The following is a 127016-nucleotide window of genomic DNA, read 5'->3' on the forward strand; positions in this document are numbered from 1 at the left end:
GGACCCTTTATAGCTTTTTGTTCGGTGTGAGCCAAGTCTCTGTGTTGAGGCCGTACATTGACCTATAATGGTTTACTTTTATTAATTGTTATTTGGATGGAGAGTTGTCTCATTGGTACTCACACCACATCTTCCTATATCTACTAACAGAAAAAGAAAAATAGCCATAGAAGAGGAAAATAGTGTTCCGTTATACGTTAAAACAGTAGACGAGATCATGAAAAGATGCACAAAGAATATAAATATGCAACGGAAGAAGGAGGTAAAGAGGAGTTAACAGTTGGAAAAGATAGAAAGAAAAGCTCAAAAGATGTTGGAGAAGGTATTCTTCTTTTTGAACTGCACACTATAGGTATTCCTCTTCTAACTACGACTCAATATGGCCGCTTTGACAAGTCGAGTATTCATTAATAACACATGTCAATGATGTATAAATACATTGTAAAACTCTATCTTCGTGATTTTTCTTTCAACCTACATTTATCGCCTGTTTAAATACGAAGTAAATTAAAAAGGAGTATAGGGGCTATAATGGCACATTATAATAAAAATAAATAAACAGCATATCTTTTTTCATTAATTTTAAGAGTACGAGTCAATAATTTAAATCTCATATAAAATATTTAAAGACATCACAATGATAAGTTTAAATAATGTCATATTCGAAAAGCACATATTAGCAAAAACACAAGACAAGAATATAAAAATTACCATAGCACAATATCGGGATGTATAAGTACCATGCCACGTTAAATGCATATTACCAAAATAGACTGAACTGTAAATGTATTTATTTACAGAGACAAATAAAAAAAACACTATAATACGTATTTAATATGATGACCATCGTCAGTAACTAGAAACTATAAAATTATGTACTTCAAGACCAACGTGTATTATTTGTGAAGTTGATACGCAAAATTTATCAACAAGGTTGATACGGTTTCTACCAAGTTTGGCTATCCCGGCCATTTGGTGTTCGTACTTCTTTCGACGTTGCTTATTCGGATATTTTTGCAAAGTAAAGAGGCAATGTGGTATGTTGTACTTTCAATCATTTTGGGTTTTTTGCTGTTATCCTTTTCAGGGATTCGGAGATAAGTTTTATAAATATTTTTCTCAAACGATTATACATGTAAAAGTATTTCAAGTAGTACTAAATAAACATTTTATAGGATGCAGCCCAGAATTTTAAAATCATTGGGCTATTATCAAGCAAAAAGAGAAAGAGTCAAAAATGAGGGAGAATATAGCTAAAGAAGATGCGCGGAAAAGATTGTCAAGTTGTACTTCGAAAAGAGTAGACAACATCACGAAAAGGTACACATAGGATGTTAAAAAATTACGGAAGAAGGGGGTAAAGAGGAGAAAACAGATGGAAAAGATTGAGAGAAAAGCTCAACAGATGTTTGAAAACGGTATTCTTCGTTTTGAACTGTACACTATCGGAATTCTTTTCATTAAACGATTCTATATGGCCGCCTTTGGCAGAACGAGTATTATTATCTCGTGGCATTGGTGTTTAAAAACGCTCTTCAAATTACAGTAATTAATTTGAAAGTTAAAAGTAGGTGATATGGCATACAATGGTCCCAGACTTAATAAAGATTACTTAATTAGAGCAGATTTTTCTCCATCGTAAGAATACGAGTCAATGATTTAATCTCAAATAAAAATATTTTAATGAGGTCAGACACCCGTTTAGTCTACATAGGACTCATCAGTGACGCACAGATCAAATGGTTAGAAACCAAACAAGTATAATAAAATTGAAATTAACACGTCAGTTGACAGTGAAATGACGTCATAATCGTAAAATTAAACGCGTGAACAAAACAAACTGATGAAATAGATATATCATGACAGGGAAAATGTCAAATAAAGGGATACAGCCGAGGGCATTGTGTTTATAATCATAATCACTATAAAAACAAGCAAACAAAACAGCAACAATTACCATGATAGCACAATAACGTGATGAATATTACCAACAGTGATAAACAGTAAATGTGTTAATTTACAAAGACAAATAAAACAATACTATAAAACGTAATAAAGATGATTATAAACATCAGTACCTAGCAACTATACTTCAAGACTATGGTGTATAAAAGAGGGACGAAAGATACCAGAGGGACAGCCAAACTCATAAATCGAAAATAAACTGACAACGCCATGGCTAAAAACGAAAAAGACAAACAGACACAAAATTACACATAACACAACATAGAAAACTAAAGAATAAGCAACACGAACCCCACCAAAAACTAGGGGCGATCTCAGGTGCTCCGGAAGGGTAAGCAGATCCTGCTCCACATGTGGCACCCGTCGTGTTGCTTATGTACTAACAAATCCGGTAAATAGTCTCATTCGGTAGGTCACATTCATGAAAGGGAAGAAATTGTAGTTACGACGTAAGGAATATATCCGATATCATTTGTGAAACGGTTATTCCATAACGGTCAACCAACTCGTAATGGCGTCCGTAAAATTTACGAGGGGATGATTTCAACTTCACCATTTGGAACTCTTGGTTTAAAAGCTTCCTTGTGAGGAGCAACCCTCTATCAAGAAAATCATGATAGGAAATGCAAGCACGGGAATAACGTATCAATTGGGAGATATATACCCCGTATGCAGGTGCTGCTGGAATGTTGCTACTTAGAAATGGAAAGTTAAAAATTGGAAAGCTGAAATCATCTTCTTTTGTCGTAAAGTTTTATTTTCAACCGACCCTCATTGTCAATTTCTAGATGTAAGTCCAGATACGAGGCCGACTTAACTGTATCTATAGTATCCTTTATCTCTAATTCGGTATAATTTATGATGTTGATTCGGAATATTTATCAACAAGGTCTTGGAATCTTCCAATAAACATTTTTAGAAAACTTGAGTTAATGAATTTATTTGATTTTACCAATTGCTTTTACTGAAATTCAATTAATGGAGAAAGAAAATGTAAAAAATTGAAAAGCAGAAAAAAAACCAAACTATGGTTGTTAAGGACAGTCACAATGTTTAATGAAAGGCAAATCAAAGAAAAAGACGGGGAATGAGAAGAAAGGGGCACACACTTTAGATGTTGTTGTTCGTAAAATAGTATATTATGTTAAATTTTCTATATTTTTATCAATGTTTGTATCACCATTTTATGTATTACGGGCTAATCGAGAAGGAGTTGGACACATTGTCAGATTTGGTCACATCAATCGGGGCCCTGATATAACGTCGAATTCATAAGTTGAAAACTGTTGAATGATAGACAAAGAAGCTGTGAAATATTCTGTATCAACTTCTCAATAATACACGATGGTCTTGAATCATAGAGTTTAGGTACTGACTTTAATAATCATCTTAATAACGTGTTTAGTGATCTTTAACTTGTCTTTGAAAATTATTACTTATAAATTAATGTTCAGTCTATTTTAGGAATTTCCATTTGACGTGGATAGGTACTTATATATATCCCGTTATTGTACTATGGAATTTTTGGTATTCTTGTTTTTCGTTTTTGCTAATGTGCTTTGTTAATATGCCTTTTTTTGTTAATATATTTGTTTGTTTTTATAGTAATTAAGATTAAAACACAATGTTGACTTCTGTACACTTTTTTAAATAGTATGTATATAAAAAGAAGATGTGGTATGATTGCCAATGAGACAACTGTCCACAAGAGACCATGTTTGTATTGTTCACACATTGTGGTCAATACATACAAGTGAGAGTGTACAACTAAGTTTAATCCGCCATTTTCAACATAAGAAAATACCTATATCAAGTCAGGAATATGATAGCTATTATTTATTCGTTTGAGCTTTTGATTTTGCAATTTGTATATTGGACTTCCATTTTGAATCTTCTCCAAAGTTCGGTATTTCTGTTATTTAACTTTTTTTATATTGTATTTTCTGAAGCAGCAGTCAAAATAGCTTTGTGTATGGTGCAAGTCGTGTGATCTCTAAGTCTGGATTAAATACAAATAAAAAAGGGAAAAAAATAAAATACAGGCTAAAAGATAAATATTGCCATACAAGACTTATTTTCATGTATTTTTTTATAAATCCAAGAGGTATGATTTGCAGGAAAGTCGATCATCCGGAACTGGAACACGAACTCACGTTACCTCACCATCATAAAATTGAGAAAGGAAATGGGGAATGTGTCAAAGCGACAACAACCCGACCATAGAGCAGACAACAGTCGAAGGCCACCAATGGGTCTTCAATGTAGCGAGAATTCCCGCACCCGTAGGTGTCCTTCAGCTGGCCCCTAAAAATATGTATATTAGTACAGTGATAATGAACGTCATACTAAACTCCGAATTACACACAAGAAACTAAAATTAAAAATCATACAAGACTAACAAAGGCCAGAAGCTCCTGACTTGGGACAGGCGCAAAATTGCGGCGGGGTTAAACATGTTTATGAGATCTCAACCCTCCCCCTATATCTCTAGCCAATGTAGAAAAGTAAACGCATAACAATCCGCACATTAAAATTCAGTTCAAGAGAGATCCGAGTCCGATGTCAAAAGATGTAACAAAGGAAAATAAATAAAATGACAATAATACATAAATAACAACAGACTACTAGCAGTGAAGGGCATACGATACAGTTTAGATCCTGTATTTACAGTTTGATGAAAATTTCCATATAGGCTAGTTTTTGCCTGCTTAAATCAAATATGTAATAAAAAATATACCTTCATGTGCTACTTTTTGAGTAAAATGAGATCGAAATTTTGTATATTTGCTCAAAATTCAGATTTGTGCCCGTATTTTCTCTTTCGAAAGAAAGCCATAACTTTTTTGTTTTAAAAGATAAACACAAATTGTTTTTTTGTTAGATAATTTTTAATTTTTGTATTTTATAAGTATCCTAAAAAAATATGCATTTTTTATTCAGAAATAACTCATATTTATCAAACGGTCATGAATTAAGAAAAAATCGTATTTTTTTGCTGTATATTTATCAAAATTAAAAAAATTCCTCTATTTACAGTTTTATAAAATTTGATCCACATAATCTCCCTGCAAAATGAAACAAAAAGTCGTTTTAAAAAATATAGGTCCATGCACTCGTTTTCAAATTAAATCAGTTTGAATGATAAAAAATAGTGGAAAAATGCATCTTTTCCCGATATGTCATAGTTTGACGTCGCGAAAATAACATTTTACGTTAGCAACGTCATTACCTCCCCTGTAACTGTATCGTATGCCCTTAACTGACATGCCAGCTCCAGACCTCAATTAAACTGATTGAAAGATTATGTCTGCATCGTATGAATATCAGGCACAATCCCTCCCGTTAGGGGTTTATTATCATACTATCATACAAAATATGAGAAGAACATAACCGTGTCATGCCAATAACTGTTTTTTAAATAAATGTGTTTAGTTCCGATGCAAAGACCCTATAAGTGAATCAATATTAAAGCCAAAATATGCAATCTTTAATGACCTGACAACAGTATCGTAACTATATCCCTTCTTAATAAGTCTGTTTAAAGGTTTTGTAAGCTTTTGAGGTGAATAGTGACATTTTTGTGCTTTGTAAAGAATATACCATAAAAGATTACATGCATGCATACTAAAAGTTATAGATTTTGTAAGTTTGCTAATTTTAAACAAGACACCAAACGACGTCGATGTACAAAACTATAGTATAGGGCACTTTATAATCTTAAACAATGATAAAAACCCATACCGTATAGCAAGTTGTAGAAATCCTGGTGTATGATAAAATAATAGACCAAAGACCACAACTAAATTTCATGCTACTGACTTTGGACGACGGACACTTAAAGAACATAAAGTGTAAACTTTACAACTTGTGAGTTCTCAACAATCCCATTAACAGGCCTAAAACTGTGATGTAACAACACATAAAAAAATAAACAGTGAAATTAAGTTTGAATTGGGTTTATTAATTAAGAAGATCGGCCCGAAGCATAAAAATGTAAAAAAAAAAACAAATAAAACGACAGCATACAAATTAAAATTTAAGAGTAAACGGAGTTGCAAAAAGCTATTTCAAAATAAAATAATAGGGAGATGTGGTATAGTTGTCAATGAGTCCAAATGGTGTATATGTAAGCCAATATAGTACATTGCGGCCTCTAACATTGGACAAAAAACCCATCGTATAGGCAGCTTTAGAATATCCCGACTTTACAAATGTGAAATAATTCAAACAAACAAAAAACATGGTCACCAGCTGCCTGATTAATGCTAAGATAATCGACAAAATATAAATATAAAACCAATCGAATTACAGGCTCCTAGTTATCATGGACAGACACATATTGAACCAGTCAATCATGAAAACTCAAAAATCTTGAAACTTTACAAAATTTAATGATCAATATGTAAAAACAGACAAAAATACCAATCAGTTTACTTCCAATAGATTTAAATTAAGACGTATTACTTTACAGCTATAAACACTTTTGTCCTAAATCCTGTTTAAAATTACAGGCTCCTGACTTGGGACTGGCACACACGTACAGAATGTGGCCGAGTTAAACATGTTAGCGGGATCCAAACCTACCCCCAAACTTGGGACAGTGGTGAAACAGTACAACATTAAAACGAATTATAAAGATCAGTTGAAAAGAGTTCCGATCTATTGGGACTTACTGCGCCTCTTTAATAGCAGATTTAATCTGTATTGCTATGAATCTCAGTTTATGACCAAACTCAGTAAAGACACGTCATTGTAACATTTTGGTTGATACATTCAACAACACCTACCGTTATTTTGATAATTTTTCGTTAAATAATCCAAGAGTTCTTTTTATATACTGCCGAAATTTAACCAAATGAACTTACTTTAATTAAATCTTAACATAAACAGCAGTAATTGTCCTTTTCTAGATTTAGACCTTTCAATTTCTAAAGGGGAAACTACATACTAAGATATACGACAAAAGCGACGATCCCTTTTGTCCATGACTTAAAATACTAAATCCTTGGGATGTGTTTTTAATTAGTTGATTTTAGTCTGATGCATTATTTTTTTTATAATCAATTGGTTTGGCTTTAAACTAGCTGTCAGTAACTGCGAGTACTCTCAAATAATACTTTATTGGTAATTTGACCTGATTATGAAATTTGTAATGCTTTTTTGTTATGAAATGTTTACTTATTCAGGGTTTTATCTCGTCTATGTACAAGCTTTGATAAGTGTTTTGTATTACTATAAATTTTCACTTCTTCGTACTCTGAACATGCAATTATTTATTTTATAAAAAAAAACATTTCCATTCTCCATTTTAACTATACCTTTAAGTTACCACAATATTGTTTTCATTTACCTGTGTTATCATTTTTTATGGCGGCTTTATTTATTCACCCCTTATTTTATTGATTATGTATTTTATTACATTGCATCATAGATCAAATATATTCGTTCAGTGTATGTTCACTTGTGTTAATATGTCTTTTGACTGAGTTAAGCCATTTCAATTGATATTTTATAGTGTGTCTTTCAATGTTGCGATGTTACACTATTGTGTCAGATAAGAGTGAAGGTTGGTACGTTTAATCTCGCTGCATGTGTTTGCACCTGTTCTAAGTCAGGAATCTGATGTTCAGTAGGTGTCGTTTGCTGATGTGATTCGAAAGCGATTCTCGTTTGGATGATATCGTTGTTTTTCCCGTTTGAATGCGTTAACACTAGTCATTTTTGGGGCCCTTTAAAGCTTGCTGTTCGATGTGAGTCAGACTCCGTGTTGAAGACCGTACTTTGACCTTCAATGGTTGACTTTTACAAATTGTAACTAGAATGGAGAGTTGTCTCATTGGCACTCATACCACATCTTCTTATATCTATTAACTCATCAGATGGATACAAATAGATATACATCTTACAAAAACACACAGTGGGCGTGGCTGGGTACTTGTGTATCCCAACAACAAAAAACACGAAGTACATATCTCAGAGTACTGGCAGTTACTGGCAGCTAGTTCAAAGCTACTAACAACTAATAAAAAAATCAAGCTTTTAAGACTAAATTTTTAATCAATACAAATCCATTGGATTTAGTGTAAAGACGTCATATAATATATTCAGAAAAACAAGACCTTGTGCAATGCAAATATACATGTATCGACAGATTGTAGATCCATGAATGTGCACATTATCTAACATTAATATTTAGTTTGCTTTTAATTTACTGATGACAAAATCAATATTAATACCAGTAAAAACAATATTCAATGATCGAATTAGTGTTAAATTGGTAGCCTTTTAGTGTAAGTTTATTTATAGGATCGATACGTTTACTATGATCGTTTCTAAATTTCCAGGCACGAAAAACTATATCTCAATAAAAATGAAGATGTGCTATCCCGTTTGAAATAAGTTTACTACAGGTACAACTAAACTTCAAAACCAAATCTTCATATCTATTGAATGATTTAGTAACCTTTTCACGTTTTAAGTAATTTGCGGTAACAAAATCCCTAGCGTAATGATTTACGTCACAACAGACACGGGCACAGGACACGAGATGTGAAATATAAAAACAGTAAGATGGTGCAAACGGAACATCACCGTCCAAAAAGGGAAAATAAACAATAGAGAACGAAAAATCGTCCCATTTGTCGTAAATCTAAGTTACGAGTCTCCCGTGTAAAACCGAAATGTCCAAATCTAGGAATGGACAGTAATACCGTTTTAATTTGATTTATTAAACATAAGTTCCTTTGGGTAAATTTCTGCAGTATATTTAGAAAATTCTTGATTATTGAACGAAAAAATATCAAGATAACAGTAAGTGTGTTTGAATTCATCAATTAAATTACTTTACTGAGTTTGGTCATAAACTGAACAATACAATGTTGGATATATGCAGACATTTTGCTCAGTTAAAGAAGCCAGCAGACCAACACAAGGCATACACTTACCTTACTTATGACTTATCTGACTGGATGAAACCGTGTATTGATAAATCAGTGTCAATCAACATGATCTCTCCGCAAAGGTTTTGCCAGTCAAATCAGGGTGACTTCATTTCTATAATCATTGGTTCATTGTGTTTTGTTTTATGTAATGTTGCAAATATTTGAAGCATAATCACCTGAAGTGTAAGTTAATAACACATGCTCTATTGCTTTATGTACAAAACAATAACAAACGAAAAGAAAATATAATGCACTGTAACAAACGACAACTGACTCATCCAAAATTTTACAATTAGAGAAAGAATTCTATAAAGATATTTATAAAAGTACAAATCCAGATATAAAATTTATAAATGATTATATTAATGATACAAATATTGATCATAAATTAACAACACAAGAGAGTGATATTATGGAAGGAAAATTAACTATATATGAATGTACAGATTCACTATTTAAGATGAAATTGAACAAATCACCTGGAATTGATGGTTTAAGCGAAGAAATTTATAGAACATTTTGGGAAGAATTAAAAGAATTCATTGTATCCACATTTAATTTTTCATATAAAAAAGGGGAGTTAACAACTTCTCAGAAATTAGGAGTTATCTCTCCTATCCATAAAAAAAATCATCCACTGAGTTTAGATAACTATAGACCCATAACTTTATTAAATGTAGATACAAAATTAATAGCATATTCATTAGCTCAGCGCATTAAAAATGTCTTACCAAAAATTATCCATGAAGATCAAAATGGGTATGTAAAAAATAGATATATAGGTTATAACATCAGACAGATCCAGGATATAATTGATTATGCAGAAAAATTTAATATAGAAGGAGCATTATTATTTTTAGACTTTTCAAAAGCTTTTGACTCTTTAGAATGGGATTTCATGTTCTCAGCATTAAAAAAATTTGGCTTTCAAGATTCTATGCTCAAATGGATAAAAACTTTGTATACAGACATTAAAAGCTCAGTGATCAATAATGGGTGGATATCTGAACCCCTCAACATTTTTCGAGGGATTAGACAAGGATGTCCGTGCAGTGCTTTAATTTTTGTTATTGCTGTCGAGATATTAGCATGTAGAATAAGACAAGACAATAATATTAAAGGATTTGAAATCAAAATAGATGGGAAAACACATTCTTTAAAAATCAGTCAACTCGCAGATGACACAACACTTTTTTTAAAAACAAAACAAGACATTTCAAAAGTATTAAACATGATTAAAATATTTGGCACTTTATCAGGGCTTAAATTAAACAGATCAAAAACAGAAGGCATTTGGTTAGGAAAACAAACATTGCAAAGAAAAATATGAAAACATCAACTTTACAAACAAACCAGTGAAATGTTTAGGAATTTTTTTCGGTTGCAACAAAAATGAATGTCATAAACTTAATGCAGAAAAGCAAATAAAAAAGTCTGAAAAGATTATTAAAAATTGGGAGAAAAGACATTTAACAATGATTGGTAAAATAACAGTTATCAAATCATTGATTATACCAAATATTACCTTTTTAGCATCTGTTTCACATATTGAAAAAGAATATATTGTTAAATTTAAAAAAATTATCTATAATGTTTTATGGAAAAGCAAAAGAGAAAAGGTTAAACGCACAGTACTTAGCTTTGGTGAACTAGATGGGGGTTTAAAAATGATAAACATAAATAAATATATAGAATCTATCAAAATTGGGTGGATCAAAAGGTTAATTAATGGAGATCTAAAAAAATTGGAAAATTATTCCACTTTTTTATTTCAATAAGTTTGGAAAAGATTTCCTTATCTTTCATATGAATATTGATAATACTGACTATTCCAGAGTTAAAGGAGCTGCCAAAATTTTATTTCAACATTGTTAAAGCATGGATAACTAATAAAAAAGTACAACAGCCAAAAAACTTTAGATCTATACGTCAAGAAGTTATTTGGGGAAATCATTTCATAAAGATAAAAAATAAATGCCTTTTATTCCAAAACTGGATAAATAGTAATATTATCTTTGTTAATGACATCATTGATGAAAATGGTAATATAGAAGAGAATTTTATTTTACAAAAGCTTAAAATAAAAAGTAACTGGATGTCAGAATTTTACCAATTAAAGAAAGCTTTTCCAAGAGAATGGTTAAAGATTTTAAAACAGGAAAATTCAAAGAAAACTAAAGTAAAAACGCCCTATGCAATACATATAAATAATAATTGTAACAAAAAAGAATATTTAGAAAATGTAGATACCAGAAAAATTTATACTATATTAATTAAGAATGAAATTGAAATACCTGTTGGTTTTTACAAATGGAAGACAATGCTTAACCTTGAATACATTAAGAGTCTTTCGTGTAATATGTTAAAGTTTGTTCATCATTTTTTAAAAGATAACAAATACAAAGTGTTCCGTTGGAAATTGCTACACTTTATTTTACCTTGTAAAGTTTTATTGAAAAAGTGGAGGATCTGCGATATTTCAAATTGTCACTATTGCAACACCACAGAGGATTATGATCACATGTTTCTTAAATGTCACTTTCTTGATAATTTCTGGAGTAAAATTAAAAAACTCTTAGAAAAACTGAATATTAATAATAATATTCTAACATTAAAAAATTTAGTATGGGGTTATAAAATAAATGATGAGCAATACTATTATAACGAGATGGCGAAAATTGTAGCAAAATCAGCCAGCAGATCGTTAGGTTTACTAATTGCTAAATGCAAAGCAAATGGTGGGTTTGAATATTCTACTTTTACTAAGCTTTTTGACACTCTTGTTATGTCTGTAATTGAATATGGTGCTGCGATATGGGGAAGTAAAGAATACTCTTGTATAAATGCTGTAAAAAATAGGGCAATGCGTTTTTTCATGGGTGTTGGAAAGTACACACCTAATTTAGCCCTATATGGTGATATGGGCTGGATGCCATGTATTGTAAAACAATGGACATGTATTTTTAGAACTTATAGTAGATTTACAAAAATGTGTGATAATAGAATAAACAAAAAAGTTTTTATATGGGCAAATAATATATGCAATAATAGACTGAAAATTGGAATTTCAGAGTACACACAAAGTTTAAAGAACTTGATATGGAACATTTTTGTAATACTAATTTGATTATTGATAAACATGTTATAAAAAATATTGAGAATATCTGTTTCAATAGATTTAAAGAGCAATGGTATATTGATTTAATGTCAAACGAGCGTAGTAAACTACGTACTTACAGACTGTTCAAAAATGAATTTGGTGAAGAAAATTATTTATTAAATATTATACCTGGTAAATATAGGAGTGCCTATGCCAAATTTAGAAGTGGTACGGCTCCTTTGAAAATTGAGACCGGAAGGTATGAAGGTCTTTTAGTTGAAAATAGAATTTGTTATAACAGTATTTGTAATGAAAATCTTTTAATTGAAGATGAAAAACATGTTTTAATGAATTGTCCTCTGTATGAAGATTTGCGTTGTTATTTATTTTATCAAGCATCTCTATTTAATGTTAATTTTATGCAATTGTCTGATGACGATAAATTTATATTTTTATTCACAAATGAAAATATGTACTTTTATACTGCCAAAATCTGCAATGACATTTTATTGAAAAGAAAATGTATTTTATATAGCTAATTTTAGTGTAAATATTGTATATACATTTTAGATAGTCTCTCATAACTCTTTTTAGAGTGGCTCTTGTATGTTTTATGATGTTGTTTTATCAACTGCTTGTATGTTTTATATAATGAAGAGGTGAGACTTAAATAAAATATTGTCTTGTCTTGTCTTGTCTTGTCTATGAAATTAATTATCTGATTACTATTATAATGTTTTGTATATATAAGGCAAATTATATGTCTGAACAGAAAACAAAATCTTTAGATGTATATTCTGTATTTAAAGCAGAATTCATGTACAGCTACAAAGTGCAGGCAACTAGTAAACATACTAAGAATAAATGTCTACTTGATAAAGTTGTCAAATTGTTGTAATAATTTTTTTATGTTTGCAAATGTATAATCTAGCAAAAAAGAAAAGAAAAAGGATAATATAATATTTTTTTTAGATCCGGAACTGATTTAGAGAAATAATTTTACCTATCACCGATAAGCGTGGAGATAACGGTATTTGTTATCCACTGTTTTTATCGTTTAAAAAAAAAAAGAAAAAAATTTACATACTATCTTTTTTTCCAGAATCGAAACATTAATACATACCTGTGAATTGCTAATTATATTAATCATAAATCACTATTTTAAACTGGTAATTTCCAAACCAGGAAGAGATATTAATACAATAATATAAAATCGATAACTGCAAGTGTGAACTATTTCCGGAAACTTTTTCTTTCCAAACAAGCTAGATACACTTATTGATAAATTAAAATTTCATATATACTTATTTATTTACGGTTGAAAATGAAATATTTATAACATAGATTAGATAAATTGTAATGTTTTATTGTTAAACAGAGAGAAATCCTGGATTTCTTGTTAAAATAAAGATACCCTTCACTAGAATGCTGGACTAGTGAAGTAAATTGTTAACAGCAAGCAATATATTGTTGAATAAAAAAAAAAAAAAAAAACGACAACTAATGAAACTTCAGCTGATGATTTTTGGCATAGTCACACAGCGAACTTGGCGGGCCGGTATAATGTTTTCCGAACAGGAAAAACTTAGGTGATATGTATAAGAACTTTTAACGCTCTTTCCATTGGTTAAAAAAGCAACACTTAAAAAGAAAATGTTTTATGCTTAAAATAATTTATTGGCCTTTCCTCTATTCCACTTTATTATCATCCCATTGCAGTTTATGGGCAGAGCAATATTCTGAATGGATAAAATTACAAAGCAAAAAGTACACAGTTTTCTGTGTATGCTAAAAATAATATATCAAGTTTGGCCTTTCCTATATTCCACTTCATTATCCCCCTCCCCCCCCCCCCTCCCCATTGCAACTTATAGGCAGAGCAGTATTCTGAATAGATGAAACTACAAAGCAAAAAGTATACAATTTTATGTGTAACTTAAAAAAAAACGGCAAGCTTTTTATAAAAGCTATTACTTGTACTGTATTGTTGTCAATGTACCAATTAACTAATTAGTATATAGCCGTGATCAGAAAAACTGGTACATAATCTGGGGGTAGATATGGATCCGAAATACAATATACATGTAATAATACACCCTATTAAATAAAATTACGTGTACATTGTGTCAAAATTATTTTAATCATCTAGTATAGTATGCGTTTTATGGGTAAAGTAAATTTTAAAATGTCCGGGTTTTAGATTTAAATCGACCCAACTATTTTTAAATCCCCATTGTTTGCAAAATAGTAATGTGTTCACTCATGCCAATAAAATAATTAGTACATGTAGTTATTCATGGCGAAACACGTTTGTTGACATTGTTTATTAATTTCGTAAATTTGTGGACAAAATATAGAGAATTTGTAAGGTAAGTTTATTTCTTGTAAACATGTGTTTCTTGATTTTATTAATTGAAACTGCAATTGTCACAGCATAAAATCAACGTCTTAAAGATTTTGTTGTGTCCAATTAGTAAAATATAAGCAAAGGAAACTACAAATGTAAGACTTCCATTGAAACCCCTCCCCCTTTTTTCAGTTCTGCAAAATATACATACAATGTATATATGATGGAGTCTTGTCCTTAAAAATTACAGACGATGTTTGGCAGAACGTTCTGCATTATATCATGCCCAATTAAATAGGATAAGGTGTCTCTTTTAAATGGAAAATTCAAACAGTTATAAATATTTAAACATATTGTTAGACGGTCTTCGTGTTAAACATTCATAAAATCCATTTGCAGTATAACATTGGACAGCACACATTATGTTTGTTCAGAGAACGTAAACAACGTTAAAATATTTAATTTTTAAATGGACACTAGTATGATGTTACCAACGAGGAGTTATTATGATGTTTATGAAGGTAAGGCATATAGTGAGCATTTTGGCCATTAAATGTTAAAATACTTTTAATCTTAACTGGTCTGATGTTCAGCAGTTGGTGTGATTTATATGTGTTTCTCGTTTCTCGTTTTTTTATATAGATTAATAAGACCGTTGGTTTTCCCGTTTGAGTGGTTTTACATTAGTCAGTTTGGGGGCCCTTTATATTTTGATGTTCGTCGGGTGTCTAGGCTTCGTGATGAAGGCCGTACTTTGACCTATAATGGTTTAATTTTATAAGTTATAACTTTGATATGGAGAGTTGTCTCAAAGGCAATCATACCACATCTGAAAACCTCTGCATCGCACATATATGAAAATTGGTTCAAATCCTTAATCTTATTTGAATTTCAGACTTCAATTTTTCCAAAACACTGGTTTAAAACACTTTTTCCAATCGTTCCGTTGATTGATATAACCAAGCGTTTGGTGTGTCAGGTTTAAAGACTACCCCCCTTTTTATAATTAAGCTGTTGAAGTTTTGTATTTTTGTTGATACTTTATTTTACCAATCTAAGGTGTATATACGAAAAATAAATGGGGGATACCTGACAATAAGACAGCAGTCGTGCAATCAACACAAATAACCAACAGAAACATGGGAGTCCGTCTTCAATAAGAGGCAGGTGTTTATAACAAACAGTGTGTCATATACAAAGTAAGTTAGACGCTCTCCATTGTTTACGTTATACCCCTCGATTTTTGATGATTTCGACATAAATAATGTTTCTATAGTGTTTTATAAAACAAAAATGGGATGAAATATTTATTATTGAAATCAGAAAACGGATTTATTTAAAAAAAAAAAAAAAAAAAAAAAAAAACGATGGACAAAAATCTGCCTAGAAATTGTTATAGAATGATTTTCATAAAAGATTGAACAGATTCAAAGTTGTTTGTTTAATACGTGTGAAACGCAACTTTCAGTGTTATTTACTATTTTGTGGCAGGTTTCATATTTTAAAAGCAACATACAACACTCTGAGTTAACAAACAGTTATGGATTATAAGTAAGATTATCATAAAATTAGACTAACATAATTTATTATGTCGCGGGTAGCTTGGGATACAGATTTGTAAACATACTATATTTTGAAGTCAAAATTGGTCTTACGGGTCTTATTCTTTACCGATTTATCTCTTTCCTGATCTTTTTGTTTTTTGTTTTTTATTTGATTAATGTCTTGTTTGTTTGATATCTGTTTTTATTGGTCAAACTTTAATTATTACGACAAGTTGTCTTGCTCTCTTCTTGATACATCAGGGAAAATGCGGCCATAATGTTATGCTTGATGTCATTACATAGACAGATCACATAGTTCTAATGAAAGAAAGGTTTTAGTTGTCTGCTTATCACATATTAATAACCAGAGAAACAAGTTCTACTACCAAAGCTCATGCAAGACAATATTTCTCAATTATCAATAGTAAAATGTTCAATATTTAAATCGTCCGGCGAGCTTCGCGTTATTTGTTTTAAAAGTTTACTGGCTCGAGTGGAGAAATATCGTATCAAATTCACAGCAGTGAAAAGAATCCATAGTTATACGATAAAACAAACACGGTAATAAACCGGACACCTGGGAATCAACATCAGGACCAGGTCTTACAAAAGTGAGCAGACTAACAGGTGTATTGACTTTGTAGAATGTGTCACAATTATCTGCCAAATGCTCAATAAATTATTTATACTATAGTCATTTTCATAATATACGACTACAAGTCATATGAAGTTTTATAGCTTTATTGTTGTATAGTACATGTAGTACAGAGAAGTCATAAAACAATTTAATTTAGAACGTGCTTAACTGTTCATTCGAAATACAATGTATGTCATTCAAATGAACAAAATCCTGCACAGCAAAATGGCGGACGGTAATCCTGAATCAGGTAAACATTTTCCTAATTTTTATAAACACGATAAATAGAAAATAATTATTATAATCTTATTATCTTATTGCATTACACTGTGTCGATACTCGTGCTATCATTTTCTACAATATTAATTCTATGTAAGTAACATTCATGTTCAAGTATTTTGAAAACAAAAGCGATTAAAAAAGAAAATGAGAACAAAAATAAAAAGGCTTAGCGCAGAAAATTTACAAATAATGCTTTTTCTCAAGTAGTTAAATCGAAGCCGTCGCATGAACACGGATTCAATAGGTTGAATTATTTACTTGCAATAGAATAATTCACCAGCGATGTTTATTTGCATATTTGACAGAATTGTACTAAACTGGCTACTAAAAGCGAATTATTATTTCATTTTTATTAAAGATTAAACAAAACACATAATTTTTCAATTTTTAGTTTCTCATAGCTAATGCCCCTCTAAATGAATTAATATATATAATTATTGATTATGTTTTTTGGTCTGATACATTGTATCACTCCTTGTGTGTCAGTTTTTGTTTATTGCAAGTCATTCATTCCACAGGGACTCGGTTAGCAGATTAAATTTTGTTAATCAAATATCAATGGTTTTTTTATATTTATTTTAGTATTTCCTGTGTATTTGTATTACTTTATAAACATATTTGACGATGACATCGATATTTCTTTGTTTTCTAGCAATTTGCAGTTTACTATCCATATCCGTATACTGAAAAAACCACACGAATCCCACTAAATATTAATTAAAGATTAGATGTACCTGAGACTACAATGGTCTCAAGATGTACTTACCACATTCATTTAATCTTTTCCGTTGTACGAGTTGTACATAAATAATTGGACAGGAGTATTTGTATTAATTTGTTCTTACTAAATAAACTAAACTTATAGACATACAGAGGAGTAAAAGTTATTGGTATGGACTCCGCACATTAGTACTCCAACGCTCTTAATGTACAATCTAAATATTTTTACATAGATATAGAATGACGAATTGCTGGAAAAAATAAGAAGTACAGCGGAAAAAAATAAACAATATAATATGGAACGTGCGTAAATGTTCGAAATGACATTCATCTGAAAACAAATCCGTCACGGCAACATGGCGGACGGTAATCTAGAACCAGATAAAAACATTACTAAATTTACTAGTAGAGAAAAGTGAATATTTTCTACTGTGGTAAAGTATGATTTGATTGTACTAAATTGATGGAATTATATGGAAAACTCTAGGATTTATTTCATTTTACCCACATAAACTCTTAATGCATGTTTATTTACTTCATTGCGCATCCAGACCCCATCCGAAGATTCGTCCTACATTTCTGTTAATAATATTATCCTAATTGCATCATTTTGTCGATTAAACCGCTATTATTTGCTACAATATTCATGGTAAAACATTTTTGAGAGAAATTGCGATAAAATAAATTAAATTAAAAAAAAGAAAGAAAAATAAAGCGCATAAAAAGAAAATCAGGTTGTTTTTCGCAAATTCTTTTCGATTTATGAGTTTGACCTAAATCACTCTTGGTCATTTTATTATTAATATTTAGTTTTGAGTGTCATTTAAACGGATTAAAACTTGTCACATATTTTGACATTTCTCTTACAAACAAACCACTTTCACATGCTAAGGGGGGATAGAAGGTCTGGCGTTCGCTAACATGTTTAACGCCGACACATTCTGTATATGCCCGTTACAAGTCAAGAGCCTGTAATTCAGTGGTTGTCGTTTGGTGCTTTATGTCATTTGTTTTTCGTTCATTATTTTGTTCATTAACCAGGCCGTTAGTTTTATCCTTTGAATTGTTCTACATTTGTCATTTCGGAGCCTTTAACAGCTGACTATGCATAAGGGTTTTTGCTTATTGTTGAAGGCCGTGCGGTGACCTACATACATAAATGTTAATTTATGTCATTTGTGTGCTCATTACCAATCACATAAATATCTTAATTTTTTTAAACAAAAGTTCACAGAAAACTACAAATTATGCAACACAAAGCCCACCAAATATTGATTAAAATTACTCATTACTAGTTTATTGTTACTAGTGTTACCAGAACATATAATGTATAAATGCAGTCCAAAACAGGGCCATGAGATTTTTCATGGGTGTTGGCAAATACACACCAAATGATGCCATAGCTGGTGATATGGGCTGGAAACCTCCATGCGTTAAACAATGGTCAAGTGTCTTGAGACATTGGGCTAGGTGTTCCATAATGGACCCACACAGGATAAATTTTAAAATTTTTAAGTGGTCTATACGAAAGTGTAATACTAGAATTAAAAACTGGAGTTTTAGAGTTATAGAAATGTTAAAATTGTATAATTATGAGCAATATTGTAATTTTGAATCAAATGTATTAAACAAAAATTGTATTAAACAAATTGAGGAGGATGTATTTGATAATTTTAAATCAAACTGGTGCACAAGAGTTGCTGCATATGCAGAGGGAAGTAAATTAAGAACTTACAAATTGTTTAAAAATAACTATTGTACTGAAAATTATTTGCAAAATATTATATCTTTAAAGAACAGAAGTTCATTTGCTAAATTTAGATGTGGGGTAGCTCCACTAAAACTAGAAACTGGAAGATATGAAAAGAAAGAAGTCCACGAGAGGACATGTTTTAACTGTAGCTCTATTGTTGAAGATGAAATGCATGTCATTTTAAAATGCCCATTATATGTGGATCTAAGACAAATCATGATACATGAAGCTTTACATTTTAATGAACATTTTAACCTTTTATCAGATAATGAAAAATTTATATTTTTATTTAGTAATGACAATGTTGCTGCTATAGTTGCCAAAACCTGCAACAACATTTTATTAAGAAGAAATAGTATTTTATTTCACTAGTTTTTAAAGAAACAAATGTTTTAATATCATTTAGTAAAAATGTATATTATGTCAGAATTTTTAATTCTAAATGTGTAAAAATAAGTTTATATGTATATAGTATATCTTAAAAGTCTCTCATAAATCTTTTTAAGATTGGTACATGCAATGCAAATGTTTTAATGTTTTAAATCTATGTATGTGAATCTCATTTTATGTTTGTATGTGGTGAGACTATAATAAAATATTGAATCTGAATCTGTATTATATGTCTCTGATGTTACAAAATGAAATAAACAAATGAATAACATTTGGAGTAAAAATGATCTGGTATGAAATCCAATTATTTTTTCAAAATATAAGAAATGGAGAGTTGAGAGAGACCATTGGTAAAAATATTTTTTTTTACTGTTGATATATAAATGGAGGATGTGGCATGATTACCTATCCGCCAAATATCCATCAAAGTTCAAATGAAGTTGATATACTTATTAATAACTTAAAATTAAACAAATATAACTTTATAAACAAGTTAGTACCTACATTGAGAAACAAACGATCATGTCTAGGATCGAAATGCGCTATGCGGTATGTTACCCATTGTTGAAGATCGTACGTTGACTTATAGTTGTTATTTTCTGTGTCATTTTGGTCTCTTGTGGAGTTGTCTCATTGGCAACCATACCGCATCTTCTTTTGGTATATGATAATATGATATAAGTGCTTCAAGACTTCACTTCTTTTTTCAGATATGATGAGGAAAGCTTCCGTGACTAGAATACTGAAAAGACTAAAGATTTTCATTGGAATACTCATCTGTATAGCTATAACTCTACTTTTGTTAATCATATCATCGATTTTAAGATTCAACTGGAAGGTAAAAATGTCAGAGGCACCAAAACAATTGAGTGTACATCCACTTTCAGAGACAACTGTAAATGGTATACCTCTAATCATACACCAAACGTGGAAATCTAAAAATGTTCCAGACAAATGGAAAGACGCTCAAGCCTCTTGGACCAATCAATCGGTGATATATCCATTAAAACGAAAATACAACGAATTCGTGTATATGTTATGGACCGATAAAATGTTAGACACTTTCATAAAGGAGAAGTATCCATGGTTTTACAATGCTTTTCATAGTTATCATTTTCCTATATCACGGACAGACGCGGGAAGATATTTTTTGTTGTACCATTATGGCGGCGTTTATTCCGATTTGGATATAGGTTGTAATAATCAATCGATAAGAAAGATATTGTCCAGTATAGAAGGTCATCAAGGGGTCGGGGTCATGGAAGTTAGACCATACGGATTTTCTTTAGAGGTGCTTATTTCTGCGAAAAGTCATCCATTTATGAAATCTGTGATATCTGGTTTGATACCAGCTCAGGCAAGACATCCAATTCCATACCTAACAGTGTTGCTATCTGCAGGTCCATTATATTTCACCGCAAAATATGGATTATATAAAAATAAGCATGAAATACATATTGTAAGTCCTGCGTTGTATGAAGGGAAATATTTTAAACATTATCACGGTGGAAGCTGGCATAGCTGGGATGGAGAATTAATTTGGTGGTTTTATAACCACGGACCATTATTTTTAAAATTGATAATATTAGCAGCAATAATTTTTGTACTGGTGACGTTAAAAAATAATAACACATTTGTTGGAAAACGAAGAAATAGTCATATATCATAATTACACAGATTTAAACAACTCATTATGTTCAAATTTTCAATAGTTGTCTTTTGTTTATGTAATTTATACGTGTTTCTCGTTTCTCGTTTTTTATATAGATTAGTCCGTTGGTTTTCCCGTTTGAATGGTTTTTACACTAGTAATTTTGGGGCCCTTTATAGCTTTTTGTTCGGTGTGAGCCAAGGCTCCGTGTTGAAGGCCGTACATTGACCTATAATGGTTTACTTTTATAAATTGTTATTTGGATGGAGAGTTGTCTCATTGGCACTCACACCATCTTCCTATATCTATATTATGTGTCTTTCAATTTTGAAATAATTTTCGTTTGATATCTCTGCTGTTCATTAATATAGAAAGAACATATGATATTGCCAACGAGACAACTATCCACCAATGTTCAAATAAAGTAGATGTAAGCATTTAGAGACAACCGGACGACCTTCAACAATGAGGAAAATCCAAACCGTATAGTCGGCTATAAATTGCCCCGCCGTGACGTAAAAAATGTTCAATTATTCAAAAGAGAGAATTAACAGCCTAATGTATAACGGAAAAACTTATCAAGAACAAATAAGACCGACATGAACCAACGACAGTTACTGAACTACCTGTTCCTGGCTTATGAACATGTTTGAAGGCAAATTATCCCATTAACCTGGTACAGGGGTTTAACGACACAACACAAGAACAATAAACGAAAACAAATATGAGAAACAGTAATACATGACAACAACTCAATAACAAGCTCCTGAATTGAGACTAGCACAAATAGAATGTGACGGGATTACCCCGTCAACATGTTTGCTGGGGCCGAACCTTCCCCCTTCCTAACACCCCCAACCCTTCAAAACTACGTGCAATTCCAAATTGGGTTCGGTCTGAAAACAATTCCGGTAAATAGATATTGTTCTGCTGATTATGTAGTAATTTGAATAATAGCCACAACTTTCAAAATTGGTTAGCAAGGACTGTTTCTAAGGATTGACTTACCGGTAATTGTAATTCTTAAATAGATTGTCCGATTTACTGAATATATTGAGATTGATAGATATTGACCTTTTGCAATGGTCAATACTTAAACTTGAAAGTGACCACTACATGTATGTACTTGATGACATGATAATGCGAAGTGTCGCCCGGATTGGTGACAATAATCTAATTTTTCGAAGATTAATGAATTTCACTTTCGGACCTCATTTAAAAATGAGGAAATCGCTATTTTGAAATATTTCGGAAATTTAATCATTGACAATTACAGATCTAGAGTAAATACATTCTATACTTAAGTGTAGTTTGCTAGATGTAATATTCAAACAAGTATAAGAATTATTTATGCACGATTTTGATGTTTGTATTTGAATAAATGTGTCTTTTTAAAAGTGTTCGGTATGGTTAGTTTATGGTTTAAAACTTAACATATGCTAAGATATTATGTTAAAATATCTATAAAAAATGTGTGCACTTGCAAATTTATAGGTTTCCACATAAAGATTCGAATTTGCAGTTGTCATATACATCATTTCATGAACACCATACTGTGTTGTCATGCACACATATAACATCTTTATATACTTCATTCTTTTAAAAAAAAACACCTTTTAAATAAAAATATTCCGATTTCATATTATAGCGTGATATTTCTATATGAGATCACATATTTATTGATTCTTAATTTGAAAAGATTGTGAATTTCCTTTTAAGTGACTATAACTTATTTACACTATTCTTGAAATCTTTAAGTAAAAAATCATTCCTTGGTTTTAAGTGTCACAATTTCGAGCTAGAGTGTTACACTGTAATTCCAAAATTCTATTTAAATGCCGTTTTATTTAAGAGTTATTTATTAATGCGATCTAAGTAAACAAAGACTTTTAAAATCCCAATTGATTATAATACAATATTTATATTATAATGGATTATATACGATCAATATCGCCGATCGTAGGAGTTTTTGACAAGAGACAAATTTTAAAAGCGAGGGTGGACAACCATGATATGACGCCATCCACAATCATAACAAATAACTAATTGACAGATAACACGTTTCGCTTTTGCAATACCGTAATATGGGGACAATGACAAAAGGTGCAGCGCCACGTTATAACCGTAATATAGATCATTGCCAATACAACTGTATACCAAATACTTTTGACTTATCATAGTGGTCCCCCTTTCAATGACCTAACCATGACTATTGAACGGAGAAACTATTATCCAAAATGATTGATATGAAATGAGTTGATGCATCAAAAATTACTAGTCTACCTCTAGTGTACCCTTAAACTGATCTTATTACATAAATGTTTAAACACCAGAACTAAGAATAAATTAATGAGTCTATAAACCATGAGTGGAAACAAGGGGGCGCAAATTATATTAACTTATTAGTCATGGCGTCTTATTCAACTGCAAATAGAATATGAAGATTCAAGTCTCCCATTTATGATAAATGATTCCACTTAAACTGCTAAATCACAGACCATAATACATTATTGTTAACCCCGCCGTTGTCAGAAAGACCACGACCAAGTTTTACAGTACGCAACTTCGTCATGGCGAGTAATCAATGAATTTGTTTTTTAATTCAATTGAGGGGATCATTTGTTTGCATAAGATTTTGTTAAGTTGAACTATACGTTGAAAAGGTGGAACAATGCTTTTGAGGATAAATCCGATCAACTATTTGTATAATGACATTTAAATCAGAATGTTATTATTATCTTTTTAGTAAACGGCTGCGCGATGAGGGCATGATAGCCTGTTTTCGGTAATATTTATAAAGTGTTTTGGAATATTTGAAATATAAAGCTTAAATCAACATTATCTAAGTAAAGTTATTAAGGGACACGTATTTCCTTGTGTGTTTATTAGTAATAAGGTTTTGGTTTTCTAAATATTCAAAGATTTTAAATGTAATTATTTTAGATCTTAACCTCTTTAACTTTATAGCAATCTTGGATGTTACACATATTCATAATATCAGCATAGCCATAATTAATAAAAATAAAACGGGGAAAAGGTAATAGGTTGATGAAAAATTTCGTAGGAACTTCATTGAAGGAATCAAATAATTTTAACTATAAAAAACAAGACGTGATATGTTGCCAATGAGATAACTCTCACCAAGAGACAAAATGACACAGAAATGAACAACTCAAAATCAACGTATAGCCTTCAACAAAGAGCAAAGCCCATACCGCATTGTCAGCTTTGCATTGCCCCGAAATGCAAAGCACATTATAAAAACAACCTTATCATCCTTTCCCGAAGAAAAATTGATAAATCCCTAAGTTATTATTCTACGTATGTTATATACGTACACGTCTAGTCTAAGACATTGTATATTGGAGTTTTTGATTTGAGTGAAGATGCTTAGTGAAATATCAGTGTGGAGTTCAAGTGTTAAAAGAAAGGTGAGATCTATCTTAAATGTCAGAGCTCTGCTATAACTAGTACATTCAAATAAAATATGTGTATGTTTTATATGCAAATGTGTGGTTTCACAAACCAGTATATTATACATAAACTTGCATCAAAAGGCTTGGTTTATAGTAAAAATTTAAGATAATAGCAAAATATAATCATTTAATTCATCAGCTGCCAAATATGTTTAGCGACATCTTTTGCAGACTTCTTCAGATCGCTTATTTCAAAGTCATTATCAGCCTGAAATCTATCCACACTTCCCTGGACACTGTAGGTCATAAATGCACGTGAAAAGGCAATTCGGTGGTCTGTTTTAATTGACAAAGGATCGTACTCAACCTGTAATTATATTTATATGCATAATAATTATCATTTAAAAATAAACTTGACGAGGCAATTTGTTTTTGCTCCATATATCCGGAATATTCATCATTGCATGGTACTGTATACCATGGTCGCCTTAGAGCCAGGATAACCAAGTAGTTTGTAATACCATATATATACATGGTATGTAATACCATATGTATGCATGCCATATTGGAGAAATTTTTGCAGAGCGACTTTTTCCTGTGTATGTTACTATCGTCAAGTTTTTTAAATATCTTTGCGAGTATATTGGATTCCATAAAAAGAAATTTACTAAGATTTACTCGTTGCTGTTGAAGCCAGTTGTCAATTTGTTATAAGTTATACCATTTAAAACCGAGACACATAAATTAGCAGGAGTATATTTGGTCCGTCTGAAATATCGTTATAAAAATAAAACCCTTAAAATATGATGAATAAATTGCCTGTGAAAGGAACGCTATATGTGTTGATGATCTTGAAGCTATAATAAATTTCACCTTGTCTTGATGCCAAGCTGTATTTTTTTTTATCCTTAGGCTAGTAGCATGATGCAGAAGTGAACTGGTTGATTTCCAAGGTTCTTTTATTTGAAATATTACTTACAAACTGAAGACGGTGTTTTAAATTTTGGTAACTTATTTAACCTAAATTTCTATCTGAAACAATGATTTTATGAAAATTGATATGTAAAAAACATAAGATAAACAGCATACTTACTTTTGTAATGAGTTGGTTTTGGATGGTATTGTTGTAAATTCCTTGTAAGTATTTGACTTGCTCAAGAGTATTTCGTTGATTGTATATTATTCCTTCGCCACAAACTGTAATAAAAAAATATAGACATTTTCTTCACAGATCCTGATAGTTTAAATGAGATCCCTTGTGCTTGAATATCTTGAGGATAGTAATTGCACAGGGGTCAACAATAGTATTACGAACAATACTGGTCACGGTAATATAACTGCAATTTCTCAGCAAATACATAGGAAGCATTCCATCATGATAGTTAAATAGAATGAAATTCAAAGCAGTGGTCGTTACATACAAACGTTCACCTAAATTGTCCCAGTCAATGGATGAATTTAATGTGTCAATCAATGGCCACAGCCACACTGTTTTGAATTTCATTCTAAAGGTTGAATTACTGTTTTCCTAAGTAATTTTTTTTTATATCCCATTCAAAATTATAGAACTCTTTATCAGCTCTAATTTTAGATATGGTCTATTTTATGTCAAGGGGGTTTTGAATTCTTTTGACAGTTTCCAGAATACTAATCTTTAACCTTTAGCTGGACCAAATCACTACTTAACTTTATTATTCATGACCCATTTTTTTAGGGTGTAAATTTACCCCCCCCCCCTACTTTCTATTTGAGAAATAAAAATGAAGCCATAGATTTTGAAAAGGACAATAACTGTGTTCCTGGACCAAATGCTACAGCGATGCATCCATAAAGTTTTTGAGTGCGATGACTTAAGCCTCGGTCACACCTTACCGGATAGCTCGAACGGACGCCTAACGGATAACTTTTTTCAATCCGTTCATGTCCGTTCTTATCCGTTAGACGTCCGTCAATATCCGTTGCATGTCCGTTTAGCGTACGGTTTATCCGTCGACGTCCGTTCTGTCCGGTGAAATTTTTTTAGCATTTTCAAAACTTTGAACGGACGTCCAACGGATAAAATGTCCGTTGAACGTCCGTTAGGCGTCCGTTTTGTACGGTTCTCGTCCGTTTCGGTTCCGTTTTGTATCCGTTACGTGTCCGTTATACATCCGTTGGAGGTCTGGAAGATAAATTCACCAACGGACTTCTACCGGACGTTTAACAGATAAAACGGATGTTGAACGGATGAGAAACGGACTTCTACCGGACGTATAACGGATAAAACGGAGGATGAACGGATCTGAAACGGATAAATGCCAATTGAAAATTTCGCGTCAGAAATGCCAATTATTGGTATGTCAGGTTTCTTAAGGTTCATGAATTCTTATTATTCATAATCGATCTTAGAGTATAGACACGTCTTCACAATCAAACAGTTCTCATTCAGGCCAGACAATGTCCTTTGGCGGAATTTTGAAGAACAAACCAAAACCAGTAACACAGAAACATTTTGAATATTTATGCGATTTACATGTATTATTATTGTCGCTTTTGATTTTTCCGTATATCTTGTTCATCCGTTTTATCCGGTACGCTTCCGTTAGGTGTCCGTTTTATGCGGTACTCGTCCGTTGGATGTACGTTCGACATCCGTTCTGTCCGGTACGTGTCCGTTTCTCGTACGTTGCATATCCGGTGTGTGTCCGTTATGCATCTGTTACACGTCCGTTTTATTCGGTCAGTACATCAACGGACTCCCAACGCAACGGATAACAATTTTGTCAACGGACAACTTTTATTTTCATCCGTTAGGCGTCCGTTCGTGCTATCCGGTAAGGTGTGACCGAGGCTTTAACTTAGTGTACTATGTTAGATTCACATAAAGTATTTACCTATTGCTAAAATAGTCATTGTGTCGTGTGACATTTGATCAATTTTACCACAAACTGCACACTGGTTGTCACAGTCTCGTTTCTCCACAGACACAGCACGCTTTCCAAATATACCTAAGATACATAAATAGGTAGTCATTTTGCATAATTCAGCTTATGTTTTCAACATAATATATTAAAGTTAATTTTTATTTCGCAAAAAACTTAAGACTAACAAATGCAACCTAGAGTAATTTTTTTTCGAAGTTTAAATGAACTTTATAAGCAAGAAAATATCATGATCAGTTTGATAGTTCAAGTGTGATATGGTCTTCTTTTCAAGTACACACAAAGTAAATTCTTAATCATACTCTCACGTCTTTCTCATCAAAGAAAAGAAATCTTTACATTTGCATTATCGCGAAAATGTCAACAGTTAAGTGCATTAAAAGTGTAAGTGCATGTGACGAAAGTTAATGCATACAATTCGGGCATGTTAAATTGTTAACACACTAGAATGTTAAACTACACCAAAACCAAAACCAAAATGATTAATTTTTGACCATCAAATCATCAATTGATGCCGTCGGAGCTTAACATACAATACAGTTATCTCCTAATTGTTACGACTGCCATTTTGTATTTGTCATATTTTTCATTGAAGCCTTTACACATGGAAGAAATCGTATACTATTTATTGTTGCATAACCTGGTGTTAATCATTATCACTAGTGTATCTCTGTATTGGTAAAAGCAAGAACTTAAAATGAACAAGACTTTATTTTGTACATAATTGTATCAATATCCTGTATCCTAGATAACCGCCCACGTTGTTTTGTCGTACTAGCCTGAGTATTCGCCTCTAGTGAGGTTTGTCTTTGGTTCGAACCAAGTCAGGTCAAATCAAAGACATTAAAGTTGGCACTTGCTACTACTCCGCTAAGCAAGCATCATCAAATAGTAAAAGCAAAGACTGGTCGGCTTGGATTCATACTCTGAATAAGTTCGGTATGATGACATTACTGTCATGTCGTCCTCCGTATTTTGTCTCAGCGTGTCGGTCTAGTACGAAGCAGGGTGTACAATGTATATTCATATCGATTAACGTGTTCTCGTTCTGAATATCCCTTTAAAAAGTAAAAACACAAAAATACTGAACTCCGAGGAAAATTCAAAAAGGAAAATCCAAAATCAAAAGGCAAAATCAAAAGTCCAAACACATCAAACGAATGGATAACAACTGTCATATTCCTGACCTGGTACAGGCATTTTCAAATGTAGAAAATGGTGGATTGGTGTAATTTACTGCTGGACGTAGTTAAATACCAATCCTTTATCAACATCATAATAGCTCTAAATCTTAATTAATAAAGTGTATACTCACTATGAAAGGCGTTTCCAATAGTGTTGCCGGTATCTATAACAGCATTCCCAGCGACTGTAATACCACCAACAACTTTGTTACCAAGATCTGTTAATGCATCGCCGATACTTGAAAAGCCTTTTTTGACTTGATCAAGTAAACTTTGAGCTCCAAGCTGGACCAGTGTTTCTAAAATGTTTCCCTGACTACTAAAGTCTGGTAATTTGTTGATATTAACACTTACCACATCTTTTGAGAGGGATGTTAATTTGCCTCCCAAAGACTGTAAATTAGAAGCGATTCCAGAGAATTCTTGCAAACCTGTCAAACCCGAACCAAGATGAGAAGATATTTGACCAAGGCCTTCAAGGAACAATCCGGATTCTTCTCCTAATAATCCCAGAGCAGCTGGTAGAGATTTTCCCATTTTGTCCACAAAATTACTCACTTCTAATACTGGTTTGAAGATAGTTGGCATAATCTGTTTTATCGAACTTTGATAATATAACATTTTCGTATTGCTAAAAAGTACAAAAGTTCGTTTTTTTTTATTGCAAGGTCAACGTATGCTTTTTCTAAATTAAGATATATCATAATAATTATACATATTACATGGTACAGTATATAATGTAAAAGTGAACCTTTTGTCGTTGGTTAGTGTCTATCATATTTGATTTCCGTTTATTGTTTTGTGCAAAGATCAGGCTGTTGGTTTTCTCCTTTGAGTTGTCTTGACATATCGAAACATCTTTTTGCTTTCTTTACGGTATGGGTTTTGTTCATTTTTGAAGGCCGAATAACCTGTAGATTTATAAATCTGCGACAATTGGTCTATAATGGATGATAGTTGTTGAATTAACAGCAATACCACATCTTCACATTTGTATATCTAAAATCTATACTACTTAAGGAACAGACCGAATTCATTGAGCCGAAACTCCTCTAAAACTAGAAAATATTTGGGATATAATGTATAAATGGAGTGGTTTGTATTTCATAAATTTGTCTTTGAAGCAATCTATTTTCCACAGAAAATGCGAAATTTTGAAAAAGTATCTCAATTCGGAGACCGTTATCGATTCGTGTCTTATAAGCTTTCGTGCATGCTCAGTTGAAACGTACTGCAAGCGATTTCAAAACTATTCGTTTCAACACTTGACTTTTTGTACCGCAATTTCGCAGTTATCTTCTAGTCTATCTTAAATCTATATAATTACCGAAACAAAAACGCCTGTGCATGTGTCTAGGAGTTCAAACTCGGAAAAGATAGAGCGAATTTGAATGCTTAAAATGTTCGATGAAAACATATTATTACACACATACACACACACACACACACACATTTATATGTTAATAAAATGTGTAATTATACAATTAACTTACTTTCGACAAACTCCAGCGAGACATTGTTGGCACTGTTCACCAGTGCTGTTTATCTTTATTTCACACTCTGTGGATGATGAGAGCTGGGCAAAGTTTGTCTCATTTATTTTGCTAAGTATATAAAACAGTATCTCTCTTCTCACATAGGTATCAAATTCTACATGTAAAAGAACAATTAGTTGATTAAAGCTTCAATTAAAAAAAAAACAAGCAAGATTTTGATCAATGTCGAAAGGTTTTGTTGAAGAGTAGAATTTTAGGATTGACGATGTTCTCTTGTTGATTTTTTTCACTTTTTGGCAAATATTCGGAATCCTCTGGTTTTATCCATGTAGTGCCATTAGTGCATTTGCCTGCTCACATTTGATTTTTTTTCACTTCATAGTTTTATTACGTACAGTTATATAGTTTTTTTGTTATACTTTTTTGACAGAAAAGGGTGTCAATGTTAAATGTAATAAAAATCTGGAGAGAACCATTTCCCGCCACATTTTCAATGACTTATGCCAAGGAACCCTTTTTTTGGTTTCCAGACCATTACTTATGTATTATCAATTCATAAAAATCTTTCAAATAGCTTTCAACATTGCATTAGACACAGTGAACCGAACAAAAGTCATCTATAATAATAAATTTGTTGAGTATGTTGAATTTGTTTTCGAATCAATAATACAAAAGTGCTACAATACCTTACTTTGTGTACTATTTGTGTCCAAAGTTGCAAGTGTTAGGACTTTTTGTCTTCCCTCACATAAAGCGGTTAATGATGTACAAAGAAAAATTAATAAAATAGTAAACGCCATTTTAAAAGTTGTATACAGTAATTGTACATAAGATAACAAGACAGTAATAATTCTTATCTCTTCGGACTCTCTTGAATATAATAACAATCTGTCAGGGAAATTACATGCGGTCAGTATGTGACAAATAGAATCGATAATATTTAAAAATTTGCTGAGGTGGCAGTTACACAAAAAGGTGATAACCAGTATAAACGCAATTTCAAACTGTACAAAACGTTTCTTAGGAAGAGTAATCTTGGGAGCCCCTTATAAAAATTCCGTTATAATTTAAAAATTAAGTGTCACTATGTCACCATGCAATGGATTGTGCTTGATGATGGATATAGTCATAGTCAATAAGTTGGTCTAAATAGATGTTTGACAAACTTTGTGGTCAATTAAGTTGGGTTGCTTGGATAGGGTTAAGCAATCGTACCTGGGGGAGGGGTGTCAAAATAGTGTTATGTCCTCTTGCTAACATGTTTAATTCTGCCACATTCTTTATTTGTCTGTTCAAAGCCAAGAGTCTGAAGTTCAGTGGTTGTCGTTGGTCCGTGTCTCTCATTTTTGTTTAAAGCAATTGTTTATATAATAGATTAGGTAGTTGGTTTTCTCAAATAAATTGTGAATGAACCTTGGTGGATAGGTGTCCTGCATGTTTGCAATCGTGCCATATATCCATACTTATGTGTTATGTTAATCGTGGTTCTTATAAACAATAATAATGATAAACAAACCGACAAAATTTTGTTAAACGTTTCTGAACTGTGTCATGTATCAATACCCTTTCTTAAAATAATTTATCCATATAAGTAATGTATAGAACTAGTGGTATGACAACAAAGTCTAGAAATTCTTATCTTTATCACTATAAACTTAGGTGAATACAACTTGGCGACGGGATGAGTTCGTTGTTGCTTTCACTCTTACACCTTATCCATATGTATTTCCTGTCTGCACTTATTGCTGAAAAATGGTAACATCATGCAAAAATCAAGCAATACCAGTTAGATCCTAGTTCCACTAGTAAAAGCACGTCATAACTTCGTTGAAGATTTTCTTAAGAAGAAGAAGAAAAAGAGAAAGATTTCAAAATGAAGGACGAAAATAAGAAAGAAGATGCCATGGCATTGTCCGTTTGTTTTCTAGCTTGACGATACTTTTGATATCTTTCGTCTCTCTTACATAACTATTACTCCTTGTATGTCTCTGCAGACAAAAGACCCATATAATATCTTTTGTGTCTGTAAATCAATGTATAAGGGAATAAAGTACTAATTATTCACTTTGAATCCAAGCATATAGTCCTCGTAAAAGCACCCATGAGTAATCCTAAACAATTATAGATTTTTTTTATGTTCCTTTGGAATTTCGACTAAATAACGACGGATATATTTCAATTTTGGAGGGGGACAAACGTTTTTCCTCTGATGTGACCTACGGTATTAGACTTATCTTTTAATTTGTACTTGAATGATATGAAGAAAACAAGACACCAGGTGCCACATTTGGAGCAGGATCTGCTTATCATTCTCGAGCACCTGTAATTCAGTGGTTGTTGTTTCTTGTTGTGTTTCATATTTGTTTCTCGTTCATTATTTTGTTCATAAATAGGGCCGTAAGTTTTCTCGTTTAAATTGATTTACATTTGTCATTTAGGGACTTTTTATAGATGGGTCTTTGCTCATTTTGAAGGCCGTGGTGACCTATAGTTATGAGTTTCTGTGACAGTTGGTCTCTTGTGGAGAGTTGTCTCATATGGCAATAATTCCATATCTTCTAATTTATATCCACTAAGACTTCCAATATAATTGTTTAATAAAGTAACTGTAAATAGTTTATGTAGATCTACTTTGACCACAGCCCCATAGATGATATCGAATATGTTCCTAATGTCGTAACTAAAATCCCGTTCCCTTTCTACGAAAATGACCTACCGTATTAGACTATTTACGGGGTTTGTGATAACATGAGCAACACGACGGGTGCCACTTGCGGAGCAGGATCTGCCTAAATCTTCCGGAGCACCAGAGATTACCCCAACTGAGTTTTTGGTGTGGTTCGTGCGATTTAGTCTTTAGTTTTGTATGTTGTGTCGTGTGTACTGATGTTTGTCTGTATATCTTTTTCTTGTTCAGCCATGGTGCTGTCAGTTAATTTTCGATTTATGAGTTTAAATATCCCTCTGGTATCTTTCGCCACTATTTTTTTACCATAGTCTCATGCAAGGTGGTGGGAAATTAAAGATAATAATATAAAAATTGTCGTGTCATGTTCAACAGGAATTGAAAAAAGTCTATTTCACGTTGCTTTGATTATGTTCTTCGCGTTGCTTTGATTATGTTTATATACCACGACCGCGCTGAAGTATGTTCATTAACCGTTTTTCATTAATCAAAATTCAATAATAAATATTCACTTTTCAACTTTAAGTGATGAACAATAATTAATGAAAAAGTTTATATTTCAGTATTCAAATTGAAAAGTAAATAATGAAATAGAACGTTTTTTTTACTGTGACACTATATCCCGTACATGTATCTATGAATTCGTCATTATGGTGTCATTTATCAAATAGTCAAATTAATATTATAAAATAAGAAAAATCAAACACTCTTTGAAATTTTTATCTTTATTTATTCATTTAGTTTCGGAGTATATTAAGCTAGTGGGTTTCCTGAATATTTGTTACAAAAATTCCACAAGTGGATCTGGCATATTATCATGTATATGTTACAGTAAATAGGTGAAATTAGGAATTACACGTAATTACTAAACATTTCAGTAAATACCTGTAATTACTAGCCAATTTAGTAATTACATGTATTTACTAGTTGTTTCAGTGATTACTGGTAATTACTGATTTATTTTGTCATTTTTACAGCTATTTACTAACTTGATGTTTTTGTTTTAAAATTAAAAACATAACTCAAGATACCAAATAAGAAATTAAAGGGGTAGGGATTTTAAGGGAGCTTACTTGAGGATGTAGGAATATAAGGCACATCAAAAGTGCATGCTCTTTAGTGTTTGTGAATTGAAACCGGAAAATGGTTGTTTTATAGGTCTTGAAACTCCGTAAGTATATGCATGCAAGACAATGATATCAATCCAAAATTGATTTTCATAATTTTGTTAAACTAAAATCTCAATCATGCACTGTGGTTTAAAACTTTAAAATAACTTTCTCCAAATATCTTGGATTTCTATCAAACTTGGACAGAAGCTAAAGGTTTATGATCATAAGATAATATCCGAAAGTAAAGATTGTAAAAAAAAATCCTTTTTTTCCTATATTACTTTTAAACATGATAAATGGACTAGTTTTTTCCCAGTTAACATTACATACACTCTGCAGTAAAAGTTTTTAAAACATTAGATTTTATAAACCATCCTGGATTTTTACCCAATTTTGACAGAAGCTTCTTATAGTACTAGTAAAAAGATAGTATCTAGAGGAAAATTTTAATATTTTTTCCTCATTTTTGTTGAGCCTGCGATTAACAGCAAAAGTAGGCGAGACTATTTGTTCTGCAAAAACCTTACAATTGTAATAGCTTAATACATCTTCCGTGAGTGGTTGAATTGAAGGTCACATGAATACATATTCAATGAGGTCCAAATATTCACTCGCAAGTGCACAACTCATCAACCTTGTTTCTCAGCTAATTTAACAAAATAGAACTAGATTGGCTACTAACAGTGAATTATAATTTCACTATATCATTTTTATTAATGATTTAACAAAAAACAAAAACAAAAATTTTTATATCTCAAAGCTAATGCACATAACAGTTCATTCCAGTTCTTAACCTTCACAACGTTATCTGATCTTAATAAGGTAATAAGTCTAAATATTCTTCAAACTCGAAGTTTTTTTGAAAAAAGTTAAAACATAATGCTTTGGGCGAATTTTCCATATCTGATTTCCATGTCTGCTGAAATTGGTCAAAAATTATCTGTACAATGCTCAACTTTAACCATTTTGGATTAAAACTAAAGTTACTCTGATTTAACCAAATATTTGAAAGTCCATATTTATTCAAGATATTTTGAATACAAATCAACCATTCAATATTTTAAGAGTACTAACTGATCTTCTAGTTAGTATTACCAAAACTTTTGATCATCTGACCATAATACAACATTGTTTTAGCAGTCAGTAAATAGGTGTAAAAACTCATTTTAAAATTAGTAATTACTGGTAATAACTGGGCCGTTTCAGGAATTACTTGTATTAACTAAGTGCACCAGGAATTACCTGTAATTCCTAAATTTTAGTAATTACATGTAATTCCTAATTTCACCTATTTACTGTAACATATATATATACAATCATGTAGTATGAAGTGTTTTCTTCCCAATGTCGGGTTGTTTTCGAATTGACATATCCCCAATTTCAATTCACAATTTTGATACATGACCATATTTGACGTAGATGATACTCAATGTGTTAACAGTTATCAAATAGTTATTTCAGGGGTTCATTAACTCGAAACTCGTCAAACATGGAAATCGGATTTGATTATTGCATTTTACCTGGCTGTAATCTTGTATTTGTTATACCAACATTAATACTAGTAGTACAGAAGATACAACATAGAAAACTAAAGACTAAGCAAAACGAACCCTACAAAAAACTGGGGGTGATCTCATGTGCTCCGGAAGGGTAAGCAGATCCTGCTCTACATGTGGCACCGGTCGTGTTGCTTATGTTATTACAAATCCGGTAAATAGCCAACATAACGCACATCACTCCAAACCAAGGAATAACTACCGAACGAGAGCTTCCAGTGACCCTACTGTCCTATACCCATGTGATCCCCGGCAATACAGTTGTTTGACAAGATACATTTTGTACCTGAATGTCATTATTGTTCCTTACAGGATAATTACATATTTTTTTTCTATGGAAATATAAATCTACATTGTGTAATTATCCTGAATTCAGTAACTGGTTATCAAAGATGCATAATTGATGTATACACTTAGATGATATTGGTTTGAGTTACTTGGAAAATTCTAATAGGAAAATTTAATTAATTGCCATACACAGTGAAGTGGATGGGGATACACATGACTGGATTGATATGTCTATTTAGTTTTGCCTATAACTATGTTTTTGGGCTGCAATGTAAATAAAATATAACAAATTTTATGAATTCTGAAGTTTTACTTTTTCAATATTTGATGAGCAACTGTCTTTGCGGTTGCTGTTATGTCTGTTATTTTCAAGTCTGTGCTAGAATGAAGACGGACGGTTTGTCCGTACAGTGTGTATGTTACAAAATTATTTGTAAAGGAGACACCACCAACTGTTTTAATTGAAGTTGGATCATACTCAACCTGCAAGAGAAATCAGAAAAAAGATATGTTCAATTATTTTAGACCGTAAATGAGGACTGCACATTATCCTCATCAAATTATATATTCATAGATATAAAGTAGAACAACATACTCGCGATTCGTTTTTGGAACTCTTACGAGTTGGTTGACAGTTATAAAGTATCTGCTAAGTATATAGTTTTCAACGCTGTGTTTTGTATATGTATTGTTGTCTTGCTTTTTTTGTTTTTCTTGCCATGACGTTGTAAGCTTATTTTCGACTCATGAGTTTGAATATCCCTCTGGTATCTTGGTCATCTTTTGGCTCAAAAAGCCATGCTAACAGTGTTTAATTTTGAACCGATAATCTTTGTTCTACCGAATTGAATAGAAATACGGGTAACTGTAATTCCATATTATATCCTTTTTTTTTTTAACTTTTAAACATGATTCCAACCTAGATGACGGGTACATTTATTACATACGTATCCTCACATTCCCTATGTATAAAACTACTATAGACCACTATTCTTTAAAAACCACATTTATTACATATGTATCCTCATATTCCCTATATATAAGACTACTAGACTACTATTCTTTAAAAACCACATTTATTACATACGTATCCTCACATTCCCTATGTATAAGACTACTAGACTACTATTCTTTAAAAACCACATTTATTACAGACGTATCCTCACATTCCCTATGTATAAGACTACTAGACTACTATTCTTTAAAAATCACATTTATTACATACGTATCCTCACATTCCCTATGTATAAGACTACTAGACTACTATTCTTTAAAAACCACATTTATTACATACGTATCCTCACATTCCCTATGTATAAGACTACTAGACTACTATTCTTTAAAAACCACATTTATTACATACGTATCCTCACATTCCCTATGTATAAGACTACTAGACTACTATTCTTTAAAAACCACATTTATTACAGACGTATCCTCACATTCCCTATGTATAAGACTACTAGACCACTATTCTTTAACAACCACATTTATTACATACGTATCCTCACATTCCCTATGTATAAGACTACTAGACTACTATTCTTTAAAAACCACATTTATTACATACGTATCCTCACATTCCCTATGTATAAGACTACTATAGACCACTATTCTTTAAACACCACATTTATTACATACGTATCCTCACATTCCCTATGTATAAGACTACTAGACTACTATTCTTTAAAAACCACATTTATTACATACGTATCCTCACATTCCCTATGTATAAGACTACTAGACTACTATTCTTTAAAAACCACATTTATTACATACGTATCCTCATATTCCCTATGTATAAGACTACTAGACTACTATTCTTTAAAAACCACATTTATTACAGACGTATCCTCACATTCCCTATGTATAAGACTACTAGACCACTATTCTTTAAAAACCACATTTATTACAGACGTATCCTCACATTCCCTATGTATAAGACTACTATAGACCACTATTCTTTAAAAACCACATTTATTACATACGTATCCTCACATTCCCTATGTATAAGACTACTATAGACCACTATTCTTTAAAAACCACATTTATTACATACGTATCCTCACATTCCCTATGTATAAGACTACTAGACCACTATTCTTTAAAAACCACATTTATTACATACGTATCCTCACATTCCCTATGTATAAGACTACTAGACCACTATTCTTTAAAAACCACATTTATTACATACGTATCCTCACATTCCCTATGTATAAGACTACTAGACCACTATTCTTTAAAAACCACATTTATTACAGACGTATCCTCACATTCCCTATGTATAAGACTACTATAGACCACTATTCTTTAAAAACCACATTTATTACATACGTATCCTCACATTCCCTATGTATAAGACTACTATAGACCACTATTCTTTAAAAACCACATTTATTACATACGTATCCTCACATTCCCTATGTATAAGACTACTATAGACCACTATTCTTTAAAAACCACATTTATTACATACGTATCCTCACATTCCCTATGTATGAGACTACTATAGACCACCATTCTTTAAAAACCACATTTATTACAGACGTATCCTCACATTCCCTATGTATAAGACTACTATAGACCACTATTCTTTAAAAACCACATTTATTACATACGTATCCTCACATTCCCTATGTATAAGACTACTAGACTACTATTCTTTAAAAACCACATTTATTACATACGTATCCTCACATTCCCTATGTATGAGACTACTAGACCACTATTCTTTAAAAACCACATTTATTACATACGTATCCTCACATTCCCTATGTATAAGACTACTAGACCACTATTCTTTAAAAACCACATTTATTACATACGTATCCTCACATTCCCTATGTATGAGACTACTAGACCACTATTCTTTAAAAACCACATTTATTACATACGTATCCTCAGATTCCCTATGTATAAGACTACTATAGACCACTATTCTTTAAAAACCACATTTATTACATACGTATCCTCACATTCCCTATGTATAAGACTACTATAGACCACTATTCTTTAAAAACCACATTTATTACATACGTATCCTCACATTCCCTATGTATAAGACTACTAGACCACTATTCTTTAAAAACCACATTTATTACATACGTATCCTCACATTCCCTATGTATAAGACTACTAGACCACTATTCTTTAAAAACCACATTTATTACATACGTATCCTCACATTCCCTATGTATAAGACTACTAGACCACTATTCTTTAAAAACCACATTTATTACAGACGTATCCTCACATTCCCTATGTATAAGACTACTATAGACCACTATTCTTTAAAAACCACATTTATTACATACGTATCCTCACATTCCCTATGTATAAGACTACTATAGACCACTATTCTTTAAAAACCACATTTATTACATACGTATCCTCACATTCCCTATGTATAAGACTACTATAGACCACTATTCTTTAAAAACCACATTTATTACATACGTATCCTCACATTCCCTATGTATGAGACTACTATAGACCACCATTCTTTAAAAACCACATTTATTACAGACGTATCCTCACATTCCCTATGTATAAGACTACTATAGACCACTATTCTTTAAAAACCACATTTATTACATACGTATCCTCACATTCCCTATGTATAAGACTACTAGACTACTATTCTTTAAAAACCACATTTATTACATACGTATCCTCACATTCCCTATGTATGAGACTACTAGACCACTATTCTTTAAAAACCACATTTATTACATACGTATCCTCACATTCCCTATGTATAAGACTACTAGACCACTATTCTTTAAAAACCACATTTATTACATACGTATCCTCACATTCCCTATGTATGAGACTACTAGACCACTATTCTTTAAAAACCACATTTATTACATACGTATCCTCAGATTCCCTATGTATAAGACTACTATAGACCACTATTCTTTAAAAACCACATTTATTACATACGTATCCTCACATTCCCTATGTATAAGACTACTATAGACCACTATTCTTTAAAAACCACATTTATTACATACGTATCCTCACATTCCCTATGTATGAGACTACTATAGACCACTATTCTTTAAAAACCACATTTATAACATACGTATCCTCACATTCCCTATGTATGAGACTACTAGACCACTATTCTTTAAAAACCACATTTATTACATACGTATCCTCACATTCCCTATGTATAAGACTACTATAGACCACTATTCTTTAAAAACCACATTTATTACATACGTATCCTCACATTCCCTATGTATAAGACTACTATAGACCACTATTCTTTAAAAACCACATTTATTACATACGTATCCTCACATTCCCTATGTATAAGACTACTATAGACCACTATTCTTTAAAAACCACATTTATTACATACGTATCCTCACATTCCCTATGTATGAGACTACTATAGACCACTATTCTTTAAAAACCACATTTATTACATACGTATCCTCACATTCCCTATGTATAAGACTACTAGACCACTATTCTTTAAAAACCACATTTATTACATACGTATCCTCACATTCCCTATGTATAAGACTACTAGACCACTATTCTTTAAAAACCACATTTATTACATACGTATCCTCACATTCCCTATGTATAAGACTACTAGACCACTATTCTTTAAAAACCACATTTATTACATACGTATCCTCACATTCCCTATGTATAAGACTACTATAGACCACTATTCTTTAAAAACCACATTTATAACATACGTATCCTCACATTCCCTATGTATGAGACTACTAGACCACTATTCTTTAAAAACCACATTTATTACATACGTATCTTCACATTCCCTATGTATAAGACTACTAGACTACTATTCTTTAAAAACCACATTTATTACATACGTATCCTCACATTCCCTATGTATAAGACTACTATAGACCACTATTCTTTAAAAACCACATTTATTACATACGTATCCTCACATTCCCTATGTATGAGACTACTAGACCACTATTCTTTAAAAACCACATTTATTACATACGTATCCTCACATTCCCTATGTATAAGACTACTAGACTACTATTCTTTAAAAACCACATTTATTACATACGTATCCTCACATTCCCTATGTATGAGACTACTATAGACCACTATTCTTTAAAAACCACATTTATTACATACGTATCCTCACATTCCCTATGTATAAGACTACTATAGACCACTATTCTTTAAAAACCACATTTATTACATACGTATCCTCACATTCCCTATGTATGAGACTACTAGACCACTATTCTTTAAAAACCACATTTATTACATACGTATCCTCACATTCCCTATGTATGAGACTACTATAGACCACTATTCTTTAAAAACCACATTTATTACATACGTATCCTCACATTCCCTATGTATAAGACTACTATAGACCACTATTCTTTAAAAACCACATTTATTACATACGTATCCTCACATTCCCTATGTATAAGACTACTATAGACCACTATTCTTTAAAAACCACATTTATTACATACGTATCCTCACATTCCCTATGTATAAGACTACTATAGACCACTATTCTTTAAAAACCACATTTATTACATACGTATCCTCACATTCCCTATGTATGAGACTACTAGACCACTATTCTTTAAAAACCACATTTATTACATACGTATCCTCACATTCCCTATGTATAAGACTACTATAGACCACTATTCTTTAAAAACCACATTTATTACATACGTATCCTCACATTCCCTATGTATAAGACTACTAGACTACTATTCTTTAAAAACCACATTTATTACATACGTATCCTCACATTCCCTATGTATGAGACTACTATAGACCACTATTCTTTAAAAACCACATTTATTACATACGTATCCTCACATTCCCTATATAAGACTACTATAGACCACTATTCTTTAAAAACCACATTTATTACATACGTATCCTCACATTCCCTATGTATAAGACTACTATAGACCAATATTCTTTAAAAACCACATTTATTACATACGTATCCTCACATTCCCTATGTATAAGACTACTATAGACCACTATTCTTTAAAAACCACATTTATTACATACGTATCCTCACATTCCCTATGTATAAGACTACTATAGACCACTATTCTTTAAAAAACACATTTATAACATACGTATCCTCACATTTCCTATGTATAAGACTACTAGACCACTATTCTTTAAAAACCACATTTATTACATACGTATCCTCACATTCCCTATGTATAAGACTACTATAGACCACTATTCTTTAAAAACCACATTTATTACATACGTATCCTCACATTCCCTATGTATAAGACTACTAGACCACTATTCTTTAAAAACCACATTTATAACATACGTATCCTCACATTCCCTATGTATGAGACTACTAGACCACTATTCTTTAAAAACCACATTTATTACATACGTACAGTATCCTCACATTCCCTATGTATAAGACTACTATAGACCACTATTCTTTAAAAACCACATTTATTACATACGTATCCTCACATTCCCTATGTATGAGACTACTATAGACCACTATTCTTTAAAAACCACATTTATTACATATATATACGTATCCTCACATTCCCTAGACCACTATTCTTTAAAAACCACATTTATTACATACGTATCCTCACATTCCCTATGTATAAGACTACTATAGACCACTTTTCTTTAAAAACCACATTTATTACATATGTATCCTCACATTCCCTATGTATAAGACTACTATAGACCACTATTCTTTAAAAACCACATTTATTACATACGTATCCTCACATTCCCTATGTATGAGACTACTATAGACCACTATTCTTTAAAAACCACATTTATTACATATATATACGTATCCTCACATTCCCTAGACCACTATTCTTTAAAAACCACATTTATTACATACGTATCCTCACATTCCCTATGTATAAGACTACTATAGACCACTTTTCTTTAAAAACCACATTTATTACATACGTATCCTCACATTCCCTATGTATAAGACTACTATAGACCACTATTCTTTAAAAACCACATTTATTACATACGTATCCTCACATTCCCTATGTATAAGACTACTAGACTACTATTCTTTAAAAATCACATTTATTACATACGTATCCTCACATTCCCTATGTATAAGACTACTAGACTACTATTCTTTAAAAACCACATTTAGTACATACGTATCCTCACATTCCCTATGTATGAGACTACTAGACCACTATTCTTTAAAAACCACATTTATTACATACGTATCCTCACATTCCCTATGTATAAGACTACTAGACCACTATTCTTTAAAAACCACATTTATTACATACGTATCCTCACATTCCCTATGTATAAGACTACTAGACCACTATTCTTTAAAAACCACATTTATTACATACGTATCCTCACATTCCCTATGTATAAGACTACTAGACCACTATTCTTTAAAAACCACATTTATTACATACGTATCCTCACATTCCCTATGTATAAGACTACTATAGACCACTATTCTTTAAAAACCACATTTATAACATACGTATCCTCACATTCCCTATGTATGAGACTACTAGACCACTATTCTTTAAAAACCACATTTATTACATACGTATCTTCACATTCCCTATGTATAAGACTACTAGACTACTATTCTTTAAAAACCACATTTATTACATACGTATCCTCACATTCCCTATGTATAAGACTACTATAGACCACTATTCTTTAAAAACCACATTTATTACATACGTATCCTCACATTCCCTATGTATGAGACTACTAGACCACTATTCTTTAAAAACCACATTTATTACATACGTATCCTCACATTCCCTATGTATAAGACTACTAGACTACTATTCTTTAAAAACCACATTTATTACATACGTATCCTCACATTCCCTATGTATGAGACTACTATAGACCACTATTCTTTAAAAACCACATTTATTACATACGTATCCTCACATTCCCTATGTATAAGACTACTATAGACCACTATTCTTTAAAAACCACATTTATTACATACGTATCCTCACATTCCCTATGTATGAGACTACTAGACCACTATTCTTTAAAAACCACATTTATTACATACGTATCCTCACATTCCCTATGTATGAGACTACTATAGACCACTATTCTTTAAAAACCACATTTATTACATACGTATCCTCACATTCCCTATGTATAAGACTACTATAGACCACTATTCTTTAAAAACCACATTTATTACATACGTATCCTCACATTCCCTATGTATAAGACTACTATAGACCACTATTCTTTAAAAACCACATTTATTACATACGTATCCTCACATTCCCTATGTATAAGACTACTATAGACCACTATTCTTTAAAAACCACATTTATTACATACGTATCCTCACATTCCCTATGTATGAGACTACTAGACCACTATTCTTTAAAAACCACATTTATTACATACGTATCCTCACATTCCCTATGTATAAGACTACTATAGACCACTATTCTTTAAAAACCACATTTATTACATACGTATCCTCACATTCCCTATGTATAAGACTACTAGACTACTATTCTTTAAAAACCACATTTATTACATACGTATCCTCACATTCCCTATGTATGAGACTACTATAGACCACTATTCTTTAAAAACCACATTTATTACATACGTATCCTCACATTCCCTATATAAGACTACTATAGACCACTATTCTTTAAAAACCACATTTATTACATACGTATCCTCACATTCCCTATGTATAAGACTACTATAGACCAATATTCTTTAAAAACCACATTTATTACATACGTATCCTCACATTCCCTATGTATAAGACTACTATAGACCACTATTCTTTAAAAACCACATTTATTACATACGTATCCTCACATTCCCTATGTATAAGACTACTATAGACCACTATTCTTTAAAAAACACATTTATAACATACGTATCCTCACATTTCCTATGTATAAGACTACTAGACCACTATTCTTTAAAAACCACATTTATTACATACGTATCCTCACATTCCCTATGTATAAGACTACTATAGACCACTATTCTTTAAAAACCACATTTATTACATACGTATCCTCACATTCCCTATGTATAAGACTACTAGACCACTATTCTTTAAAAACCACATTTATAACATACGTATCCTCACATTCCCTATGTATGAGACTACTAGACCACTATTCTTTAAAAACCACATTTATTACATACGTACAGTATCCTCACATTCCCTATGTATAAGACTACTATAGACCACTATTCTTTAAAAACCACATTTATTACATACGTATCCTCACATTCCCTATGTATGAGACTACTATAGACCACTATTCTTTAAAAACCACATTTATTACATATATATACGTATCCTCACATTCCCTAGACCACTATTCTTTAAAAACCACATTTATTACATACGTATCCTCACATTCCCTATGTATAAGACTACTATAGACCACTTTTCTTTAAAAACCACATTTATTACATATGTATCCTCACATTCCCTATGTATAAGACTACTATAGACCACTATTCTTTAAAAACCACATTTATTACATACGTATCCTCACATTCCCTATGTATGAGACTACTATAGACCACTATTCTTTAAAAACCACATTTATTACATATATATACGTATCCTCACATTCCCTAGACCACTATTCTTTAAAAACCACATTTATTACATACGTATCCTCACATTCCCTATGTATAAGACTACTATAGACCACTTTTCTTTAAAAACCACATTTATTACATACGTATCCTCACATTCCCTATGTATAAGACTACTATAGACCACTATTCTTTAAAAACCACATTTATTACATACGTATCCTCACATTCCCTATGTATAAGACTACTAGACTACTATTCTTTAAAAACCACATTTATTACATACGTATCCTCACATTCCCTATGTATAAGACTACTAGACTACTATTCTTTAAAAACCACATTTAGTACATACGTATCCTCACATTCCCTATGTATAAGACTACTAGACTACTATTCTTTAAAAACCACATTTATTACATACGTATCCTCTCATTCCCTATGTATAAGACTACTAGACTACTATTCTTTAAAAACCACATTTATTACATACGTATCCTCACATTCCCTATGTATAAGACTACTATAGACCACTATTCTTTAAAAACCACATTTATTACATACGTATCCTCACATTCCCTATGTATGAGACTACTAGACCACTATTCTTTAAAAACCACATTTATTACATACGTATCCTCACATTCCCTATGTATGAGACTACTAGACTACTATTCTTTAAAAACCACATTTATTACATACGTATCCTCACATTCCCTATGTATAAGACTACTATAGACCACTATTCTTTAAAAACCACATTTATTACATACGTATCCTCACATTCCCTATGTATGAGACTACTATAGACCACTATTCTTTAATTAAACCACAGAAACAAATGAACATATATATCATTTACTTAAGAATTTTTATTATTATTTACCTTAGATACGATATGGTTTGTGAGGGTAGTGTTGTATAGGGACCTGAGATATGCAATGGTTTCAATAGCATTCTTTTGACTAGAAATTGTATTTGCTCCACACACTGAAAATAGATAATGATAATATTACAACTGTTTGAGCAAAAGAAAACTCTTCTTGTTCTTAGAATCACTGAAATTAATCTATGAAACATATTTTGCTTCGTTTTTTTTTTGTTTGTTTTGTTTTGTAGAAATATATGTAACAAGGATAATTATGCAGTGTTTTTACGGAAATGTTATTTAACCGTGCCCGAAAATATAAACGATCCTTTAAATAAACTTATTCTTAAAGGTTACCAATTCAACACTGTCATAAGATCATTGATTATTGTTTTTATTGGTATGAATATTGATTTTGTTATCAGTAAATTAAAAGCTAACTAAATATTACTAGTATGTTATAAACATATACACATTCATGGATTTACAATCTGTCTATACCTGTATCTTGGCATTGCACAAAGTCATTGTTTTCTATTACTGTTTAAGACGTCTTTACACGAAATCCATTGGATGTTTGATGTGTAAGGATTGATAATTGTGTCTTACATGTAGATGCATGATTTTTATTAGTTGTTAGAGGCTTTGAACTAGCTGTCAGTTTCTGCGAGTACTCTCAGATCTGTACCTAGTGTCTTTTTGTTGTTGGGATGTACAAGTTCCCGCCCACGTCCACTTGTATTTTTATTCATCTGATGAGTTAAGCCTTTTTCAACTGATTTTTATAGTTCGTTCATATGTTATACTGTTATGCCACTCTCCCAGGTTAGAGGAGGGTTGGGTTCCCGCTAAGATGTTTAACCCCGCCACATTCTGTATGTATGTGTCTGTCCCAAGTCAGGAGCTTGTAATTCAGTGGTTGTTGTTTGTTTATGTGTTACATATTTGGCTTTCGTTCATTTTTGTCTCGCCTTGACGTAGTAAAAAAGCGAGACATAGGTATGCTGTTTCCGGCGTCGGAATGTATTAGTTTGTGATAAGGTCTAGTTTATGGTGAACCACAAGTGATAGGTCAAATATATTTGGTATGCAGTTGTATAATCATTGGCACATCTCATTACCATGGATATTATTTGGCCCTGCTCCCTCAGTCATGGTCTATTGACTTTGAAACTTTTGCTTATTTTACATTTATTAGTTTGTGATTAGGTCAGTTTATGGGAACCACAAGTGGTAGGTCAATGATATTTGGTATGCAGTTTTATAAGCATTAGTATATATCTCCTCAGTATATCTCATTTCCATGGAGATAATTTTGCTCCGCCCCCTAAGTCATGGTCTATTGACTTTGATTTCTTTTCTAAGTTATCATGTATTAGTTTGTGATTAGGTCAGTTCAAGGGGAACCATTAGTGGTAGGCCAATATTAATTGGTATTCAGTTGTATAAGCATTGGCACATTTCATTTCCATGGAGAATAGTTTGCCTCGCCCCTCAGTCACAGTCTAATGTCTTTGAAACTTCTCTTAGTTTACATGTATTAGTTTGTGATTAGATCAGTTTAAGGTGAACTGCTAAATAATAATGTTTACTCCATGATATTTGGTACGCAAATATATTGGCATTTGTAAGTATTGTTTCCATGGAGATTATATAGCCCAACCCCTTCTTCATGGTTCATTGACTTTGAAATTTTTACATAGTTAATGTTTGTATTTAGGTTTGGGAACGACTTATAATAAGCCAATGGTATTTGGTATGTAGTTGTATTAGCATTGGCACATCTCATTTACATGGAGATTGTTTAGCCATGTAACTCAGTCATGGTTAATTGACTTTGAATATTTGCATAACTTGTGTAAGATGTTAAAGAATTGCTATTTTGATTTCAACATTTGCATAATCAAAATTACAAAAAAGGCGAGACATATCTCTGTGATAACAGTTTATTTTATACATAAATTAGGCCGTTAGTTTTCTCGTTTGAATTGTTTTACATTGTCATTTCGGGGCCTTTTAAAGCTGACTATGCGGTATGGGCTTTGCTCATTGTTGAAGGCCGTACGGTGACCTATAGTTGTACATTTATTTGTCATTTTGGTCTCTTGTGGAGAGCTGTCTCATTTGAAATCATACCACATCTTCTTTTTTATATTTAATTAATAAAAAAGGCAATTATCAATCAAAGAAAAAAAGAAGTTAATATATAATATAATTTTCAATTTTAATTATAGATTTTTATTGAATTACTACAATTTAAAATATTAATATAAGGAGATGTGGTAGTATTTCCAAAGAGACAACTTTCCAGCAGAGTTGTACAGCAGTGGATATTAGAAGCATGTTTGACCAATTTTATCACATTACGTAAACCAAGACTTTAAGATAGGAAAGATAGAAAATCTATTATTTATTTATTTTAACTAAAATTAATTATCAGTCTATAAATTAAAACAAATACCTGATTGTAAAACTTCTTCCTTTGTGTGTTTCTTTATATCAAGTTTTTCACATACTGGGCATGTCTGTACACAACGTTTACCGAAAATATCTGTTAAAAAGTAAAATCACAAAAATACTGAACTTGGAGGAAAATTAATTTGGAAAGTCCATAATCACATGGCAAAATCAAATAACAAAACACATCATGGACAACAACCTATTTCAAATTTCCCTTTTCATTTAAATTCGACCCATTTTAATAATTTTGTTACTAACTTTTTATCATTAATGATCTAAAATACATTTTCAACAGGTTCAACATGTATCTAAAACAATTTAATACAATCAACTGAACAATTCTCTAAGTAACGAATGTCACATTGTCTGGCGTATTGTAAATGAACTGATGTATATGTATATGATGGTTATATGTCTTATTTAAATTAATTCATTAATGTTTTGTTAAAATTGGTGGTCTCTACTGAAATAAAGGCAGTAGTATAAGAATAAACTGTCAGCTCTCGAGAAAGTATTACATGGTATAGATATATAGTATGCTTAACGTAGTATAACTTACGACCGAATGTATTTCCTATCGAATTTCCTACATTCTTGACTCCATCTACGAGTTTGTTTCCAAGATCCGTAAGTGAGCCACCTAGTGAGTCTAATCCCCCTCCAAGCTGGCCAGATAGACCTGTAAATTCTGACCCAAGTCCATTCAACAAATCTGTTGTACCGCTTCCTAGTCCGTTTGCTAGATCAGTTGCTCCAGAAGCCAAGTTTTTACCGAGATCTGCGAATTTATTGCCAAGACTTTCAAATCCAGATCCTATCGTATCCAAAGCTTTATTTACGCCATCTTTTAAACCATTGCCAATGTTCTTAGAAACGCTTCCAAGGTCTTTTACAAATTCGCCTGCTTCGCCTCCTAGAAATTTAGTAGTGGATGACAATTGTGATCCAATAGATTTTACAAATTCTCCTGCTGCAAGGACTGGTTTAAGGGCCTCTGTCCCAACAGCTATCAAAATAGCTTCATAAACAGGAGGTGGCTGTCTAAGAGATTGACAAGATAATCATAGAATTTGAAAAATACAAAAAATAACAGAAATTTACTTCAAAAAACCAAATACTAGTACATGTATGTTTCATTTAAGTGAGTGGAATTTTAACAACATTAAATTGTATTTATAAAACAAACCCTTGGAAATATGAATCACTACTGTATATATTCTACACTCATAGACTAAATAGATGAATCACTACTGTATATATTCTACACTCATAGACTAAATAGATGAATCACTACTGTATATATTCTACACTCATAGACTAAATAGATGAATCCCTACTGTATATATTCTACACTCATAGACTAAATAGATGAATCACTAAAAACAAAGCAACCTACCACATAAGTGATTGTAATAAGTTGTTTTTTTTATTTTGAAGATATAAAGTAAACAAACAGTCTAATAAATACCGAAATATTGACCATAAACTCTATACGCATTCAGTTATTTTTTTCAAATTTATAAGTCATGATAAAGCGTGACGTTTTGTGTGTTTAAAGTTATAATTTGTTTTAATTCATTCTTCTTAAGGGTCATATGTCTTTCCAGTAATAAACTAACCACAACAACAACCTTTAGATATATACCTCATATAACCAGATTGTAATGAAATTGTGAAAAGACTACGGTATATACATGTAATAACTTTAAAAGGAAACATTTCCTTTATCTATTAATGTTTTCGTTGCATTTTATGTTGTTAAAAATTCTTTGCGCAATTTTGCGCCTGTCCCAAGTTAGAAGCCTCTGGCCTTTGTTAGTCTTCTAGGATTTTTAGTTTTAGTTTCTTGTTTATAATTAGGAGTTAAGTATGACGTCCACTATCACTGAATTAGTCTACATATTTGTTTAGGGGCCAGCTGAAGGACGCCTCCGGATGCGGGAGTTTCTCGCTACATTGAAGACTCATTGGTGGCCTTCGGCTGTTGTTTGCTCTATGGTCGGGGTTGTTGTCGCTTTGACACATTCCCCATTTCCATTCTAAATTTGATTCCATGTTTTACAGCGATGATAGGAGCTCGACGTGTTCTAATTCTGTAATATTTAAGAACTTTATGTCATTAAATGATAAAACCAACTCACGGGACACACAAGTCTTGATTGCAAGCTTTACAGCTGTCAATAGAGCCGTTGATTTTCACTTCACAAGTCTTGGACAACTGTTTTTGTTGTTCTGCTGTTTTGTTGATTTGTTCTACGATCATTATGAGAATTTCCCGTCTAACTTCAATATCAAGTTCTGAAAAATTAAAACATTTTGTGGTTAAATGGCATTTTACCAGAATGATACATGCTACATGTAATGCGTAAGTTGTATTAATGATTCATTGTGAGTAAGGTAAAAGTAATAACATACCAATGTTATCATACAGTAATCATAGTCACTTCTGTACCTGTTTGTGCTGTATTCCTGTCACGTAGTTGGCGTTTGTTTTTGTTGCGCTTCAGTGTTTCTGTGTTTTATGTGTTTCCCTCGGTTTAAGTTTGTAACTCGGATTCATTTTCTCTCAATCGATTCATGACTTTTGAACAGCAGCTTTGTTCTGTTGCCTTTATTTATATAGAAGCCTACGTTTTAATGTTGTATTTATATTATGTCATAGATCAAACTTATTCGTATTGTGTATTTTATTTGTTGTTGTTTAAATGTCTTTTTGATCGTGTTAAACTATTTTAATTTATATTTTATAGTGTGTCTTTTTATGTTTTTTACACTACTGTCTTGGGTTAGGGCGAATGTGTTTTAAAAAACGTTTAAACCCGCTGCATTTGTATACACCTGTCCTAAGTCATGCAGAGCCTGTTATTCTGTAGTAGTCGTTTGTTGGAATGGTTTGTAGGTGTTTCTTGTTTCTCGTTTTTTTTTCATATAGATCTGACCGTTGGTATTTCTGTTTGAATAGCTTTACAATACCTATTCGTGTTGGGCCCATTAGAGCCTAAACTTGCTGTTTCGTGTGAGCCAACTATAATATTGTTAACTTTTATAAGTTGTGACTTAAGTGGAAAGTTGTCTCGTTTTCATTCAATCCACTTCTTTTTCTTTAAAAAAATTTCAGATTGAACAATGCCACAACAAACCAGAAACTCCATAAAAAAACGGGTGTAATCTCAGGTTCCCCAGAAGAGTAAGCAATTCCTGCTTCAGACGTGGCAATCGTTGTGTTGATCATATGCGTATCATTTTGGTGATATGTCTATTAACTACGAGATGTCAAGAGAAAATTGAATATACTCGTCGTCATCAGTGAAACATATTTTTTTTTCTCGAAAGGATGACTTCAACTTCGTCACCTTGGTTTAATAGTTTCATTTTAGGTGCTAACCTTTTGTCAATAAAGTCATTAAATATATTGTTATTTTACCTACGGACTAGCGTATCGACTAGGAAACTAACTGACTACGTCAAATTTTAAACATCGATATCATAAGGTGTCAGACCACCAATTAAAAATCCCTATCTGTTCAACCAAATTTTGCAATTTTCACAGCTTTCTAAATATTTTACCTTAAGTTTAACTTCAAGGAAACCAAGTATATTCTGAATTGTACATGTATCACCTTCCTACATGCCAATTTTCAACCAATGTTTAAAGTCTTGTAACAAATTTCTGATTTTGAAAAGAAAGGTACTACCAAAATAACTCCCGGTTTTCTGGAAATCTTAAATTAGTGTACTATGTAGCGCATTAATCCTGAATTTTTAATGCAAACTCATAGACAAGTAAATTTTGGCTCAAAATGGTCTAAATATATTTCCCTTTCACCAAAAGTTTCATTTCTGCAAATTTGTTGGTTAGTTTAAGTAAACAATGACATCAAAAGCACTATTTTGTGTCAAAGTAGGACTACTTTTACGTTCTAAATTGGAGGGAGTAATTGGTGGTCTGACACCTAAAGAGCCAAAAAAGTTGCTCAGAAATCTTTGCTTTGCTTTATTCTTAATCCTTAGTCAATTTGAAGTCAGAAACATCCTATCTGAGCATAATGTGACTTATATTACAAATTGCACAGCTCAATTTAAACTGACTGTAATGTATGACTTTGATAGAAAATACTTGAAAATTTCATTTTGGACTACAGGAACATAAACTTTCAATATCAAGATCAGTTTTGTTGATTTTTTTCTTGTTTGTTCTACTTCTTAAAAGACTTTCCACAATTTTTACAATGGGTTAAGTAAAAAATTCAAGGTATTGAAGAGTAAAGGAATATTGACCCCCCTTTTTTACACCTGGTGTAAGTAATGGGACTATTAAATGATCAAAAGTGCAGTCATGGTCATTTAAATGTTTTTATTTTCTATCAGTTGATACAACTTAAGGCATAAAACTTTCATTTGAGATAATAAATGGGATTTTTGTGAGTTTTTGCAATGTTTACATCAGGCTATGTTATCTGCCAAATACATGCTATGATGCAATGATATAAGGGATAAAAATCAAATAATTTCATTAAATCTTGATGACAAGAAATTTTTTTGGTGGTAAAATAACCATGTTTTAATGTTAATACCTCAGAAACATCTTGCTGTGCATTTATAACAATTTGGGACATTTTTTTATGTGAAAGCATATTGTCAGGGTGGGAAAAGCTAAAAATAGCACAAATTCAGGTCTAAGGCTCTAAATTTGCAATATGTGACTTTTTGCCCCCAAAAAGATTGAAATGTGACTACTATCACTTCATATGATCAGTTAAGTAAAAAAATCAATTGTTTTCTGAATTTGGGGTTTCACCGCATTTCCCTTAAAGGTGTCAGACCACCAATTAAAAATCCCTATCTGTTCAACCAAATTTTGCAATTTTCACAGCTTTCTAAATATTTTACCTTAAGTTTAACTTCAAGGAAACCAGGTATATCCTGAATTGTACATGTATCACCTTCCTACATGCCAATTTTCAACCAATGTTTAAAGTCTTGTAACAAATTTCTGATTTTGAAAAGACAGGTACTACCAAAATAACTCCCGGTTTTCTGGAAATCTTAAATTAGTGTACTATGTAGCGCATTAATCCTGAATTTTTAATGCAAACTCATAGACAAGTAAATTTTGGCTCAAAATGGTCTAAATATATTTCCCTTTCACCAAAAGTTTCATTTCTGCAAATTTGTTGGTTAGTTTAAGTAAACAATGACATCAAAAGCACTATTTTGTGTCAAAGTAGGACTACTTTTACGTTCTAAATTGGAGGGAGTAATTGGTGGTCTGACACCTAAAGAGCCAAAAAAGTTGCTCAGAAATCTTTGCTTTGCTTTATTCTTAATCCTTAGTCAATTTGAAGTCAGAAACATCCTATCTGAGCATAATGTGACTTATATTACAAATTGCACAGCTCAATTTAAACTGACTGTAATGTATGACTTTGATAGAAAATACTTGAAAATTTCATTTTGGACTACAGGAACATAAACTTTCAATATCAAGATCAGTTTTGTTGATTTTTTTCTTGTTTGTTCTACTTCTTAAAAGACTTTCCACAATTTTTACAATGGGTTAAGTAAAAAATTCAAGGTATTGAAGAGTAAAGGAATATTGACCCCCCTTTTTTACACCTGGTGTAAGTAATGGGACTATTAAATGATCAAAAGTGCAGTCATGGTCATTTAAATGTTTTTATTTTCTATCAGTTAATACAACTTAAGGCATAAAACTTTCATTTGAGATAATAAATGGGGTTTTTGTGAGTTTTTGCAATGTTTACATCAGGCTATGTTATCTGCCAAATACATGCTATGACGCAATGATATAAGGGATACAAATCAAATAATTTCATTAAATCTTGATGACAAGAAATTGTTTTGGTGGTAAAATAACCATGTTTTAATGTTAATACCTCAGAAACATCTTGCTGTGCATTTATAACAATTTGGGACATTTTTTTATGTGAAAGCATATTGTCAGGGTGGGAAAAGCTAAAAATAGCACATATTCAGGTCTGAGGCTCTAAATTTGCAATATGTGACTTTTTGCCCCCAAAAAGATTGAAATGTGACTTCTATCACTTCATATGATCAATTAAGTAAAAAAATCAATTGTTTTCTGAATTTGGGGTTTCACCGCATTTCCCTTAAAGGTGTCAGACCACCAATTAAAAATCCCTATCTGTTCAACCAAATTTTGCAATTTTCACAGCTTTCTAAATATTTTACCTTAAGTTTAACTTCAAGGAAACCAGGTATATCCTGAATTGTACATGTATCACCTTCCTACATGCCAATTTTCAACCAATGTTTAAAGTCTTGTAACAAATTTCTGATTTTGAAAAGACAGGTACTACCAAAATAACTCCCGGTTTTCTGGAAATCTTAAATTAGTGTACTATGTAGCGCATTAATCCTGAATTTTTAATGCAAACTCATAGACAAGTAAATTTTGGCTCAAAATGGTCTAAATATATTTCCCTTTCACAAAAAGTTTCATTTCTGCAAATTTGTTGGTTAGTTTAAGTAAACAATGACATCAAAAGCACTATTTTGTGTCAAAGTAGGACTACTTTTACGTTCTAAATTGGAGGGAGTAATTGGTGGTCTGACACCTAAAGAGCCAAAAAAGTTGCTCAGAAATCTTTGCTTTGCTTTATTCTTAATCCTTAGTCAATTTGAAGTCAGAAACATCCTATCTGAGCATAATGTGACTTATATTACAAATTTCACAGCTCAATTTAAACTGACTGTAATGTATGACTTTGATAGAAAATACTTGAAAATTTCATTTTGGACTACAGGAACATAAACTTTCAATATCAAGATCAGTTTTGTTGATTTTTTTCTTGTTTGTTCTACTTCTTAAAAGACTTTCCACAATTTTTACAATGGGTTAAGTAAAAAATTCAAGGTATTGAAGAGTAAAGGAATATTGACCCCCCCTTTTTACACCTGGTGTAAGTAATGGGACTATTAAATGATCAAAAGTGCAGTCATGGTCATTTAAATGTTTTTATTTTCTATCAGTTAATACAACTTAAGGCATAAAACTTTCATTTGAGATAATAAATGGGGTTTTTGTGAGTTTTTGCAATGTTTACATCAGGCTATGTTATCTGCCAAATACATGCTATGATGCAATGATATAAGGGATAAAAATCAAATAATTTCATTAAATCTTGATGACAAGAAATTTTTTTGGTGGTAAAATAACCATGTTTTAATGTTAATACCTCAGAAACATCTTGCTGTGCATTTATAACAATTTGGGACATTTTTTATGTGAAAGCATATTGTCAGGGTGGGAAAAGCTAAAAATAGCACAAATTCAGGTCTAAGGCTCTAAATTTGCAATATGTGACTTTTTGCCCCCAAAAAGATTGAAATGTGACTACTATCACTTCATATGATCAGTTAAGTAAAAAAATCAATTGTTTTCTGAATTTGGGGTTTCACCGCATTTCCCTTAAAGGTGTCAGACCACCAATTAAAAATCCCTATCTGTTCAACCAAATTTTGCAATTTTCACAGCTTTCTAAATATTTTACCTTAAGTTTAACTTCAAGGAAACCAGGTATATCCTGAATTGTACATGTATCACCTTCCTACATGCCAATTTTCAACCAATGTTTAAAGTCTTGTAACAAATTTCTGATTTTGAAAAGACAGGTACTACCAAAATAACTCCCGGTTTTCTGGAAATCTTAAATTAGTGTACTATGTAGCGCATTAATCCTGAATTTTATTTTCTATCAGTTAATACAACTTAAGGCATAAAACTTTCATTTGAGATAATAAATGGGGTTTTTGTGAGTTTTTGCAATGTTTACATCAGGCTATGTTATCTGCCAAATACATGCTATGATGCAATGATATAAGGGATAAAAATCAAATAATTTCATTAAATCTTGATGACAAGAAATTTTTTTGGTGGTAAAATAACCATGTTTTAATGTTAATACCTCAGAAACATCTTGCTGTGCATTTATAACAATTTGGGACATTTTTTATGTGAAAGCATATTGTCAGGGTGGGAAAAGCTAAAAATAGCACAAATTCAGGTCTAAGGCTCTAAATTTGCAATATGTGACTTTTTGCCCCCAAAAAGATTGAAATGTGACTACTATCACTTCATATGATCAGTTAAGTAAAAAAATCAATTGTTTTCTGAATTTGGGGTTTCACCGCATTTCCCTTAAAGGTGTCAGACCACCAATTAAAAATCCCTATCTGTTCAACCAAATTTTGCAATTTTCACAGCTTTCTAAATATTTTACCTTAAGTTTAACTTCAAGGAAACCAGGTATATCCTGAATTGTACATGTATCACCTTCCTACATGCCAATTTTCAACCAATGTTTAAAGTCTTGTAACAAATTTCTGATTTTGAAAAGACAGGTACTACCAAAATAACTCCCGGTTTTCTGGAAATCTTAAATTAGTGTACTATGTAGCGCATTAATCCTGAATTTTTAATGCAAACTCATAGACAAGTAAATTTTGGCTCAAAATGGTCTAAATATATTTCCCTTTCACAAAAAGTTTCATTTCTGCAAATTTGTTGGTTAGTTTAAGTAAACAATGACATCAAAAGCACTATTTTGTGTCAAAGTAGGACTACTTTTACGTTCTAAATTGGAGGGAGTAATTGGTGGTCTGACACCTAAAGAGCCAAAAAAGTTGCTCAGAAATCTTTGCTTTGCTTTATTCTTAATCCTTAGTCAATTTGAAGTCAGAAACATCCTATCTGAGCATAATGTGACTTATATTACAAATTTCACAGCTCAATTTAAACTGACTGTAATGTATGACTTTGATAGAAAATACTTGAAAATTTCATTTTGGACTACAGGAACATAAACTTTCAATATCAAGATCAGTTTTGTTGATTTTTTTCTTGTTTGTTCTACTTCTTAAAAGACTTTCCACAATTTTTACAATGGGTTAAGTAAAAAATTCAAGGTATTGAAGAGTAAAGGAATATTGACCCCCCCTTTTTACACCTGGTGTAAGTAATGGGACTATTAAATGATCAAAAGTGCAGTCATGGTCATTTAAATGTTTTTATTTTCTATCAGTTAATACAACTTAAGGCATAAAACTTTCATTTGAGATAATAAATGGGGTTTTTGTGAGTTTTTGCAATGTTTACATCAGGCTATGTTATCTGCCAAATACATGCTATGATGCAATGATATAAGGGATAAAAATCAAATAATTTCATTAAATCTTGATGACAAGAAATTTTTTTGGTGGTAAAATAACCATGTTTTAATGTTAATACCTCAGAAACATCTTGCTGTGCATTTATAACAATTTGGGACATTTTTTATGTGAAAGCATATTGTCAGGGTGGGAAAAGCTAAAAATAGCACAAATTCAGGTCTAAGGCTCTAAATTTGCAATATGTGACTTTTTGCCCCCAAAAAGATTGAAATGTGACTACTATCACTTCATATGATCAGTTAAGTAAAAAAATCAATTGTTTTCTGAATTTGGGGTTTCACCGCATTTCCCTTAAAGGTGTCAGACCACCAATTAAAAATCCCTATCTGTTCAACCAAATTTTGCAATTTTCACAGCTTTCTAAATATTTTACCTTAAGTTTAACTTCAAGGAAACCAGGTATATCCTGAATTGTACATGTATCACCTTCCTACATGCCAATTTTCAACCAATGTTTAAAGTCTTGTAACAAATTTCTGATTTTGAAAAGACAGGTACTACCAAAATAACTCCCGGTTTTCTGGAAATCTTAAATTAGTGTACTATGTAGCGCATTAATCCTGAATTTTATTTTCTATCAGTTAATACAACTTAAGGCATAAAACTTTCATTTGAGATAATAAATGGGGTTTTTGTGAGTTTTTGCAATGTTTACATCAGGCTATGTTATCTGCCAAATACATGCTATGATGCAATGATATAAGGGATAAAAATCAAATAATTTCATTAAATCTTGATGACAAGAAATTTTTTTGGTGGTAAAATAACCATGTTTTAATGTTAATACCTCAGAAACATCTTGCTGTGCATTTATAACAATTTGGGACATTTTTTATGTGAAAGCATATTGTCAGGGTGGGAAAAGCTAAAAATAGCACAAATTCAGGTCTAAGGCTCTAAATTTGCAATATGTGACTTTTTGCCCCCAAAAAGATTGAAATGTGACTACTATCACTTCATATGATCAGTTAAGTAAAAAAATCAATTGTTTTCTGAATATGGGGTTTCACCGCATTTCCCTTAAAGGTGTCAGACCACCAATTAAAAATCCCTATCTGTTCAACCAAATTTTGCAATTTTCACAGCTTTCTAAATATTTTACCTTAAGTTTAACTTCAAGGAAACCAGGTATATCCTGAATTGTACATGTATCACCTTCCTACATGCCAATTTTCAACCAATGTTTAAAGTCTTGTAACAAATTTCTGATTTTGAAAAGACAGGTACTACCAAAATAACTCCCGGTTTTCTGGAAATCTTAAATTAGTGTACTATGTAGCGCATTAATCCTGAATTTTTAATGCAAACTCATAGACAAGTAAATTTTGGCTCAAAATGGTCTAAATATATTTCCCTTTCACAAAAAGTTTCATTTCTGCAAATTTGTTGGTTAGTTTAAGTAAACAATGACATCAAAAGCACTATTTTGTGTCAAAGTAGGACTACTTTTACGTTCTAAATTGGAGGGAGTAATTGGTGGTCTGACACCTAAAGAGCCAAAAAAGTTGCTCAGAAATCTTTGCTTTGCTTTATTCTTAATCCTTAGTCAATTTGAAGTCAGAAACATCCTATCTGAGCATAATGTGACTTATATTACAAATTGCACAGCTCAATTTAAACTGACTGTAATGTATGACTTTGATAGAAAATACTTGAAAATTTCATTTTGGACTACAGGAACATAAACTTTCAATATCAAGATCAGTTTTGTTGATTTTTTTCTGGTTTGTTCTACTTCTTAAAAGACTTTCCACAATTTTTACAATGGGTTAAGTAAAAAATTCAAGGTATTGAAGAGTAAAGGAATATTGACCCCCCTTTTTTACACCTGGTGTAAGTAATGGGACTATTAAATGATCAAAAGTGCAGTCATGGTCATTTAAATGTTTTTATTTTCTATCAGTTAATACAACTTAAGGCATAAAACTTTCATTTGAGATAATAAATGGGGTTTTTGTGAGTTTTTGCAATGTTTACATCAGGCTATGTTATCTGCCAAATACATGCTATGACGCAATGATATAAGAGATACAAATCAAATAATTTCATTAAATCTTGATGACAAGAAATTGTTTTGGTGGTAAAATAACCATGTTTTAATGTAAATACCTCAGAAACATCTTGCTGTGCATTTATAACAATTTGGGACATTTTTTTATGTGAAAGCATATTGTCAGGGTGGGAAAAGCTAAAAATAGCACATATTCAGGTCTGAGGCTCTAAATTTGCAATATGTGACTTTTTGCCCCCAAAAAGATTGAAATGTGACTACTATCACTTCATTTGATCAGTTAAGTAAAAAAATCAATTGTTTTCTGAATTTGGGGTTTCACCGCATTTCCCTTAAAGGTGTCAGACCACCAATTAAAAATCCCTATCTGTTCAACCAAATTTTGCAATTTTCACAGCTTTCTAAATATTTTACCTTAAGTTTAACTTCAAGGAAACCAGGTATATCCTGAATTGTACACGTATCACCTTCCTACATGCCAATTTTCAACCAATGTTTAAAGTCTTGTAACAAATTTCTGATTTTGAAAAGACAGGTACTACCAAAATAACTCCCGGTTTTCTGGAAATCTTAAATTAGTGTACTATGTAGCGCATTAATCCTGAATTTTTAATGCAAACTCATAGACAAGTAAATTTTGGCTCAAAATGGTCTAAATATATTTCCCTTTCACAAAAAGTTTCATTTCTGCAAATTTGTTGGTTAGTTTAAGTAAACAATGACATCAAAAGCACTATTTTGTGTCAAAGTAGGACTACTTTTACGTTCTAAATTGGAGGGAGTAATTGGTGGTCTGACACCTAAAGAGCCAAAAAAGTTGCTCAGAAATCTTTGCTTTGCTTTATTCTTAATCCTTAGTCAATTTGAAGTCAGAAACATCCTATCTGAGCATAATGTGACTTATATTACAAATTGCACAGCTCAATTTAAACTGACTGTAATGTATGACTTTGATAGGATATACTTGAAAATTTCATTTTGGACTACAGGAACATAAACTTTCAATATCAAGATCAGTTTTGTTGATTTTTTTCTTGTTTGTTCTACTTCTTAAAAGACTTTCCACAATTTTTACAATGGGTTAAGTAAAAAATTCAAGGTATTGAAGAGTAAAGGAATATTGACCCCCCCTTTTTACACCTGGTGTAAGTAATGGGACTATTAAATGATCAAAAGTGCAGTCATGGTCATTTAAATGTTTTTATTTTCTATCAGTTAATACAACTTAAGGCATAAAACTTTCATTTGAGATAATAAATGGGGTTTTTGTGAGTTTTTGCAATGTTTACATCAGGCTATGTTATCTGCCAAATACATGCTATGATGCAATGATATAAGGGATAAAAATCAAATAATTTCATTAAATCTTGATGACAAGAAATTTTTTTGGTGGTAAAATAACCATGTTTTAATGTTAATACCTCAGAAACATCTTGCTGTGCATTTATAACAATTTGGGACATTTTTTATGTGAAAGCATATTGTCAGGGTGGGAAAAGCTAAAAATAGCACAAATTCAGGTCTAAGGCTCTAAATTTGCAATATGTGACTTTTTGCCCCCAAAAAGATTGAAATGTGACTACTATCACTTCATATGATCAGTTAAGTAAAAAAATCAATTGTTTTCTGAATTTGGGGTTTCACCGCATTTCCCTTAAAGGTGTCAGACCACCAATTAAAAATCCCTATCTGTTCAACCAAATTTTGCAATTTTCACAGCTTTCTAAATATTTTACCTTAAGTTTAACTTCAAGGAAACCAGGTATATCCTGAATTGTACATGTATCACCTTCCTACATGCCAATTTTCAACCAATGTTTAAAGTCTTGTAACAAATTTCTGATTTTGAAAAGACAGGTACTACCAAAATAACTCCCGGTTTTCTGGAAATCTTAAATTAGTGTACTATGTAGCGCATTAATCCTGAATTTTTAATGCAAACTCATAGACAAGTAAATTTTGGCTCAAAATGGGCTTAATATATTTCCCTTTCACAAAAAGTTTCATTTCTGCAAATTTGTTGGTTAGTTTAAGTAAACAATGACATCAAAAGCACTATTTTGTGTCAAAGTAGGACTACTTTTACGTTCTAAATTGGAGGGAGTAATTGGTGGTCTGACACCTAAAGAGCCAAAAAAGTTGCTCAGAAATCTTTGCTTTGCTTTATTCTTAATCCTTAGTCAATTTGAAGTCAGAAACATCCTATCTGAGCATAATGTGACTTATATTACAAATTTCACAGCTCAATTTAAACTGACTGTAATGTATGACTTTGATAGGATATACTTGAAAATTTCATTTTGGACTACAGGAACATAAACTTTCAATATCAAGATCAGTTTTGTTGATTTTTTTCTTGTTTGTTCTACTTCTTAAAAGACTTTCCACAATTTTTACAATGGGTTAAGTAAAAAATTCAAGGTATTGAAGAGTAAAGGAATATTGACCCCCCCTTTTTACACCTGGTGTAAGTAATGGGACTATTAAATGATCAAAAGTGCAGTCATGGTCATTTAAATGTTTTTATTTTCTATCAGTTAATACAACTTAAGGCATAAAACTTTCATTTGAGATAATAAATGGGGTTTTTGTGAGTTTTTGCAATGTTTACATCAGGCTATGTTATCTGCCAAATACATGCTATGATGCAATGATATAAGGGATAAAAATCAAATAATTTCATTAAATCTTGATGACAAGAAATTTTTTTGGTGGTAAAATAACCATGTTTTAATGTTAATACCTCAGAAACATCTTGCTGTGCATTTATAACAATTTGGGACATTTTTTATGTGAAAGCATATTGTCAGGGTGGGAAAAGCTAAAAATAGCACAAATTCAGGTCTAAGGCTCTAAATTTGCAATATGTGACTTTTGGCCCCCAAAAAGATTGAAATGTGACTACTATCACTTCATATGATCAGTTAAGTAAAAAAATCAATTGTTTTCTGAATTTGGGGTTTCACCGCATTTCCCTTAAAGGTGTCAGACCACCAATTAAAAATCCCTATCTGTTCAACCAAATTTTGCAATTTTCACAGCTTTCTAAATATTTTACCTTAAGTTTAACTTCAAGGAAACCAGGTATATCCTGAATTGTACATGTATCACCTTCCTACATGCCAATTTTCAACCAATGTTTAAAGTCTTGTAACAAATTTCTGATTTTGAAAAGACAGGTACTACCAAAATAACTCCCGGTTTTCTGGAAATCTTAAATTAGTGTACTATGTAGCGCATTAATCCTGAATTTTTAATGCAAACTCATAGACAAGTAAATTTTGGCTCAAAATGGTCTAAATATATTTCCCTTTCACAAAAAGTTTCATTTCTGCAAATTTGTTGGTTAGTTTAAGTAAACAATGACATCAAAAGCACTATTTTGTGTCAAAGTAGGACTACTTTTACGTTCTAAATTGGAGGGAGTAATTGGTGGTCTGACACCTAAAGAGCCAAAAAAGTTGCTCAGAAATCTTTGCTTTGCTTTATTCTTAATCCTTAGTCAATTTGAAGTCAGAAACATCCTATCTGAGCATAATGTGACTTATATTACAAATTGCACAGCTCAATTTAAACTGACTGTAATGTATGACTTTGATAGAAAATACTTGAACATTTCATTTTGGACTACAGGAACATAAACTTTCAATATCAAGATCAGTTTTGTTGATTTTTTTCTTGTTTGTTCTACTTCTTAACAGACTTTCCACAATTTTTACAATGGGTTAAGTAAAAAATTCAAGGTATTGAAGAGTAAAGGAATATTGACCCCCCTTTTTTACACCTGGTGTAAGAAATGGGACTATTAAATGATCAAAAGTGCAGTCATGGTCATTTAAATGTTTTTATTTTCTATCAGTTAATACAACTTAAGGCATAAAACTTTCATTTGAGATAATAAATGGGGTTTTTGTGAGTTTTTGCAATGTTTACATCAGGCTATGTTATCTGCCAAATACATGCTATGACGCAATGATATAAGGGATACAAATCAAATAATTTCATTAAATCTTGATGACAAGAAATTGTTTTGGTGGTAAAATAACCATGTTTTAATGTTAATACCTCAGAAACATCTTGCTGTCCATTTATAACAATTTGGGACATTTTTTTATGTGAAAGCATATTGTCAGGGTGGGAAAAGCTAAAAATAGCACATATTCAGGTCTGAGGCTCTAAATTTGCAATATGTGACTTTTTGCCCCCAAAAAGATTGAAATGTGACTACTATCACTTCATATGATCAGTTAAGTAAAAAAATCAATTGTTTTCTGAATTTGGGGTTTCACCGCATTTCCCTTAAAGGTGTCAGACCACCAATTAAAAATCCCTATCTGTTCAACCAAATTTTGCAATTTTCACAGCTTTCTAAATATTTTACCTTAAGTTTAACTTCAAGGAAACCAGGTATATCCTGAATTGTACATGTATCACCTTCCTACATGCCAATTTTCAACCAATGTTTAAAGTCTTGTAACAAATTTCTGATTTTGAAAAGACAGGTACTACCAAAATAACTCCCGGTTTTCTGGAAATCTTAAATTAGTGTACTATGTAGCGCATTAATCCTGAATTTTTAATGCAAACTCATAGACAAGTAAATTTTGGCTCAAAATGGTCTAAATATATTTCCCTTTCACAAAAAGTTTCATTTCTGCAAATTTGTTGGTTAGTTTAAGTAAACAATGACATCAAAAGCACTATTTTGTGTCAAAGTAGGACTACTTTTACGTTCTAAATTGGAGGGAGTAATTGGTGGTCTGACACCTAAAGAGCCAAAAAAGTTGCTCAGAAATCTTTGCTTTGCTTTATTCTTAATCCTTAGTCAATTTGAAGTCAGAAACATCCTATCTGAGCATAATGTGACTTATATTACAAATTTCACAGCTCAATTTAAACTGACTGTAATGTATGACTTTGATAGGATATACTTGAAAATTTCATTTTGGACTACAGGAACATAAACTTTCAATATCAAGATCAGTTTTGTTGATTTTTTTCTTGTTTGTTCTACTTCTTAAAAGACTTTCCACAATTTTTACAATGGGTTAAGTAAAAAATTCAAGGTATTGAAGAGTAAAGGAATATTGACCCCCCCCTTTTTACACCTGGTGTAAGTAATGGGACTATTAAAAGATCAAAAGTGCAGTCATTGTCATTTAAATGTTTTTATTTTCTATCAGTTAATACAACTTAAGGCATAAAACTTTCATTTGAGATAATAAATGGGGTTTTTGTGAGTTTTTGCAATGTTTACATCAGGCTATGTTATCTGCCAAATACATGCTATGATGCAATGATATAAGGGATAAAAATCAAATAATTTCATTAAATCTTGATGACAAGAAATTTTTTTGGTGGTAAAATAACCATGTTTTAATGTTAATACCTCAGAAACATCTTGCTGTGCATTTATAACAATTTGGGACATTTTTTATGTGAAAGCATATTGTCAGGGTGGGAAAAGCTAAAAATAGCACAAATTCAGGTCTAAGGCTCTAAATTTGCAATATGTGACTTTTTGCCCCCAAAAAGATTGAAATGTGACTACTATCACTTCATATGATCAGTTAAGTAAAAAAATCAATTGTTTTCTGAATTTGGGGTTTCACCGCATTTCCCTTAAAGGTGTCAGACCACCAATTAAAAATCCCTATCTGTTCAACCAAATTTTGCAATTTTCACAGCTTTCTAAATATTTTACCTTAAGTTTAACTTCAAGGAAACCAGGTATATCCTGAATTGTACATGTATCACCTTCCTACATGCCAATTTTCAACCAATGTTTAAAGTCTTGTAACAAATTTCTGATTTTGAAAAGACAGGTACTACCAAAATAACTCCCGGTTTTCTGGAAATCTTAAATTAGTGTACTATGTAGCGCATTAATCCTGAATTTTTAATGCAAACTCATAGACAAGTAAATGTTGGCTCAAAATGGTCTAAATATATTTCCCTTTCACAAAAAGTTTCATTTCTGCAAATTTGTTGGTTAGTTTAAGTAAACAATGACATCAAAAGCACTATTTTGTGTCAAAGTAGGACTACTTTTACGTTCTAAATTGGAGGGAGTAATTGGTGGTCTGACACCTAAAGAGCCAAAAAAGTTGCTCAGAAATCTTTGCTTTGCTTTATTCTTAATCCTTAGTCAATTTGAAGTCAGAAACATCCTATCTGAGCATAATGTGACTTATATTACAAATTGCACAGCTCAATTTAAACTGACTGTAATGTATGACTTTGATAGAAAATACTTGAAAATTTCATTTTGGACTACAGGAACATAAACTTTCAATATCAAGATCAGTTTTGTTGATTTTTTTTTTGTTTGTTCTACTTCTTAAAAGACTTTCCACAATTTTTACAATGGGTTAAGTAAAAAATTCAAGGTATTGAAGAGTAAAGGAATATTGACCCCCCTTTTTTACACCTGGTGTAAGTAATGGGACTATTAAATGATCAAAAGTGCAGTCATGGTCATTTAAATGTTTTTATTTTCTATCAGTTAATACAACTTAAGGCATAAAACTTTCATTTGAGATAATAAATGGGGTTTTTGTGAGTTTTTGCAATGTTTACATCAGGCTATGTTATCTGCCAAATACATGCTATGACGCAATGATATAAGGGATACAAATCAAATAATTTCATTAAATCTTGAAGACAAGAAATTGTTTTGGTGGTAAAATAACCATGTTTTAATGTTAATACCTCAGAAACATCTTGCTGTGCATTTATAACAATTTGGGACATTTTTTTATGTGAAAGCATATTGTCAGGGTATGAAAAGCTAAAAATAGCACATATTCAGGTCTGAGGCTCTAAATTTGCAATATGTGACTTTTTGCCCCAAAAAAGATTGAAATGTGACTACTATCACTTCATATGATCAGTTAAGTAAAAAAATCAATTGTTTTCTGAATTTGGGGTTTCACCGCATTTCCCTTAAAGGTGTCAGACCACCAATTAAAAATCCCTATCTGTTCAACCAAATTTTGCAATTTTCACAGCTTTCTAAATATTTTACCTTAAGTTTAACTTCAAGGAAACCAGGTATATCCTGAATTGTACATGTATCACCTTCCTACATGCCAATTTTCAACCAATGTTTAAAGTCTTGTAACAAATTTCTGATTTTGAAAAGACAGGTACTACCAAAATAACTCCCGGTTTTCTGGAAATCTTAAATTAGTGTACTATGTAGCGCATTAATCCTGAATTTTTAATGCAAACTCATAGACAAGTAAATTTTGGCTCAAAATGGTCTAAATATATTTCCCTTTCACAAAAAGTTTCATTTCTGCAAATTTGTTGGTTAGTTTAAGTAAACAATGACATCAAAAGCACTATTTTGTGTCAAAGTAGGACTACTTTTACGTTCTAAATTGGAGGGAGTAATTGGTGGTCTGACACCTAAAGAGCCAAAAAAGTTGCTCAGAAATCTTTGCTTTGCTTTATTCTTAATCCTTAGTCAATTTGAAGTCAGAAACATCCTATCTGAGCATAATGTGACTTATATTACAAATTTCACAGCTCAATTTAAACTGACTGTAATGTATGACTTTGATAGAAAATACTTGAAAATTTCATTTTGGACTACAGGAACATAAACTTTCAATATCAAGATCAGTTTTGTTGATTTTTTTCTTGTTTGTTCTACTTCTTAAAAGACTTTCCACAATTTTTACAATGGGTTAAGTAAAAAATTCAAGGTATTGAAGAGTAAAGGAATATTGACCCCCATTTTTTACACCTGGTGTAAGTAATGGGACTATTAAATGATCAAAAGTGCAGTCATGGTCATTTAAATGTTTTTATTTTCTATCAGTTAATACAACTTAAGGCATAAAACTTTCATTTGAGATAATAAATGGGGTTTTTGTGAGTTTTTGCAATGTTTACATCAGGCTATGTTATCTGCCAAATACATGCTATGACGCAATGATATAAGGGATAAAAATCAAATAATTTCATTAAATCTTGATGACAAGAAATTTTTTTGGTGGTAAAATAACCATGTTTTAATGTTAATACCTCAGAAACATCTTGCTGTGCATTTATAACAATTTGGGACATTTTTTTATGTGAAAGCATATTGTCAGGGTGGGAAAAGCTAAAAATAGCACAAATTCAGGTCTAAGGCTCTAAATTTGCAATATGTGACTTTTTGCCCCCAAAAAGATTGAAATGTGACTACTATCACTTCATATGATCAGTTAAGTAAAAAAATCAATTGTTTTCTGAATTTGAGGTTTCACCGCATTTCCCTTAAAGGTGTCAGACCACCAATTAAAAATCCCTATCTGTTCAACCAAATTTTGCAATTTTCACAGCTTTCTAAATATTTTACCTTAAGTTTAACTTCAAGGAAACCAGGTATATCCTGAATTGTACATGTATCACCTTCCTACATGCCAATTTTCAACCAATGTTTAAAGTCTTGTAACAAATTTCTGATTTTGAAAAGACAGGTACTACCAAAATAACTCCCGGTTTTCTGGAAATCTTAAATTAGTGTACTATGTAGCGCATTAATCCTGAATTTTTTATGCAAACTCATAGACAAGTAAATTTTGGCTCAAAATGGTCTAAATATATTTCCCTTTCACAAAAAGTTTCATTTCTGCAAATTTGTTGGTTAGTTTAAGTAAACAATGACATCAAAAGCACTATTTTGTGTCAAAGTAGGACTACTTTTACGTTCTAAATTGGAGGGAGTAATTGGTGGTCTGACACCTAAAGAGCCAAAAAAGTTGCTCAGAAATCTTTGCTTTGCTTTATTCTTAATCCTTAGTCAATTTGAAGTCAGAAACATCCTATCTGAGCATAATGTGACTTATATTACAAATTGCACAGCTCAATTTAAACTGACTGTAATGTATGACTTTGATAGAAAATACTTGAAAATTTCATTTTGGACTACAGGAACATAAACTTTCAATATCAAGATCAGTTTTGTTGATTTTTTTCTTGTTTGTTCTACTTCTTAAAAGACTTTCCACAATTTTTACAATGGGTTAAGTAAAAAATTCAAGGTATTGAAGAGTAAAGGAATATTGACCCCCCTTTTTTACACCTGGTGTAAGTAATGGGACTATTAAATGATCAAAAGTGCAGTCATGGTCATTTAAATGTTTTTATTTTCTATCAGTTAATACAACTTAAGGCATAAAACTTTCATTTGAGATAATAAATGGGGTTTTTGTGAGTTTTTGCAATGTTTACATCAGGCTATGTTATCTGCCAAATACATGCTATGACGCAATGATATAAGGGATACAAATCAAATAATTTCATTAAATCTTGATGACAAGAAATTGTTTTGGTGGTAAAATAACCATGTTTTAATGTTAATACCTCAGAAACATCTTGCTGTGCATTTATAACAATTTGGGACATTTTTTTATGTGAAAGCATATTGTCAGGGTATGAAAAGCTAAAAATAGCACATATTCAGGTCTGAGGCTCTAAATTTGCAATATGTGACTTTTTGCCCCCAAAAAGATTGAAATGTGACTACTATCACTTCATATGATCAGTTAAGTAAAAAAATCAATTGTTTTCTGAATTTGGGGTTTCACCGCATTTCCCTTAAAGGTGTCAGACCACCAATTAAAAATCCCTATCTGTTCAACCAAATTTTGCAATTTTCACAGCTTTCTAAATATTTTACCTTAAGTTTAACTTCAAGGAAACCAGGTATATCCTGAATTGTACATGTATCACCTTCCTACATGCCAATTTTCAACCAATGTTTAAAGTCTTGTAACAAATTTCTGATTTTGAAAAGACAGGTACTACCAAAATAACTCCCGGTTTTCTGGAAATCTTAAATTAGTGTACTATGTAGCGCATTAATCCTGAATTTTTAATGCAAACTCATAGACAAGTAAATTTTGGCTCAAAATGGTCTAAATATATTTCCCTTTCACAAAAAGTTTCATTTCTGCAAATTTGTTGGTTAGTTTAAGTAAACAATGACATCAAAAGCACTATTTTGTGTCAAAGTAGGACTACTTTTACGTTCTAAATTGGAGGGAGTAATTGGTGGTCTGACACCTAAAGAGCCAAAAAAGTTGCTCAGAAATCTTTGCTTTGCTTTATTCTTAATCCTTAGTCAATTTGAAGTCAGAAACATCCTATCTGAGCATAATGTGACTTATATTACAAATTGCACAGCTCAATTTAAACTGACTGTAATGTATGACTTTGATAGAAAATACTTGAACATTTCATTTTGGACTACAGGAACATAAACTTTCAATATCAAGATCAGTTTTGTTGATTTTTTTCTTGTTTGTTCTACTTCTTAAAAGACTTTCCACAATTTTTACAATGGGTTAAGTAAAAAATTCAAGGTATTGAAGAGTAAAGGAATATTGACCCCCATTTTTTACACCTGGTGTAAGTAATGGGACTATTAAATGATCAAAAGTGCAGTCATGGTCATTTAAATGTTTTTATTTTCTATCAGTTAATACAACTTAAGGCATAAAACTTTCATTTGAGATAATAAATGGGGTTTTTGTGAGTTTTTGCAATGTTTACATCAGGCTATGTTATCTGCCAAATACATGCTATGACGCAATGATATAAGGGATAAAAATCAAATAATTTCATTAAATCTTGATGACAAGAAATTTTTTTGGTGGTAAAATAACCATGTTTTAATGTTAATACCTCAGAAACATCTTGCTGTGCATTTATAACAATTTGGGACATTTTTTTATGTGAAAGCATATTGTCAGGGTGGGAAAAGCTAAAAATAGCACAAATTCAGGTCTAAGGCTCTAAATTTGCAATATGTGACTTTTTGCCCCCAAAAAGATTGAAATGTGACTACTATCACTTCATATGATCAGTTAAGTAAAAAAATCAATTGTTTTCTGAATTTGAGGTTTCACCGCATTTCCCTTAAAGGTGTCAGACCACCAATTAAAAATCCCTATCTGTTCAACCAAATTTTGCAATTTTCACAGCTTTCTAAATATTTTACCTTAAGTTTAACTTCAAGGAAACCAGGTATATCCTGAATTGTACATGTATCACCTTCCTACATGCCAATTTTCAACCAATGTTTAAAGTCTTGTAACAAATTTCTGATTTTGAAAAGACAGGTACTACCAAAATAACTCCCGGTTTTCTGGAAATCTTAAATTAGTGTACTATGTAGCGCATTAATCCTGAATTTTTTATGCAAACTCATAGACAAGTAAATTTTGGCTCAAAATGGTCTAAATATATTTCCCTTTCACAAAAAGTTTCATTTCTGCAAATTTGTTGGTTAGTTTAAGTAAACAATGACATCAAAAGCACTATTTTGTGTCAAAGTAGGACTACTTTTACGTTCTAAATTGGAGGGAGTAATTGGTGGTCTGACACCTAAAGAGCCAAAAAAGTTGCTCAGAAATCTTTGCTTTGCTTTATTCTTAATCCTTAGTCAATTTGAAGTCAGAAACATCCTATCTGAGCATAATGTGACTTATATTACAAATTGCACAGCTCAATTTAAACTGACTGTAATGTATGACTTTGATAGAAAATACTTGAAAATTTCATTTTGGACTACAGGAACATAAACTTTCAATATCAAGATCAGTTTTGTTGATTTTTTTCTTGTTTGTTCTACTTCTTAAAAGACTTTCCACAATTTTTACAATGGGTTAAGTAAAAAATTCAAGGTATTGAAGAGTAAAGGAATATTGACCCCCCTTTTTTACACCTGGTGTAAGTAATGGGACTATTAAATGATCAAAAGTGCAGTCATGGTCATTTAAATGTTTTTATTTTCTATCAGTTAATACAACTTAAGGCATAAAACTTTCATTTGAGATAATAAATGGGATTTTTGTGAGTTTTTGCAATGTTTACATCAGGCTATGTTATCTGCCAAATACATGCTATGACGCAATGATATAAGGGATAAAAATCAAATAATTTCATTAAATCTTGATGACAAGAAATTTTTTTGGTGGTAAAATAACCATGTTTTAATGTTAATACCTCAGAAACATCTTGCTGTGCATTTATAACAATTTGGGACATTTTTTTATGTGAAAGCATATTGTCAGGGTGGGAAAAGCTAAAAATAGCACAAATTCAGGTCTAAGGCTCTAAATTTGCAATATGTGACTTTTTGCCCCCAAAAAGATTGAAATGTGACTACTATCACTTCATATGATCAGTTAAGTAAAAAAATCAATTGTTTTCTGAATTTGGGGTTTCACCGCATTTCCCTTAAAGGTGTCAGACCACCAATTAAAAATCCCTATCTGTTCAACCAAATTTTGCAATTTTCACAGCTTTCTAAATATTTTACCTTAAGTTTAACTTCAAGGAAACCAGGTATATCCTGAATTGTACATGTATCACCTTCCTACATGCCAATTTTCAACCAATGTTTAAAGTCTTGTAACAAATTTCTGATTTTGAAAAGACAGGTACTACCAAAATAACTCCCGGTTTTCTGGAAATCTTAAATTAGTGTACTATGTAGCGCATTAATCCTGAATTTTTAATGCAAACTCATAGACAAGTAAATTTTGGCTCAAAATGGTCTAAATATATTTCCCTTTCACAAAAAGTTTCATTTCTGCAAATTTGTTGGTAAGTTTAAGTAAACAATGACATCAAAAGCACTATTTTGTGTCAAAGTAGGACTACTTTTACGTTCTAAATTGGAGGGAGTAATTGGTGGTCTGACACATAAAGAGCCAAAAAAGTTGCTCAGAAATCTTTGCTTTGCTTTATTCTTAATCCTTAGTCAATTTGAAGTCAGAAACATCCTATCTGAGCATAATGTGACTTATATTACAAATTTCACAGCTCAATTTAAACTGACTGTAATGTATGACTTTGATAGAAAATACTTGAAAATTTCATTTTGGACTACAGGAACATAAACTTTCAATATCAAGATCAGTTTTGTTGATTTTTTTCTTGTTTGTTCTACTTCTTAAAAGACTTTCCACAATTTTTACAATGGGTTAAGTAAAAAATTCAAGGTATTGAAGAGTAAAGGAATATTGACCCCCCTTTTTTACACCTGGTGTAAGTAATGGGACTATTAAATGATCAAAAGTGCAGTCATGGTCATTTAAATGTTTTTATTTTCTATCAGTTAATACAACTTAAGGCATAAAACTTTCATTTGAGATAATAAATGGGATTTTTGTGAGTTTTTGCAATGTTTACATCAGGCTATGTTATCTGCCAAATACATGCTATGACGCAATGATATAAGGGATAAAAATCAAATAATTTCATTAAATCTTGATGACAAGAAATTTCTTTGGTGGTAAATGACCATGTTTTAATGTTAATACCTCAGAAACATCTTATGTGCATTTATAATAATTTGGGACATTTTTTTATGTGAAAGCATATTGTCAGGGTGGGAAAAGCTAAAAATAGCACAAATTCAGGTCTAAGGCTCTAAATTTGCAATATGTGACTTTTTGCCCCCAAAAAGATTGAAATGTGACTACTATCACTTCATATGATCAGTTAAGTAAAAAAATCAATTGTTTTCTGAATTTGGGGTTTCACCGCATTTCCCTTAAAGGTGTCAGACCACCAATTAAAAATCCCTATCTGTTCAACCAAATTTTGCAATTTTCACAGCTTTCTAAATATTTTACCTTAAGTTTAACTTCAAGGAAACCAGGTATATCCTGAATTGTACATGTATCACCTTCCTACATGCCAATTTTCAACCAATGTTTAAAGTCTTGTAACAAATTTCTGATTTTGAAAAGACAGGTACTACCAAAATAACTCCCGGTTTTCTGGAAATCTTAAATTAGTGTACTATGTAGCGCATTAATCCTGAATTTTTAATGCAAACTCATAGACAAGTAAATTTTGGCTCAAAATGGTCTAAATATATTTCCCTTTCACCAAAAGTTTCATTTCTGCAAATTTGTTGGTTAGTTTTAAGTAAACAATGACATCAAAAGCACTATTTTGTGTCAAAGTAGGACTACTTTTACGTTCTAAATTGGAGGGAGTAATTAGTGGTCTGACACCATAACTGAACCGGGATCAACTAGATAGTGATGACTAGCAATTTTTAATGTAATAAACCGGGAGTGTGTTATTCTCCTGAGGTTGTACGATGTTTTAAAATTCTCATTTTGAACGGTCCAGCTTTTTCATTTCAATCACTGTGAACCAACATTATATTGTCCTAATATAAGGTATCATGTTATTTATTGTTTACTCAATCCATAATTTTGAAAAACTTATACATACTTTGTAAGTTCCCATCATCCAAGTTTGCAAAGTATTGCCTTTTGGCAACACTAGAACAGTTACATTGGAATACAGCAGCAGTTATAACAGCCAAGAATATCAACGACCTCATATTTACAGTACTAGTATTGTCAGATCAAATGTTGGTAGAATATATCAGTAGTGTGGCTCGTGATATACAGTTCTGTGTTATGACTTATCTCCAAATCGAATAGATATGTCTCATGTACTATTACGTCATAGTGGGAACACATACTTTACGGAATATTTAGTATAAATGTTTCAAAGATTTAAATAAAATGTGTAAACGAGAACTATTAATAACGTTAAAAGTACATTTTGTTCAGCACCAGATGCATATTTCGACACTAAATGTCTCTTCGGTGATGCTAGAGGTCGAAATATTTGCAAATAAAAAGCTTTTTCAAAAGATAAAGATCTATTGTATATAATAATCCAAAATGGTACAAACAGTATAGTTAAAGCCGGACAAGGAATCAGAGCTTTGCATGAGAGAGATACAATACTTAATTTAAAATAATTTCTGATATTTTGGAAAAGCAAAATTTAATAACTAAAAAATCCGTATTTTCCTTGCAGTACCGGAGTACTGGTAACTGGGCTGTTGATACTCTCGGAGACTAACAGTCCACCAGCAGAGGCATCGGGCCAGTGATAGTTATAACATTGACGATACCATTTTTTTTTCACCAGATGCGCATTTCGACAATAAAAAGTAAAATCACAAAAATACTGAACTTAGAGGAAATCAATTCGGAAAGTCCATAATGACATGGCAAATGTAACTTCAGTTATTATTTGAAAATCAAAAATTTAAAAAGATGAATAGCCTTAATTCGAAAAGGTATAAAAGGTACAGCCAAAGGTGAGCAATGAACCAGAGCATTGCAAGAGGGAGATCCATTCCTTAATTTAAATAATTTCTATTGGAAATATAATGCCACATTGGAATTTAAAATTCGACACACACAAAATGTCTTTAGATCACACTGTATATGTGCATATCGAGAAAAATCAACTTTATCAGTATTAGTTACGGCTAAGATATGTCGAAGATAGTATTGATGAAAAAGTCTGTAGCTATCAATAGTTAACAATGACAGAAGGCAAATTGATGAAATAGATATAAACAAAAACAAAAACTTTATTCTAAAAAGCGATATGAGAGGATATAATAAGAATGTGTCCTTAAAACGTTACAGTCACCAGACTGTCGTGCTTGATTGCCTATTATCTATTTCTGCATCGAATATTTGTTGTGCTATTGACCATCCTGTTCTTACGGGTGCGTTAATGTTCAGGTCACTTGTTATCTGTTGCACCAGTTTCCCTCCGATCGAGGCAAATGTGTCCATGTAAATCATAAGACCACTCCATGCATTTGAAGACAAATCATACTCAATCTGAAATTTGAAATAAAATGAGTTACCGTCTGTTTAGAAATCTTTTATTCTTTGTCTACACAATACAGTCGACTCTCGTTATGTCGAAGTCAGCCGGACCAGAGAAATATTTCGAGATACACATAGTTCGACTCAAACGAACACCGGAAGTTCGACAATCTAAGGGACACAACTCTTGCTTAGCTTGGTAAAGCTAAAATAAATCCGGGTGAATATGGCAAGGGGATCGATATTCTAGTATCAGATCGATGTATTTGTATGTCACAGTCTTTTATAATGATATTATTTTTATTTATTCAATTGTTTCAATTTAAAACAAATCCTATAGTTTTTCTAAAACAGTAATTTCCAATCGATAGTTTCGTTATTTAGTTCGGTTATAGCTGACAAAATTGTTTATTCTCGGATACAAGAGATTTAAGAAAATTTTGATTTCTATTCATTTTGTTTTATCTCACTCTTTCTTTTCAAAAGAAAATATAAAAAGATTAAAGACGCCGTTTGAGTAGTTTTTAGGTGATCATCAACAGAAGCCATAATCCTCACTTTATCATGTTTATACACACCCAAGCTCATTAGTGTAAATGACAAATTAATTGTTTTGTAAACATTTTAAATAATTTTTCATGAACATTAACAATGTATCACTAATTATTTATCAAAATTCTATAAAAGATAATCTTAGGTAAACACTCATGGAAATAGCATGTCATAAATCAATATAGTGGTCAGTGACCGGAAATTTAATTACACGTGTATTGTCAGATTAACTTTTCAATCCATTTAAATCCCGGAGGTCATGTTTTGACATATGTGTGTTACTTCGAGATAAAAAATGAATATTGAATGCTTTTGTTAACCTTGTGACCGTAAATTCAGTTCGACTCAACCGAAATTTCGACTCATCAGGAGTCGAATTACATACTTTGTATGGAATAAAGTTCGGGACCACGTGAAAACTTCGACTCATCCGAAGTTTCGAGTCAACCTAGTTCGAGACAACGAGAGTTAACTGTATATAGATATAGGAAAATATAGTTATTACTATTTTGATCTGAGCGTCACTATTGAGTCTTATGTAGACGAAATGCGCGGCTGGCACATTAAATCATAGGCCTTGTACCTTTGATAATTATTGACAACACTGGGTCGATGCCACTGCTGGTGGACGTTTCGTCACCGAGGGTATCACAAGCCCAGTAGTCAGGACTTTGGTGTTGTAATGAATATCAATTATATGGTCATTTTTATAAATTTACTGTTTGCAAAAGTGGAAATATTCGAAATACTAAAGATTTTCTCTTCCCAGGCATATATTTAAATACCGTAGCCGTATTAAGCCAAACTTTTGTTGAAGTTTGGGTCCTCAATTCTCTTTTTTTTGTACTTGTTCGGCTTTCTAACTAATTTGATCTGATCGTCATTGAAGAGTCTTTTGTAGTCGAAATGCGCGTCTGGCGTATTAAATTATAAGCCCTAAAAAGTTGTGTCTTTGATAATAAATTTTGAAATTCCAATATCGTCATTCTTTGACGAAACAGTGCAGTTAATAGAGCAAGAGACAAATTGTATGATAACATATACTGTAAGTACATACCTTTGTTATCAGTTCTTTGTCTTTTATTTTAGTGTACATGTCTTTTAGGAATGTAATTTCAGCCATTGCTTTGTTCTTTTGTCTTGCAGTATCTGAACCACAAACTATGATAACAAGCACATTTATGATCGAAGGTTTTGACATTCAATATGATTGCAAAATTATTTACAAAGCCATATTTTCTGATAAGCATTACTTATGGTAGTTAAAGGATTCATTGCAAAGGCTAGATATAAATATAACGATTATTTTATTTAGATTTAGTGCAAGTTTATTGCTTGCTAATTGTATTATAGTTAACATTTCATGTAAGTCTCAGCTCAAAATTCCTTCACTTTTATTTAACAATATAAGTGTGTGTTTTTTTATACACTACTATAACTTTAGAATAATGTAGTCAGCTTTGATTTTTCAAAATTGCACATTATGAACGTGACTCAAATATCACGTCTCGTAAAGTAAATACTTAGAATGCGTTCAATATGTATTTTTTTACGCATGTAAACCTTGTTCTCATACTGATTCTCCCATTTTGTATTCAATGGACCACCTTCAGTTTAAGACATGTTAAACACATATTAAAAGCAATTACAATTAATTTTCAAAATGTAAACCACAAGAAATGTAAAAATCAATTTTAGAAAAAGAAAGTCATATAATATGTTTCTCCATAAATTTGGAGACTAATCTAATCAGAGACCTACCTGACTCAATGATCCAACTTATTGTGTATTTCTTAGCGTCCAATTTGTCACAAGACAAACAAGATGATACACAACGTTTTCTCCTGAAGAGTGTTCCAAGTGTCCCTGAAAAAAATTCATCCATTTATGTTTTGCTATTTTATTTTTTATAGTTCAATAAGTACTACCTGTGAATTTGGAGTCTATTTGTCGATGTACAAATACTACTATATCAGAGGAATGCCAGTTTGTTTTTATATAGACCAATACAAAACAAATACTGTGGATTCATTATTATTCAGATACTGGCAAAACCACGAAATAAAATATCCACGAAAAGGCCAGTTTTCAGCAATCCACGAAAATTGATACCCACGAAAATTAATGAATCCACAGTAATGTCTTTTCAATATTTACTCATTTGCTTTATCTAAAAAGTGGCCTTTGAGGTAACAACGTGTTCATTTGCTTTATCTAAATAATGGCATTTGAGGTAACACCGTGTACACGTGGAATATCTTTATCTTTTGATACATTGTTGGAATTGTCCTCATAGCCGACGGCGGCAGACAAAATAATGTAAGGATGTATTTTATCCCTTTCTGCAGAGTCAGTATGTGTTCAAAGAAAGTTGGTGTCAACAACGGCAATCATTTACATAAGCCATAGACGGACATACAACACCCTGTCAAAAATAGAGTCAAATCATATAGACAAACACTATGTCATTGAAATAAACAGTAGGAACACCACAAAAAGCTGGTAATGATCTCAATTCCTCGGAAGGGTAAAACGGACTAAAGAAACATACTAACCTTTCCTTAATGATTGTCATTAAGTCTCATTTTTCAGTTATAATATCATTATTGAAACCCATTTTAATGCACTTTATGTACTATTTAATGTTTGAAATCAAAACAATGATAAGGCTGATGAAACGGAACTAAAAGCCATTGTGAGCTAGATCGAGATTCCAAGATTTCCAGTGATTTTAATATTCCATAACAGCAAGTTTCACAAAGACAGTATTCGTATGTTTATGCCAGTACCAAGGCACAGTTGGTAACAAGGCAGGTTATACACACGGTAACTTATTCTAGTATCCTTATTGCCTTATTGGTTTACAAAAATAGTATAAAAATAACAAAAAGAGATTGGTAATAATTTGAATATATTTTCAATTGTAAACTTACTTTCCCAAACAGGTAAGACTGCATCTTTTATAGCAATTATAACGACAGGTGCTTTTTCTGATACTATCTGACCAACTGTTTTCAATGCATTTTCAAAGTCTTCGAAAGGCTTACCAATAAGCCCCTTTAAATGGCCTATAATATTGTTTACATCCCCACTAATAGCTTGAATTATCTCCCTTCCGGCTTTCGCAATTGATCCTCCAAGTGATCGGAACGCATCAGCGGCAGGTGATGCTATATATTTTCCACCTTTTATAAGCACCTTAGCAACTTCTATTAGATCTTCTCCTATGTTTTCAAGAAACGGGCCCAACCGATATCCAAAGAAGTCTTTAGCTCCGACGGCCCATTGTGCAATTTCCTTCATTACCTCTCCGGCATAGGTAACCGGACGGTAATTGCCTATTGAAATTTTACCAACCACTTCCTCAGATAAAGATGGAATTTTTACGCTAAAACAAAAATAATTTAAATAAAAATTTAGCATTTATGTAAAATTGTGACTTCCTGGTATTTCATATAGAATGAAATTCAAAACAGTGTGGCTGTGGCCATTGATTGACACATTAAATTCATGCATTGACTGGGACAATTTAGGTGAACGTTTGTATGTAACGACCACTGCTCACTATGTACTTTTTAAAGACACTTAAACAATGGGGTCACCAAAGGTTCTCAACACCTTAATAAAGTAATTCGAAAAACTAATCAGAAATAACACGATGTTTTGATTTATATCAATTATATAAATCAAAACATAAAGGTTATTCCTGATTAATTTTTTGAATTATTTTATGATTAAAGGAGTTAAGAAACCTTTGGTGACCCCACAGTTTAAATGTCTATCGTAGGTACGTCGTGAACAGTGGTCGTTACAGACAAACGTTCATGTAAATTGACCCAGTCAATGGATGAATTTAATGTGTCAAACAATGGCCACAGCCACACTGTTTTGAATTTCATTCTATAAGTGATTGTTTGGCAATAGCTTATAGGTATCAGTTATCAAAAATGCGATAAAACGTAACTACCCCATAAAGTTCTTACTTAGCAGGGAAACGCTGCTAAAATTAAGAAATAATTCACGGAAGCCATAGATTTGTTGGAAATTTACACATGGCCTTGACCGTGATATTCGAATTTTATTTTGGTCATAGCAGTCGTTGTCTGCCTAAACGTTTTGTTGACAAATTTATGTTAATTGCGCATGCTTTGTTTATAACCTTGATATGTATCTTTGCCATGCATGTGATTGTGAGATTTGAAATACTATTGCCTCTCATTATTAAACTCGGAAACAGTGGCAGCATCATTCTTGTTGTCGCTGTTTCAGAGTTTGCTAATTTATCTCATATGAGATTTTCGGTTGACTGCTAGGTATATTTTCTCTCTGTTTTGTTGAAGATTCTGTTTTCGTTTATCAATTGCGTTCTTATTGAATAAGCATAAGTATTTTTATCAAACTGTTTGCGATTAGCAGTGCTCTCTAACATTTTCAGAATTAGAACAGTATTTGATAGAACAATAGCATTCGGGTTGCAAACTAAACACCAAAGGGAACACATCGATTATAAGAGACAAACAAAAGAACAACAGTAACACTTAAGTGCTAGAAAAACAAACGGCAACATTCATCGAAATGCTACTATATAAAAATAAAAAAATAAAAAAAAACGATCAATCAAGTTATATTATACGAGTATTGTGCACAAAGTGTTCTTGTATGTGTTTGTGCTGTAATTATGTCACGGTGTGTTGTCGTTTTAGCGATACATGTACATTTTTTTTAACATTGTCATAACGCGAGAAGTTTGGATAGCCTTCAAATTAGGTTCAACCCACCAAGTACAAAGTCAGGAAAGTTATCAAATAGTTGTTTTGTTTGTTTTGTTGCAAGTCAGTGTTAATGTTATACCTTTGTTTTTCTCTTAGAGTGAATGTGTTTCTCGCGGTTTTAGTTTGTTATCCGAATTTGTTTTCTCTCAATCGATTTATGACTTTTGAACAACAAATGCCACTGTTGCCTTTATTATTATATGGTTCACCTACCGGCTTCCTGTAGTGGCTATTAATGTTATTTATTTTTCCGATAGACGTTATATAATCATTTTTATTGATAACTTTTTAAAAGATAAAATTCAAAGGAACTGATGTTTTTAATATGATCACTTATAATTGTTCATAACTTACTTAGCACAAAGATCTGTTTTGCAGGTAGAACATCCATCTATTGTTCTGTTAATTTTATTTTGGCAGTTTCCAGCAAAAACAGATTGTGTAGATACAGTATCATTTAAGCGATTTGCAATCAGGAACAACAGCTGTTTCCGAGCTTCCTTGTCAATACCTGAAAATTCAAGCTAGTTTTACATTCTCTTTTAATTACCTTAATCCTTATCGACGCAGTAATTAGTTGTAATAGGAAAGAAGTAATGATTAGATCAACTATTCTTCTTATACCTTATTTAATCGCAGATGACCATACTGTGCATGCTTTGTATTGGATGCCATTTACGACTGGATACCATTTGCTATGTAAAAAATGTAGTTATTATAAAACTAATAGTTCAATTATCTGTGTGGACCTTTTAACCCGAATTTGACTAATCTGTTCCCGTTTTTTGTTTTGTTGGTGGTATGTAATTTAAGCCTCGAGCGTACAGGATGAAGCGTTTTTCATTGATTAAGGTTTCACGAACAGTATAATCGGTTTAATTTTTCATTACTTTCACTAAATTGTTGCCGCTGATGTAGGACTTCTGTTCTGGCATGATAAAGATGTGCATTTTAACTCTAACGTTTCAGCTGTCTACGATTATTATATTATACTTAGTTCTTCGCTAAAAACCTAATCCGATATATGATGTTTGTGTGTATTAGGTTTCGTATGGAGTTCCTTTAAGGGAAAATAATATATAACACAAACAAACCAAAACATACCTAAATTGGTCAGTACGGACGCGGCATTAAGATACATAACCCGAGAATGATCGGTTAGGAGTCAGACTAATGAGTTAAGGTAGTGTGACATGTCTTCCTGCGTCGTGTCACAATGTGAGCTAACTAGTTACAAATTTAACTCAGTGTTGAAAAGCATCATATATAATCGTCTTAATAAAATTGAGAAAGGAAATGGTGAATATGTCAAAGCGACAACCACCCGACCATAGAGCAAACAACAGCCGATGGCAACCAATGGGTCTTCAATGTAGCGAGAATTCCCGCACCCGTAGGTGTCCTTCAGCTGGCCCCTAAAATATGCATAATAGTACAGTGATAATGGACGTCATACTAAACTCCGAATTATACACAAGAAACTAAAATTTAAAATCATACAAGACTAACAAAGGCCAGAGGCTCCTGACTTGGGACAGTCGCAAAATTGCGGCGGGGTTAAACATGTTTATGAGATCTCAACCCTCTCCCTATACCTCTAGCCAATGTAGAAAAGTAAAAGAATAACAATACGCACATTAAAATTCAGTTCAAGAGAAGTCCGAGTCCGATGTCAAAAGATGTAACAAAAGAAAATAAATAAAATGACAATAATACATAAATAACAACAGACTACTAGCAGTTAACTGACATGCCAGCTCCAGACCTCAATTAAACTGATTGAAAGATTATGTCTTCATCACATGAATATCAGGTACAATCCCTCCCGTTAGGGTTATAGTATCATACTATCATAAAATATATGAGAAGAACATAACCCGTGTCATGCCAACAACTGTTTTTTTTAGAAATAAATGTGTTTAGTTCCGATGCAAAGACCCTATCAGTGAATCAATGTTAAAGCCAAAATATGCAATCTTTAATGACCTGACAACAGTATCGTAACTATATCCCCTTTTAATAAGTCTATTTAAAGGTTTTGTTAGTTTCTGAGGAGAATACTGACATTTTTGTGCTTTATAAAGAATATTTCCATAAAATTTTGGATGTGAAATACCTGAACGTATAAGATGTCTGCATGTTGAGTTATATTTACGAATTATTTCCTTATACCGGTGATAAAATTTAGTAAATGTTTTGACCAGTTTGTGATATCGAAAACCCTGGTGTAATAATTTTTCAGTAATACATAAATTTCTCTCGCTAAAATCTAATACATTGTTACATACACGAGCGAATCGTACAAGTTGAGATATATAAACACCATAAGATGGTGACAAGGGAACGTCACCATCTAAAAATGGATAATTAACAATAGGAAATGAAAAATCATCTCTTTTATCATAAATTTTTGTATTAAGCTTCCCGTTTATGATATAGATATCAAGATCGAGGAAAGGGCAGTGGTCATTGTTATCATTAGCTTTATTTAAAGTAAGTTCTACAGGATAAATTTCTTTAGTATACATACTGAAGTCGTCATTATTTAGAGCCAATATATCATCCAAATATCTAAAAGTATTGTTAAATTTTTGTATCAAATGTTGTTTTGATGGGTCTTTGCTAATTTTAGTCATAAATTGTAACTCATAACAATACAAAAACAGGTCCGCAATAAGTGGTGCACAGTTAGTCCCCATTGGAATTCAAATAACTTGACGATATACGGAATCTCCAAAGCGAACAAAAATGTTATCAAGTAAAAAAAAAAAGTGCATAAATAGTATCAAAGCATGTCCAATTGACATAGTTCTTTTGTTTATTGCTACTAAAAAATGATCTAAAAGAGTTTGAACATATGTACTCGCATTCCGACTTTTTAAATGCCCAGTTAATTAGGGATGTGAATTTTTTCTTAATAAGAATATGAGGCAAAGTGGTATATAGGGTAGAAAAATCAAAACTTTGAACAGATTCAAAATCACCAATATATGCATGCAATTTATCAAGTACTTCCAACGAGTTTTTGACACTCCAAAAGTAATTAATTCCACTATTTTCAAAGGCCTTATTTGAACAATTTATTATCAGGTTTTTTATTGTACCAAGTGTACTAGTAAGTAAAACAGACAATTTAGTAGTTGAACAATGGCTAGAAGATGAAATAAATCTATATTTGTAAGGTTTTTTGTGCAGCTTCGGAAGCCAGTACATAGTTGGGACTTTCATTGTGTTTGGTTCTGCTTGTAAAGAAGTAGCTAAAAGTTTATGTTTGTTACAGATGTCGTTTTCTGAAAATGAAGTCAGTTGGAATGTTGGTGAATTCGTGATTTCCTTTTGCAGAACCTCTATATAAAATTTACGTCAAACAATAATGATATTATTAGCAGCTTTATCAGCCGGGACAAAAACAAATTCCTTGGCTAGTTCTGTTAGTTTATTTTTGATACTCGAAATATGGTTTTTATAGTTTTTGTTGAGGGTAAAATGTTCTTTAAAATGTTGTATTCGAATATCAACTATCTTCATTACTGAATTAAAAAAAGAGTCCAAAGATTTTTTGTCAGCTTTTTCCCGTTTTACCCATTTCAAACAGAAGGCACGGAGTGAGTCGTTGATGATATTACGACACTCATTCCAGTTAATAGTTGACGGGGGACGATATTTAGGTCCTTTACTGAGGAATGATTTTAACTCTCGGTCGCGAACGATGTTAAGGTCTCCTGTTATAACATGGGAAATTGGTCCATAGGTGTATTCTGAATTACTGCAATTACACGACATAGGTGTATTTTCAGTGATATTTACATCTTTACACAATTGGCTATAATTAAACACATATTTTCGGGTAGATTTCTTGTAAATATAACAAATGAGAGGGAGTTCAGTATTATCAAAATATCCAGGAATTTGGTCTTTAACAGAATGGTCGTTAAAAATACCGGCAATATTTACAAAATCAAAACCTTTATTGACATACTTTATTTTAATAAAATGTTTTTTATGATCTTCAGGGCGATCAATTTTTGGAAACAGTTTAGAATAACAATATGCCATTAACATGTTCTCGGATTAATTTGCACTTCTCGTAAGTGCAAATTGGGACCACATTTTTTTTTAAGGTAGAATTATCAAACTTGGCAATAATATACCTATACCCATAGGTAAAGCAATTTAAAAAAAAAAAATGATATGTCTCGCCCCGTTCGGCAGTACCGGTGAAATTAGTGTCAATATCCCATAGGATTTTTTTTTTTCCCTTAGGATTTTTCAATATCCTACAGGATATTGAGAAATCCTGTAGGATAAAGTCATAATCCTACAGGATATTTTTAATATCCTGTGGGATATTTAAATCCCTTAGGATAAAAATATCCTATAGGAGATAAAATATCCTATGGGATAAAATTAATATCCTACAGGATTAAAATTCCTATAGGATTTTTGAAAAATATCTTAAATCCTATAGGATTAAATTTATCCTATAGGAATATAATGGAAGACTATTTTCAATAAAAAATGTCCCTTAGGATTAATTATTTCTCCCCAGGGATTTAATATGTCCTATGGGATATTTTTTCTCCCTTAGGATATTTAATTGTCCTAAGGGATATAATTTGTCCTATAGGATATTTTATTTTTCCTAAGGGATATAATTTGTCTTATAGAATATTTTATTTTTCCTAAGGGATATTATTTGTCCTATAGGATATTTATTCTCCATTATGATTTTTTTCTTTCCCGTAGGATTAATTTTGTCCCTTAGGATATCTTTTGTCTTTCAATTTGATAAATGTAAATTTTGTGCTATGAGAGTTTTATTCGATTTGCCTTTTTTCCATAAATATATGACTTTGTATGGTGTTGTGTGTACGAGTGTTTTGATTTTGATTAAAAAACAACCATGCAAGACGCTCACAGGTAGTCAAGATGGGAAAACCTTTATCCTCAATATATATTTTTTTTTATCGTAGTGTGATTGTTTGATATCAAAATTTGGCAAATCATTGAGTCAATAAGCCACAACTAAAGGTGCAGAGCCTTAATAACCATCATTAAAATGAGAAATGACAATTTCTTAAAATACAATTGCAAACCAAATTTCAGAAGTTTTTCCTTTCATTAGAAATGACATTAGAAACAAACTCTAACAATTAGACTGCAAAATTTTCACACCCAAAAGCCTATGACTGAAGTGTAGGTTCTAAAACTATACCTAGAAATGAGATTTGCCAATGTCAACTCAACTGCATACTATATATATGTGACTTTAGTACAAACAAGTAAAATACTGTAAATTCAGAAATTAATGCGAGGTTTTTATTATTGCGAAAAATGCGACTGAGTTGTAAACGCAATATTTTAACTCTCATTTTGAAATATTTCATATGAATGCAACAGGATTTTTCTTAAAATCACATTTAAGTCGCAATAATAAATGCACACAATAATTTCTGAAATTTACAGTATAGGGAAATGTTTCAAAGAGACAACCCAACCAAAGAGCAAAAACAGCTGATGTCCACCATTTGGTCTTCAACACAGCTAAAAATCCCACACCTAAAGCTGTATGTCTGAGTTTACTAACATTTCATCAAAATTTTTCTACCCGACATCTATTCTTTTCATAGCAAGGACTACCTTTCTCAGGAAAAGAATTGTAATAACATATAAAATTTTCAAACCCCAACTATTTCTCATTTTGGATTGATCATAAAAGTCTTCTTACATATTTCACTTGCTAGAATAATAAAAAAAAACAATATATTCTTGGTCTTTTGTTACTTAGACCATTAAGGTGGTACCCAACACTTTCACTAAAATTAATTTGGCTCGTTTAATTTTCGTAAAATTTTGACAAAGTTTTAACTTTGACCCTTTGACAATAATATAAAAATTTCAAAAAATTTGAACCAAGCATTTTATCAGAAAAATTACACTGATTATATAGCAGTTTGACAAACACTAATTTTGATCATTGAGAAGCTTAATAATTCCTTTACAACACAACGTCATTAAAACGTTTCACTTATTTTACAGAGTTATCTCCCTGTAGTGTTAGGTACCACCTTAAATGATTAAATTTAAAAACTCTACAAATATTTCACACATTCTCTTTTTTTCTTTTAATACACAAACTATAGAACAATGAGGTGCATTGGTCATAAATGGAAAATGAAGTACCAGTATAAAGTTGATGAAAGGCCAACCTAGAAACTTTCACAAACTTAAAAGAGTTAAAAACTGTTCTATTATACTAAGACAGACAAATAATAAAAAAGACTATTGTTTTTGACATAACATATTTATTTTGTATTTACAAAAGAACTATGGAAAATATACATATAAACACATTTCTCTCTATTTGAAAGTAACACAGGTAAATTATCCCAGATATATATATATTTATATATTCATTAATTGTCAATAATTCAATGCAAAAATCACTGACTTATAAAAGAAATACCAGTAAAAAAAGTTATGTTCTATTGTCTACAATGTTACAAAGATACATTTCAATTGAAGATTTCTATTTTTCACCTTGTACAAAAGAAAAGGAGTAAGGCCACAATTACTTATTCTTATTACAATTCTCATTGAATGACTTATTGATACACTGCATTCTAATTAAATGTGGAATCAATAAGAAAATATGTATCAGTATTGATTTTCATGAGAAAAAATAAGCTTAAATCAGCTTTTATCCAGAAAGTTGATACTAACCCCATCTACCTTCAGAATACAAATAACTACTCACAATTGAAAAATAAATAAATGATACTAATATTGACTTCACTTGTCAAAACACATACAATTGCAATTAAAATATTATCTACAAATTATTTTTTTATATTAACATATGTACATTTGTGAACATTAAAGATATACACTGCTATACATAAAGTATTAGTTTACAAAATGATCATGAATCAGAATTCCATACAACAATGGCAAAATACAGTACTGTACATTTATGCAAATGATTTTTTTTACAGAAAGACATCTGATTAAATATGTTGTCATTTATCATGCATATAAAATGCTGAACTGTCTCCACTAAAGGACAGCAGCTACAAGTTTCTGAGTAAACCTTTTAAACAAACATACAGAAATCATTTCATTTAAAAATTTGATGCTCATATGGCATAAGAAAATTATTTATCAAATGTTCCTAGGACATGTAGGAGCTAAATATATACAAAAATACAAAGTATACAGAAGAGAATAAGTTTGAGTTCTTAAACTCGTGGTCTGTGTGTTACAATCCGGACAGCAGTATTTCTTTCAAAAGTTTGTATGTGATTGTTGATGGCAGCCAACAAATTACCTTCCACAGCTGGTTGTTCATGTTGAGGTATCTTATATCGTCCAATATTTTGTGGCAAAGGTGTCTTAGGTACAGGGCGTCTTGTTTTCTCCAGGGTGGACAGGTAGTTCAGCCACCAAAGTTCTTCTTCTCTGTTTAGCTTCCCGTTCTGTACCCATTTCGGAAGATCTCTTCTCATCAGTTGAATAATCCCACCAATCTTTTCCATGTTTGGTTCAACCTTCTTTGGCATATCTAGCGTCTGCAATATGTCAGTCAGCTCCAATGTTTTGTATGGCGATGACTTCAAAGGCCACTCTTTCATTGCTAAGTAGACTCTCTCTCCATCTTTGGTCAGTTTAAAGACATGCTGACTTTTAATCCCAGCTAGACTGGATGGATACGCCATCTGATCCCGGAAATCGTAAAGGGATTCCATATGTTTCGTGATGGGTTGTGGTGTAAATGATCTTTTAATCAGATCCAAAAGGCTTGGGATGGTTGTTGTTTTTTCTTTTGATGCCTTTACAGATATCCTGCTGAATAGCTGATCAACATCCTCATGGGTGTGACCCACCATGAGGAATGTAAGCTTAATCTGCAAAACAAAACAAAAAAATATAGCTTTGTAATAACTCATTTATGCTTTAATTTCAAATCTCACACAGTTCAACCAAATTTAGTGAGTGCCAATACTTTTTGCAGCACATTAAAAATAACAAAAGGCCACATACTGAAATGTATTGCCTGCTCTACTGACCATTGATTTTATTTCCATAGCCCTAAATATGAAGCATTATTTAATGTATCACCAATAATAAGGCTCTGTTATGATTATGGAAGTATCAACAACCTTGACTTGCTATACAGCTGTCAAAAAATCGGTAGGGTCTGTGTTGAAGACCATACTCTGACCTATAATGGTCTACTTTTACCAATTGTGACTTGGATGGAGAGATGTTTATTTGGTATTCATATCACATCTTCTTATATTATAAACAAATCTTACAGTCAGTCCCTAAACCAAATAACAGAGTGAGACCAAAACACAAAAAATTATCAATGAATCATAAAAAAAGGATGGAGGCCAATAAAACTTGCTGGACAGGTATCTTAGCTATCTACGCTGGAAATATTTCAATACATCTTATACAGTTGATCTATTGCATACAGTATTGGAAAAAGTGATAAACATAAAAAAATTGTGACAAATCAGCAAAAATAAATTTGACAGCTTGATTTAACCCCTTTGAGCAATTGTCTTACATTCATTTTTTAGAATCTGTGACTACAACATGCACTTTTATTTTTGTTTTAATCAAAATTTTTCTCGTTTCTTTTTATAAGTTAGTGATTTTTTGTTGTTGTTGATGAAATGACAAGCATATACTGATATATATCTACTCTTTTGGTAGAATTTTTGTCTCTTTGACACATTTCCCATTTCTATTCTCAATTCTATGATATAGCAAAAAAAGTGTTTTAATTGTTTATTTTAAAATACAATAAATGCCAAAAAAAAAAATACCTTTTTCACAATTTCCATTTTCACCAACATTGCTAGGAACATTATCACATATTTATTTTTGTTGTCCTTTGGGGAATTGTCAGCTTGAATATATAATGTAGGAGGTAAACCACCATTTTCCTAAAAGAAAAAAAAGGAATTAGCTTTACATATTATACATCACATAATCACAGTTAAAAGTTATCTAATCCTATTACACCAAACATAATATATAAAGATTTTAAGTCCAGGCTTAGTTTGAGAAATATGTTTGTTAACTGGTCACACTGCATGAATAACTTGTTTCATTTTCATCTTTTATCATGAAATATTTTTCTTTTGGACAATTTCATACTTAGGACTGTAATATGAAATTGTGTTGCAATCCTCTAAAATTTTATTTAATTTATTTATAGGTAAAGAACAAAGCTTGGTTAACAGATAATGTCTGCCGTTGTTTTTTGAAATGGAAATTAGGTCCGAAATATTTGTATGGTTGGTCCGAAATTTTCTTTGATTGCGATTTTTTCTGCGTCCATGAGAACGATTTTTACGAACAGTTTTAGAAACTATATCCAAAACGTTAACAGAATTGGTTCTTGATATATTGCCAATTCCCATGATATTATCATTAAGACCGAGAGGGTAGACTGTCTGTAATTTTTTAATCCAATTTAATTCATTTATTTTTCGTGATCGTACAAACTTGGAATGAGATTCACCAGGCTGCTTATTTACTACTTCTAAAGGTTGAACTGTTAAATATTTAATAGGATGACTGTGCTTCTTAAGATGTTGATAAATGATACATTTGAATTTATTGGGTCTTTTAAAACGATACAGGTGTTCTTGCGTGCGTTTAGATAAATATCCCCCAGTTTCACCTACATACTGAATACCGCATCCCGGTTTGTTTCATGTGAGTAAATAAATAATACTGTTTGTTTTTCAAGTAATATCAGTTTCAAAATTTAGAGAAAATGTGCGACCATTAAATGTGGACCTTACTGTATTGTTGGTGGAAAGACGGGGACACGTAAGTCATTTTTTGGCATGACACTTATCGATAGAAGGGTAACCACGATTTTTATTGTTAAAAACGTTAGCGATGGTAGTATTTTTAGATAAGCGATTCTGAAGATTGAGACGTGTAGATACCCTTTGAACGAGTTTAGTATTTAATATTTTTCCATTTCTAAGCTTCATATTTGTTTTTTGGTATGTAGATTTATTACAAAGGAGCAAAGACTGGCGTCCAGAATATGAACCATCACACAGTAGATTAAATTGTGTAAAAATGATAAAACTGTTCGACTCAAGACGTCAAATGCTTATTGTCATAAGTTACCCGACAAATTTAACAAAAGATAGGGTATATCAAGGTAGCGACTGACGTCTGACTAAATAGATGAATGGGGCTGAATATTAAAATACTACTTTTTGATAGATATTCCTAAAGTAATGAACATAGAGAAGTTCTCGCTCGGACACACACTCCATAATCTAGTATAATATAAGAGCATAAACCTTAAGCACGGGGAGGCACTCTACTGTCTCCACACGGCACTAAAGACAAACTCTGTAAAAAATAAAATTGAGAAAGGAAATGGTGAATATGTCAAAGCGACAACCACCCGACCATAGAGCAAACAACAGCCGAAGGCAACCAATGGGTCTTCAATGTAGCGAGAATTCCCGCACCCGTAGGTGTCCTTCAGCTGGCCCCTAAAATATGCATAATAGTACAGTGATAATGGACGTCATACTAAACTCCGAAATATGCATTTAAAAAGTAAAATAACAAAAATACCGAACTTCGAGGAAAATTCAAAACGGCAAGTTCAAAATCGAATGGCAAAATCAAAGCTCAAATATATCAAACGAATCCATACCAACTGCCATATTCCTGAATTGCTACTGAATTTTATTATGCAGAAAATGGTGGATAAAACCTGGTTTTGTGGCCAGCTAAACTCCTCACTTGTTTCACAGTGGCATAAAATTTCCTTATATTGACAACTATTTTAGAACAAAACAAACAGACATAACAGGTAAAAATATCAAAAAACGGGTACAGCATTCAACATTGTGTTATGACATTAATCACTATAAAACAAACAAATATGTAACAAAACATTTGTTGTTGAATAATCATTTGTCATCATCATCGTCATCATGTTAAAAAAAAGGCAAAATAAGTAAAAAAAAAATATTCTGTAAGCAGGTGATAAAGAAATACATTTAAAGTACACATGTTTTCTTGATGATGTTTTTTTTCAACATAATTTTGTATGTTAAATGTCTCCAAACAGTGAGATAAAATTGAAATGCAGTTTGAAAAAATATAATCTTAACTTACTTTTTACAATGGTAACATCAATTTCCGCAACATTTATTGCTTGGCGCTTATTTCTTCCTTCTACGAAAGTAAAGGAGAAGTAAAAAAGACAATAACAAAATAGATACACTAAGATTGAAGTCATCGTAAAAGTTATAGCTTGTACAGTCATTAGAATCTAGAGACTAAAGTACATAACTTGTAGCTCTGTGTGTTTTATAACTTCAAAATGCATACGCATTTACAGACATACAACATGCGGTTGTTTTTCGGCATGATAAGTTGTTTACTTATGCATATGAGCTGTCAAAACTTTTAACCTGACATACCTTCAAACTTGTTTACTTGTTTTTAAAATTTCAGACTGTGTAAAATTAAGATGAATTGTTGAAAAAAAAATAATCATTCACAATTCTGTTTGCATAACGAGGAAGTTTTCACAAGTCATTCGGGTCATCCTTGTAATTTCGAATAGATCGCCTGAGAACTATCTAGAAGGTGAAAGTAATGACTAACTAAATCGTTTTAAACGTGTAATTTACAACTTTGTGTTCATAAGAAATACATGCACGTGTCGTGAAAAAATTGTAACTTTCTATATATTCCCAGTCACATTTCATTAAGGCATACAATACAGTAGCAACGACAGATACTAATTCGTCTACAACTTTACCACTTTGTTTCAAAAATAAATTAACATCCCTTATTTGCGGTAATAATTCCTAAGTCATCAAATCGTTTCTGTAAATTTGAAAGTAATTGTAAAGGAAAACGAACATGTTGTATATCTAATTATTTGGATTCTACTTTAGAGCCAAATTCAAAAGCCAATATAGACTATATTTTCTATCACCAATACGTTCTTATTGAGAGAAAAAAAAGAAAATTGAATCTTCAGCAGTTTATGAAACCTATGTTTAGCTAACATACTTTTATTGATCCATTATTTGCTTAAGAGTTGTTTCGGACTAAGAGCCAGTACAGGTTTACAACTCTCCGTACAGTATTGAAATCATGTGTCCCTTCTAGTGTCGCAGATATAAAACATTGTCTACTGCGGCTCGGGTAAGCTAATTTTCTAAATTTTCGTTTTTCTTTACAATTGCAACAAAAACAGTAAACTCTCCATTCAAGTCTCAATTTACAAAAATGAATACAATTATCAGTCAAAGTACGAAGCTTTTACTCACAGCAAACAGTTAGCGATAAAAGGTACCTATTAAGGACTAGTATAAAACAATTCAAACAGGAAAACCAGCAGTCTAATCTATTTAAAAAAACGAGAAACACTTATGAACTTTAATTATACGTCTTTAAACTTCATATTTGATAAATATGTTTTCCATTCTTAATACTGACGGTGTGTGTTCTGAACAATTTGATTTTATTAAAAGCTTTATTTTGTAGCGTAATCTTTGTTTGAAACAATGTGTTGCTGTTGTCAAACGTTCGGACTTCAATATGCATTAATATCAACTTTTGGTTGGTGGTTGCAACGCAAAGCTGAAAACACTGTAGAATGTCAAACAAATCATTATGACACAGGGATGAGTTTATCTTTAGCTTCATTACTCCTTATTTATAAAACTGAGATTTCTATATAAGACAATCATGACTAAAACAGTATTTAAAAGATACAGAAAGTTTGATATGCTGCTTTTAGGTGCTCTTGGAATTAACTTGCATTATAACTGAGCCTCCAACATGCCTTCAAACTTAACAATCACAAACCTCATTGCTAATATATAGAATACAATTGTAAGCCATCAATCAGAAAGTACCATACTAGTGTGTAGCCTACTAATTCGTTTTAAAATTTACTGTTTGCAATAGCATTAATTGTTCTAAATAATAAGGATGTTCTTATCCCAAGCATAAAAACGTAGCCGTATTTGACACAGCCTTTTTCAACTTTTGATCTTCAGTGCTGTACAACTTTGTACATTTTTCACTTTCGATCTTTTATATCTGGGCGTCACTGGTGAGTCTTGTGTGAACGAGGCGCTTTTTTTGGCGTATTGAATTTTAAACCTGATGCTTTTTGTTATCCATTAATCATGTGTTTCTTTGTCTAATACGTTCTCCTATTTATTTGTATTGTAGTCCTGTAATATTATGTTGTCATTTCAATGTTATATTTAACATTGCCATTAAAGTGCGAGGTTTGGCATGCCACAAAACCAGCTTCAACCCACCATTTTTTCAGGAATATGGCCATTGTTATATTATTGTTCGTTTCTGTGTGTTTTACATTTTAACGTTACGTCGTTTGTTTTCTCTTTTTTTGAGTGTAATTTCACATTGCGATAAGACGTGTCACGGTACTAGTTTATCCCAAATTCATGTATTTTGTTTTGATGTTATATATTTCTCGTTGGATTTTGTCTGATGCTTGGACCGTTTCTGTGTGTTACATTTTAGTGTTGTGTCGTTGTTCTCCTCTTATATTTTATGCGTTTCTCTCGGTTTTAGTTTGTTACCCCGATTTAGTTTTTTGTCCATGGATTTATGAGTTTTGAACAGCGGTATACTACTGTTGCCTTTATCTAAGTCTTAAAGAATGAACTGATATACGTCAATGAAGTCTGAATTAATAACTGGAAGGCGAAATATATAGCGAACGTTAAGTCAAAAGGTAACTGTGACCTATACATAGTATAAAGGAAATGTGGCGTGGTTGCAAATGATACATTTCTCCACCATAAAAATGATAAAACAGCTGAAAAAGACGTCAACAACTAAATGTCATTGTTGAACCTCTAGCAATGTGCAAAACCAACTCCGTAGTAAGTTATGAAAAGCATTGTCATTACGAATTTCGAAATAATTCATAATATCAAAACTTACTTTGCATTATTCCTTTAACTAAGCTTTCAAAGGATTAACAAAATGAAGCCAATTGGATATGACGCCATTTGTAAAATGAGCGGTGACCATCTTGAAAAAATTAACATTTTTGATGGCCAGCAGCTGAATTTTTTTAATAATCGTTAAGTCAACCTTCATTAAATTTCATGCTTGTATCACGATTTGCACAATTATTTCCATAATATCTCCCACTAATAAAAAGAAATATGAGAAAAAGAACTTTCACAATTTATTTGTTTTGGTTGTTTTTTGTTTAGTGTGTAAATAGCTCTAAACGGGCTAAATACATGCAAATCATAATAGTTTCGATAAAACAAATAGGAACTTACATTACATGAATATATAGTTATGAAAAGTACCAGGATTATAATTTTATACGCCAGACGCGCATTTCGTCTACATAAGACTCATCAGTGACGCTCAGATCAAAATAGTTAAAAAAGCCAAATAAATACAAAGTTGAAGAGCATTGAGGACCCAAAATTCCAAAAAGTTGTGCCAAATACGGCTAAGGTAATCTACTCCTGGGGTAGGAAAATCCTTAGTTTTTCGAAAAATTCAAAGTTTTGTAAACAGAAAATTTATTAAAATGACCATATAATTGATATTCATGTCAACACCGAAGTACTGACTACTGGGCTGGTGATACCCTCGGGGACGAAACGTCCACCAGCAGTGGCATCGACCCAGTGGTGTAAATAGTTATTAAAAGTACCAGGATTATAATTTTATACGCCAGACGCGCGTTTCGTCTACATAAGACTCATCAGTGACGCTGAACAGTGTCTGAGTTATAGCAAAACACATAATGAACTTAAAAAAAAAAACATGCAGACCAATGTATAAAGTCTTATTAGAGAGATTGTGATTGTCCTTAACAATGCATGATACATATTGTAACATCGTGTGTGGAACCTTTTAAAAACAAAACACGAATGACCTTAAATTGAACATGATTTTCCTGACACAAATGTTGAGTATTGCTGAAAAGCAATCAACATTTTCACGAACATTGTTTGAACAAATGTTGAAAATGAAACAGATATGGAAGATATATGAACAATCAAGGACACATAGACGATCAGACGTCTTATTCTCGGCTTAGTATATATCTAGGATTTTGATTGGTTAACGCACGTCGTTACAAAACCCATAGCCCTTGGGTGTTGCTAACCCATATCTCCGGACGTTGCTAACCGTTATCCGGGGAACTTCACGCAAGTTTTCCTTAGTTCCATGATTGCTCCTTGTGAAATATTGAATTCTGTAGATTATCCATGATGTTTGTAATTAAATATTTAATTTATTAACGATTTTGTCCTACTATGCCGATCATTTACACTCATTTCATTAAATGCATCACTTGACTGCCACATTGTCAAGGAATGGGACTACTGACCTAGCTATGCAAATTACCCACGTTGACGTCACACCATCTTTGGCGTAACGCTCACAACATTGAGCGCCAAATTTGACTCAATCCAGTTTCTCTGTCACCGTATTAAAAACGTCTTATATTTGACTACCTGTAGGATTCTACCAAAGGTAGTACCCTACACCCCGTAAAAAAACTTTTTTATATAATGAAAAAAACGTCGTTTTCGCGTTACACTTTGTACCCGAATTTCCATAAAACTCGCCCGATTCGGACTAAGACCAGGGATAAATTCGTTATCTACGTTCATATCCGTTATATGCTACGCCTCATGGTGTACTGGGATACTTCAGGGTGTTAAAATATCAATATCTACGGATATGAACGTAGATAACTGATAGTGTTATATCTATAAATTAACTGTTTACAAAACTTTTAATTTTTTCTACCTCAGGCATAGATTACCTTAGCTGTATTTGGCAACACTTTTAGGAATTTTGGATCTCAATGCTCTTCAACTTCGTACTTTATTTGGCTTTTTTTTTTTACTTTTTTGGATTCGAGCGTCACTGATGAGTCTTTTCTAGACGAAACGCGCGTCTGGCGTATATATAAAATTTAGTCCTGGTATCTATGATGAGTTTATTTATAGTAAGTATGCGTTTATAGGATTACGGAAGGCCCAAATGGTCGAAGTTTGCAACATTCTTAATTTTGCATCGGTATCACGCATGGCTTTTTAATGTGGTCATTTTATAAATTTTCAGTTTACAAAACTTTGAATTTTTCGAAAGAATTTTCTTATCCCCGGCATAGATTACCTTAGCCGTATTTGGCAAAAAAAAATGAATTTTGGATCCTCAATGCTCTTCAACTTTGTACCTGTTTGGCTTTATAAATATTTTGATATGAGCGTCACTGATGAGTCTAAATAAAGACAACAGTAGTTTACCGCTGTTCAAACTCATAAATCCATGGACAAAAAACTAAATCGGGGTAACACACTAAAACTGAGAGAAACGCATTAAATATAAGAGGAGAACAACGACACAACACTACGATGTAATACACACAGAAACGGACCAAGCATCAGACAAAATCCCACGAGAATAACAAATATAACATCGAAACCAAATACATGAATTTGGGATAGCCAAGTACCGTGACACGTCTTATCGCATTGTGAATTTACACTCAAAAATAAGAGAAAACAAACGACGCAACGTTAAAATGTAACACACACAGAAACGAACTATAATATAACAATGGCCATATTCCTGACTTGGTACAGGACATTTTTAAAGAAAAAAAATGGCGGGTTGAACCTGGTTTTGTGGCATGCCAAACCTCCCCTTTAATAGCCATGTGAAATATAACATTAAAATGACAACTCAACACCACAGGACTACAATATAAATAAATTGGAGAATACAATTGACAAAGAAACACACGAACAACAGCCAACAAAAGGCAACAAGTTGAAATTTTAATACGCCAGAAGTGCATTTTATCCACACAAGATCTACTAGTGATGCCCAGATACAAAAGTTTGAAAGCCGAAACAAGCACAAAGTCGAACAGCATCGAGGACCAAAAGATCAAAAAAGTTGTGCCAAAAACGGCCAGGGTTTTCTGTTAGTTACCAGAACATCCTTATTATTTAGAATAATTTATACTTTTGCAAGCAGTAAATTTATAAAATTAATAAACAAAAGCTGTACATGATAGAACTGAAATATTAACTAATTACAGGAAACAACTGAAATACATTACATAATCAGACATTTGCAAAACAAAATGTAGACACATCCGAATAAGTTTAAACCTCAACGCCAAGTGGCGTCATATTTGAAATTGTGAAAAATGACAAAAAAAATGATGATAACGTCATTTGAATTTGTAAAACAGATCATCAAAAAATGAAAAATGACGTCATTTGAATGAATATGATAGAATTAGGATTGATTTAAGATTATATTAGAACTAAATACTGATATTGCATTTAATAACAATGCACATTTTAATATTTATTAATAGCAAACTAAGGTATATATTATAAGCTATGTCCGGTTTGTTTTGAATCTTACTTCAAACGTAAAATATCGTACTGATTACGTTGAACAAAATGAAATCTAATAAATGAATGCGGTGATTATTATTATTTACCATAACACATAAATATAATAGAAAAGACGTCAACACATTTGACAAAATCCGATGAGAATTACAAATATAAAATTAAACATTTAAACAAAATACATGAATTTGGGATAGACAAGTACCGTAACACGTCTTATAGTAATGCGAATTCACACTCAGCAAAACAGTCACAGTCGGGAATAAGTCACGTTTGGTAATTAAAAGATTAGGCGACATAATGACAAACAACAATCTTACATGTGGTCAAAATGTCCTTAGCTAGTTTGGTCCAAGATACATCGTATGGATCCACCAATTCGTGATGGTGTCCATAAAATTTACGGAGTGTCAATTTTAATCTTTTCGCCTCATAACTTTGTTGGAGCAGTTTCTGCGTAAGGAGCACACTCCTGTATATGAAGTCCGTATAGTGTGAACAAACACGAGAATAACGTATCAATTGTGATATGTAAACACCATACGAAGGGGCAGAGGGTATGTTACTGCTGAGAAATGGGAAATTGATAATTGGGAAGTTGAAATCGTCCAGTTTATCATAGATTTTCGTGGGAAAATGCAGACGAAACGCGCGTCTGGCGTACTTAATTATAATCCTGGTTGGTACCTTTGATAACTATTTTTGAATAGCTCCACTCTAAACAGGCAACAGGCCGATCACAGTTACCAATGAAGTAGTTTCCGGCGATCACATTTTTTTTTCAAATGTTTTCATTTCTCTGAATTATTTGCAAAGATGCTAGTACTAGTAAGTTATTTTTCTTAAAAACAACTTCTACGTGTTTATTAGATGTCTTACTGATCATATTATCTCCTCAGTATTGTCTTTATTCAACAGTTAACTCGACCACACACATTATAATGAAAAGAATGTGATTGATAATGTTATTAACATGATTGCATTCTATCATCATATAAACAAATAGCAACAATATTCATTGACATTTTGTTTGAAAAAATATGAAAACAAAGATATTAAAAAATGAAAGAAGATGAATAAAATTAAGAAAATTAATGAAAATAAAACAAATAAATAAAAGTAATTAAAGAAATATTGAAGAGTGAAACAAGTAAAGCAAATTGAGTTAGTTCAATAATTTAAAAGTAGTTTAAGATAACTTTATATTGACGGGTGAGTGGATTTTTATACCCCTTTTTGTTCGTAGGTCTTTTAATTTCAATATTAACTTATAATTGAACTTTAACTAACTTACAAACCATTTAATTAAAAAAATCCCAAAATATCTTATTTGTTGATAAATACAAACACCTTCTTTCCCTTTTGCGGGCGATTCTATAGTTTAATTATAATTCATTTGTAAGTGCTTTCTACATATGGCAATATTAAAAGTGTTCACAATACAATACATATGTTATTACGAAATAAAGAATGGATAGAAACGGACACCAACGTACAGAAATTATAATATTTTAAGCTTCTTCCTTTAGAAAATAATTTTGTTTTATGTTTATTAAAGAAATAATGAAAATACATGATTTAACTTTTTATTTTGAAAAAATCTATACGTCCTTTAGATGTGAATAATTATGTTATTGAAAGGTACTTTTTTTTATTTGCACCTAATATAAAAACCTATATCAGACCTCAATCCTTAATAAGTCTTTCAAAATTCACGTGATTTACCCTGTGAATTTATACCGTGCTAGAAAATGCATTTTCGGCATTTATAATAATGGATCTTGGCGATGACGATGTTTTTCTTACACAAAATAAATTCTCTCAGGCCTTTGAAAACGAGGAATTGGTTGATTATGGATTTTTTTCGCACCATGAAGGTCTTGACTTTCTTAATTTGTCTGAGGAGGAGACTACCGTAGAAAAGACAGATACAGATGCTTCCAACAATTCATCAATACCAGGTACTTTTATTTGAATCTGAAGTCTTGCATTTTAGTATAATATTATAATATATATATATAATCGAGCAGTGGCCTCGAATTCTCATATCCTCGTAATTCTTCAATAAACTTCTATTTTAAGTTCATTTATTAAGATAATCACAAATTAAGTTGATGCACATTCCCTGATATGCACGGTTATTCAGTATATAGCCTTCCATTCAATCTATTACTACTAGTATATTGGTAAAAGTTCTGTTGTAGATTCTTTTGGCGAATGTGGGATTGTTTGATTGGTTTATTATTTTTTCCTTACGTTCAAAATACGGGATCGAGAACACATCATGGGATTTTCAAAATTCCAGAACAAATAAAGAAAACCAGTCAATTTGCTTACTGTCCATTTGTAAAGGGACAAAACTCGGAAACAGTATATAAGTGAAGCAACCAAAATTCAAATTAATCAGTGCTTTAAAATTTGTGGTAATAAGCAGTTTGTATAAATTTCATAACATATTAATACGGACGGACGGTACGACGGACAAGCTTAAGGGCATACGATACAGTTTTGATCCTGTATTTACAAGTTCATGAAAATTTGCATACAGGCTATTTTTTACCTGATTAAATCAAATATGTAATAAAAAATATACCTTCATGTGCTACTTTTTGCGTAAAATGAGGTCGAAATTTTGTATATTTGCTCGAAATTCAGATTTGTGGCCGTAATTTCTTTTTCGAAAGAAAGACATAACTTTTTTGTTATAAAAGATAAAAACAAATTGTTTTTTGTTAAATAATCGGTAATTTCTGTATTTTATAAATATCTTTAAAAAATATGCATTTTTTTATTCAGAAATGACTCATATTTATCAAATGCTCATGAATTGAGGAAAAAACGTAATTTTTTACTGCTTGTTTATCACAATTAAAAAAAATCCTCTATTTACAGTTTTATAAAATTTGGGTCACATAATCTCCCTGCAAAATGAAACCAAATGCCGTTTTGAAAAATAGGGGTCCATGAACTCGTTTTCACATTAAATCAGTTTGAATGATAAAAATCAGTCGAAAAATGCATCTCTTCCCGATATGTCACAGTTTGACGTCGCGAAAATAACAAATTACGTTAGCAACGTCATTACCTTCCCTGTAACTGTATCGTATGCCCTTAAGGTTAAACTTCATGCCCCCTCCACTGGGCATAGGACATTTGAGCGAAAAAGAAAAAAGCACATAGGGTCATTTGAGCGCCGACTTCATAGGACATTTGAGCGCCGGGATATTAACCTTACCTGAGTTTTCAGACAGGACATTTGAGCGAAATTTTCCCAAAAGGTTGCAAAGCAAGACTGAGGACGGATTGTACCGGAACCGTTATAATTCAACAGTTTTTAAATGTCCTATACTTTGGCGCTCAAACGTCCTTTTTTTTTCGCTCAAATGTCCTGTCAATGCGCTCAAATGTCCATTGCCGCCTCCACTACGGATCTCGAAAAATAGGCAGATCAATCATGACTTTACCGAATACTTTTTTTTTTAGATGAAATAAACAATAATTTTACCTGGTTTAGTCGTGCGTAAAGTGTATTTCGACATTTCTCTTCGAAAATCAACTTGTTTAATGGAATAAAACGTCTTATTTGTAAATTTTCTCTTTGTTCTCCGGAATAGGCAATATATTTTTTTTATCTACTCTACATGTGGAACATTTTGTGACAATAAATTAAGAGGAAGTTTATAACAATCATACCTTTAGTTTAATTGATAAAAAAAATAATGACACGGACTAGTCCAGTGGCCAGTTTCAATGTTATTAAAGTAACTGTACACATTCATGCATTTTAACATCGAGATAACCTTGAGGTAATTCCAATGTATTGCTATCGCATAACTTTGCTCACGTAACTTTGGTTTGGGATTGTAACCGATCTATTAATATGATAAATACGCTGATATTAACTAGTTCAAAACTAACATTCCTTATCGTGTGTTATAAATAAACACTGTGCGGGACAAATTTGCCATTCCGGTATCGGCAAATCTGACTTTGTCGGTTTACAAGATACCAAAAAAAAATTTTGCCCAGTGATAGATTATCAAAAAATTAAAAAAATGCCATATGTCCCAACTTGTCACTGTTGTCACTCTTGTCACTGCAGCTGATTAAAAGTACACTTCCCATGGGAAATTTGATAATTCCCATGGGAATATTAGAATTTCCCATGGGAACATTGAAAGTTCCCATGGGAAAAATTACTTTTCCCATGGGAAGTTTAGAGTTCCCATAGGAACTTTAAAGTTCCCATGGGAACATAAGTAAATTGTTTGTTCCCATGGGAAGTTCTAAATTTCCCATGGGAAACTTTAAATTTCCCAAGGGAATTTTTCTTCCCATGGGAACTCCTTTTCTTCCCATGGGAAAATACTTTTCCCATGGGAACAATATTTTTTCCCATGGGAACAATATTTTTTCCCATGGGAACAATATTTTTTCCCATGGGAACAATATTTTTTTCCCATGGGAACAATATGTTTTCCCATGGGAACAATAATTGTTCACATGGGAAGTGATATAACTAAAAAGAAAACATAAAAAAATCCTCTCATTGCATGAGTGAAGCAATTTCACAAAACGGACTAAGTTATTATGGTTACAAATATTTCTTTGTATCTTAATTGTAGAAATGTATAATTGTGTGCTCTACGATTTTTGTCTTAGCATGCTTAGTTGAAAGTTAATTGCTATGTGTCATAGTGCAAATCGAGTTTCAAAAATTTAACTACTATAAATTCAGAAATTATTGCTGTTTTTATTATTGTGAAAATAGTGACAGGGTTACACACAATAATATACACTTGCATATTTAAATTTTTTATGAACTAAACAGGATTATTCTAAATTTTGCACACAAAAAAATGATGAAATTGAGAAAAATCGCACTTACAATTGCTAGCAATAATTTCTGAATTTTCAGTATATAGTTTTGCATATTTAGCTTTCACACAGTGTTCTATGTTTATCCATTTGAATGTTTTTGTGTTTTTTTCATGCAGACATTTAAATGTTGATAGGTCTTGCTCATTGTTGACGGCTGTTCAGTCACTGGCTAAAAATACCTTTATCTCTGGTTTTTAGTTGTCTCATTGGCAATCACATACCATATCCTTACTTAATTTCAACACTTCTTAATTTAAGTTATGTACATTTGAGAATATCATTTTCAAAAAGAAAAAACTGTACAATTGGTATAACAAATAAGGCACTTGTGTTTTAATATTTCATCTTTCACTGAGATAACACCATCAAGTTAAAATGTATGAAACAAAAACAGAAAACTAAACTAACAGCAATAAAATAACTTAAGCAAGTGTCAATAAACCTGCACAAATAACATGAATAGTATATCTAAGGTCATAAGCAAGTGACAATAAACATGCAGCAATAGTATATCTAAGGTCATAAGCATAAACATGCAGCAATATTATACATTGTATATCTAAGGTCATAAGCATAAACATGCAGCAATAATATATCTAAGGTCATAAGCATAAACATGCAGCAATAATATATCTAAGGTCATAAGCAAGTGACAATCAACATACAACAATAATGTATCTAAGGTCATAAGCATTAACATACAGCAATAATGTATCTAAGGTCATAAGCATTAACATGCAGCAATGATATATCTAAGGTCATAAGCAAGTGACAATCAACATACAGCAATTATATATCTAAGGTCATAAGCATTAACATGCAGCAATAATATATCTAATTTCATAAGCATAAACATACAGCAATAATATATCTAAGGTCATAAGCATAAACATACAGCATTAATTATATTATTATTAATGCTGTATGTTTATGCTTATGACCTTAGATATATTATTGCTGTATGTTTATGCTAATATATAATATCTAAGGTCATAAGCAAGAGACAATAAACAGGTCTTGTATAAGAATATTAACAGTATCCGGGACAAGTTTGCAATTCCGCTGAGTGCAAAAGTTGTCACCTTAATTTTTGGAGTTAAGTCAAAATAAAGTTCATAACTTGATTGGTATTGGTTCTCTGATATTTGTCCTAAAAATGTTTGGCTCTAGCACCACTGTTGAAAAAGTGATTCCCCTTTTTTCAACAATTTCCTTAGAGGAAAAAGAGTTTTCCTCAAGGGAAAAGATTTCCCTTAGGGAATTTGCTGCATAATTAATTCCTTTGAGGAAATTCTTTTTCTTTTGAGGAAATTTGCCGCTTCAAATTTTCCTTTGAGGAAATTTCCTCTAAGGAAATCATTGTTCTTCAAATTTCCTCTAAGGAAAATTTTGAACATCAAATTTCCCTTAAGAAAATGTTTTTCCTCTATGGAAATTTCATAACAGTACAAACAGTATAAATATATTTTCTCCTAGACTGAATTATTGATACAAAAGATAATATAAACTTTAATACAATTTTTCATGGTGAGTATTAAACATACAAAAACAAAAGGCTGACTGTTTAACATGTTTAAGACAATACAATAATAAGCAAAACACTGAATATCATACTATTTGTGATGTTATTAATATTGTGCTTATATTTGTGCTTTATATATTAAATAAAATAAACACTTTTCATGTCAAATTAACTTGTCTTCTGTTTCAGCTGCTGTGTATAATTATTCTAACCCCTACAGAACAGTTCAGTGCATAAATAATTCCATCCACAAGACATCTTCCTTCAATTGGTTGAATAAATTTTGGCAACTTGTTCTTCAAACATCTTCTCTGTATATTTGATATGATGGAGAGCCATGTACATAATATTATGTACATGAATGGATAACGCATGTGTTTATTTCAACAACAAACATGACAAAGATACTATTTTTTTTCTTAATTTCTCCATAATCCATCAGTGAATATGTAGGTTGTTACATTTTACACCATTGTGTTCTTGTGCATCTTTGATAGTACTCCATTTTGTTTATAGCAATTTTGTAGAATTTTTTCTATTTCTTTTTCCAGAAAAACACACAATTGAGTTCATTTCACATTAATTAATCCAATTAGCACATTATGTAGAAAAGTATTAACAAATAAATTTCCTCTTCAGTATAGACTTGCAGGACCTGACGATGATCATAAAAACCAAGATATTTGACCTATAAATACACAAAATAAAAAAAATAAAGTTATAAACATGATAAATGCATAAAAAAACAGAAATATAAATAAGCTTATTTTATCATGTTTTAATTAAAGTCATAAGAAACCTCAAATTAAAAAAAAAATATGCATATGTTTTTTATAACTAAATGGATAGTTTTCATTATACAACTTAAGTACATATACTTTTTCCTGAGGAAAATTCTTTAATTTGTCCACATTTAGAAGAAGTTTACTTATTTTTAATTGCTTGCTTCCAGGAATCAATTCGCCGATACATATTTTCCATATGCATAGTGACCCGAGCGTAACCCTCCTCGTAAAAATCCGGTGACCACAAAATATGCAAGGATCTGTCATTGAAATAAACAAATAGCTGATTATACATGTTAAACACGTGCTCAATACCCATGCTTTTTGGGATTTGTTTACTATAAGGTGACAATCGGTAAAACTCAGCTTCAAAACACAGCATTTAATGAGCAGCATTATTTGTTAAATCATAACAAACAGAGAGAAAAAAAATTGACGATTTATATGATATACTTGTGAATGAAGTTTATGATGTATACATGCATTGGTTCAAAAATTGGACAAACTTTATTTTTCTTCACTCACTCGTTTCATATGACTTTAACATTTGAGAAACTTTCATTTGATATTCTTACTTGTCATGCTTTATATGAGTTAGAACTCTTATTTCAGTGCTTTGTGTCCAAGATTTAATATTCGTTGTTTAGTGCCTTGCAGTGATATTTAAAATTTAGCCACTTGCAAAAGTTGTTATAGAATGTTCATATGTTGTGTTATTTGAACCACTGTCCTATATTATGGTCAGGTAAGAGGTTGAGTGCTCACAGACATGATTTTTTTATTATTAATTGTTATTGTTTTTGAACATGTTGAACTAAATTGGATTGTTTAAATCTTTTCATGTTGGGATCTTTATTGGCTGACCTATAAAGGACAGTGGCGGATCCAGAGGGGGGGTTCCGGGGGTTCGCACCCCCCCTTTATTTTGGCCGATCAATGCATTTGTATTGGGACATATGTTTTGCAACCCCCCTTTGCCCTGGGATAGCACCGCCCCTTTGGAAAATTCCTGCATCCGCCCCTGAAGGAAGTGTTGTCTCATTATTGAAGGCCAGTCCATCATTGGCCTTTAATTTCTTGCATCCACTTTTTTTTTAACTCTAGTGGATAAGTCACTCATTTACCATACCACATCTTCTTATTTTTATAAGAGTCATCATTCAAAGGCAATTACTTTTATCATGTTTATTACTGTAATTCAGAAATCATCCAAAGGTTTTTAGTAATGTGAGTAATGTAAAAAATCATATTTTGATAACAGAAACATATACATATATATCATGTATATATAATTGATGCAGATTTTTTTAGTAATCACAATGAGTTGTCATTTCCCTAAAAAATCACAATAATAAATGCTAGCAATAATTTCTGAATTTACAGTATATAGAAGTGGTCTTACCATTTAGGCCTTGTTGTATTCTGTTTATCTTGTTTTGTCGCTCATTTCTATTGAAACTGTTTATATTTTTCTTTATTTTTCTATATTTCTTGTCCTATAAAACATGAAAAGGGTAAAAACTATTATTAAACATCAGTATTTTCTTTATATACAATAATACTTAATAAGAATGGAATATTTGTGCTATTTCATTTCACAAACTTTTTGTCAGTCATGACTTTCAAAGACTTTCACCCTGGTCAATAGTTTAAAAAACAAACATTCCCATACTTTTTCTTCTTGTTCGTACCAATTTTTCATTGGACAACAAAAACATGATTCAACTATTCTTCTATGATTTGTTTTGCTTGACTACGTTAAACTCTGAAATATTGTTTACAGTATAATCTGTATGTGTCTCACTCGTCAAAATTTCAAATTAATATATAAAATAACCAATAAGAATGCTATGCATGGCTCAGCTAGATACAAACATACACTTTAAACCCTGAACAGTTGGGACAAGTATGGACACAACGTTCAAGCTGGATACAACTCTGAATTTTAAATTTGGATTGTGATTCAATAGTTGATGCAGCATAGGTTTCTGACATTGAATGAATGTGGTCCAAGTACTTAAAAATTTTAAATTGACAATTAACCTCTAAAATGTTCCAATATTCAAAATCTTAATACATGGTTAGATGCAGCATATCAACATGATCAAAGAACCCAAATTATTCATTTTTTGATGAAATCAAATAAAGTTCAATTTTGGACCCTTTAGATCTCAATGTGGACCAATTTGATAACGGGCCAGAATATCAAAAATCTAAATGAATGGTTAGGTTTCGGCATATCAAAGAACCCCATATATTCAATTTTTTGGAAATCAAACAAAGTAAAATATTGGACCCCAATTTGGACCAACTTGAAATTTGGGCCCATACTAAAAATCTAAGTAAATATTCAGATTCAGCATATTAAAGAACATCAAGAATTTAAATATTATCAAAAATCAAAATAAGTTTAATTTTGGACCCTTTGAACCTTAAGATAGTCTTAGACCAATTTAAACAGGACCAAAAAACTAGGAATCTAAATACACAGTTAGATTTGGAATATATATATATATCAAAGTACCCCAATAATTCAATTTTCTATAAAATCAAACAAAGTTTAATATTGGCCCCTTTTCGCCCCTAATTCATGTAATTCCTAAACTCTGGACAAAAACTCTGGTCACAAACCCTGTGTTTGAGTTTCATAGATTTCTGTTAAATTATACTTAAAGTAATTATGCGAAAACCAAGTGTCTTTGGACTACGACTACTACATGATAAAATTGAGAATGGAAATGGGGAATGTGTCAAAGACCCCATTTTTTGGACTATCAATGCATTTGAATGGGGACATGTAATTACCCCCCCCCCCCCCTTTTTTTTTTGTCCTGGGTTAGAAACTCCCTTTTTAGAATGGTTGGATCCGCCCCTGAATGGGTCTATAATTAAGTTTGACAACTTCTGACATACTACTTTACCAAAAAAATTGACACATTTCATCCAATTTAATTTCATCCTTTACTTGCTATTTCATCCATAATATTTTCAAGAGCTTATTTTCAGTGGACAACAACAAATGGAAGTTTTTAACGACCTTGACTGGCTATAATATATATATAGCACTTGTACGGTCGTTCCAGTGGACATATTTCATACCAGATTACCTATTCTTTTTATATATATGACAATTATTGTTCAATCTGATACAAGTACCTATAATGCACAGTATTTTGAACAGCTTCAAATATATGGGGTCCGTAGTAATACCGCAAATTGACCTCCTTAGTGCACTAAGAACAAAAATGTGCACTAAGAACAAAAATGTGCACTAAGGACCTGATGGAATGATACAACTGTTACAAAGGACATGGCATATAAAAATAGACTTTGTAAAAATTCATAATTTAATATGGTATGATTGCCTTTTACAGCTGACTATGCGGTATGGGCTTTACCTCGGGCTTTGCTCATTGTTGAAGGCTGTATGGTGACCTAGTATGGTTGTTAATGTCTGTGTCATTTTGGTCTCTTGTGGACAGTTGTCTCATTGGCAATCATACCACATCTTTTTTATATTGGCTCATTGTTGAAGGCCGTAAAGACCTAAAGTTGTTAATGTCTGTGTCATTTTGGTCTCTTGTGGACAGTTAACTTGTCTCATTGGCAATCATACCACATCTATTTTATATATTGTTGAAGGCCGTAAAGACCTAAAGTTGTTAATGTCTGTGTCATTTTGGTCTCTTGTGGACAGTTGTCTCATTGGCAATCATACCACATCTTCTTTTTTATATTATCATGATTATTATGAACAATTTCTTTAAATTAAAAATGGATATATGTAATAAAAAGAAGATATTTCAAGACCTTTTTTTCATTTATATTCAAACAATTGTCAACAAATTGTTTGTGACTTTTTGTCCTATCAACTTTGTTACTTTATGTCTGAGTCAGACATGTGTCTGACTTTTTGTCCTGTGACTTTTTGTCGGAATGTCCTGTGACTTTCTGTTCGTTTACCTTCCATCTTAATCAGTGAACTGAATAACTGTTTTTTTTTCAGAAGTCCAGGGAGTGTTAAAAAAATCACATGTGCAAATTGAGAGTCAACACTTACACAGGGACTACACAATACTTTTTCAGAATGTCAGCAAAAAAGAATCACTGGTGACAGGGGAGTGTAACCGATGAATCAGATAAGATTTTCCCGGTACGTCTAAACACCGCTCAGGAGGACCTCCTGAGTGCACACATGCAGGGCATACAAAGTGCACTCATGACAGACCCTATATAGTCGTCGTATCTACACACATGATGGATGTATATATTCGTATAAAAAATTGTTTTAAAAAAGAAAAATATTTAGAATTGAAGGACTTCAAAAAAAGACAGTCAATTTGTAAATTAAGAATAAGTGCTCACTCTTTAAAAATTGAGACAGACAGATATTCAAAAAAGCATATAGAAAGATCTCAGCGTCTTTGTTCTAATTGCTCACTTAGTAAAGTTGAAGATGAGCTTCATTTCTTATTAGAATGCCCTCTTTATGATATTCAAAGGGACGATTTTTTAAAAGACATTTCTAACAATTGTTGTAATTTTACAAATTTAAATCAATCTTCTAAATTTGTATGGCTCTTGACCCAAGAAAATGTTACTCTTATGGAAAAACTGGGCTGTTATATTTGTGACTGTTTTGAATTAAGGAGATCAGGTATGAACACTGACACTAAGTCAAGTAAATAATTTGAGAATTGATACATATACATGTATAATGTAATTTTATTATTCTTTTATTCACAATATATACAATGTATGTGGTTTTTAGCTTGATTCTGACCAATGCTTATATTCCAAATATATATGTATATGCCTCTATTGTTGTTGTTACCAATTATGTAAATCAATTGTATCTGATTTTATGCCCTTTATGGGCCCTGTAATTTGGGAAATAAAAATATTCTATTCTATTCTATTCTATTCTATTCGTTATAGATCGTTATACACTTCTCATTTTAGAGTTAAATTTGCAAGTAACTGCTGGGGATCCTCTTAAGATTTTAAAATAATAATGCTAAAAAGCACCCTTGCCTTGCATACTGAGATGGTAAACTGGTGTGTGTCAGTATTTTGATATAAAACTGCGTAGGTTCATATCGTTTGATACAACGTTTGGTTGGGTATTTTTTAAGGATCGTTGTAAAATTATATCTAAATCTTTGTTAAAATACGATTTTAAATTGTTCAATTCTTTCTATTTCATAATTTTGTCAAAGTCTTCTTTTTAAAGTTTTAAATTTTAAAGAAAAAATGAATATTCCATTTTGATTTGGAGAAAATCTTTTTGAACTGTTATGACATGGTCACGTGTTGCAAAGCTGATTACAGGTAACTATAACATACAGTAATTTTCCATTACGACAGTGCGTGTATTCTCGGGTGTGTATAACGTATAGTTTTCTAGAGAACATCCTGTCTACGTGTAATACAGATTGGTGACATTATACAACATTTCTTTTGTTAAATGTGATAAGGTATCTGTGTCCATTCCCTATTTCAACACCACTAATTTTACGAAGAAAAAAAAATCCAAAAATAATTTATATGAAATTAAGAAGAAAAGAAGCAAATATAAACTTCAGTAATTACGCATTGAGTAAACATAATTTCAATATTGCATGAACAAATCCGTGAGAAAACGTATACATGTATGAATTAAGATGTGTTTAAAAAGACCCATTGGCTTTAGATCACACTAGGACCTACGATAACTAGAACTAAGCAATGGTTGATCCAGAAATGTTCATAAGTGGGGACTCATTGCCTGCCTTAGAGGGGTCACGTCCAGTCATGCTTCCGTGATTCCCTTTATAATCTACCATTTGTTTCCCAAGATTAAGGGGGTGCTGGAAAAAAACGAAATCCGCCTCTGCTAATTGGGAAGTCATTTGGTCTGATAAACACATATATATATAAATATACCTCTGTGGCGGATCCAGCAATTTGAAAAGGGGGGCCCAACCCAGGACAAAAGGGGGAGGGGGTGGTTCCAACCATATGTCCCCATTCAAATGCATTGATCGTTCAAAAAAGGGGTGGTTCCAACCCCCCGAAACCCTCCCCCTGGATCCGCCACTGATACCTAGTATGCATATAATTAAGAACAGCTTTAAATATATGAATATATAATATAGGCTTATACCTAAATAATGATAATTCTAAAACATTTACTTGAAATGTTTTTATATAAGGTAATCTGGCGCAATACCCGCAAGGGTAGTCGCCATTAAACTCTATTTAGTAGTAGTAGTATATGCGTATAAAATAATGGTACGTCTAAAAACCGTCCAGGATCTCCTGGTTGCACACAGGACATTAAGTAACTTAGGACATGTATATATAATAGTGAGAGTTCAGGGTTTACATTCGATTGATAACTTATTTTATAATTTTGTAATTTTTGTTTTGATAAAATCAGAGACACATAATACATATATTGAGACATATATAATACATGGACATATATACATGTGTCTCTGAAAAAATCAAACCATCTTTTAAGAAGTTATTTCAGTTTGAATCGACTGTCTTTTGCATTAGGATTCCAAAACGTTAATGTCATTTACCTGCAAATATCTTTTAGGCAGAAAGAAACATTTATATTCGGTGATTTTTACACTAAACTTTTCGTAATTTGTTTTGAAAATATTAAAAAGTACATGTACATCGTTTTTTCAAGATTTGTATAGTAACTGGTTTAATTAAGTCGCCTTGATGAAATTTAAATTGCGAAACGCTAATTAATAAACTATCTATCTATCGGTATGCGCCGTTATTTAGGATACGTCACGGATGACCGATGGTCATATTTAATACGATATACCAATCATCATTTGAATTTGTCAATTGATCTTTAATAATTAGGACTAATTGGTGATGGCAGAGAATATGTCGCTGGTGATGGTTAAAAACATATAGAAGTAAACTTTGCAAAAAAAAAGGTTTCCTTGGAAAAAATTATGAAATTATATGAATATGCTAAATATTTTTTTTCTTTCCGAAATAATAATTAAAGACGTTTAGAAATAACAAATTTTCACAGTTGGGAGATTTTCAATTCAAGTTATTTCATTTTGAAAACGTTGAAAAATATAGATCTTATTCGATGTACAATGTGGGCCGCTTGGAGATCAACTTGTGAAACCCTGCTTAATGAAGGTTTGTCTACTTTCGTCTTTTTATATTGCCAAACATTCTATAATCAAGGATTTGTACAAGGCCTTGTTATAAAATAATGAATCTTATCGCCAATATCACCATAATTACATAAAGAACAGATACAATATTCTCCTAAAGAGTTTGCCATCTAACAATTCAAAAAGAAATGTTGAGTCGAAACTGAGGTACTAAATCTATAAAAAGAATCACTACTTTAGTCGAAATTAAACTGTATATATATTCTTTTTTCAAAACTCCTGAAATAGTTCAACATTATCTATAGAGAGCTTACATATGCAAATCTTTTTTAGAAGTATGTGAGCGTAAATAAAATTTGTTTATTACCCCCGCCCCCTATTTTTCCTTGTATAGAATTTAATTGTAAACGATTTTCTTTCTTAATTTGTGCTGAGACTACTATAACACATGTGTTATAGTAGTCTCAGATTTGTGTTTGCTCATTAACTGGGGTTCAGCATGCTGTCAAAAAAAAATGTCTCCTTGTGTATAAGTTATTGATAAAAAAAAAATTGAAGCCTCCAGAAGAATAACGGTACGTCTAAACACCGCTTGAAGGGCCTCCTGATTGCACTCATGACATACGAAGTGCACTCAGGACCTTTATAGTCATCGCATGTACAGGATGGATGCATATATTCGTTATATACGCTTCTTATTTTAGAGTTAAATTTGGTAGAATTGGAACTTAGATAGATATGTTAATTCTTATAAAATAATGAGGGCACGTGTCACTGATTACACAACTACTGAGCCATGAATTATCCAATCAACAAAATTGATTGGATTATCTTTATTGTTTATAGATTGTGTTGTTAGTACAGTGTGACCATGCGGGAAGTAATATTGTGACGTTTAAAATGAATATCACGAGGTTTTAAGATTTTCGTATTTTATTAAAATTTCGTTCCATAAATTTTTAAGTTTTATTCTTAATTTTATAATCCTGTCCTGGACCCGCAGTAATTAATTCTTTGCACGAGTTTGAAAAGGGAAATAAATGTTCATACTTTTAAAGAATTTACATTAATTAAAGATTTGTATATGGAATCCGTTCTTAACTGTAAAAGCCGTACTTTTCAAACAATCAAACTCATATACATGTAGTTAGATGTTATTTCTCATTTTTATGGAACTTGTCCAGGAATCTCATTTTTGAGTTATACGAATGTTTTAAGAAATCCGCATTTATTAAGGTTTTTTTTCTCTAATTAAAGTCGTTTTGTCCAGTTTCAGAAGCCTGAAACGAATTTCAATGTGAAAATAAATTTTGAAAATGAACTTTTCACCGTTTTCGTCTCCGTTTTTTGAAAATTATGATATTTTGGGTATAATTATTTCTAAACAATATGTAAGTTAGATTGTAGTAAGATTCTTAATTTAATTTGAAAAAATGATTTTTGTTACAGCGAGAAAGACTATTTCGAAGACAGTTTATTGACACGAAATCCGTTCAAGCCACGACTAAGTTTTCGTATAATGGTTTGTTGAGAATAAAGATATACAAATTCAATAAAATTTGATATTCATTCAACATTGTGTTTGTTGAAAAACCTGATTTAGAGAGAGAGAGAGAAAAGAATCACAATGAAAAACAAAAATCGAACTTGTTACAGAAAAAACGCAACTATATATAAAATAATTTTCTTTATTCGTGAACTGCAAAACACAACAAATATATTTACCCGTCATCATGAAAAATAAACTGAAAAAGTACATCGAATGAGATATTTTATTTTTTCTATATGCAAATTCATGTTAAAGGTAAAACTGAACTAACAATACAATTCATAAAAAAACAATAAAGATAATCCAATCAATTTTGTTGATTGGATAGTTCATGGCTCAGTAGTTGTGTAATCAGTGACACGTGCCCTCATTATTTTATAAGAATTAACATATCTATCTAAGTTCGATTCAGGCGCGGATCCAGAGGGGGGTTCCGGGGGTTGGACCCCCCTTTTTTGGCCGATCAATGCATTTGAATGGGGACATGTAGTTGAACCTCCCCTTTTGTCCTGGGTTAGGACCCCCCTTTTTAAACTGGCTAGATCCGCCCCTGCGATTTCAAATTCTTCCAAAATTTAATTCTAAAATAAGAAGCGTATAACGAATATAAACATCCATCATGTGTGCAGATACGATGACGGTAATGGGTCCTGAGTGCACTTTGTATGTCCTGAGTGCACTCAGGAGGTCCTGAGCGGTTGTTTAGACGTACCCGAAGAATAAATCATTTCCTGAACCTAAAATACATTTATCTGTAATTAAAGAAAATCAAAACGTGATAATTCATCTGTGGTCCGATAAAACGTATTCTCGATGTTGAGGTATTGACGATATACAATCACATTTATCAATATACAGCAAGTAAGTAATTTGGGGTTGAATGCCAGTAGATCAGAATTTGTTAATTGAACTTTACCTGTTTAAGGGGCACTAGCTGCCAAATTCATGTTCTTCATCGATTTTAATAAAATTCACATAACGTGTATATAGTGTTGAATTGTTTATTAAAATGTTACGCACAATCTTGGCTGATATGCATAAAACCATTATATTTCATGACACTGCATGAAAAAGAAATTGACTTATCGTATAATACCAGAACCAGAGACATATATATTGTATCTAATATCTCTGCCAGAACTGAAAAATAAACTACATAGTCCACATAAGAGGGTATGGATGTGAAGTAACAGAATAGAGGACAAAGAAAAAAAAGGAATAAAGAATAGTGAAAGAAAGAGAATAATGGAAAAAAGTGTAAGTTATTTTAAAAATATAACTAAAAAAAAGAAGACAGAAAAAAAGACACCCCCCTTCCGAGACGAGCCTTACATGCACTGTTATTTGACGCTGCCGAGTTATTTTGAGATTAAGACATGTATTAGTAGTCAGCCCGTAAAGCCTCTTTCGCCAATTTGAGGATTAGACCAAGGTTAATTTTACGGCGGCTCATTTATTTTGGCTTAGAAATAAACATAATTGACAAGTTTCTTTCCCCTGCATTCTCGATCCCACATGTAAATAGCACGGTGATTTCAAATAAGACATTGATACATTACAACACTTGCCGTCAGTATTTGAATATATTGATTAAGAAGGTATAGAAGATTAATGCACGCACACTATTATCCACCACTGGCCTAAATAGTTAGTCCGCAAACAACGAGCTCATAAAAACCTAGCACTTTGAACACAGCCACCGGCATGATGTGAATCTGAAAGCTTCCCACTTAGCCACTATCCATTTCTATCCATAGAAAACTTTTGCTATTCATTTATCAAAAATGAAATATGTTGATATTAATGGTATATAAGAATTATATGGGAATTCAAACCATTCCTATTGCAAGTGATAAAACTAAATTTATATCGGGGTGATTGAAATGAGGGGAAAAAAAGGGGGACCAGGAGTTCAGGGCCCCCTGTTTGGGAAAAAAATTTGGTTGATTATACATGGAATCACTGATGCATGTCAGGAGCAGGTCCCTCTTAGGCAGTCGGTGGGCCCCCACTTATGAAAAATTCTGGATCCCACCACTGTGGTCTTCAGTTGTATTATCTTTTAAAAAAAAATTACACCTGTATAGTGAGGGGTGATAGGACCAGGATTTCGGGATCCGGGAATTCTTTATTCGAATTTTGGGACGTTGGGATTATGTTGTTTTTAAGCTGGGATTTTGGGATTAGGAGCCCCCCTACCCTAGCTCCCTCTATAGTGTATATTCTAAAGTGTAAATCAAGGGAAAATAATGTTAACTATCTGTGCATTGGGAACTATTAAAAGGTATTTTGGGGGGAAGAAAGAAGGGAGGGTGAGTCCATGGCAGGTAATCCCCACCCCCTTCAATTTGAGAGTATGCTATTATCTTGTCAACGGTCCATATCCCCACCCCTAAACCATATATATATTCTTGAATGGGACGATAAAACAAATCAAATGAAATTAAAAGGAAGTGTTTGGGGGTTACCCCACCCTGTTCAATTTGATAATGTGCTATTATCTTGTGAACGATCCAGATCCCCACCCCTAAACCATATATATTCTTGTGGGGGACAATAAAATTAATAAAATAAAATAAAAAGGAAGTCCGTCCCCCTCTAGTAAGTAGTTTGAAAACTTGTAAACGGTCAAGATCCCCACCCCTAAACCATATATATATATTCTTGTATAGAACAATAAAACAAATAAAATGAAATACAGGGAGAGTCCATGGGGGTCACCCCCACCCCCACATGTTTGAGAAACTTTTAAATGGTTGAGATTCCCAGTGGGTAGGTTAAAAAATTCGAGATTCCTGTTTCCCACCCTCAAACCATATATATTCTTGTATGAGACAATAAAATAAACCAAATGAATATAGGACCATCCCCTTTGTCTTGGGTTGGGAACCCCCCTTTTTAAAATGGCTGGATCCGCCCCGGCATACCATCTAGCTAGCTTTAAAGGCTATAATAATATGAAATCAAACAAGGAAATTAACAGTGTAGGCAACTGTTTTGAATTTAAAAAAAAAGCCTTTTACATATATATAACAATGTTAGATTTTTTGTGCATTTATTTTTGCTTACCGTATTTTCAATAATGGACAAAATTGCATGATTGAATATTGTAATTTGAGAAAAATCAGCATACATGTTATAAAATGGGAAGTGGAAACTGGGAATTTGACAAAGACACAACAACCCAATCAAAGAGCAGACAACGGCCGAAGATCACCTATAGGTCTTCAATGCAGTTTGAAATTTTCGGCACTGGTCTTCAGCTCATAAATATGTATCAGAAATGAAAATGAGATACAGCTTTCAGTTGTATTAATAAAAACCTCACAATAAGTTCTGAATATCAGAATATACAGTATTGCAAGATTCTCTCAAAATGTACACATAGAGCTGAAAAACTGTAAAATTAATCATGCTTATTTAACATTAAAGTCCATGGAGTCCATCTAAATATGCATACTCTCGAAACAAAGGAATATAAGTATGCAATAGACATCAAGTTTTCAAAAATTAGAGTATCTATGCCATTAATTTACAACAAGATCTTCAATCAAGTAATAATTTCGGTTTGTTGTTTAAATATTTCGGAGGTTAGTATGACCTCTTTTTTGGTGATGATGTTTTCGTTTTAAAGTTGGGAACATTGTTTCTACCAACAAAAATAAAAACACAAAGTCAATCTAGAATTATGTTTTTATCATTTTTTTATGTTTAGGTTGTCAGCAAGATGAAAAGGACAAGTACGCAGTTCAAAATTCAAAATGTGGATAAGCTGAGGTTCAAGGTCTTACCTTTGCAGATTTTCATATTTTGCATGAATGAATTCAAAGGTTATATGATGGACGGCAGAGAAAGAAAAAAACAACTTTTCAATTATCCTGCTCCTGGATAAATGTAAAACATCTTGTTTTTTGGTAAGTTTTAGGCTCTGTTTTGATAGTGTAAGTGCATTCATCTGTCCAGTCTTTCCTCTAAATTGTAAGTTTTTGGTGAGTGTTCGCCATGAATTTCAGTAAGTAACTTGTGGATTTACATGTATATATACTCAAAATTTAGTACTATTATATTAATGGGATTTTAGCATGACATCCTGCCAAATACTTGTTAATCATGTTTATGTTCCAGAACATACAAATATTTGGACTGTACGCATACAGTCTGCCCAATTTTAAGAAGTTGGTCAAGTTTATTAGAAACAAATGTACAGTACAGATCAACATAACTGAAATCTTTAATAGATTAATACAAAAAGTTTAATTGCAGTTAAAATAAAAACACAGGTTTGGTCGAGCTGGTACCAGACAGTACAAGTATACTTAAATGGTCTGACTGTACACATATGGTGGGACTGTAAGTTCTGGACCGTAAACGTAAGATCCAAATACTGATATGGTCTGGAACATTTATACATGTCTTAAAATTAATATCAAACACATTGGTGTTTTTGAACTTGGTATGATCTATATGTCAGTGGTGCAGGTTTTATTTGACCTTGATCTCATTTTCATGGTTTATTGATCAGTGTTTTTGTGATTTGGACTATTTTTCTTAAACTATAAGTAATAGGTCAACTATAATTGTTGTATTGAAGCCTTATTAGCTGTATATGTCTGCCTGGCATGGTTCATTTGACATTGACCTCATTCTCATGGTTCATTAGTCTTTATTTATTTATCTTGGTTAATGTTAAGTTTATGTGACAGTTGTGATAAAGCTTTATACTTAGGACTATCAACATATTATCAATGATTAGTAAAAGAAGGCAAGACATTTCAGGTGTGCACTCTTCTTTTTAAACACACATTAATATACATCATGTACATTAAACAGCAAAAAAAATATTGATGCAAGATGCCATTCAATAATAACTTTTACTCTTTTATGTATAGGACAAGAAATATAGAAGATACAGAGAAATTATAAACAGCAGAAATGATAGGCAATTTAAAATTTGCAGAAGCAAACTAAACCTAAATGGTAAGACCACTTTTATTTTTTTTTTTAAAGTTGTTGATTACTATGAAAATTAAAAAGATGTGGTGTATTAAATATGAAAACTATCATGGCTTTAAGAAAGCAATTGTAGGCCTGTGACGACCTTCAATAATGAGAAAATCCATACCCTATAGTCAAAGTAGGCAGTTATAAAAGACCCAAAGATGAAAAATTGAAACAATCCAAACTGTAAAACTAATTGCCTAGTTTATTACAAAATAAATTACAAAAAATAAATATGACCGATATGAAACAACAACAACAACAACCACTACATTTTAGTGTCAGACTAAACTTACAAAAACTACAGGCTCTGAACTTTGGACAGGCACAATAGGAATATGGCAACCAATGATGTTAATTTCCTGCAAACACAGACTGGACTAATGTAAATCAACTTATTTTTTTGCGAATACTTTATTTTGCATTTAATACTTTCTAGTCTACATCACAGCTAATCATTTTTTGCGAGGTTCAAGTTTACTTAATGTATTTTAATAAAGAAAGATACATATGAAAAACATTTATTGCTGTTTCTCTCTCCATTTATAACATTTTATTTGTTTATTTTGTGTATTTATAGGTGATCAGACATCTTGGTTTTCATGATCAATAGGTCATTACTGAAGAGGAAACTTAAAGTTGAAATTTATTTACAAAGTGCATAATTGGATTAATTTGAACTGGAATGTGTGCTTTCCTGCAAAAAAGAAACAGGAAATTTCATCATTATCACATGATAATGCCCATAAACAAAATGGAGTTCTATCATAGATACACAAAAACACTATTGCATAAAAGCAACAACATATTATATATATTAATCGAAAGAAAGGAGAATGCAGAACAAATACTATTTTGTTGTTGAAAAAGGAACACCAGTTTTATCCACTCATTTACATCGCTCCCTCATATCAAATATACGGAAGAAGATCTTGAAGAACAATTTGCAAAAATGTTTCCTCTTAGAATTGAAGGAAAATGTTAAGTGAATGGAATAATGTATTCACTGAATTCTTACGTAGTGGATTGAATAACTGTACAGAAGTTGAAACAGAAGAAAATTTTAATTTAAAATAACACAAAAAGTGTTTATTTTATTATTTAATCTGCAAACATATAAACAAATTCTTTAGAACACCACAAATGGTATGACATTCAAATTGGTTGCTTATTAATGTATTGCATTGAAACAATTACAAAGAAAACAGAATCATTTGCTACAAAAAAAAATTATAAATCAAAGTTAAATTTTATAAAAAGTATGAACAATACCTAGATCTAAACAGTCAGACTTTATCAATTTTCAATGTCATTAAAAAATGTTGAGTCAAACATTTATGAAAGTTTTGAATATCATTTGCATCAACTATACAGTCTTGTAATAATTATATATATTCATACTGTTTATATGTATACATGGTATAGCGAAGAAATGTTTAACAAGTAAAAATAAGGGAAAACATTTCCTTAAGGGAAAACATTTCCTTAAGGGAAAACATTTCCTTTAGGGAAATTTGTTGTCTTGAAGGAAGTCTTTTTCCCTTGAAAAAACAATTTCCCTTGAGGAAAAAAAGAATTTCCCTTTGAGGAAAAATCTTTTTCCTTTTAAATATGGAAATTTGATTTCCCTTGAGGAAAACTACTTTTCCTTTAAGGAAATTGTTGAAAAAAGGGGCATAACTTTTTCAACAGTGGTGCTAGAGCCAAAAAAAATTTTAGGACAAATATCAGGGAACCAATACCAACCAAGTTATCAACTTCATTTTGACTTAACTCCAAAAATTAAGGTGAACAACTTTTGCTCTCAGCGGAATTGCAAACTTGTCCCCGAGACAAATCTGCTTTTCTGAGATGTTTTATAAGGTTCCAAAAATGTGTTATGCCCTACAGCTTTCCATCCAGCTAAGGCAGAAGTGTATTCTCTTTTATTCTCATATATCCAGTATTTGCAACAAATTGTAATTTTTATGAAGAAAAAAATTTAAATGGAAAATAATGTTCGTATTGTAATATAATATGTTCCCATGGGAAGAAAAATTGTTCCTATGTGAAAAAAAATTGTTCCCATGGGAAGAAAAATTGTTCCCATGGGAAAAAGATTTGTTCCCATGGGAAGAAATATTGTTCCCATGGGAAGAAAAATTGTTCCCATGGGAAGAAAAATTGTTCCCATGGGAAGAAAATTTGTTCCCATGGGAAGAATTAATTCCCATGGGAACTTTTTGTATTCATCTTTTCCCATGGGAACTTTAAAGTTCCTATGGGAACTCTAAACTTCCCATGGGAAAAGTAATTTTTCCCATGGGAACTTTCAATGTTCCCATGGGAAATTCTAATATTCCCATGGGAATTATCAAATTTCCCATGGGAAATGTACTTTTAATCAGCTGCAGTGACAAGAGTGACAACAGTGACAAGTTGGGACATATGGCATTTTTTAAATTTTTCAATAATCTATCACTGGGCAAAATTTTGTTTTGATATCTTGTAAACCGACAAAGTCAGATTTGCCGATACCGGAATGGCAAATTTGTCCCGCACAGTGTTAATACATCTCTTCAATGAATACTGATAAAAATATTTTTGTTTAGAACATAAATTAATAATTCGAAAATGTTTTGTTGTTCGATATATACATATATTATTTAAAAAATCATTGATATATCTATGCACACGTACCGAAAAATTGTGTTAAAGCATGCGGAAGAATATCTCAAGAACATTTTGCGACAATCCCGGCAAGGACCGGTAACTCTGTAATTGTTTTTGCGGGAAAATAGAATGCCTACTCATATCCAATCTTTTTAGAAAAATCGATTTTTTACAGAAGAGTGTCCACCATGCACTTGCACTGCACTTTTATTAGAACAGTAGAATAGAATGATATACAAATGGATGAACATTATATATATATGTAACTGGTATATTACTATAAAACACACCAGCCTGTCATTTATTCATCATCCACGCACGAACTTGTCTCAGAAAAAAAAATATCTGTACATTAACCTCAGTTTCAGGTATAGAGATGTGATTTTTTGTCTGTGACAAGTGCTTTTGGTCATCCACAAGAACTTGCGGTCATCCGATGTTCAGTACTTCAGTACTTTGATTTTATTTAATCAATACACATGCATGAAAAATAATAAACAGTTTTACAAACCTGCTCATGGCAATTTTTTGTTATACAAAGAAGAATTATATTTTAAGATACCTGGACGATCCTATTTAATAACAATGACTGGTCCACATCATGAAAAGTAATAGGGGAAACTGGGTAGGGAGAAAATGATAGATATTTTTAGTAAATTTTTACAATAACGAATATATTTAATCTTGGATCCTTTGTACCTCTATGTGGTCCAATTTGATAACAGAGCCCAAAATATAAATACAAACCTAGATTAAGCTTTTTAAAGAACCTCGTATTTACTCAAGTTGTGTTAAAATTAAACAAAGCTTTATTTTAGACCCCGATTTGGACGAACTTGAAAGCTTGACCCAAAAATAAAACTCTAAATACACTGCTGGATTTGGCATACCAAAGAACCCCTACAAGTTTAGCTTTGGACCCTTTGGACGATAGCGTAAAAAAACAGTCCTAAAGTAAAATAACACCTAAATATACGGTTGCATTCAGCTTTCAAAGAACTCCTTAGATTCATTTTTTCTAATTAGTCAAATTTTAGACCCTTGTAATCTTAATGTGGACCAATATGAAGACCCCGAAATTAAAAATCTTAAAACACGGTTAGATTTGTTATCTCAAGAATAAAATACATTTCAAAATTAATATTAGATGATTCTCTGTAAACCTCAGTAAACTGTTATAAACAACTTTGAACTAAAAACTAGGTAAAATGCGATTTTTCATGACATATGATATGCAACAACTTTTTTCGAACCTATGAAATTGTATTTATTTTTTTTCAATTTTAGAAACTGATTCAACCTCAAATTGTAGTGATGCAAATGGTCCTGAGTATAGACATGAACTACCCGTGACCCTTGAAGAAATTTCGAATTCAATAGACTCAGTAATTCCTCAATCGACGCGATATCATTATAAATGGGGATATAACGTTTTCAGTAATTGTCAAAAGCAGAGGAGGGCTCGCCCAATTAGCGACAATTTACCCATCCCAGTCGAAGCAATTACACAGAGTATTACTGAAATGGAACCATGTATAAGGGACACAGCATTGCAGTATTTCCTATAGCTGACGCTAAAAAGACCGATGAAAATGACTACCCGTCAGCGTCCTTATACCAATGGTTTGTGGCTATACGAGGACAAATCAGATTGAGTGACCCAGCCGTAAATCTACTAACCCAACCTACTTATGTCAAGTGCCGCAAAGTACTGGACTCTATGATGAAAAAAAGATCAGCAGAGGGGTTAGATGTCGCGAGTCGAAGAAGGGCAGAACCAATGTTTATTTAAATGGTATACATTTTGCATTACGTGGCGGTAAAGAACATCGTAATTTGAGGTTGAACAAAAATCCACAGATAACAGGGCCATACATTGATTCAGAATTACACAAAAGATATATTCTATACAAGGAAGACATATCCAAAACTAATTATGGCGGCATGAAAGACAAAAAATGTACACCAAAGACTGTCAAAGCTTATGAAAATATAGAATACCCAGACAGATGTATTGTTACTGTTTTTGAAAAGTACAATCGCTTATGGTATGTTAAGAGGGAGGGTTAAGATCTCATAAACATGTTTAACCCTGCCGCATTTTTGCGCCTGTCCCAAATCAGGAGTTTAGTATGGCGTTCATTACCACTGAACTAGTATATATATTTGTTTAGGGGTCAGCTGAAGGATGCCTCCGGGTGCAGGAATATCTCGCTGCATTGAAGACCTGTTTGTGACCTTCTGCTGTTGTCTTCTCTATGGTCGGGTTGTTGTCTCTTTGACACATTCCCCATTTCCATTCTCAATTTTATTAATACAATAACACAATTAAGTTTTTTTCGATATTAAAACAAGAATCAACACTTTACTTTATCTAGAGTCAACAAATTTGTGTTAATGTTTTCCTTAAAATGCATGAAATATTTGCCACTGGACACGAAGCAACAGACAATCTATGTTTTATAGGGAAAATTACTATTTTCAAATCTCATTACTGATAACGTTTAAACAAGTGTAAGGCAAATTGTACTTTATCTTTAAAAGTCTTGCGCGTAATGTAAAAATTAAAGCATTTTATACCACATCTTGTTTTATATATACTTCTGAATATTTCTGCGACTAAAACGAATATTTAACCATGAATTTTTTTTTATTCGTAGAAGAAAAGGTGTGTTTGAATACTGATGTGCTACAGTAGAATACAAATTTAATCAAAATTAAACTATCATTCAAATTGTTCTGTTTTCTTTATATCTAAAATTTATTACAGTAAGACTAGTCGATTCATATATGAAATAATTTTACAAAAAGAATCCTTTATTTATTTCATTACTCATCGATCTGTTCCTCTTAACTATAGTAATATGTTTTTTTTTTATTTACAGTCCTAAAGATAGAGTCGATGCATTCTATTTTAAACCGCTAGTCAACAAAGTGGTTTTGTAAAGTCCCAGTAGGTCACAATACCTTGCAAAAAACTGTGAAAAGACTGTGTACAGTAGTTGGACTGGAAGGCAGGCGAACAAACCACAGATTAAGGGCTTCGACAGCAACAAGACTATACCAAGCAGGAGTTGAGGATCAACTTATTTGTGAGACAACTGGTATGTAATAAGATACATACTCTTACGGAATTGACATATTCATATTTTACGAGAAATAGCTCGATATTATCGATTCAAAAATAGACGAGAACCGCTCAACAAATTGCTAAGATCACCTGGTGGGGGGAGAGAATTTTGAAATGAATATTCTGGTCACAGTATAACCGAACAACGAAAGCAATAATAAAGACAAAATACGAAAAATATAAGTCGTACTAGCAAAAGTTGTAAATAACCATTCCGCCCGTATAAATAACCATTCCACCCGGAATAACTAGATGCTGCTTTGAAAAAGAAAAAAAATACCCTGAACGGTCGAACCATTTTACCTCATAAACTAGATAAGGTTTTTTTACGGAATTGTGGTCCTTGCAATTGTCCTGCAACTATAAGTTATAATGAAAAGTTTATATTATTACTTACAATTCGAACATCATACAAAACTGTTAAAACTATTCAACTGTAAGACATTAAAATAAATTCCGAACTGATGAGGATAATTAAAAAGACTTTTTGAAAAGCGTCAATAGGTCAATTTTCGCGTGGAAGACATTACAAAAACACATTTTGTAGAATTTTAAAATAATCGAATAGGTATGAATGCTCTTTTTACGTTTTTTTTCTAAATATGCAATCGTTACATATATATAGTGAACAGGTTTATTTCTTATCAAGTTCTAAGTAAAAAATAACACATTTTTTTTTCTAGGTCATCGTAGTAATGCAGTTTGTAGTTACAAAAGGACAGCAAACTTCAAACAAAATGAGTCATCAGAGATCTTGTATGGCAAAACGCAGAAAACTACCACGTGCACAGAGACGAAACTACAATCGCAAGAGGAAAAAACTAGTCATGACACATCACACCAAGTTGTAAACACAGCCTGTCCGAAGAGAATCCGTCGCTGAGCCAACAACACTTAGTTTCACATTCAATATAAAGCTTTAAGTATTTCATGTTAAATAACGCTATTTCAAAAATAAAATTATGAACGTTGTGTAAATCACTCGGACTAAAATGATAGGAAACAAATGATTGTAAAAACCATCATCTCTAAAAGTCATCTAAAAATGAATTTCGTGAAATTCCCATTTGAGGACAAGTCCGTTAGATCGCCCTTTTTTCTCACATATAGGGAGAAATTGACCTACAATTATCAGTTTTGGTTAAGGTTATCTATACTATTAAACGAGAAGATCTCATTTTGTGTGTCGCTTCTCTTCTTTCCACAATAAATTAATCAACACGCCTCTGTGTCCTATAGGTACAGTACATAGTCGCATTTGTCATATTCAGATTGAGATATTTAGGTGAAAAACGAGAAAAAGGTCATCCGAATATTGTCCCGTCATTGGACGAAATTTAAGTCAGATTAGACTTCCGGTTTGTGTTTTTCTGTATACTCTGAACATACATATACTACGAATAAAGTGTATTTTAAATCTATCTGCTATCATTTTCAAGTTTACTATACACGACGGTCACAGAGTTTATTAAATGGAGAGGGTCTGTATACTATATCAATTGACCACCATGGATCGAATAGTAAACTTAGAATTGAAAGTAAATACACTTTATTTATAAAGTAATGAATGTTCATAATATACATATACATGTAAGCGCTAAAATTATTCATGTGAACTTTTGATACCTTTTCTGAAATTCTCCAGTCATTAAGTCTTTTACAAAATTCATTGATTACACACAAAAAAAGATGTGGTATGATTACCATATTGAGACAACTCTCCACAAGAGACCATAATGACAAAAAAATTAACATCTATAGG

The 127016-nt window shown here is 31.8% G+C and overlaps 4 protein-coding genes and 3 long non-coding RNA genes across 7 annotated transcripts; 2 read left to right on the top strand and 5 right to left on the bottom strand.

Annotated features, from left to right (window-relative positions):
- Nucleotides 1–14260: 14260 nt before the first annotated feature.
- On the top strand, nt 14261–21366 carry LOC139488333 (uncharacterized). Its single transcript, XR_011655991.1, has 2 exons — nt 14261–14375; nt 20390–21366. It is a non-coding gene; the product is annotated as an uncharacterized lncRNA (long non-coding RNA).
- A 3552-nt stretch (nt 21367–24918) lies between these two features.
- Nucleotides 24919–31190, bottom strand: LOC139490322 (uncharacterized). The gene is made up of 6 exons (XM_071277149.1): nt 31039–31190; nt 30345–30501; nt 28983–29482; nt 27620–27733; nt 25840–25943; nt 24919–25113 (listed from the first exon to the last, which is right to left on the bottom strand). Exons 1-6 carry the CDS (start codon nt 31145–31147, stop codon nt 24934–24936), a joined length of 1164 nt encoding a protein of 387 aa, XP_071133250.1. The 5' UTR covers nt 31148–31190; the 3' UTR covers nt 24919–24933.
- A 5089-nt stretch (nt 31191–36279) lies between these two features.
- Nucleotides 36280–74558, bottom strand: LOC139488334 (uncharacterized). Its single transcript, XM_071273866.1, has 6 exons — nt 74392–74558; nt 51056–51212; nt 49474–49955; nt 48916–49005; nt 46473–46576; nt 36280–36472 (listed from the first exon to the last, which is right to left on the bottom strand). The coding sequence occupies exons 1-6, from the start codon at nt 74501–74503 to the stop codon at nt 36299–36301; spliced, it is 1119 nt and encodes a 372-aa protein (XP_071129967.1). The 5' UTR covers nt 74504–74558; the 3' UTR covers nt 36280–36298.
- A 980-nt stretch (nt 74559–75538) lies between these two features.
- Nucleotides 75539–92564, bottom strand: LOC139488338 (uncharacterized). Its single transcript, XM_071273868.1, has 6 exons — nt 92300–92564; nt 81482–81638; nt 79289–79743; nt 78117–78221; nt 77413–77516; nt 75539–75815 (listed from the first exon to the last, which is right to left on the bottom strand). The coding sequence occupies exons 1-6, from the start codon at nt 92448–92450 to the stop codon at nt 75615–75617; spliced, it is 1173 nt and encodes a 390-aa protein (XP_071129969.1). The 5' UTR covers nt 92451–92564; the 3' UTR covers nt 75539–75614.
- On the bottom strand, nt 87419–90075 carry LOC139488335 (uncharacterized). Its single transcript, XM_071273867.1, has 2 exons — nt 89962–90075; nt 87419–89031 (listed from the first exon to the last, which is right to left on the bottom strand). Exons 1-2 carry the CDS (start codon nt 90001–90003, stop codon nt 88366–88368), a joined length of 708 nt encoding a protein of 235 aa, XP_071129968.1. The 5' UTR covers nt 90004–90075; the 3' UTR covers nt 87419–88365.
- A 12160-nt stretch (nt 92565–104724) lies between the features above and the next one.
- On the bottom strand, nt 104725–110039 carry LOC139488336 (uncharacterized). The gene is made up of 3 exons (XR_011655992.1): nt 109847–110039; nt 107189–107282; nt 104725–105689 (listed from the first exon to the last, which is right to left on the bottom strand). It is a non-coding gene; the product is annotated as an uncharacterized lncRNA (long non-coding RNA).
- Nucleotides 110040–115768: 5729 nt separating this feature from the next.
- On the top strand, nt 115769–120260 carry LOC139488337 (uncharacterized). Its single transcript, XR_011655993.1, has 4 exons — nt 115769–116072; nt 118190–118388; nt 119364–119451; nt 120053–120260. It is a non-coding gene; the product is annotated as an uncharacterized lncRNA (long non-coding RNA).
- The last annotated feature ends 6756 nt before the right edge of the window (nt 120261–127016 follow it).

The sequence above is a fragment of the Mytilus edulis genome, chromosome 9 (assembly GCF_963676685.1).
Source record: "Mytilus edulis chromosome 9, xbMytEdul2.2, whole genome shotgun sequence".
Lineage (NCBI taxonomy): Eukaryota > Metazoa > Mollusca > Bivalvia > Mytilida > Mytilidae > Mytilus > Mytilus edulis.

Bases quoted from the DNA above. Each gene is read 5' to 3' on its own strand.
- LOC139490322 (XM_071277149.1), bottom strand. From the start codon at position 31,147: ATGGCGTTTACTATTTTATTAATTTTTCTTTGTACATCATTAACCGCT. The intron at 29,483-30,344 runs GTAAGTTAATTG...TGTACTTTTTAG, and splicing joins CTCGCTGGAGTTTGTCGAAA to CAATACGAAAATGTTATATT. The intron at 27,734-28,982 runs GTGAGTATACAC...TATGTATCTTAG, and splicing joins TATTGGAAACGCCTTTCATA to GTATATTTGGAAAGCGTGCT.
- LOC139488334 (XM_071273866.1), bottom strand. From the start codon at position 74,503: ATGAGGTCGTTGATATTCTTGGCTGTTATAACTGCTGCTGTATTCCAA. The intron at 49,006-49,473 runs GTAAGTTATACT...ACTTTTTAACAG, and splicing joins GATAGGAAATACATTCGGTC to ATATTTTCGGTAAACGTTGT. The intron at 46,577-48,915 runs GTATTTGTTTTA...ATCTATTTTCAG, and splicing joins GGAAGAAGTTTTACAATCAG to TGTGTGGAGCAAATACAATT.
- LOC139488335 (XM_071273867.1), bottom strand. From the start codon at position 90,003: ATGTTCCTAGCAATGTTGGTGAAAATGGAAATTGTGAAAAAG. The intron at 89,032-89,961 runs GTATTTTTTTTT...TTTGTTTTGCAG, and splicing joins AAATGGAAATTGTGAAAAAG to ATTAAGCTTACATTCCTCAT.
- LOC139488338 (XM_071273868.1), bottom strand. From the start codon at position 92,450: ATGACTGTACAAGCTATAACTTTTACGATGACTTCAATCTTAGTGTAT. The intron at 79,744-81,481 runs GTAAGTTATGAA...TTTTTGTTTTAG, and splicing joins AAAACAGATCTTTGTGCTAA to CGTAAAAATTCCATCTTTAT. The intron at 75,816-77,412 runs GTATGTACTTAC...TTCAAATTTCAG, and splicing joins ACAAAGAACTGATAACAAAG to ATTGAGTATGATTTGTCTTC.